The sequence below is a fragment of the Aulonocara sp. 'chitande type north' Nkhata Bay genome, linkage group LG15 (assembly GCF_057382095.1).
Source record: "Aulonocara sp. 'chitande type north' Nkhata Bay isolate Kocher_YH1m ecotype deep benthic linkage group LG15, A_spYH_male_GT1.1, whole genome shotgun sequence".
Classification (NCBI taxonomy): domain Eukaryota; kingdom Metazoa; phylum Chordata; class Actinopteri; order Cichliformes; family Cichlidae; genus Aulonocara; species Aulonocara sp. 'chitande type north' Nkhata Bay.
In genome coordinates this window covers 27,436,874-27,578,816 of record NC_141358.1, presented here as the reverse complement: position 1 = coordinate 27,578,816, position 141,943 = coordinate 27,436,874, and the positions used below count along the sequence as shown (strand labels likewise).

Here is a 141,943-nt window from a genome sequence, read left to right as displayed (position 1 = left end):
TGTCTCTGCATTTTGCAGATGATGTGGTTCTGTTGGCATCATCAGGTGCTGCCTCCAGATAGCAGGCTACTTTGAAACAGACGGACTGGTGCTGCAGTGATGAGATCGTTCAGGTGAGATGTTGCTGCTTCTTCAGGCGGAGTCTCCTGCTCAGCTCAGAGTTAGACCTCCTTGCTGCTCTCTGACTGAATGTGGGTGGCGGGAGGCCTCAAGTAATCCTACAGGCGAGAGAGAAAACAAATAGATTATTCCGGTTATTATTTTCAAATTAAAAGCAGACTTTGTTTCCTGTGGTCGTTTTCAATGAAGACATAATTCTGACACTCTTTATTTAACTGTGAAAGGCCCCGTCCAAGCCAGAAATGTATATTTATTATTTAATGCCCACCTGTGAACTACTGCTTGATGCAGTTAAACATGTCCCACTGGGTTAAAGTTCTTATATATTTTATTATAACTTCAGTTTTTCATTTTACTTTTTTTTTTATTTTTTACTGTGCGACACATGTTGCGTTTCCGTAGTGTCAGCTGAGCTGCGCGAAGCATCAAAGCGGAAACGTATTTTTGAAACGTTAAAACTTTATTTAACTTTATTTTGAAGGGCCCCACTCTGACCGGAAGTTCCTTATTTGGACTTCCTCGCTATGTGCGGCTTGACGGCGCGGCGGGCTGTGCGGAAGTGCTTTCATCCTGCTGGAGGAGAAGAAGAAGAAGAGGCTGCTCCTTCGTCTCCACAGTAAACCATCCGCGGAGGACATTTCGGAGCCTGGGAATCCCACAGCAGCAGCCCCTTCGCCGGCCTCCGGGACCCACGGTGAGTGGACGGACCCGTGTCCGGGCTCGGGGCCGTCTGGGCGGCAGGCGGTGAAGGAAATGCTCGCGGCCTGCTCTCGGTGCTGAATGCGGGTGGCAGTGCGGGGGCGGCGGGGCTGTTTGCGGGAGAGAGCGCTCAGTAACCGCCCGGTTTTATTCGCATCACATCCGGTGGCTACTTTCAAAATATAAGTCGTAACGAATAGTTTTGAGCATTGAAGCAGCCGGAGGAGCTACGAGTTCACTGACGATCCTTCGGGGAGTGTCTGACTGTCACTGAGACGCGCTGTGATGCACGCGATAACCTGACGGTGGTCTCGTTCACCCCTTGTCACGCTTCGTGTTTTCATTTTGGAGGAGTGATCACAGGAACTTCCGGTGTGGACCACGCTAACAGGGGTTAGCTTGGAGCAGCTAATCTCAGCCGAGCTGTAATCTCCATTTTAGCTCGGCGGTGTGGCCAGCCTCTCCCTCCGGTCTCTCCACGGGCTCGCTCCCACCTCGGCGGCTCCTTCGCGGCCTGTCTGCCGGTGACTGACAGCCCGCACCGCGTGCCTGCGGGCCCGGCGGGCACTAACAGTAAGCAGGATGAGGGCTCTTATTTGAGTGGTTTTTACAGTGGAGTCTGGTGACAGAGGCCAAAATTATTTCATCCACTCTTCACAGTGATCACATTATTATCTTTATTGATTACTGATCAGTAGAGTAGGTTTCTGAACTGTGACCTTTAATCTCACAAAGCTCAAACACACCTGACAGCAGACACATCAGATATGAACCTAGACTGTCACGTGTCGGCTGATAAAATGAGCCCTGAGACCTTCCTGTGAGCAGCAACCAGCTGATCAGAGTGCAAACGACTTGTCCATGACTTGTTCTGGTAATAACACGATTAAGGCACTCATCTTAGTAAAAACTCGTGAAAAACTGCATATCACAATGACCTGAAAGGGGGAAAAAAACAATGTGTCACCATTTACAATCATAAACTCTGAGCTGGGCTGTGATTAGAAACTGATGATTTAATCAGCCTGAACGTTTTAAGGCATTCTTAAAATCCATATCTGCATATTTCTGGAAAAGTGTGATGGTGATGATGATGATGACGTTTATGATGGGATATAAAAAGGTCGTTCTGCAATTTAATGTAACTGCAGCAGCTGCACGACGCCATCACATCAAACTGAGACTGGGGCTGGGGGCAAAGTCCTGCTTTCCCACTGTGTGACCTCATCACAAGTCACTCCACTGCTGGCTCTTACTGTCACATGGTGTGTAGCTAGCGGTGTCTGGGGAATCATGTGGAGGTGCGTTCTATGTCTCCACCTTTAGCAGGATCAGGTTTTGTTGGAGGAGCTCAGTTTTGGCTTTAAATCAGCGGGACCGTCCTGAACTCACATGAACTGATCTGATGTCACGTCATGTGATCAAAGAGCCAAACCATTTCAGAATAAAACGCCATCCTGAGCCTCATCTGAGAGGCGGAACTCACTTTGGAAATCAGTCACCTGACCGTCTGCAATGGAGTCATGCTTTTCGGTCATCAATTCATATTCTGCTGGAACATGTTGGCTCGTTGATCTCACATGATGACCTCACTTCCTGTAGTCATGTGTAGGGGTGGACTATATCATACCGTTCACGGTAATACCGGTGTAATGTTGGGCAACGATAAGAAAATGAAATATCCCGATAGAATATGGGCAAAACGCGCATGCGCAGTGCCTTTGTTTACATACGCACATGGCGTCGACGCAGAATGAGAAGAGCGAAAGTGGATTGTTGAATGAAACGGATGAACCAGAATTGGTTTGTAAAAATGCTGCAACTTCAGTGGTGTGGAACTGGTTTGGCTTTCGTCCGTCAGATATACAACAAAACACTATTTTTGGTAGCGCATGCTAACGGGCTGTCTTTATTATTGGAAAATACGGCACCCTTAAAATCAATCCTTTGATTTTTCTGAAAATCGACAGCGCCCCTTATAATCCCGTGTGCCTTATGTATGAATTCTGGTTGTGTTTACTGACCTGGAAACGATTTTATGTGGTACACGGCGCTCGAAAATCTGTCAAATGTTTCAGTACGACTTTGCTAAGCTACGAAGCCGCACCGCTTGATGGATTGTCGGAGCATTACGGCTATCGTAGGCAGGAGCCTCGCGGAGTGATACGTACTGTGCTTCAACATAATATTACCGTATTGTGTGTGTGTGTGTGTGTGTGTGTGTAACCTCTTTTTAAGTTTTGTGGATATTATACATGGTTATGCTGAGGATATGTCAGCCAATTTCCACTGGAAATGCCTTTTGTAGGGCTGCTCGATTATGGCAAAAATGATAATCACGATTATTTTCACTGAAATTGAGATCACGATTATTTGACGATATTTATTTAACCCTTTAAGACCTACTATAGAACCAAGTCCACCAGAGCTTATATTATTTTTTTACATGCTGTAGTGCCATTTGTGGGAGCATTTCAAGTTGCTATACATCAATACAACTGTTATAGCCCATATTTTAATAATATGTATGCATTAAGTCCATAGTAATTACATAAATTGCAAAAAAGTGCAATAAACTACAAAAAAATTGAAAATCGCTTTTGTTTTGTTTACATATATTTCTACTTGGAGAAATTTAAGAGGTTTATCCCTCAAAACTTTAAATACAATAAAGTTGCAAAAAATAGTTTCCCACCACAGGAAATTTATTTTGAGTGTCTTCATAGTTTTATTTTAGAGATACAGCAATTTTTATATACTGCAGGAAAAACAAAAAACAATCCTATGATGCAAATTTGCAAAGAAAACAGCAGGTGCATCATTTCACTGTGGGAAGTGTTACGAACAGCTGATAGGAACGGCAAAGCGTGTTTCTGGAATATTATGTTTTTGTTGCTGCAAGCGCTTTTTATGCAATTTTTGCAAAGCTATATGTGGAACGAAACCGTGACCGAGGACAAGCTGATGGCATCAGATGTAAGTACAACTCCTCCGGTTTCATATGCAAAACAAATTATTGCGCTAGCTTACACGGTTCAGGTTCTACAGGGATTTAAAAATAATTACGCAAAACGGAGCATGCAGCTCTGACCGGCTTTAAAGGGTTAACAATGACTTTAAAAAAATAATATAAAATAGTGTGCAACGCCACTGAAGTTTTTTTTTTTTTTAAACTCTCTTTTCAACCAACGGCAGTCACTCTCCAAATAACTTCTGCTTAGCTTTCCGAGCTTCCCTCGGGTCCTCTTAATCAGCGGTCTCCAACCTTTTTTGCGCCACGGACCAGTTTATGCCCGACAATATTTTCACGGACCGGCCTTTAAGGTGTCGCGGATAAATGAGGGAGGGGCTAATAATCGGCTCAGTCATTTTTAATGATCGTTGAAAGCCCAGATCGTAATCGTGATTAAAATTCGATTAATTGAGCAGCCCTAGCCTTTTGGTTAAACTGTCAGCAAGGAATTTGCATTTGCACTGTTAATTTTTTATATAACTTTAATGCACATAAAAACAGCTGCTTGTTTAAGTGAAAATACATTGATGTTTTTTTTTTTTTTGCACTAATAAAGTTGAGGAGTTGTAAAGTGTTTTGTCTAGTGTCAATTATATCGTCAGTTATATCGTTATCAGTTATATATCGTGATAAATATTTTTGGTCATATCGTCCTGTTCTAGTCGTGTCAGTTTGCATGGCCACCACCGACATCCAGAGGACCGCTGAGTGTTCTTGCCTTGCTGTCGCAGTGAAGCATGATTCATGCATCTATTAGGCGCTCTGCAGCCTAATAGATGCAGAGCTCGGAGATGCAGGGCACTAGTTGGCGCTGGAAATTTTGTCTGCCAGTCAATTTGCTTGAATCAGGAATTGTGTGAGGCAGAACAAGTTGGAAACAGCTGCACTGATCACGGTCATCATGGGCTGCGTCAATGTGTAGTTGCATTTGTCAGGATTCGTCACGTTATGGCGTAGATTTAACGCAGAAACACGTGACTGGTGGTGGTCAGCTGGCACTAAATGTTTAAAAATCTGGAAGAGGCGAGTCTTCTGATTGCACCTGAGGCAGGTGAGCTCCTGCACAGCTGGTTTTATGTTGTTCTGCTGCTATGGCTTTCAGGACTCTCTCACTCACACACACACACACACACGTACAGTGATGCTACTTCGCCACTGATCTCTTATCTGGCGCGATGCTCTGAGGCACTCTGGGATCAGCTGACACATTCTAGCTGGTCACAAGTGTACTCTGTGTGAGCTTTACCTGTGAGCACAGCCAGGTGAACCGCCAGTGGAACTGGGGAGGGAAGGCAGCTCAGTACACACAGACGGGACGACATCGCTGAAAATAAAAACGCGTCAAAGTTTTAAGCGAATCACTGTTCAGCTCAGGTGACGGGAGAAAACATCTTCCTCTGATTACACCCCATTTTGACACAAGAAGTGACACCTTTTGATGGGTTTCAGTGTCTCCAAGCAGCAGCGGGGCAGGGGGGGTCAGGCAGTGAAGGTACATGTCTAACAAAAAGCTCCAGTTCTGAAGAACAGGACCGGGTTCACTTCACAGTACAGAAAACCGCATGCGACCGGTTTTCTCCTGCAGCACAGGAACCTGTTTTTAGCTCCGCCCACATCTGGAACTGCTGCAGATGTTATTGGCGTATACCCGCCGATGAGGGCTCGGGTAACCAGTGAGCAGAGAGCATTCTCAGAGAGCGGTTTGGCCCAGATGTGCCCTGCATCTGCAGTTTCCTCTGAGTCCAACTTAAAGATCCAGATTTGTCGGGTGTGTCGGGCACATCTGGCTCACAGTTTACTGTAACCTGGTCCACAGGACATCTGCTGTGAACTCTCCAGGTGTTGGTGGGGTCAGGGTGGACCTTTTATTTAGGCAGTAACTTGGGGTGTGTACAGGTATACTTGTCCTGCAATAGGGCTGCCACGATTAGTCGACTAGTCACGATTACGTCGACTTCAAAATCGTCGACGACTGATTTAATAGTCGACGCGTCGTTTGAAGCTTTGTAAGATCACAAAAGACGCAGGAATAAGTAGCAGGATTTAAGAGTGTAATAACGGAATGAAACAGAAGATGGCAGCACTGCATGTACAAGGATGCCAGCTGCCCTTAAACCCCGAAGAAGAAGAAGCTCTGTCCCAGAATTCATAGCGCCCAGCTCAGTTTCCAACAATGGCGGCAGCTAGTTAGCTTTAATATTACTCTTATTATTCTTTCTGAGTCACAAAATAAACGTTTAACATATTTTCAGGCAAGAATGTAGCTGTGTAAACCTCAAATATCTGCTCAGTTTATCAAGACACCACATATTTTCAAAAGCGCTCTGACGTTTTCGGAGACGTCTGTTACCCACTAGCTCGATAGCTAACCGGGGGCAAGGCTAACTAGCCGTGAGAACACCGGACTCCCGGCCGTCACTTAGATAACTTTAAAATGTTATTGTTTGGCTTTTTTTAGTATTTTATTTGTTCCTGAGTAAATCGGTTTGGCTGAGATTAAAGTTATAGTTTTTACACAGCTGAATAAACATCAAACAGACAGCTGATTATCAGAAGTGTGAGATGCTCCAGAATTTACTCCGGTGTCCTGTTATATTTTAGATAGCAAGGAGTTTATTAAACTTCACCGAAACAATCTGCAAGTTTAATTAAAATTTAATAAACTACCATCTTGTCTTTATTTTTAGTTAGCACACACCTTAAACACTTAAAGCTGTAAGCTAATGATAGTTATATAAGAGCAGATGCTGCTGGTGCAACCTACAGCTTGTAGGTTTTACGTCCAATGGGTGATGATCTGATTAGTCGACTAATCGCAAAAATAATCGGTGACTAGTCGACTATCAGAATAATCGTTTGTGGCAGCCCTATCCTGCAATACAAACACATCTGTCACATAACAGGGTAGGTGTGTGTGTGAGGGGGGGGTGTCACTTACTGTGAGAATAGCCAACGGGAGGTGAAGCATCCTCCCCCACAGTGAGTTTAGAAAGGTGAGAAGTAGACCTGCCATCGTGTGTGTGTGTGTGTGCGCGTGCATGTTAAATCTGAGCAGTGTGTTCTTGAGAAGGAAATACTGATTCATCACTGCAGTGCTGTAAGTGAAGCTGGGAGCTGATCTGAGCGTGCTCGGTGTGTGAACTTGTGGCTCTAATTAAAGTCAGAGTTGCTGATGAATCATATCAGGCCCGACTGTCCCGTGCCGGCTCACACGTTATGAAAGTCGACCGCAGACGACCTTGCTGCCTCATAAATTCTGACTCTGTCTTCCTCTGTTGTCCACAGGGCGATGGCAAGGCCGAGCCACAGCGATCACGTCCTCCAGCAACTCAACAACCAGCGCGAGTGGGGCTTCCTGTGCGACTGCCTCATCGCCATCGGCGACATCTACTTCCGGGCTCACAAGGCGGTGCTGGCGGCCTGCAGCTCCTACTTCAGGATGATGTTCATCCGGGACCAGCAGGGAGCGGGCCGCCTGGACCTGAGCAACATGCAGATCAGTGCCGAGTGCTTCGACCTCATCCTGCAGCTCATGTACCTCGGGCGCATCGTTGTGGGCAGTTACGAGTTTGAGGAGCTGAAAGCGTCCATGGCATATCTGCAGATGTACTACATCCCTGACTCGCTGGAGGACCTGAGGGACATCAGGAGCTCCAACATCACGCCGTCCTCCTCTGCCTCCTCATCCAGCTCCTCCGTCGGGCCTGCTGGCGGGAAGATGATGTTTGGCGTGCGCATGTACGAACAGCAGCGGCCCGCCGCACCTGAAGGGGAGCGTCTGCCGAAGGCCGTCAGTAGCAGCACGGGGCGTCCGGCTGTTCCTGCTGTTCCTGCTGTTCCTGCTGCAGTTGGCAGGCCAGCCACGGCTGAAGAGGCAGCAACCGCTCCTCTGATTGTGGCGGCGCCAGTTTTAGACGGAGCAGGCGAGCAACCATGTGACCTGAGGAAGCGGTCAGGTGGTAGGAGTTCAACTCTGAAGGACCGCCCTAGGTTCGGTCGCACATACACTTGCGACGACTGTGGCTTCGTGTTCAGCTGCGAGAAGCTTCTAATCGAGCATATCCTCACATGTACCAACCGCAAAGCCTTCCACCCACCCCGAGGCAACACTGAGGGTGACAACGACTCAAGTAAAGCAGAGAGCTCCGCCTCAGAGAGCGTGGAGGAACACCGGGTCGTCTGTAAAGGTGAGGACGACTGGCCTGAGGCCAAGACTGCCCGGTCAGTCCTAGGCGGACCAGACGGCGAGCCTGGGTCCACCAGGAGCATCAAGACCGAACCAGAAGAGAGCATGTTCCCTGAGATCGAGGTGGTCCGTGTTGGCGAGCATGCCGCCAGAGATTTTAGTGCACGCTTCGGTGATGCAGCGCTGAGGGAGAAAACGCAATCGGACCCAGAGCCCGGTGTCTCCGGTTTGGAAAACAGCAGCGAGCCTTTCGAAGGCAATGATTCCGGCATCCCCGTCAAACTCCAGAAGGTCAAAGACGAGAAGCAGGACGCTGACGGCACGCCCTGCGAGGTGTGTGGCGCTCTGTTATTGGAGGAGGACAAGTCCGCGCACTATCTGTCCAACCACATGGGGCATATATGTGCCTGCGGCAGGTGCGGCCAGGTGTTGATCAAAGGCCGGCAGCTGCAGGAGCATGCCGAGCGCTGCGGTGAATCCCATGGAGCTGAGTCGGACTCCCATGGCGAGGATGAGGCGTCCCTGCTGGAGGAGCCGCATGGGATGGAGGAGGGGCTGCTGGAGGCAGCCGACCTGGCGTGTCCGCACTGCGGCCTGCTGTTCCAGAACGAGAGCCTGGCGTTGGAGCACGCTCTATCCTGCCACGACCAGGAGCTGTTTCGGCCCACCATGCTGGAGGAAGGCGGCGAGCCCGATCACCGCCGCAAACACTTCTGCAGCATCTGTGGCAAAGGCTTCTACCAGCGCTGCCACCTGCGCGAGCACTACACTGTCCACACCAAGGAGAAGCAGTTCACCTGCCAGACCTGTGGCAAGCAGTTCCTGCGCGAGCGCCAACTCCGCCTCCACACTGACATGCATAAAGGAATGGCGCGCTACGTGTGCCCCGTGTGTGACCAGGGGACCTTCCTCAAACACGACCACGTGCGTCACATGATCTCCCACCTGTCAGCCGGGGAAACCATCTGCCAGGTGTGCTTCCAGATCTTCCCGGGTGGCGAACAGCTGGAGAAGCACATGGATGTCCACCTGTACATCTGTGGCGTGTGCGGTGAGAAGTTCCGCCTGCGCAAAGACATGCGGAGCCACTATAACTCCAAACACACCAAGAGACTATAACAGCGCTGCTGCCATGTCCACGAGTCTGTTACTAAGAAGCCATAAATGTGAGAACAAAGAATGCACTTGAACACCAAAAAGACTGAACTGCACTTTGAAGCCGTACGCAAACTAACCGGGTGTCACACTGCGAGCTGCGGGTCCAGCCGCGCCTTAGTGACTTCTGTCCGCTTGAGGCTTTGCGCAACAGGAAGCTGGTGGGTTGGTAGATACCTGAGGACAGGAAGCCTCGTGTTAGAGCTGATTCTGAATAAATAGCAAACAGCATGCTGCCTAGAAACCGACTGCTATTTGTCCATACATGGAGAGCGGGAGGTGGGCGGTGGCACACAGGCTCCACCCACTGCCTGCCTCTCTCCATGATGACGGTGTAGTCACCGTGCGTGACAGGAAGCTTCTGTCTGCCATATTGGAGCTGAACTTGGTGGCGAGAGAGGCAGACCTTTTCTGGAGGGAGGAGGAAAGCTGTTTAGAGCACAAACAGTTGTTTTATCCTTCAATTCAATTCAATTGAACTTTATTTTACGCAAACCTACGGCACACAGTCACAACAGCAGTCGCCTCGTGGGGCTCTGTGAGATTAACCCTTGACAAAATTAAAGGCCAAAATGAGCTGCACAATGAATTACACGCCAGGAAACAGATTACAAATAACTGAACCCATCGTAAAATCTGATTGGTCGCCCAGAGCTCACGTTTCCTGTTGTTCTTTTTTTTAAATGTTTAAACACGAGCTGAAACTCAAAACTGCCCTTGCGTGATTTTCAGAGCAACGAGGCGCCATGTTGCCTTAAATTCCGACTCGCAGAGTGCACGGTTCAAATCGCGGCCTCAGACTGATGTGGTCATGTGGCCTTCTCTGAGCTTTAATCACATTTCAGGTCCAAAAGTAATCCACAGAAACCCACCAATCAGACGACCCCTATGAACTCACGCTTTAGCGACATTTCTGGCTGATTCAAAACCGTCAGGAGTTACTGAAACTGGCGCCGTCACAGGCCGGTGTGAGCTGCGGTGGTTCTGCAGCGCTCTGAGCTTCTGTTTTAAGACGTTACCTGAAACTGGCTGCAGGTCTAGACGCAGCTGCTCTGTTCTCTAAACAAACCATGAAGGTGACGTGCCGTCAGCTGGTGCCTGCACGACCAATCACGCTCTCAGCTGACGGCACTGATCGTTTTTATAGTTAAACATTATTTTTATTAAGTTATAATTGCATGTATGATATCTGACAGCTGTGATGGCCAATCAGCTGCTCGTATCAAAGAGCAGGAATCTCGCAGTCGCGTAGAGGAGGCACCACCCTCCACCCGTTACAGCTCAGGTCTGAACGAGTCGACCGTAGCATTTCCGTCCAATGGACCAAGTGGAGGACTTGCGGACCTTCATGGATCCTAGAGTTCAGGTTCAGCACGTACACGCTAAACTGACGTCATCACAACCTAAAAACGTTATAGTAACCGATTAAAATGAGTCCGTCGAAGCGCCGCCCACACCCACGGTTAGCGCTTGTGCTGCTCGCAGTGTGATCTCCAGAGGAAATACAAACTAGTATATCTGCTGAAACGGTACCCCTGTGACCTGCGTGGAGAGAAATTCCTGTTTGCAAGGGTGCGCTGCCTCACGCTTGGATGTTTCCCAGAATACTAAAGCCTGTTACGGCTTCCTCGCTCTGTCACCGTCCCACGCACTCTGTGATTGGTGCCTTTACTGTAACACTCCGTCCTTCCTGTCAAACTCACGGCGATGTGTGAGGGGCGGGCCGGCACGGAAGGTCACAAACCCCCCCTCAGACTGAACCGGCCAATGAAAAATCCAACAACTAAACACTAGAACCAGTCACCTCGACTCTTACCCTCAGAACTCCTGTGATGCCTTACAAGTCTCTCGAAGTGTTCGCTCGCCAGCAGTACGGGATCGGACTGGATCCAGCTGCTCAGAACCAACCAGTCGTTACAGGCTCGAGTAAATCAGACTATCAGAACCAATCAGAATGAGCTCCATGAAATGATTCTGCGGCTGCTTGGACAATCAGCCCTGCCCCCCTCATCATCTTCTTCTCGTCTGGCTCACAGTGAGACTGTTTCCTGTGGACTAAGACCTGAAACCAAACAAACTCCAGCTGAACTCAAACTAATTCAACTTTCACCTAATCAGCACTAACAGAAGTCAGGGACATGCCCCTTTAATGCCTCACCAGTTTAGACCAGTTTAAGCCGGCTCAGGTCGGACCGGGTGGATCTGACCAAGGTGGCGGGTCCACCTGGTTACCCCAGGTGTAAACGAATGTCGTCTTAAGTAAAGCTAGCGATGTCAGCTGTTTGTTCTTCTTCTTGCGTTGTTTTTCTGTTTGTGACCACGACTCTTAATAAACAGAGTGAACCTGAGTGTGGGTGGAGCCTCTGTTTCCATCCCACAGAGGATGAAGGCTCAGTGTTATTTACCAGCACCTCCTCCTCAAGCTGCAGCTTTATCTTTTCTCTGCTTCACGAAGTTTTTAATGTCAGGGCTGAGGGAGGATCAGCTCATTGATCAGCTGATGTTTGGACTGATGCTCACATTTTTCACAGAGATCACCTGTAGCTGTGTTCTAGCTTCTGTGGTTTCCTGACAGGATACCACAGAAGAAGCAGCTGTTATTGATTATTGGTTTGTTAACGGTGATCGTTTCTGACTGAAGGCCAGCGGGAAACGGGTCCAGTGTTGGTGTTTAAATGCTCCACATAAATGTTTTTCATTCACATGGGCTCTGAGATTCAGCTGACCTTTGACCTTCCTATCTGATTGGAATATAATCACAATTATTTTGAAGATTTTTATTGATGTTGATCATGCAACCTCAGTGCTTCCTGTTTCAAATTGAGTGTTTAGTGAGGCTTTTATTCTGAAATATTTCCAGGAAACTGCATCTCACTCAGAAATACTTGTTTTAATTTTTCTAAAGATTCTGAAGATGAGACATAAAAATAACATTTGATCAGAATGTCATCAACACAAGGCCGCAGATGTCCATCTCCACCGTCAGATCACCTTTGAATCTGAAAATGTTAAAACCAGACTTTTGTCTCTGTTTGGATTAAAATATCCACAAGAGGAGGGTCTGTAATGTTCCTCTGCAGCAGGGTGTCAAACTCCAGTCCTCAACATCAGCCTCACAGCTCCCTGTAGAGCACAGGTGTCAAACTTGAGGGCTGGTGTCCTGAAACTTTTTCATGTGTCCCTGCTGCAACACACCTGATTAAAATTAGGTTATTAGCAAGACTTGACTGCATGCTGAGGTGGCAATCCCCAACCTTACTCAAGTAAATTTAAATAAATGTAAGTTTTTGGGAAATTGTACTTCTAAAAGTACTTTTGTTGCACCATGTTCATTCACTTATGAGCTGCTGTAACATGAATCAAATGGCTGAGGCTATATCTACACTAGCCCGGATAAATTTGAAAACTGTGTTTTCTTTTGAAAACGCTCTGTGTCCACACTATCGTTTTCACGTTGTGCGTCCACATTGAAACGGCCGAAAATACCCTCCGCTATATTAGGCTACGTTCACACTGCAGGGCTTAATGCTCAATTCTGATTTTTTGATCAAATCCAATTTTTTTTTCTCTGCTTGTTCACACTACAAATACAATGTGACAGCAAACAAGCTCTAGTGTGAACCCTCAAAGCAGCCCGCATGCGCAAAAGAAGACATCACACACAACGCGCTTTGTTTAGACCCAGACCAAACAGTATTGTTTGACTGATGGCCCTTAATATAAAGACTTCGGACTTTATGTTTCCCAAATTTGCTTTAAGTTATAAAGTTATTTTGTTATTTACAAATGGCCTAATAATTATCCTTATTGCTGTTTTAGAGAGGAGCGGTGCTTCAAAGGATAGTTAGAAATGTCTGTCAGAATCTGCAGATAATACAGTACAAATAAAATGTTCCCATTTTCTGTACGTTTCACTAACATCTACACGGGATGACCAAGAAGCGTTCACGATGTCTTATCGGGTGCTTTTCAGGCGCTGATAATTGGCATCTGTCTTGTGTCAGTGACGTAAAAGACGGATTTAATGCGACATGACCATTCAAACAGCAGTCGCTTTCTAAAACATCAGATATGTATCGGATTCAGTACCACATACAAAAGTGACCCTGATCGGATTTAAAAATATCGGATTTGTGCTGTTCACACTGTCATAGCATGATCGGATATGGGTTGCATAGGGTCAAAAAAGTCAGATTTGATGCGCTTTCGCCTGCAGTGTGAACGTAGCCTAAGTTTAATTTAATTGGTCACATGACTGCATCACATGACTAAAATGTGTCATCGTTTTACCACAGTGTCACCACACTGTGATTCGCTGTCCACACTGCGACATGAAAACGGCATTTTCAAATATATCCGGTTTGGAAAGTGTTTTCAAAACACAGCGTTTTCCTTGACCAAAAATGAAGTCTCAGTGTGGACGGAAGGCCAAAACGAAGAGAAAAAGATGTGTTTTCAAACGAAAACGTATAAGTGTGGACATGGCCTGAATTGCCTCCTCAGCATGCAGTCAAGTTCTATAGTCTTGCTAATGACCTACCAATTTTAATTCTGGTATGTTGCAGCAGGGACACATTTAAAAGTTTCAGGACACTGGCCCTCGAGTTTGGCACCTGTTCTCTACAGGAAGCTGTGAGTCTGATGCTGCTAGTCACACTTTGTGAAAAACTGGTTCAGCGTCTGTCCACACGGGGGAGCTGCAGATGGACTGACAGACTGAAGATCTGCTTTGTGGGCTGGACCTCTTCAGACACCAGAATGAAAGCAGAACCTGCAATATGACTCACAACACCTCTCTGAGGTTTGACTGAGTCAAAAGAGTTTGTGATCCAACTGCATGTTGGAGGCCAAAGGTCAGCTGCTGGCTGTGAGAGGTAGGTCCTTGGGTCAGTCTGAATGTGACAAACACACTGTCAGTTGCTGAGGAGTCGAGTCCTTTTTAATAACGCTTTGGCACACGAGTCCCAGATCAGTTACAGATGCTAGCCCTCGAGCAGAGAGGGTTGGTGTTCTGTGCTGTGGCTCGAATGCAGGCTGAGATCACAAGAAGACCTGCGAGCTGCTGATGTTTCATGTGTATGACGATGTGAAGAGAAGGAAGCTGAATGCAGAGGTCAGTGTGACAGAGCGACAACAGGAATGTGACATCACTTAGATGTGTTTCTAATGTGGCAGCACAGTTTTCACTTTATTGTTTCTGACTTCAGGTGGTGCTCTCCGCCTCTGCCGCCAGGCCATGTTACACCACAGTTCAAGAGGGGGGCAATGAACGTGTCACAGGTGCGACTCACCTGACTTGACTACACCTGAGTGTGTGGTCAAGTGAGTCTGAGGAGGAGGACCTGTGTCCGTCACATGTCTGCTGGGACTCTGCAGACACACAAATCTTGATGTAGGTGTAAAAACCACTGATGTTTGGAAATGCTGAGCTGGATTTGATCCAAACCTTCTGCTGTATTTATTTTTGTTTCATTCTCTATTTTCTGTAACAGAATGAAATAAATCAGGTTAAATTGTTTTCATTTGTCAGTGATGACAGTCATGCACCTGAGGGCATCATCAAACTGTTTTCATCTGAACCAAATATTTGCATAGATGTAAGATTATCTACAGCTGCTTTCAGTACCACTGATGTTAATTTAGTGTCTTTCTCTCCAGCTGATCTGAGTTAGCTTGAGTAACTACCACCAGCTGCTTTGGCCTGTTCTTTTCTGTATCACATGGTGGCGCAGTAAGTCACTGTAACTTTCATTTAATTAGAGTTTATTTCCTGTAAACAAATATTAAATGATTTCTAACCAACTGCATCAATCTGTCTGTGATTAGCCGTCCACACTGAGCTCTGACAGCTGTACAAATAGCGTTGTTCCTGAAGTCACACCTTGGTATTTTGGTAAATCCAGATTTATTTATCTCAGTCCTGCAAACGGGAAGCCGGATTTTCAGGTCATTAACTGAGGCATGAAAATGTGCGGCCTCTCCTACTTCCTGTCAAACAGCAAGTTTGTCTCCACATAGGATTCCAGGAGCTCGGGAATCTGACGGCGTATCTCTGCTTTGAATCCTCGGCTTTGTGACGACAATCACAAACCTTCAGATTCTGTTTGCTGTCTTGACCCAAAAAAAGATGGCTGCCACACAGAGGTTTCTCTATTTTGATGGGGCGAATGATCAGATTTCACAAACAAACAGAAAATCATTTATGAAGCTGATCTTTAGACCCGTTGAGGAAAAACCTGCTGCAGACACATGATCTAAGACGGCTGAGGTGCACTGGCACAACACAACCTCAGTGATACATCACCTGCCAGTAGAGATGCTTAGGTCACTCAGCCTTGGCACAAAAGGCGGTGAAGACAACGTGTGCAGGAAAGAGGTGAGCGGGATGGCATAGACCTTCCCAGCAAATGCCTATTCGATCCAAAATAAGACGGAAGAATGAGACTGTCTCACAGGCTGTTCACCTGCTACTGCATGATGTAAAGCTCAGGGCTTCACTGTGCAACTGGTTGTTGAGAGCTCAGCCTGATGTCCAATAACGACAGTCTGCTTACAGGAAGTGGGTGAATCTGCAGTCCGCTGCTCTGACCAGAGAGGAGATGACTGTGGACTCCAACACTGGTCTGCGCACAAACACACTCCATGTTTCTGTTGATCTGAATGATTATGGTATTTTCATAGGTTTTAGTTTAATGAAACAAATCAATCTTCTTCTACTCAAAAAACTGATCATGACAGAGACATGAAGATTCATCATGAGACTGATCAACAGGACATTTTAAATCAGAGTAAAGTTGTTTCTAAAACTTTAACGTTACTCATGTAAATAAAAACAAACACTTCTGTCTTCTAAATCTGTTCAACTCTAACGCTGCATGAATGAAGTTAGCAGCTGGAAAACATCTCTGTGTGAGAGTGATTCAAACAACACCAATAAAATACCACTGATGTGTTTTACGTGGATTTCAAACAGTACAGATGTTATTCTGATATGAAATGTCGATGTTTTATAGTTTGTAAATAAAGGCACCTCCATATTGGAGCCACTGCGTGGCAGTGATGCATCCTTGAACCTGTGTGACTTTGCCTGTGTGACAACAAAACTATCGACTACACTACTCACTAACTTCACAACACAAAACACTAACTTTAAACTCCAAACACGCTAAAAGTCACAATTCTTTCACATCTCAAAACTTTCTTTCTCTCTCTCGCTCTTTTGCTCTCTCTCTCTTTCGCTGCCATCACTCATAAAACTTCTCCGCCTTTCTAAACAATCAAATGCCATGATGCCGTATTATTATTATTTTTTTATTTGATTTACCATTTTTCCCCCAGTAAATATAAACAACAATAGTATTCAGGAAAAAGCTTTACGTATATATTTTTTTCATAACTCTGGCTTTATAGCCTATCAACACAATTTAAAAACTAGTATATAGTTTGAAGTCCACACTTTTTATACAAAAATGGAGAATCGGGGTTGTTTTGGGTTGAAAGCATCTTGTTACTATGTCATCTTAAATTGGTCATGCGATTGGTTTACCTTGACTATTTTATTCTTCCTCAGCCAATCAGCAGCACAATCGTCTGTGTTGAAAAATAGTAATGAGTCCACACCGCATTTTCTTGTTAGTAACAGCGTTTTAACGATAGAAATGGTAATTATTCAGATTAGTTACTGTTATTCCCATCACTGATGGGAATAACACTGATGGGAATAACAGTAACCACTAATCATTTCTACCACTCATAAATGGTAAATGGACTGATTCTTATATAGCGCTTTTCTACTCTCCTGGAGTACTCAAAGCGCTGTATGCAACGCTGTATACAAACTAGTGACGGTATTTAATAATCTATATCCACAAATGAAAATTGTAAATAAATGACATTAGATGAGCACAAATCTACGGAAGAGGATTAGGGCCACTGGGAAAAAAAAAGGATTCTGACTTTAATCTCAGAATTCTGACTTTAATCTCAGAATTCTGACTTTTTTCTCAGAATTCTGACTTTAATCTCAGAATTCTGACTTTAATCTCAGAATTCTGACTTTTTTCTCAGAATTATGACTTTAATCTCAGAATTCTGACTTTTTTCTCAGAATTATGACTTTAATCTCAGAATTATGACTTTTTTCTCAGAATTCTGACTTTAATCTCAGAATTCTGACTTTTTTCTCAGAATTCTGACTTTAATCTCAGAATTTTGAGGTGGGCACCTGCAGGCTTCCAGCTTCAGTGACAGCGATGTGTCCAGTTTGGCAGGTGGAGAACTAATTCACTAAATATGGTGGATATAAGTGATTTTTTGCGTGGCCGAGGGGTCCCGAAGATGCTATTTTATTAATGGAAGAGCAGAAGGTGAGTAACAAAAAGAGAAATCGTTTGGTGTCTCCTATTTCTACAGGAAAACAGTTACGGTACAGTTACGGTTAGCATGCTTGTTAGCTTATAATGTTATATAGGAATGAACGTGTTTCACGATGTTACAGTATACTAGGTGAATTGACGTTTTAACTGTTGTTGATCGCAGGATCATCCCAGATGGGTTCGTTGCATTTTATTTTATTGTTCTACTATTTCAGAGTTTTTCAAGGCAGTTAAACGGAGCTGTGTTACAGATGCTAGCCGCCTGCCAATATCACTGATATATTTGATGTGTACAAGTAAGTTACACTTAGTACAGCGGAGGGGAGAAACTGTAATGAATGTTTATGCGGATATTTCACTCAGAAAAATGGGTGGCGTTCATACACAGCCACCAACACAGCCCCGGTTGTTGTTCTGACGGTGGCCGACTGACGATCCCCTCACAACATGTTAGCTAACACAAACTAATGTAGTGCATGTAACTGTGTGTATACATTAGTGGTACAGTGTCGGAAGAAATGAGCAAACTGTTAACTGTTTATAATGTCAGAATGACATCATCGTTCTCCTGCACTGTGTAATGTATGTCAGCTCAAGAAGGAAATCATATCTTATACTCTGAGCTGCCCAGTGCACTTAACGCCTACGTGTGGAAATGGTAGGCTACACTACAGTTAACTACCGGTAAAAAACTTAATACAGTATTTGATTTTTTTTTTTTATAGAACAATAAAATAAAAAGTGCTGGCTGAGGAGCGCTGCCGCGTTGAACTTTGACCTCGGAGTGACGTGACGTATGTTCGCACAACCAATAGAAGTGCAGAAAGTCGCAAATCAGGCATATTGTTCGCATAAACACAAAAGTAAATAAATAAATAACGAAATAATCCCGATATTGTGCCAAAGACTGATTTACAATGTTACTTTGTGTTCTATGTGTAATACCTTTGCTTAAATGACTAAATGGACTGTGTATTTATGACTCTGCGTTATAGTCCTGCATACATAAGTAACATTCATATGTACAGATAAAAATGTACAGAGATATGTACACAAGCGTGTACACAAAAGTCTACTGCTGATCGAGCTGCTCAGTGGTCGTACAGTCTCATGCAGAGAGCGTGGAGGTGTTGTCCGTTGCCATTCCACCACTCCAGCAGACCACAACATAAAAGACAGCAGACGCCACCACAGTGTCGTAGAACATCCTTAGAAGACGTACTACCTACATCATAACCAATCAAGTCCTGCTTTTTTTAAATACAGAAGAGGATTTATTATTTACTGAAAGGCTATGCCTTAGTTTGCTTCTTTCATTATTGTGTTTCGCCCTGCATAAAATAGATAGCTTTTCTGACAACTACAGTCAGTACTCTCCTACTGGCATTAGCAGTGACCTAACAGCCTTAACCGTAATATTGCTTTGCAGTGTAAATGTTGCAGAAAATGACTGTCTTTTCTTTCTTCTTGTGTGCAGATTGACTGTGACGTCATAGCACTGATGGATGATGCAACTTTGGCAAACTACATGCCCTCGTACGGAGACCGAATTGCCCTCTTCAATTTCTGCAAAAGCAAGCAACCACTGTCAAAAAGAAAACTAGGACTTCTGCAAAAAGTTCACCTCTCAAAGTGAGAGAAACAGTGGCTGACATATCAGATTTGCATGACTTAATAAGACTGTATTTCAGACTTTCTTTCAGTAACAAAGAAATACTTTCAATTTTAGCACATAGTCATCAGACAATTATAAGTGTTCGAACTCTAAAGAGAATTTGTAAAAGACTTGGGCTTTTTAGAAGGAAGAATCAATCAAACTTCGAGGAAGTGCTAGCCTTTGTCCAACAAGAGATCATGACAAATGGACAGATGCAAGGTTATCGTTGGCTACATCTATGTGCAATTCAACATGGATTTGTGGTGTCACAAGATACTGTAAGATGCATAATCAAATTGCTTGACCCTCAAGGTGTGGAACTGAGACGAGCTCGATGGTTGAGAAGACGACAGTACAGCTGCAGAGGGCCAAATGCTCTCTGGCACATGGATGGCTATGACAAGTTGAAACCATATGGTATTGCTATCAGTGGCTGCATAGATGGTTTTAGCCGCCATGTTTTATGGATGGAGGCTTATACCACAAACAATGACCCTAAATTGATTGCAAGTTATTTTCTGAAAACAGTTTCATGCATCAGTGGATGTCCAGAAAGGTTATGTGCTGACCGAGGTACCGAAAATGGTTGTGTCGAACAAATGCAGATGTTTTTACGGAGAAACCACACAGACAGTTTTGCAGGTGAGAAAAGTTTCCTTTACGGAAGAAGTACGGCCAACCAACGTATAGAAGGATGGTGGGCTACCCTACGCAAACAGAGTGCACAATTTTGGATGAACTTATTTCAAACTTTTCAGGATGATGGCCACTTCACAGGGGATTTTTTGGACAAAAGTCTTATCCAATTCTGCTTTCTCAATCTTATTCAGGTAAAAGCATGTGCTCATGCTATGTAATGTCTTAGCTGCATAAATAGAAAATATAAATATGGTTAGAACTTTTTTTTTTCTTTAAATTAAATATGAATTTTATTTCCATTTTAACTCATTCACTGCCAGCCATTGGCAGTGAATGAGTTAAACCCATTGACTCATTCACTGCCATTGACGGCTATAGACGTCAATGGCAGTGAATGAGTTAATATGTCTTGATGCATGCTCAATCAGCCAGGTAAGGAATTTTTTTGACAGAACATTTCTCACACTGAAAACGCTACATCCAGATGAACAGAATCAACTTTTTGGGATTCCATTTTAATACTTTGATGGAATTGTATTCATGTTATCAGTGGAAGTAACTGCACCTTTCTCAGCACAGGTGCATGGAGCATTTTTTTTTTTTTATTGCCACATGGTTTAAATTACTATGGAGTCTGTTACCTAGTGGTCCTTTGGGCACGGTTTCAGAAAGCAATCCTATCATTTGGTTAATTCTCTATTGAAAATATATTGTAGAATCATTGCACACTGAGTATAAAGTGTTGGGCTATCTATTCAACAGTAGAATCATGCAGCATCATTCTGTGTCCATGTGCTGTTTAGTGAAAGTGCTATTTTGTTGTTGCTGCTTGGTTTTACATTAATTAGAGGTCACTTTCTATGTCTGTTGATTAATGAGTTAATAAGCCTCAACTTTGGCTAAATCTACTGGTACATGGTCTGTTTCATATACTTATATTGTGTTGTTTTTCATGTAGGATGAACTTGATGAAGTTGTGAACGCATGGAACTCGCACAAAATCCAGCCAAGTGATAGTGCAGCATTGGGTCGACCAGTAGTAATGTACTCATTTCCAGAGCTGCACAGTGCTGAGGATAGACTGAAGCCTATTTCTATGGAGGATATCACTTTGTGTATGGAAGAGTGTAGCCCAAAAGGTCAACACCCCTGTGATGAAACAGTCTTTGAACTGTGTTGTCTGCTTATGGTAGAAAATGAATGGGATGCCCCAGGAGATCCACTTGGTGCTGCGGATCTGTATATTAGGTTAAGAGAAGAAATACTGCAAAGTATTTAAGGAACTTCAGTGTGTAAATGTACAAATAAATACAAAATATTTCTCTTTATCTTGATAACGTGATTTGATAGTAGGTGCCATGTCTTACAGGTACCTTTTATGCAGGTATTTCTGCACTGCATTAAATGAAAGACATCTTTTAGGTGTGACCGAACATGCCATTTTTCAGGTCATTCTCTCAGAATATTTCTGCTTATTTCTGCTGTAATGTAAATTCAGAGTGCTGATAGGAGGTCAGCACCAACTAGTATCATTTTATGTTGATCATAGTAATAAATACAGTTTGGTTGGTATCTCCCCCCCCCAAATTTGATTGTTTTTCTACATTCACACTACCATTAAACAGAAGTGTTTATATATTACTTTGAAAAAGCTGAATATTGTGATATTATCAGTCAGTTATGAAACATGTCAATCCTATTAAAAGGCCATACATTAAACTGCATTTACAAATGTTATATTTTTGATTGAATCATAAGTGGTGTAAACCTGCCTACCAGTAAATTGCAATATAAATTTCTGTGTTTTGTTGCCAGACATGTGCATAGTATATAAAATATAAACTGACCAGCTCCCTGCTCATTGTTTTCTGTATCAACCTTTACTCTTAATATTCATGGATGGAAACCCAGGCACCAGCATATGATATGCTAAGTGCCCGGGTTATCTGTGGTATGTTTCAGCAAACCATAGTAGCATTAACAGTTCTAGGTCTTGACAACAGCATGTTTCTATAAACGTATCATTGTTAATATTTAAAGTCGTTATGCCTTTTGGGGAGCTTTTAGTGCAATTATATTAAAGCAAAGCTATTATAATCATTTACCCATATGAAGGTCCATCACTTAATTATTAATGTATTTCACTTGTTAGTTGTAAGATATTTTAGCTGGTTTTCATGTAAAATGACCATGAGTCATTGCTATACTGATTCAGTGTGAGCTGTCGTACACAAGGCTCCTTTATATCATGAATCCTAAAATGATAAGAAACATACCAAAAATATTTTGACTTTTATTTGTAGTATCCCAGCAACAGTGCAACAAAACAGTTCCTGCAAGTGGAACCAAGTTATTGTCACATTAAGTGCAACATGTTTTACATTTATATTTGTGTATCTTTATGAAATGTTTGAAATTAAAAATAAATGGTATTCTTCCATGTTACTGAGCTCATGTGTGGCAGTCTCTTGAATTCTGGCATGTTCAAATAGATAAGGAGCTTGATGAACAAATTCAAAACAACAATACAAATGTACTGTGTACAGTAACATTTTATTGAAAAAAAGTTTACAAGAAACCTGTTCTTGCCAACGCCAATAACATGGCTAAGTCTCATAACCATATAAACTGCCCTGTAACAAGAATGACTCAACTTTTAAAACAAACTTATAGATCTCATACAGTCTTGTTATGCATCAGTATACATCAGTGACTTACTGTAAAGACCATGAACACTGGCTATTGTGGTATCACATATTCCTCCAGTGTCATCTATGGTATAGAAATAAAAACAAGTGTGAATGGCTGAGAACATACATGCATACAAATAAAAATGCATAATTTCTGGCAGTAACAAGACATTTTTTCAGGTGTTAAGATTAATACTATATCTGAGAACATGACAATTTGGCATTACAAAAGGATGCCTGAATAATCACAGCACTTGACCACTGCACTGAACTGTACAGTGTTTATTTATGATCTCAGTAATCAATAACCGTCTTCAAAACAGACTGAATCCTTTAAGCAGCTTGAATGAATTTGATGGATGAATAACAGGTATGCTTAGAAACAATATGGCATTAAGAAAATACTGGAATTTTAAAAAATATTTTCACCAACTTGAAATGGAACCTTTGTAATCAACAACAAATGACAAACTTTGATACCTTAACCTACCTTAACTAAAAATTGCATATACTGTAAAGCAAAATATTTTCAGACATGACAAATGCTAAAGTATAAAATTGTACTTATTCCTTTTACAATACAGTGTTGCATAACAGCAGTACTTTTACGTTATAACTATGTTCAGTTTTAGCCCTGACCTAATAAGAAAATACCATCTGAATGAATTAGTCTTACTACTAATTACTTACAAAAGTATTTGACTGTGCTGAGCTCTCACACCACACATGGTGCATCAAAGAAAGTTTAAGAGCAGTTTAATTATAGTTTATAGATCTTTAATAATCTTTCTTCATGCTTTTGCTGAAGGTTTCTGTCTTACAGCTGGAAAGCTTGGATTTGGTGAAGACAGCTCTGGATATGGTAGTAAACAGTGTACCCGTTCGTTTTGTTTTGTGACTGTATCATGTAAAACTCAAAATGATAAAACAAAATGAAATATTAGCCAAAACTGGACTTCTAACAGAGATGAGAAACTTCTCTCTAATTAAAAAAAGTATACTGTATAAGTTCAAAATACATAAAAATACATATTCCTAACATCTCTTTACAGTTATGGTCTAGTGTGCATGAGCAGTTCAAATGTAGCGCATTGCTGTGAGAGTAAACAATGTCCATCACCCAGACATTACTTTCAAGAACTGCATTAAATTCAGAACGAAAGTCTGGGAAGTTTTCATAGCTGTTAGCTAGCTGCAGAACATTCCCACACGTGTGTCCGACTGGTCTTCTTGTAAATTCTGTCATATCTTGAAATTCCACATAAATACTGTTTGTTACTATAAGGTCAGATCCGGTGCAGAAACGCATACATTTCTGAAGTTTAATGTTATCCAGCTCTCTGATGAATCTTTTGAGATGATTTTTCACTTCTTTTTGTTGTGGAGTCAAATCCACAGCAAATTTCAGTAGCTGGCACACTTTTTTTGAAGTTGGTTGCAGTTCAGAGAATAATTTGGTCAGACCCTCCGGACTGAGGGAGATATGGGAGTCGATGATCTCCCTCCAGCAGTCAATAACAAACAATGGTTTTTGGACAAGCTCTTTGTGTGCTATTTCATCAAGGATTGTAGGAAGAGTCTCAGCAGTGATTCTTTTTCTACAGCCATAACTGTCAAGAACTTCCACAAGATCATCCAAGTCAACTGCAGAGAAATCTTTTACTGCTTCCATCAAAACATCACATTCTTGGCTGCTGACAAACTGTAGAAAGTGTGCTTTAAGATCACTGTAAACACCACTGAAAAGCACTTGTTCCAGAAAAGGGATTGCAAGTTTATTTGGAAAATACTGACATTCTTGGTAACCTTTCAAGAGTATTCGCCCAACTGCCTTCCATTTTTCAGCAGGAAAATCATGGCGAATGAATGGCACTTTAACGGTTGCACGTAGGGTGCATCGCTCATAAAATTCATGCCAGAAGCATGTGAGTACATCTCTTAGTATTCCTGATCCAGTGCCTGGTTCTTCTGTGTTGTCTGGAAGTATGCGCTTCACATTCAGTGTTTTGCTCAAAATCTCCTCATCAAAGAAAGCAGTAATCATGTCATGTAAAGTGTCAGTATGACGTATGGTGATTGTTATTACGTTCTCTGAATTAGGTGGACTGAGGGGGACAAGAAAACCCTCATAGACTAATGTGTCTTCTGTATCTTCTTCAGCATCAAAAATTGGACCAAAAGTAATTTCTGGATCATCTAAAATTCCTGAACCAGCGATGACTTCATCAAAATTACCCCTGACTTCCCCCACTTGCAATGGATTAATGTCACTGCCACTGTTTGCTGAGACAAACACCACTTCAGATGTCTCGCTGGCATCTTCTTCAGGATTTTTTGGTTTTGTTGCAATGTAGAAGCGTAACATTGTCAGTCTCGCTGCCTCATACATATTGCCAATAGACTGGCAGGTATCATCAGTAAGGTGGTTCTGTTTAAAGTCCCAAACCTCAAACTCAAAATCTGTTTCACATCCCTTAGGAGATATGCCATCAGGAAAAAAAAGTTTCTTTCCTTCCTGAACAATATCTTTTAATCCAGCATCAGTGGCCATTTGAATTTTCTAGTGCCACCTCCCTGCTTCGCTCTCACCTGTTTGGCTATTTTTCCATCACTGTGTATCCATCCTATCTCAACATTTCGTGTTGCCTTTTGCTTCTTTGTCTGTCTTATTCCTGCATCTGTATGTGAAGTGTTCTCCTTTGGACTTTCTTTTCTGGTTTGCATTTTCTCACAAACTTTTTGCAGAAGTCCTAGTTTTCTTTTTGACAGTGGTTGCTTGCTTTTGCAGAAATTGAAGAGGGCAATTCGGTCTCCGTACGAGGGCATGTAGTTTGCCAAAGTTGCATCATCCATCAGTGCTATGACGTCACAGTCAATCTGCACACAAGAAGAAAGAAAAGACAGTCATTTTCTGCAACATTTACACTGCAAAGCAATATTACGGTTAAGGCTGTTAGGTCACTGCTAATGCCAGTAGGAGAGTACTGACTGTAGTTGTCAGAAAAGCTATCTATTTTATGCAGGGCGAAACACAATAATGAAAGAAGCAAACTAAGGCATAGCCTTTCAGTAAATAATAAATCCTCTTCTGTATTTAAAAAAAGCAGGACTTGATTGGTTATGATGTAGGTAGTACGTCTTCTAAGGATGTTCTACGACACTGTGGTGGCGTCTGCTGTCTTTTATGTTGTGGTCTGCTGGAGTGGTGGAATGGCAACGGACAACACCTCCACGCTCTCTGCATGAGACTGTACGACCACTGAGCAGCTCGATCAGCAGTAGACTTTTGTGTACACGCTTGTGTACATATCTCTGTACATTTTTATCTGTACATATGAATGTTACTTATGTATGCAGGACTATAACGCAGAGTCATAAATACACAGTCCATTTAGTCATTTAAGCAAAGGTATTACACATAGAACACAAAGTAACATTGTAAATCAGTCTTTGGCACAATATCGGGATTATTTCGTTATTTATTTATTTACTTTTGTGTTTATGCGAACAATATGCCTGATTTGCGACTTTCTGCACTTCTATTGGTTGTGCGAACATACGTCACGTCACTCCGAGGTCAAAGTTCAACGCGGCAGCGCTCCTCAGCCAGCACTTTTTATTTTATTGTTCTATAAAAAAAAAAAATCAAATACTGTATTAAGTTTTTTACCGGTAGTTAACTGTAGTGTAGCCTACCATTTCCACACGTAGGCGTTAAGTGCACTGGGCAGCTCAGAGTATAAGATATGATTTCCTTCTTGAGCTGACATACATTACACAGTGCAGGAGAACGATGATGTCATTCTGACATTATAAACAGTTAACAGTTTGCTCATTTCTTCCGACACTGTACCACTAATGTATACACACAGTTACATGCACTACATTAGTTTGTGTTAGCTAACATGTTGTGAGGGGATCGTCAGTCGGCCACCGTCAGAACAACAACCGGGGCTGTGTTGGTGGCTGTGTATGAACGCCACCCATTTTTCTGAGTGAAATATCCGCATAAACATTCATTACAGTTTCTCCCCTCCGCTGTACTAAGTGTAACTTACTTGTACACATCAAATATATCAGTGATATTGGCAGGCGGCTAGCATCTGTAACACAGCTCCGTTTAACTGCCTTGAAAAACTCTGAAATAGTAGAACAATAAAATAAAATGCAACGAACCCATCTGGGATGATCCTGCGATCAACAACAGTTAAAACGTCAATTCACCTAGTATACTGTAACATCGTGAAACACGTTCATTCCTATATAACATTATAAGCTAACAAGCATGCTAACCGTAACTGTACCGTAACTGTTTTCCTGTAGAAATAGGAGACACCAAACGATTTCTCTTTTTGTTACTCACCTTCTGCTCTTCCATTAATAAAATAGCATCTTCGGGACCCCTCGGCCACGCAAAAAATCACTTATATCCACCATATTTAGTGAATTAGTTCTCCACCTGCCAAACTGGACACATCGCTGTCACTGAAGCTGGAAGCCTGCAGGTGCCCACCTCAAAATTCTGAGATTAAAGTCAGAATTCTGAGAAAAAAGTCAGAATTCTGAGATTAAAGTCAGAATTCTGAGAAAAAAGTCATAATTCTGAGATTAAAGTCATAATTCTGAGAAAAAAGTCAGAATTCTGAGATTAAAGTCATAATTCTGAGAAAAAAGTCAGAATTCTGAGATTAAAGTCAGAATTCTGAGATTAAAGTCAGAATTCTGAGAAAAAAGTCAGAATTCTGAGATTAAAGTCAGAATTCTGAGATTAAAGTCAGAATCCTTTTTTTTTCCCAGTGGCCCTAATCCTCTTCCGTAGATTTGTGCTCATCTAATGTCATTTATTTACAATTTTCATTTGTGGATATAGATTATTAAATACCGTCACTAGTTTGTATACAGCGTTGCATACAGCGCTTTGAGTACTCCAGGAGAGTAGAAAAGCGCTATATAAGAATCAGTCCATTTACCATTTATGAGTGGTAGAAATGATTAGTGGTTACTGTTATTCCCATCAGTGTTATTCCCATCAGTGATGGGAATAACAGTAACTAATCTGAATAATTACCATTTCTATCGTTAAAACGCTGTTACTAACAAGAAAATGCGGTGTGGACTCATTACTATTTTTCAACACAGACGATTGTGCTGCTGATTGGCTGAGGAAGAATAAAATAGTCAAGGTAAACCAATCGCATGACCAATTTAAGATGACATAGTAACAAGATGCTTTCAACCCAAAACAACCCCGATTCTCCATTTTTGTATAAAAAGTGTGGACTTCAAACTATATACTAGTTTTTAAATTGTGTTGATAGGCTATAAAGCCAGAGTTATGAAAAAAATATATACGTAAAGCTTTTTCCTGAATACTATTGTTGTTTATATTTACTGGGGGAAAAATGGTAAATCAAATAAAAAAATAATAATAATACGGCATCATGGCATTTGATTGTTTAGAAAGGCGGAGAAGTTTTATGAGTGATGGCAGCGAAAGAGAGAGAGAGCAAAAGAGCGAGAGAGAGAAAGAAAGTTTTGAGATGTGAAAGAATTGTGACTTTTAGCGTGTTTGGAGTTTAAAGTTAGTGTTTTGTGTTGTGAAGTTAGTGAGTAGTGTAGTCGATAGTTTTGTTGTCACACAGGCAAAGTCACACAGGTTCAAGGATGCATCACTGCCACGCAGTGGCTCCAATATGGAGGTGCCTTTATTTACAAACTATAAAACATCGACATTTCATATCAGAATAACATCTGTACTGTTTGAAATCCACGTAAAACACATCAGTGGTATTTTATTGGTGTTGTTTGAATCACTCTCACACAGAGATGTTTTCCAGCTGCTAACTTCATTCATGCAGCGTTAGAGTTGAACAGATTTAGAAGACAGAAGTGTTTGTTTTTATTTACATGAGTAACGTTAAAGTTTTAGAAACAACTTTACTCTGATTTAAAATGTCCTGTTGATCAGTCTCATGATGAATCTTCATGTCTCTGTCATGATCAGTTTTTTGAGTAGAAGAAGATTGATTTGTTTCATTAAACTAAAACCTATGAAAATACCATAATCATTCAGATCAACAGAAACATGGAGTGTGTTTGTGCGCAGACCAGTGTTGGAGTCCACAGTCATCTCCTCTCTGGTCAGAGCAGCGGACTGCAGATTCACCCACTTCCTGTAAGCAGACTGTCGTTATTGGACATCAGGCTGAGCTCTCAACAACCAGTTGCACAGTGAAGCCCTGAGCTTTACATCATGCAGTAGCAGGTGAACAGCCTGTGAGACAGTCTCATTCTTCCGTCTTATTTTGGATCGAATAGGCATTTGCTGGGAAGGTCTATGCCATCCCGCTCACCTCTTTCCTGCACACGTTGTCTTCACCGCCTTTTGTGCCAAGGCTGAGTGACCTAAGCATCTCTACTGGCAGGTGATGTATCACTGAGGTTGTGTTGTGCCAGTGCACCTCAGCCGTCTTAGATCATGTGTCTGCAGCAGGTTTTTCCTCAACGGGTCTAAAGATCAGCTTCATAAATGATTTTCTGTTTGTTTGTGAAATCTGATCATTCGCCCCATCAAAATAGCATAGCATAGCATAGCATCTTTATTTATAACGCACTTTACATCCAACTATGTTGACCAAAGTGCTACAAATATAAAACAGAGAGGAAACAGTTTAAATTACATATAAAATATCTTAAAATTAAAAGTAATATAATTAATAAGAAACGTATTAAGAGACATCCACAAGTCCTGCTGTGCTAAAAGCCAAGGTAAATAAATATGTTTTAAGACGTGATTTAAAAACAGATAAGGAAGGTGCCTGTCTAACATGTAAAGGCAACTCATTCCACAATTTTGGTGCTGCCACAGCAAACGCCCGATCCCCTCTGAGCTTACGATTAGTCCTGGGCACACTCAGGAGGAGCTGGTCTGCCGACCTGAGGGACCGGGAAGGTATGTATGGATGAAGAAGCTCAGAGAGGTACACAGGGGCAGCATTGGACAAACATTTAAAAACAAATAAAAGCATCTTAAAATGGATCCTAAAATGCACGGGCAGCCAATGAAGTGAATATAAAACTGGGGTGATATGCTCGTATCTATGAGTGCCAGTTAAAAGGCGTGCAGCAGCATTCTGGACTAACTGCAGCCGAAGAACAGAAGATCGACTCACCCCAAAATAAAGAGAATTACAGTAATCCAGCCGAACGGTTACAAAAGCGTGGATTACTGTTTCAAATTGCTGTCTCGTAAGAAAGTGCTTAATTTTGGCCAGTTGCCTCAGATGAAAGAAACTAGACCTTACAACCAACCCGATCTGGCTTTCAAGCTTAAGCTCAGGATCCATTTTAAAACCCAGATTAACAATCTCTGGTTTACAGAATGATTTCAGGGATTGCAAATCAACACACAGAACAGCAGTGGAGGCAGGTCTGAACACCATTACTTCAGTTTTAGAATCATTAAAACAAAGAAAGTTTAGCGCCAACCACGACTTGACGTCCTCCAGACATGTTTGTAAACGATTTACAGACGACCCATCTTTCTTTTTAAGAGGAACATAAATCTGGCAGTCATCTGCATAACAGTGAAACGAGAGTCTGTGTTTTCTAAAAATTGAGCCCAATGGAAGTAAATAAAGTGAAAACAGGATAGGGCCCAGAATGGAACCCTGTGGTACTCCATGAGACAACGGAGCTTGGGAGGACTCACAGTTTCCTAAGCGAACTGAAAAGGTTCGGTTTGTTAAGTAAGACCTGAACCATTTCAGAGCCACACGTGTTATACCGACACACTGCTCCAAACGTGAGATTAAAATTTCATGGTCTACAGTGTCAAATGCAGCAGTTAAATCGAGTAAAATAAGAATGACACTTTCACCAGAATCACATGATAAAAATATATCATTAAAAATTCTTAAAAGTGCTGATTCAGTGCTATGCATTGCTTTAAAACCAGATTGAAAAATCTCCTGAACATTTTGTGCATTCAAGTATGAGATCAATTGGTCATATACAATTTTTTCCAAGACTTTAGATAAAAAGGGCAGCTTAGATATTGGTCTAAAATTCTCAACAGCGTTTGTATCTAGCCCAGGTTTCTTAAGAAGTGGTTGCACAATTGCATCTTTGAAATTCTTTGGAACCACACCTGAAGTAAGGCTGCTATTTAAAATGGTTAAAATAGTTGGACCTAAGGTAGAAAAAACTTCTTTCAGCAAAAGGGGAGGGATAGGATCATAAGGTGAGCCTACAGGCTTTAAATGAACCACCACCTCCTGTAGCTGAGCAAGAGTAACCAACTCAAACTGTTGAAAGACAGCTGAGCAAACTGGAAGATCAGAGGGGTCAGATGTGGGCAAAATAATCTGCGCCCTAGCCAAGGCTACCTTGTTTATAAAGAAGTGCAGAAACCTTTCACACATTTCAAGTGAAGGCTCAAAACTAAGAGCAGAGGGAGGGCTTAAAATAGTCTCAATTGACTTAAACAATATGTGTGGTTTCTGATAATTCACCATAATAATATTTGCAAAGTGTTTCCGCTTTGCTTCTTTTATTGTAAGCTGATATAAGGCCCAGCACTCTCTTAAACTTTGTAAAGAGACCTGTAAGTTATCTTTTTTCCATCTCCGCTCAGCCCTACGACATTCACGCCTCACAGCACGGGTTTCATCGTTCAACCAGGGTTCAAGCTTTGTCTTAGGATGCTTAATTTTTAGAGGAGCAACAATATCCAAGACAGTCTGACAAGTGGTATGAAACCAAAAACTGAGTTCCTCTACGTATTGGAGTGTCTCAGGAATGGAGAACTGATTATAGTAGGTGGAGAACCGTGCTGCCGTGGAACAATTTAACAAATGAGATGTCTTTGCAGGGACAAGCCCCTTGAATTCATTTCTAGATAAAGAGATGTCAAACAGAACTGGCATATGATCAGAAAAAACAGGATCGGAGAAACAGATCTGTGTGGCAGCCATCTTCTTTTGGGTCAAGACAGCAAACAGAATCTGAAGGTTTGTGATTGTCGTCACAAAACCGAGGATTCAAAGCAGAGATACGCCGTCAGATTCCCGAGCTCCTGGAATCCTATGTGGAGACAAACTTGCTGTTTGACAGGAAGTAGGAGAGGCCGCACATTTTCATGCCTCAGTTAATGACCTGAAAATCCGGCTTCCCGTTTGCAGGACTGAGATAAATAAATCTGGATTTACCAAAATACCAAGGTGTGACTTCAGGAACAACGCTATTTGTACAGCTGTCAGAGCTCAGTGTGGACGGCTAATCACAGACAGATTGATGCAGTTGGTTAGAAATCATTTAATATTTGTTTACAGGAAATAAACTCTAATTAAATGAAAGTTACAGTGACTCACTGCGCCACCATGTGATACAGAAAAGAACAGGCCAAAGCAGCTGGTGGTAGTTACTCAAGTTAACTCAGATCAGCTGGAGAGAAAGACACTAAATTAACATCAGTGGTACTGAAAACAGCTGTAGATAATCTTACATCTATGCAAATATTTGGTTCAGATGAAAACAGTTTGATGATGCCCTCAGGTGCATGACTGTCATCACTGACAAATGAAAACAATTTAACCTGATTTATTTCATTCTGTTACAGAAAATAGAGAATGAAACAAAAATAAATACAGCAGAAGGTTTGGATCAAATCCAGCTCAGCATTTCCAAACATCAGTGGTTTTTACACCTGCATCAAGATTTGTGTGTCTGTAGAGTCCCAGCAGACATGTGACGGACACAGGTCCTCCTCCTCAGACTCACCTGACCACACACTCAGGTGTAGTCAAGTCAGGTGAGTCGCACCTGTGACACGTTCATTGCCCCCCTCTTGAACTGTGGTGTAACATGGCCTGGCGGCAGAGGCGGAGAGCACCACCTGAAGTCAGAAACAATAAAGTGAAAACTGTGCTGCCACATTAGAAACACATCTAAGTGATGTCACATTCCTGTTGTCGCTCTGTCACACTGACCTCTGCATTCAGCTTCCTTCTCTTCACATCGTCATACACATGAAACATCAGCAGCTCGCAGGTCTTCTTGTGATCTCAGCCTGCATTCGAGCCACAGCACAGAACACCAACCCTCTCTGCTCGAGGGCTAGCATCTGTAACTGATCTGGGACTCGTGTGCCAAAGCGTTATTAAAAAGGACTCGACTCCTCAGCAACTGACAGTGTGTTTGTCACATTCAGACTGACCCAAGGACCTACCTCTCACAGCCAGCAGCTGACCTTTGGCCTCCAACATGCAGTTGGATCACAAACTCTTTTGACTCAGTCAAACCTCAGAGAGGTGTTGTGAGTCATATTGCAGGTTCTGCTTTCATTCTGGTGTCTGAAGAGGTCCAGCCCACAAAGCAGATCTTCAGTCTGTCAGTCCTTCTGAAAAAAGTCAGAATTCTGACTTTAATCTCAGAATTCTGAGAAAAAAGTCAGAATTCTGAGATTAAAGTCAGAATTCTTTTTCTTTTTTTTCCAGTGGCCTTAATCCTCTTCCGTACAAATCTGACTGAGAACTTAAACTTCACCTTAATTTTTCCGTCTGTCCTGCTCACATCTCCAATGTTTGCACACGTTGTCATTAGCATGTCTTCACTCCACATCGGCCACACCGCTTTGCTAGCTAAAACAACGGTGTCGGCACATAAGGATGCTGTCACAGCTTGTTGATTAGCTGCATAAATACAAATGTGAATCGCATCACTGGCAGGAGCAGCCAGTCACCGGTCACTACTGACTCACACAGCAAAAAAGCACAGAATGAATTGTTGTGTATTTATTTTGATTTCAATTCAGGTTGGATTTTTTTTTGTGTCCGCAGTGCAGATTTTCTGTGCGCAGACCATGCCAGCAGTGTGCGATTGCGCATGCGTGCAGCTTAGAGGGAATATTGGTCCAGATAAACAGAATCAACTTTTCCCCCTGGATGGTCAAGCACGCATCTAGATCTGAGAACATCATCTGAGAATAAATTAATTTACATATTAAAGACTCAGCAGAATTTGGTTGTAAATATTTGGATTTACTAAACAGAAAATTAATGTCACTGTGGGCGGCTGATGGATTTCACAGACAGCAAAGCAACAGCAAAAAAAAAAAGAGAAAAAAAAGTGAAAAATTACAGAAATGTTAATTTGTTCTGAATTACATTTGGAAGAAGGTGCCATCAAGCAGCACAGCATATTTACAGTACACACCTGGTTGTGGTCATGGATTGGTTTCCCCTTTCTGCCGAGGAAGACTTTCAGCTAAACAATGAGTTAATGCTGACACTGATGTCGGTTTCCCATGTGAATTTTGCCCCTCGTTGTGTAACTTTTGTTTCATCCAGTGACACAAATGCCTTTAAAACAACGAGAGTCCAGCGGATCATCTGAAGGATTAAGAAAAGGCAGTCAGAAACCTCATTAAGCTGATGTCCAACCTACCGATGAGGATGTGTCCCTCTGCAGCTTCATAAATCATTAAACTTCAGTCTGAGGATGAGGGGAGACATGTGACACTTGAGGAAAAGCTTTCCAAACTTCCTGTGGATGATTTCTGTGCTCGTATGAGTGAGGAAACAGCTGGAGGAAGAGATTAAAGCCTACAGCTCTCTGTGAATCTGATTACAGACTGATCACAGCACAGCTTTCTCAGAGCTTACTGTCAGGACATCAAATCCTCTGATGTAATGCTTTAACTCAGAGAAAAGCTGAATTAAGGGTTTAAGGGTCCCAAGGCTAGGCCCCTCACGCCCCCTTACAGATATAACCAGAGTAACTGGCTTACTGAGAGAGCCCCTGAGATACCTGCAGAACAGTAAAATATTAACTTCTTTGATAATTGCTCAAAATGAGAACGTACGTGTAAGGGGAACCTTTTATTCCTTCCTTTCACGCACTTCCTATTCCATGGTGGGTGTTCCTGTTAAACGAGTTTCTAATACTCGGCTCAGTGTGTGCACAAACAGTTGATTACAGGTTTTTCGACTCTTGGATCAGGATGATTTAATGGAGAGCAGAACTCATTTCACCTATACCCAACGTCCACTCCCCTGCTGAGCAAGCAGAGGCACTGCCAATCAAAGGAAAACGGCCTTAAAAGAAGAGATTAAGTCCTTCATTCCTTCCTTCAGTCCATTTAATGGCAAAGAGCAGAGAAGTACAGCTAAACATATTTTTTCTGTTTTTTTTTTTCTGTTCACACACTGGCAATAAAAAGTGTTTAATATATGAAACATTGCCTAATGCATGTTTAAAGTGGGACATCTTTACACATTAAAAACACAACAGATGTGCTCTGACAAATGAAAGATGCCACATCGTTTGATGGAAATGAAAACAATCCACCTACAGGTGAGTCCACTTTGCCCAAACATAACGTCCCAGAGGTATTCTAATGGATTTTGGTCAGGTGAGCATGAGGTCCACTCAGTTGCATCGCTCGAATCATCCTCCAGAGCTTCCTGCATATTCTCAGTATCCCCAAACCAGTCATACTGAACGAGGACTCATGTCGCCCTCATGAAGTCTGTTTGGTAAGGCGTTCACACCAGCATAGCTCTTTTGGCGCTCATCCTCTTCCTCCGTGCACAGAGGAGCAGACACCAGTCCTGCTGATGAGTCAAGGCCTTCTGCAGCCCTGCGCAGCGCTCCTGGAGTCTCCTTCGTGCTCCTGAGACTGTGCTGGGAGGCACATAAACCTGCCATTAGCACGTAATCATGTGCCATCCTGGAGGAACTGGACTAGGTAGTCCAGTTCCTCCAGGATGGCACATGATGCAGCCTCTGTAAGGTTGTATGTATGGTCACATGTCACTGACCCCAGCATATGCAACACTAGTGAAAAACAGAACAGGGAAAATGTGAGACCCCTCCACCAATCAGAAGTTTTCCGATTTCTTTATTAAATCATAAGATTCTTAAATTCATCAAGTCTCTCTGTGCCTGGGTCCTCGTCACAAAACATGACATCACTGTTTTGTACATTTTAACACAATTGAATCCCCACATTCGTGAAAGAAAAGCAAAACACCTTTTTGAAAAGTCTGTAACAAAACCATCAAATCTGATAAAGGTTATTTAAATGCTGCAAAAGAAGAATGGATTGGAATAAAAAAAAAAATACATCTCTTAACCTTAATTACTGGGGGAGAATAATGAATGATGCTCATAGTGAGTAAAAAGTAAACAATATAATACAGATACATAAAAAAAAACCTCCTCCCAAAACAGAATAAATTATTACAAAATATTAATAAAAAACTATAAAAATGGAGGCAACTTTGCCTGTGGTAGAATGTATACAATGTATGAAAAAAAAATCTTTACTGCAGATACTAATTTTGTGTTGTAAGATTTATGAGTTTGATGCCTTCATAGTGGTACTTGGGAGAGCTTGACATTTTCTCAGGTGGTACACACTGTAAAAAGTTTGAGAAACACTGATAAGGTAAGTGTATGTGTGCTTTTGGAAAACATTTAAAGCTGCAGTACAGAATCTTTGAAACAAGCTAGCTTAAAACATTTTTAGAATATAAACAGAGCGCTCTGCTTCTCTTTACAGTTCCTCACTCCACCAGGGCTGTTTGGCACTTTCTGATAGTGTGCAAATGTGGTGCACGTACTGCGGCAGTCATACAGACAACTGGACGGTCCAAAAGTTGGCCTACCTATTACTGGCTGAGGTTTTAGTAGAGTTGTGGCTGAACCACATAAGGATATATCATTAATTTTAATCTCCCCAATCAATTATAATGTTATGTTGGAGTGTTGTTAAAGAGGGTCAAAAACGTTTCAACCCAGTTTGTTTTGCAGATTCTGTATAGCAGCTTTAATATAGGGAGGACACAACTTCCAGACTGTAAGAGTAAAATCAGTTTTTTTCTCTTTGTCAGTTTAACAGTTTCTGTTTTGCCTGTCACTGTTCCCTGTCTGTTTTCTTACCTGGTTCTTCCTGACCTTGTACTTTCTCCTCACATTTCCCTCTTTCCTCTCTCCCTCTTTAGACTGACAAACATACACAAATAGATTCAATTAGATGAAAAATTACATTAATGTGAAAAAAATTATATTAAGATCACTAACAAAAAGTCCTCTCTCAGTGTACTTTCAACCAAAAGGGAAATAACCAAACCACATGAACATCTAATAAAAGATATAAACATTGAAATACTGATCCAACATTATTCTTGAGAGACAGATCATTTGATTTTACACTTTTACCTGAATGTGGCTCCTTTTTTTTTTTGAATAAACTTCCTTATATCCATTATGAACCTGGCTGTCGCTCTGTACACACACACACACACACACACACACACACACACACACACACACACACAACGGGAGTTATAAGGTTATTGGCAGTGTTGGGGAGTAACGGGATACATGTACCGCGTTACGTATTTAAAATACAAAATATGAGTAACTGTATTCCGTTACAGTTACCGTTTAAAAAGGTGGTATTTAGAATACAGTTACTTTGTTGAAATAAATGGATTGCACAGCGGTACTTTCCTGTTTCATATTGTCATGGGTCAGGACTGTTTTGGTTTTGTTTGACAGCTATGTTCTGTTGTTCCAGGCGGCAGCGTTACGGTTGCCATGGTTACAGGGTGACGCTCTCTCTCTGCGTGTTTCCTGACTGAGAGAGCGCCTTTTTGTTGTTGTTGTTGTGCTAAGCTAATAGGCAGAATGCTACAAGCATAGCTCTAAAGAATGTAGCATCATGGGCAGTGTAGTCCGTGCTGCAGGGAGAATGGACTGCCATACCCGTTATGTGTCTGTGAGCGAGGGAGGGAGAAAAAGGGAAAGTACGAGTTGTCATCGAGCAAAAGCGGGAGCTGGAAGCATGTAAATATAATAATAACCACTGCAGCCAAGAAGAGTGCCTGAGGAGCCCAGTTGTAAGTAAGCTATTAAGACTCGACTGTACGCTGTGTTGCTGTTTTCCTCTGAAACAATAAGTTCCGTTGGAGCAGCCTTTCAACGCCTCTCTCTGTCTCTCGCAAGCAAAGTTGACCCAGACAACAAAGTAAAGCTAGTTTTCGGCTACGAGCCCGACACGGAACCTGACGTGCTCCTGACGTGTTAGTCAGAGGTCCCTTTACTACAGTTCGGAGCCGCGGACCTTCAGTAACAGTAATAAATCACAGCAATAGCACATTCACGTAGTTGTAAACAGCATGATAATATATTAAGTCAGTGGTTCCCAAACTTGTTTTTGCTGCGCCCCCCTTTGTTTTACAAGAAAAATGTTGCGCCCCCCTCCCCCCCCCCGCGCGTGCACGCGCACACATGCACGCACACATCCTCCAACCACACACACCCATATTTTGCTCCATTGCGGTTTATTTCACACCTCAAACATTTAGTAAACAATTAAGCAAGTACAAGTAATCTGCAATAAATTGCAGGTAGTAAGAAAATAAATAACTAACTCTTTTACGCTACGTCCGCACCTACACGGGTATTTTTGAAAACGCAGCTGTTTCGTCCACACGTAAACGACTTTTCGAATCACTGAAAACGGAGAGATTTTTTTAAAAACTCCTTTTTTGCGTTTCCGTGTGGATGAGGAATACAGAGTTCCTCATGCAGTGTCAAAGGTATGTGCCTTTTTTCACGTCACGCTGTGTGCCACGTTATTGTTTACATGAGAGGAATTGCAGATTGGCAGATAGAGACAAAATACTGTTAATCTGACTATCTGCAGGTTTTACATGCTTACATACACATGCAGTTACTGCCCCTCCATTTAGAAAGGCAGAGGCATCACAGTGTGATTATTTTACTTGTAGTTGTTTTGTTTTTTTTCCTGTGTAATAAATTTCAACATTGCTATCAATACATTTTTCCAAAAATGCCTCTGTGCAAAATAGGTTTAAAAACATAAACAACTGGGATACTGTTTGTCCGTGATTTGAACCGGGGGAACAAATCGTGGCAGGATCAGCCTGATATTATTTGTAGCCCGCTGTAACTGTACTGTATAAAGTATAGTATAGTATGTATATCTCCAAATTGTCAGGAGTAGTTAGTCATTACAAGAAGTGTTTGTGAACTAAAAATCACGAATGAAGTTGATTTGGAAACATATTCAGCTATGCTTCATCTCCTGCTTTGCGTTTCTGTAGGCGTCCGTGCTAGCAGTGTCCAAGCGTTTTGTCCCCCCCCCCCCCCCCCCCCCCTGTCATCCCGCGCCCCCCCTGCCATGGCTCTGCGTCCCCTAGGCCCCACACTTTGGGAAGGTCTGCATTAAGTAATCCAAAGTATTCAGAATATGTTACTCTCATCGAGTAACGTAACGGAATACGTTACAGAATACATTTTGGGGCATGTATTCTGTAATGGAATACATTTTAAAAGTAACCTTCCCAACACTGGTTATTGGGCATTCACTCAGTTAGCTAGTTAGTATCCATTTCAAACAGGACAGTAGGTAACAACAGTAGGTTACAGACAATTTTAAGTTTTAGATTTTAAATAGGCTGTATACATTTCAATGGGAGCAACAGGACAGTCAGATGTCACTGATTTTACTAAAGAGTAGGGCGTAGGATTGTAGGGTAGCAAACATCAACAGAAAAGTTTTCAACACTGCAAGTTACCTGGTGTAATGTTTTTCAGCTAAAAAGAAACATGGTCTGACTCCTACCTAACTATATAAAGAGTAGCTGAAGGTTAAATGCATCTAACATGTCTTGTTTTAAGCCAGGCACTTACACCTCCGCTTGCTCTGGCAGCAAGAGTGCTAGAGCCAGAGTAGGGGAGAGCTGGAACAAACCATTTTGGGAGGGGGGTATCTATACTTTTGTTGTTAAAATGTTACGTCTCAACCAAGTACTGTATGCTTTTTATATTTTTAGTAGTGTGTCACACAAACAGTAATATTGTCATAAAAAAGTAAGAAATCTTTGGGGGTGCTTTGATACATTGCCCCTGGTTTCAGCTCTCATCCACGCACGTCTGCTTACCTGAATTTGTACTTCTAGAACAAATTTAAAGAACGTCCATCTTCATCATGTGGTCACATACACTCAGTAATGACTCAGGGGTTAGGATTAGGTCTCTTCACACACTGCTCGCTGGGTTTCTGACACCTTCCTTCTAACACATGTCTACACTAGTGGTGTGCGGATCGATATTGAAATATCGATTCTTCCGACACGAGTAATTTCTGTTCTATAATTGATTCTCGTATTAAAATATCTATATTTTAGTACTTTGGGGTAAATTTGTAGTTTATTATTAACAGGAACACAGTGGAAAGAAACTATATCATTCGGATCGTCTAAATTGGAAGGAACTACTTCCTCTTACGCCTTTCATAGTCATATAGGAAATACGGCTGTATAAATGTGTAGCAGCCCCTGGCGAGCACACTCACAACGATGGCTGAGCGTAAATAGAGTCATGTGTGTCGATACCACCCTGAATTTTACTTGGTATTGATCAGAAAGGAAATCAGTGGTATCGCACATCACTAATGCTCAGCCATTGTTGTGAGTGCGCACGCCAGGGGCTGCGACATTTATACAGCTGTATTTTGCACATGACTATGAAAGGCGGAAGAGGAAGTAGTTCCTTTGAATGTAGACAATCCGAATGTTATAGTTTCTTTCCACTGTTCCTGTTAATGATAAACTACAAATCTACCCTAAATTACTAATATATCGATATTTTAATGTGAGAATCGATTCTAGAACATAAATGACTGATATCGGAGGAATCGATATTTCAGGATCGATCCGCACATCACTACTGAGCGTAATTGTGTGAACGTATTTTACCGCCACAAACAGCTGAGACGTGGTTTGCGATACATGTGGCAAAAAAGTGAGGTGTTGTGGGCATACTTGCCAACCTTGAGACCTCAGAATTAGGGAGACATTCAAAGGGGCTGTTGGGGGGGGGGTGATAAATACATTTTGCAGTGTTTATTTATCGGATAAAATACGTTAAATGTCACCGTTATTATTGGCCGGCCCGGAAACAGCGGGGGTGTCCAAATTCAGAGGCTGCTTCCACCTGAGGACCCGCCCTTTGTGGTCTAAAGAAAGCCGGGTAGTACGTCACGAGCTCCCTCGGTGGAGTGAAACTCGGCCGTCTGCTCCTTGCTATCTAAAATATAACCGGGCGCTGACTTAAATTCTCGACCGTCTCACACTTCAGTTTAATCAGTTTTCTGTTTGACGTTTATTCAGCTGTGTGAAAACCCCGGAGGAACCCTGCCGAGGGATTTATAAAGTTACATTTAATTTAATCTAATCTAATAACTTTAATCTCAGCCAAACCGATTTACTCACGAACAAATAAAACACAGAAAAAACCAAACAATAACATTTTTAAGTTATCAAAGTGACTTATATCTCATGTTTAACCCGAGTAGCGAAAGACCGCGGGGGTTTGAAGACGATGTGTCAGTTGGCTCAGATATTTGAAGTTTACACAGCTACATTCTCACCTGAAAATATGTTAAAAGTCTTTTTGCAACCCAGAAAAAGAAATAAGAGTAATATTAAAACTAAGTAGCTGCCGCCATTGTTGGAAACTGGAATTGGCTGGGCTGCGCTATGAATTCTGCGATATAGCTTTTCAATTTTGTTGTCTGGGTGGAAAATCGGGAGAAATTCGGGAGAATTGTGGCTCCGGGAGATTGTCAGGAGGGGCACTGAAATTCGGGTCTCACAGAAAAATCGGGAGGGTTGGCAAGTAAGGTTGTGGCAACATCACTAACCTTGTCAAACATCTCAGTACAAATCATATCACAGAACATGACGAGCATATGTTGAGGCGAACTGAAGAGGAGGAGAGGGACAGGTGCTGCTAGGGCGAGACAGACGTCTCTCACGGAGTCCTTTAGTGCTGCAGGCAGGCAAGGTGTTCAAATAGCGCACAACTTCAGTTTTTTTTTTTATTTCTATATGATGAACCCTGCATTATTAAGTGATAAGAACAAGTAATCTGGTGTCCTGTAATCATTATGACGCTGTAATTTGAGATACAATAAATAAAATACGTTTTTGTACAAAGTATCGGTATCGGATCAGTATTGTCGATACCACCCTGAATATTACTTGGTATCGGATCGGAAAGGAAATCAGTGGTATCACACATCACTAGTGTTTGCGCTGAGCAGAGGAGGGAGGGGTGCAAACACAGCCATGTGTTTGCTGAGCAGACGGGGGAGGGGCGGTAATTACACTCCCAGTAGCACAGGAACAGTGCAGGAGGGAGAGAGGAAGAAAGCCTCCGCTCTCTTATTGGATGCATGGTATAGCACGTTTATGCAGGGGCACCTTTGAAGTCTGTGAGAATAGTTTGCAGCCTGGTCTTACTGGTCACTAGAGCTGGGCGATAGAACGATAACGATATGTATCGCGATATAACTTTTTCTCGATAGAAAAATTAAACTATCGCGATAGACCTCACCGCTCTTGTCCTCTTAAAAAAAAAAAAAAAAAGAACAGCCAATCCAAATTACGTAGCGCAGAGCCGAACCAATCACAGCCGCAGCGTCACGTCACGTGACTTGTTACGTACAGCACAAGTGCCAAGCCGCACATGTGTATTTGTTTGGGAAGCAGCCAGCCACCGTACTGCCCGGGTAATGGAGGAAATCAACCGAGCGTGACCGAAGAGAAAACAGATGATGGTTCCAACGCCGGAGAGATTGTCGAACGGAAGAGCCATAGAAGTTCCGTAGTGTGAAGGTATTTCGGCTATTTTAAGTCTGACAAAAAACAGAGTAGCGTGCACTGTAAATTGTTCCGAAAGCAAGTCTGGAAATACAATAAACTGGTGCATGCGCTACGTCCACACGTACCCGGGTATTTTTGAGAACGCAGATTTTTATATGCGTTTGCACCTTTCGTCCACACGTAAACGGCGTTTTTGGTCACTGAAAACGAAGATTTTTGAAAACTCCGTTTTTGCATTTACGTGTGGACTAGAAAAATGGAGAAAACGCAGCGTCAAAGGTGTGCGCATTTTTTGACGTCACACTGTGCGCCACGTTATTGTTTCGGTGAAATGAATTTCTACAATACTGTTAATTCTACTCTCTGCAGTGTTTAAATGCTTACTTAAACACACAGTTACTGTCACTCCACACATACGACTCGGTTCTGCTTCTATGCCCCAGCTTTGTTTACTTTTTCCCACCGAGGCTTCTAGACTTCTGATTGGCCAACATTTCTGCACAGTTAGGAATCTAGCGCCACCTGCTGCTTTGGCATGTTCATAGCAGCGTTTTCCTTCATTTCTGCCTTTATGTGTGGACGGGATTATTTTTTAAAACGAAAACGGAAAATCTCAGTTTTCAAAAATACCCGTGTACGTGTGGACGTAGCCTCAGTCTCTGACTGGAAGCGCTAATTCGTCATTCGGCTTTTGTCAGACTAAAGTAACTGTTAAAACTGTTTGAAAAGCTAAGCTATACAACAAGGAGAGATTGAGAATTTCCTTTTAGTTCTCAGTTTATTTGATATTGACAAAAGTTAGTCAGTTTTGTCTGTTCTTCTGTAAAACAAACTAAGATTTATTTTTAGAATTAATATTTTGTTTCTAAGTGGAATTGACAATTTAGTCTGTTTCGTTTGTTCTATTTTGAAACTTAAACGCTTTAGCGGCTGCCTTTTGTGTAGTTTGCAATATTTGCCTTTATTTATCTGAAAAAGTCTCATGTTCCTTAACTACATCTACCCTGTTGAACTTATTATGGGAAATAAATATTTAAATAAAAACAAGCTGCTGATTATTTCACATTTTACTTGTGAGCAACGGCACATTTAAATTTTACAAATATAGTTATTTGGCTTATATCGTGATATATATCGTTATCGCCTGAAATAAAAAAAACATATCACTTCTGCACAGACACCATGAAGCGCACACTCAATTTAGAGCAGGGGTGTCGAACTCCAGGCCTCGAGGGCCGGTGTCCTGCAGGTTTTAGATCTCACTCTGGGTCAACACACCTGAATGAAGTGATCAGTTCATTACCAGGCCTCTGGAGAACTTCAAGACATGTCGGGGAGGTCATTCAGTCATTTAAATCAGCTATGTTGGATCAAGGACACATCTAAAACCTGCAGGACACCGGCCCTCGAGGCCTGGAGTTCGACATGTTATCTGATAACATAGATGTGATTATGATAATTTTTGATAGTTACAGAAGTGGGGGGGGGGGGGGGGGGGGGGGGCATCTCTTGTCTATGGCTGTATAAATCTATTCATGTCATGTCATCATTTTTTTTTCTTTTGCTGGTTTGTGGAATCTACTCCACATGTAGCTGGCCCATGTGTCTGCTGTATCACATGATTGACATAAGTTGCTACAATGCTTTTGTCCTGTTCACTACTGTGGAGCCGGACTGGAACAGAGCAAAGCACTACAGGCAGCGTCTGTTCATAGAGCAGGTTGGCAGAGCCCTCACCACCCCGACCATGGTGAAGAGAAGCCACCTGCCACCGTTTGCAGCCAGCCTGGTCTTACAAGCCCAGGGCCAAGTGCAGGAGGAGGAGGAGCCTTCCAAAAAGTGGAAACAGTGCGCATCGTGCAAACAGTGCAAAAGGATCCTAACCAACTGCTGCAAATGTGATGCCCCAGTCTGCCAAATCCATCTGAAAACGCTTTATGGTTCATGTTATAAAATGTAAATTACATCTTTGTTCAGTTTGTTTTTGAGTTTGTTCAGCTCAGTTCATTTTGTTTTTGCAATAAATTTTCATTGTTCCAAAAATAATAATGCATCCAAATCAATGCTGTTATCAGTTATTGACCTATTCAAGGCTGTAATAACCTTATGGCAAATATGCTATTCTGCAACTAATTTTTGGAAAATATTGCAGATTATGGGTTTTCCCATAAAAAAACAGGGGTCTTTATGACAATAAGGGCATAAAAACATAAAAAAATAATTAAAAATAATGATAAACTTTATACCTATGGTTAGGTCTGAAGTTGTTGAAAAGATTTGATGTGAAAAAAATGAAAAATTTATTTGTATATGATATTGCTATATCACCTGTTGCCTTGGGACCTTTTGGGGTCCTGAGGTTAAACTGTGTTTGTAAGTTTAAGGGTAACCTAGGTGTACCCTAGTTTAAGGGTTAGAAACAAACTTTTCATGAACAGAATCTACTGAAACTCTGAAGCTGAACGAACAGAAAGCCTAAAGTTCAACTTGAGACTGGAAGGGACTGACTTTTTAAAAAGCTGCTAGTCATGCCAGGAAATTATTGAACTGGTTCAGGATAATAAAATAAAATAAACGAGAACACACAGCCATCATAGTCAGGCACAATAAACAGGAACCAAATTACAGTTAGTGTGTTAAACAAGTGGTCGAATTCACAAGTCCGTTTCATTTGTAAAAATGTCTCTGAAAGGACACAAAACCCAAAGGATAAAACTGTCAGAGTGACCTGAAACATCTGAGTGGGCGGAGATCACGTCGGCACCCCTTCCCAGTAAATACAAAGCTGAAGACTGAGGTGAACAGAGAGAGCTAACCTGCATCAAACCTCGCTTATAAACACCAGCTTGGAATGGAGATTTTAGGGGCCGCATGACACCGACACCAGGCTCGTGTTTGAGAAGGTGACAACAAACAACGGCAATGGCTACAACGCCAACACAGGTCCGACACACCTGGTCAGCTCAGGGTAAAAGCAGAGATCGGATCATACAGGGAGTGTGCGGTTTGTTTCATTTGAAGTACCACATGCCCTATTAAGAAGTATTTTAAGGCATTTATCCCTTCTCTATGACTGCAGGCATCTTCTCTGCCCCCATCAAAGGACTGTACTACATCCACTTCACCGGGCTGACTGGAAACTCCAAGTCCATGCATGCAGCTCTGATGAAGAACGGCGAGAACATGTTTGCAGTCCAGGACACGGTGGGACCACACAGCAGCACCTCCAATGGCATGACACTGATCCTGGAACAGGATGACCGCCTCTGGATCACCCTCTTGAAAAACAGCAGCATCTTTGACCAAGGTCGGCTCAGCACCTTCACTGGCTTCCTCGTCTTCCCCATGAGCGGAGCCTGAGACACCTGCCCTGGAGAAGAGGACAGTGGCAATTGCTGAGGCTTGGTAGAGTCAAGAAAGAGAAAGTTTGACAGCATTAAAATCACCCAAAACATGTGCACTAAATAGTACTGTTATCTAGAATAAATGAGAAATAAGAACCAGCCTACCAAGATAGTCCTCCTCATTTTCAGAAGTTTCATAGAGAGTATAAACGTTAAGGACAGTATTGTTATTCTGTATATATTGTATACCAGTACACCAGTCTACATCCAGCCTAACTGGCTTTATCGCAGCCACCGCCCTGGTATTCTGCCTCTGACTATAGCTGTGCTGAGATCAGTGGTTGATTCCCCCACTCCCAAACATTTTGGATCAATCATGCATTGCTTGACCTTACAGAACCGCACTTGCGTCGTTCATAATAACGCCAGACTACTGAGTAACCTTGAAAAAGCTGAACCTGCTGCATATATTGACAACTTTCTGCCAGGTGACACTCTGTTGAGTTTCTCTTTAAGATACAGGGAAAGCGTTTAGTGGCAAACACACTAAGCCTCAGTTACTTTGACACAAAGGCATCTGCTGTGATGCTTCCACCTCTGATTATGTCTCACAAGTATCAGCTATGTTTGTATACATAGATATAAAATTATGGATATGTACTGATAAATGATGATAATAATAATATTTCTGAATGAATCGAATAAGTGAGGCCACCCCTCTGTAGTAAGAACTAAAAACTATTTAATAAAATTATTGGAAGCACATCATCTCACATCGAGTGTTTGAGGAGCACGTGTATGTTTTTCAATGTCTCTTTAAGTTTTTCCTTTCTAATAATTTTGTTAAATATTTTTTAATTCTTTCCAGCATCTGGCTTCAACGTGCAGTAGCTGGTCTCCTCAGCTCAGAGACTGAAGGGCTAAATTAGAGGAAAACAGTGCTGAAAGACAAACCCTTCATTAGTTACAAATGCTGTCTCTGTTTATTTCCTGTCAACAGGTTTTAAATTATTTCTAATCAATTACATTAATCAATCTGTGATTAGCCATCCATGCTGAGCTCTGACGGCTGTGGAAACTGAAGTCACACGGTGGTATTCTGATAAATGCAGATTTATTTATCTCAGTCCTGCAAACAGGAAGCAGTAAACAGGATTTTCAGGTCATTAACTGAGGCATGGAAGTGTGCGGCCTCTCCTACTTCCTGTCAAACAGCAAGTCTGTCTCCACATCAAATTCCAGGAGCTCGGGAATCTGACGGCGTATCTCTGCTTTGAATCCTCGGCTTTGTGACGACAATCACAAACCTTCAGATTCTGTTTGCTCTCTTGACCCAAACAAAGATGGCTGCCACACAGAGGTTTCTTGGTTTTGATGGGGCAAATGATCAGATTTCACAAACAAACAGACAATCATTTATGAAGCTGGTTTTTAGACCCATCAGGGATGATATATAAAAAATCCAAAACCAAAAAAGTTTCACTTTCATGAATGTAAAAAAAACAACAAAATACAACGATTTGTACAAATATACACATTTCATTCACAGTGTGTCTGTGTATGATAGTGTGTGTGTGTGAGTGTGTATGTGTGCATGTGTGATAGTGTGTGTGACAGTCCGTGTGTGAGTGTGTGTATGTGTGTGTGACAGTGTGAGCTCATGTTTTTCATTTACTCACTTTAAATATTTGATGTTTTTTTTAATAGGTAAAAGTAAAATATGAGATTCTGTTTTTGTTTACATTTTAAAAGCATCCCAACTTTTCTGGAACTCATTTTAATTTTGTAGTTTTCATTATTCATAAACGATACAGGATTTTTTTTCCTTTTAATGTAAGAAAAGATTCTCGTGTTTGTTAAATACATCAGCTGCTGCTCTCAGTTCTGGAACCCCAGATGGATTATTCAGGGAGGGAACAGGGAGGATAAGGGAACAACTAAAAACTCAGAGGGATTAAAGGTTTAACCTGGGTTTACAGCGTGGATTAAATGTTCTCAGCTCTCTGGTGACGAGTCTTCGTGTGGAGTAGAAACCTGAGCTCACCTGTGTGAGACGAGCTTGTCATTGAATTTTTAAATGTTTGATATTTGCTCAGCGTGCCTCACCGTTCTCATTTATAATAACACATTTATCCAACACAGCTTCAGCTTGAAGCCTCTGTAGTCTGAACTTTGACCCCACTCACAAGAACAGCAAATAAGCAGCATGATCTCAATCAGCTTCTCAGGAGTACCTGTCTCAGGTGTGATCATGTGACAGAAAAGGAGCACCTGAGGTGTACAGAAACTCGTTTATTGTAGAAATGCTCCTTTAATGAGCAGCTCAGAGAAACACAAACTGAACAATAATCAATAAAATTAAGTCATAAATCATCGCGCTCGGATCAATAACTGGACCGATGGAAGACTTCTCTCAGCGTCCACAGGAGCTTTTATTGTGAAAGCCTTCACTGGTATCCAGTAAAGTCCTCGGACCCGGACCCGGAGGAGTCCGCCTCCGGCCAACTGGCGGAGGGCGCTGGCTCCCGGTGTCGGGCGGCGTGGTGGGTCGGCAGGTTGGACGGATCCTCCGCGGTGACGGCGGCCGGAGAGATGGAGCCCTGCCCGGGAGGTCCGGTGGGTCCGGGGGCGAGGACCGGAGACACCTCCGCGCTCAGAGCGGTGACGGGTGCGTGACCGTCAGCAAGTAAACGATCAGCTATCGATCTGTTATCAGTGGCGTCACCGTCCGTATCGACGTCACACTCGGAGGGCTTTCCCCGGCTGTGCTCGGCCCCGGGGCTCCCGTTCCGATCCAGGCTCTGCCCGGGTCTCCAGATGAGGCTGTAGTACACCGCGAGCACCACGGCGGCCACGGACACGCTCAGCACGTACGCCGCCACTGTGGCCAGCCTAACCCACTTCCGGTTGGCGCTGGCCGCCAGCTGCGCCTTCTTCTCCCCAGTGTAGGTGACCGGTCTGCCGCGGGCCGCAGGCACGAACCTCCGGGTCCAGCTGCGGGGTTCCCGCATGGTGGCAGCCGGAGGAGCAGGAGGTGTGTGCTCGTGTGAGTGCGTGAGGTCAGGCAGAGCCTGCAGAGTGCACAGGTCCCTCCGTCATCCACAGCTGGACCCACAGCTGGATCCGCAGCTTTAAATCCACTCTGTCAAGCTGAACCGGGTCAGCACGAACCGGAAACTATGGTCACGCCTCCAAAATAAAAGCACGATCATTCAAAGCGAGTTTGAAAATAAAGTTTGAGTTTTGCTCCTGATTGTTTGCTGTGACCAAAAACTAAAATAAATTTTTAAAAAGGACAAGAAAAGAAAAAAGATTTTACTAAAGTAGAAAAAATAATAAATGGATAGCAACAGAAAATCAAATTCCTCCAATCAGATACACCCACAATGCACATGCTCAGGTTGAGCCTCTCAGCAGGTACCAGCTGCAGGAGCAAGCCGCTCAGAAGGACAGATTGAACCAATCAGAGCACGGCATCGTTTAGTCCTCATTTCCGCAAACTGTCAGGCACAGATGACCTCATGCTGCAAAATAAACACACAGGTTTCATTCCCACAGAGACTGGAACTAGGGGTGGGTTTTGATTATCGATTTATCGATTAAAATTCTAGCTTGGATAACGTGATATCGATTCATTGAAATCCTGAGTCGATTTTTAAGTATAAATTTATTTTGTCCTCAGGTTAAACGTCACAAAATTTCAACAACCACCAAACAGCTAAAACAGTAAATGAGAGCAGGTACACGGATTCTGTACAAAGATGTAAACACAAAGTGAGGACCACCGATGGATCAGAATCAGTGAAATGTCGCCTTTCTCATCCGACGGCACGGACACGGTCGGGGCTGAAAGCCGACAGCTCACTGATTTTGATGTTTCGGCGGGTCCGTGCTTTGTGTTTACGTCCTTTTTGCGCTAGATTCTGAAGCTGCAGGTTTTATCTCTCTCCAAACAATATTGACTGAACCAGCAGCAAAAGAACATCCAAACTATGCTTCACATTTCGCTTCACATAAACATCGTCATGAATTCTTTTTCTTTTTTGATTCCACCATGATAAAATCACACTTCACGCAGAGCTCTCTCTCTCTCTCCCTGTACTTCAAGAACAGTTTCACATCTAAAAATCTCTGTTTTCTGCATTATTCGCTTGCTTATTACTAGAGATGGCAGATACCACTTTTTTATGTCCGATACCGATACCGATATCATAAATTTGGATATCTGCCGATACCGATATTAATCCGATATAGTGTGTTTTAATCAACAAAACTGTTTTTTTAAATATCTTGCTGCATTTTGTATAAGTTCATACTCAAGTTTAAAACAACAACTACACTAAAGCTATTCTGTTATACCTGTATGCAAAAAAATATATTTCATAGTTCAGCAATACTGATCAATCTAATAAACTCAAACCTACACCATCCTCCCTATTCTGGTATTTTAAAGAGTACTTAGCGTAAATATTAAGCAACCTAACTAATAGGGTTCCAACTCCCAGCAACAACAAAAATAAATAAATAAAAAATAGGGAACCACCCCTCACGCTCCACCTCATGATGCTTAATCGACGTAATCAACCTTAATTTGATGCAGTGTGAAAAAAATGCACAGAAATCAATTATTTTTCAAAATATTAAAATATTAAATAGATTCAACATCTTTCTTCAACAAAATTGCAGACTGCACAGATGGTACCTTCCCAAAGGAAAAAGTATTATAGCTTACTAGGGTATATATATATATTAGACTTAATAATTAGTATATACAGTAATGGACTTCTATTCATTTTACATCAAATTAAAACTTTGGGTGTCAGATAATTATTTATTAAAAGCTAGACATTTTAAATGAGAATAAGAAAGAAAAGTATGTCTTTGTGCCCCCTTTTCCCTGTTAATGCCCTATCGGCCCCCCTTGCTAAACTTTGCTAGATCCGCCCCTGCACAGTTACCAGCGTCAGCTACGTAGAAAAAGATCCTGGTGTACAACGTAATATTAAATAAATTCTAACAACAGCTTATCAAGCTTAAACGTGCTGCTGTTCTTCAGCCGCTGGTTTCCTCTTTCTGGTACAAAGTGGGCCAAAAACAAACAAGAGAGACGGACTCGCGACAGAAAAGCCGATCAGCTGATCATTAAGCAGTTTCATGATTGAAGTAGCAGCAAGAAGAGGCAGTCGCTCCATATATCGTTTGTTAAGCGGAATGCTTTACAAACATTCAGAGATGGACTTACACACTTGCTTTACTTCTATAACTTCTATAACTTTGTTGGAGATGAAATGCCGGGCTGCTAGCGAAGCTCCACATGCTATCCAGACCACCGACAGGTCCCGCATGCCACAGCCGCTCTATCACGTGATGCATACTGCGCCGACGTGCTAACATTCCGAGGTGAGTTGCAAGTTTTGTGAGGTGCTTTCCTGATATTTAATGGATCGGATTACATTTTTTTATTTTTCTCCGATATCCGATCCAGTAATTTAGGTCAGTATCGGACCGATACCGATAGGTAATATCAGATCGGTCCATCTCTACTTATTACACGCAAGTTGTTTACAGAGCTGTCGGCCGCTGTTTTTTCCCCTTTTACTTCGACAAGAAAGCCTCATTTCTGCTGTTCAGTAGGCTACTGAACAAATTGAAACTTTTTAAAATTATGCAAAATTGCAAAACGCTTTGCTGTGTCTAAAACCTCTGTAACTTTGCTCTGCTTCAGCAGCATCAGGTAATGTTCATATGCTGATTAATGGTTTTCTTTCGTTTTTGATCTACTGCAGAATATTTTTAGGGTCATCTGCTAATCACAGGCAAAGGAAATCTCCTTCATGTTTTTCTGTGTTTTATCCTCAGTTCGGCATCACCGGCATCGGCAAAAAAAAAAAAACAATGCTTGTACTCATGCTGCCCCGACGTCAGCCAGCGCATATTGGGAATGGCATAAGCACCGATCGGTTTTCTATCGCCCGTTTGCTGGGAGTAAGGGCGCCCTTCGCTTGCGAGGTGCGCCTGCTGCTTGTGACACAGGGAGGAGAGCAGGGCCGTGCAGAGACGTTTAAAGGGGCGGGTGCTCAAAGTTAAAAAGGGGCACATTGAACCAGGCTGAATAACAACAACACACATTCATCAAGAATCTAATATAGGAAGGGCAGGGCTGTGTTGATCTGAGACTGTAGACATTAAAAAGTCCATAGGAGAGATGGTAGCTGCTTAAACAAGTGTCATGAGATAATAACAAAATGCAAAGATTGGTGACAGCGCTTGGAACCATAAGGTAACAAAAAACTGTGAGAAATAATTTAGGCTCTGCCTGTGAATCACTCTTTGCTTCTCTTCTTCCTTCCATCCCATCATTTCATATATCACTCTCCACTTGCTGTCTATCTGAGAACAAGGCACAACTTGCTATTGCAATAAACTATAATCTAATTATCCACACCTAACAACTCTTGCACTTAATCTTTAATAAAATGATGACAGAAAAATGTTATAGCACTGCCTTTAGTAGCCTCACACAGCTCCTGCTGTTTCCTCCTCATGTCCTTACCCGGTATGTCTGGACAATGTTATATCATGAGTAAATCCATCTAAATAAAACACACACATGCACGCACACACAGTGACATTTTAGACCTTCTTCAGAATACTGTATATACTATGGGCATCATGGTGCTCATCCAGAATCCTTACATTATTATTTATTACTAGAGCTACAATAATAAAGCAATGAGGAGGGGGAAGTAATAAATATGAAATAATGTATTTATGATGATTCCATTTGTTTCACTATCCACTCTGTGCAGGGGCAAAGCTTATTACATTTTTAAACTGTAGAGATACAATAATTTTACTGCTGTAAATTCCAAATTTTGTCTTATTTAAAATATAAATCTAATGTAGCCTAGTGGTAAATGAATAATAATATTTTCCATTTCAGTTAACCAAATATCCATTTAAGGTTCAAAAAGGGTTCTTAAAATGTTGTTTCTTTGTTTCCATGTATGGTAAGACAAGAGTGTTATTGGGTAATTTAATGTTATTGCTTGTGCTATTTCTTTGGTTATCGGCATGTTGTGTGCATTTGAAGCTGATAATTTTATAGGTTTGTGTAGTTGCATATTGTGGTCACTGGGGGGGGGGGCAGTGCTTAAGGGTTAACTGCAGTTTTCCAAAAAAACTTAACAAGAAATGCATCTTGGGACTTCCTGTTTACTTTTCTTTTCGTTGTGGGGATGTGGAACGGGAATGTTGTGAAGGAGTTAAATTGTTGGTAAGGAATTGTTAAATATGCACATAACTCATTGAAACATATTGTTATAATTGTAGTGCAGTGACAAAACGTCAGTATTTTAACAAGATGATGTATTTCTTAAATGTATGATGCAAAGGACCTGTATGTGCAGCGTGGAGCGGCCATTTTCTCTATGCAAGGGATAAGCTGCGAGATCGTCTGTGTGCTCCAGTATTGCAAGTGAGCTGAGATTTCTGTGGAATGTAAGTGTTTATAAACATGTATGTAACACTTCCACATTTTTTTAAAGGAGCCTTGTGTGATTTAGTTCTTTGTATTTTGTTCTGCACAGACAGAGGCCACTGCCGTACTAGCACATGAGTCTCTTTATGGGGACCTGATATGTTTAATATGCTGCTGAGAATATAGCCCAGAAGAAGCGTATAGTATAGCTTTTATTTTGGAAAGAGACATTTCTCTGTAATAAACTCTCTTTTCCAAAGATGAGTGATTCCTCAATCAGATACAGGGCTTGCAAATATATATATATATATATTAGGGGTGCAACGATACACAAAATTCACGGTTCGGTTCGGTTCGATACTTTGGTGTCACGGTTCGATATTTCTTCGATACAAAAAATGTTCATGCCTTTTTTAATTTGTAATTTATTAAGATTATAAATATATATTTTAACTCAAAAATACAGTTTTTAAATGAAATGTTGCTGAAACAACAAAATAATAAAAGAATAAAAGAGTTTGGAAACGAGTTTATTTCAGAGAAATGTCCTTTTCCAAAATAAAAGCTATGCTATACCCTTCTTCTGGGGTAAATTCTCAGGAGCATATTGAACATATCAGGTCCCCATAAAATGAACCACTCTCTGATGGACCTCACCTCACACTCATCTTCTGGAGTGCTAGCACTTAGCTGCATATACAACAAAAACAACTTAAATAAAAATGTATTGCACAGAAAGGCCTTCCTAAATATATTTTTAAACATTTGAAATGTTCTAAAAACAAGGTATCAACCACATACAGTTCTGCATTGTTTGGGAATCCCTGACGGTATTTTCTATTCTTGGCAGAATATAAAACAAACACACCCAATCCCTGGCATGAAAATTTTTTTTTAGAACCATGTTCTATAGTGTACAGAAAACACATGAAAACTTAAATCTGGTAAAGCTATACTTCACATATTTTCTGTTGTGCAGACTTGGCACCATGTAAAACAAACAAACAAAAAAAAAACCCACCATGTAAAGAATAAAAAATAAATACAAATAAAAGCTATTCTATACCCTTCTTCTGGGGTATATTCTCAGCAGCATATATAACAAATCAGGTACCCATAAAATGAATCACTCTTTAACGGACCTCCCCTAACACTCATCTTCTGGAGTGCTAGCACTTAGCTGCATATACAGCATAAACAACTTAAATAAACGGTCCTGTTAAATACAAACCAAAACATAGTTTACTCAATTTCCATGTTCTTCTTCAGAAAAATTAGGATGTCCACATGTTCTGCTGACAGTACAGATCTGCTTGCTGTGACAATGTCACCTGCTGTGGAAAACACCCTCTCACTTGGGACAGAGGTTCCAGGTACAACCAAGTAACACTGTGCCAACTTGGAAAGATGAGGGTACAAGCTGTGATGTTCCTTCCACCATCTCAGTGGGTTATCATCTGTGGGAATGCAGTCTGCTAACCTGTACAAGTTAATTTCCTCCTCTGCCACTTCGGCTGCAGACCTGGTCCTTGGCTCCTGTGACATGAACAGTTCTCCAAACAACTCCTTCATGGCTGACTTTTTCTCTGGTGGAGATGCTGATGGGGAATCTGAAGAGTTTGCTGCTTGAGTCTCTGCGGAGGTCGCAGTTTCTGTGGTGCCTGCGGCTTGGTCCTGAGGAAATATAAACAACCAAACTGTTAATTGTATTTGTTTAAATAATATTTATAAATCAAGCAGTAGCTAAATAAAATTTCAAAAATAAAAAAAAGAATGCCTACTTGTTCAATGCTCAAGACAAGTTCTGTGGTGAGTGCTCCGTAGACTCTCAGCTGAGTGACATTATCCAAGTGTCGCAGGGACTTGAATCGAGGATCTAAAGCTGTGCACTTGTGTAGGTAATTCTGAAGGGCAGGATCAGCGTATCTCTTCTCCAGGTCCTCCCTGATGTTTTTTTTTACATCTCTCACTGCTGGGCTATCATCACCAGACTGCGCCATAGAGTTCAGGATGTTCATTTTAAGTGGCAGGATCATGGATGCTGTTGGAGATGACGCTTCACACATCATGACTGTCACAGTTTTTAGGGTTTTCATGACTGTAACAAGATTTTCAGCCAGTGCATGTTCTTCCTGAGTTAGATTCTGAATGTTCTTCATACTCTTCTTCACAGTATTGTCGGCCATAGCAGCATACACTGCAGCTTGCTGTTCAAGGTATCTTTCCATCATATCATGAGAGGAGTTCCACCTAGTTGGAACATCTTGAATCAGTTTTTTTCCAATAAGCTGCAGCAGTTGCTGTTTTTTCATAAACACATTGCATCCTGTTGTGCTTCTGTGAAAGAAGGAGACAATTCTTCTCATCTTTGCTAGGAGATGGGAAACCTTCTGCACTGCCATTCCTTTCTGAGCAGCTATATTAATTGTATGTGCAAAACATCCGATTTGTGGCCCCAGCCCAGCAGCTGTGACAGCATTAACTATGTTCTTAGCATTGTCAGTAGTTACAGGTATTGTCACATTTGGTCACACTAACTTCCAGTCTTCCACAGCTTCAGAGAGACCTTTGGCTAAGTCGTCAGTGGCGTGACTTTCGACCAGGCGTGTCTGCAAAACACAGTTTTTCATCTGCCATTCCGGATCAATGTAATGTGCGGTGACAGTGAGGTAGCTCTGCGTAGCTCTTGACGTCCAGCCGTCTGAGGTCAGAGCAACAGCGGGTGCTGCTGACACTGCCGTCTCTAATTTAGCTTTTGTCTCCTTGTACAAAGCAGGAACTGCGATATCGGTGAAATGGGTTCGTAAAGGAATACTGTAACGGGGCTCAAGTACTCTCAGCATTTCCCGAAACCCGGTGTTTTCTACAACAGAAAAGGGTCGCATGTCGACAGCAATAAAAGTAGCAATTGCCCTGTCGATTTCTTTTGCCCTCTTAGAATCATGCGCTAACGGCTGTCTAAATGACTCCGACAAAGTTTGTAGCATGTGTGTTTGTTGTTGTTTTGGTCTGCCTTCACTCGTCTTTGCACTAGGGTGATGTCGGCGTAAATGTGCATTCATATTTGTTGTGTTCCCACCGATGTAATTAACCATGGCGTGGCACATCCGACATACTGTTGTAGTTTTGTCCACAACGCGCTTACCATCAGGGTGATACTTCACACGAAAGCCAAAAAAGTTCCAAACGCCAGATTTCAATGACGGTGGAGGAGGTTCGACTTCAGGAGGCACTGAGGCAGTTGCCATGTTGCAATAAGCTTAGCTTCTGTCTCGCTAGCTTGATTGAATGCATGTGGGTGGAGCTCAGTGGATCTGTGCTCGACAGTGCAGCCTAGGCGGAGTAGTCAAACGCAGATTCACTGAGCGCTCAACACAGACAGCATCGTCAGAAGGAAAGTTGATAAAATAAATTAAAAAATATATATTGTTCGATACATATGCGTACCGAACCGAAAGCACTGTATCGAACGGTTCAATACGATACGAATATCGTTGCACCCCTAATATATATATATATATATATATATATATATATATATATATATATATATATATATATATACATATAAAAATTGTTTTTCACACACATACAAACACACACACTTGTTTTCATATCCTGTGGGAAGATCTAGTTGACATAACCCTTTTCCTAAGCGCTTACCCTAACCATCTAAGGCTACATCCACACTACTGCATTTTTGTTTGAAAACGCATCGTTTTCTCTCCTATTTGGCCTCCCGTCCACACTGAGACGGCGTTTTCCCCAAGGAAAAGAGCAAGTATGTAAGTAAACGGCAGAGGGAAATGACGCAGGTCGAGTTGTCTTGCGTTTCACGCTGCAACGTCAGCGTTTTCGGCCGTTTTAGTGTGGACGTGCAACTCTTTGAAAACAACTGAAAACGCAAGGGTGGACGCGGAGCGTTTTCAGATGAAAACGCCGTTTTCAAATCTATTCAGGCTAGTGTGGATGTAGCCTAAAATGAATGCCTAAACCTAACCATAACCTAACTGTAACCCTGACACTAAAACCATATTTTGAGCCTCAAACATGCCTTCAAACTTCTGGGGATGGGCATTTGGTCCCCATAAGATATCTAAACATGGTATACACGCATCCACACACACACAAGCTTTTAGATTGATTCACATTTCAAACATCATCAGTTAAAAGTTCAGTTTTATCGATGTCACGTGATTTGAAATCAGAAGTCAGTTTTCAGGGATCAGCTGGGACTTTATTGATGTTCACATTAATAACATCAACACTTCAGCATTCAAAGAAATGCAGTAAAGCAAACAAACAAAGTTCAGCAGAGAAAGAATCAAAGCAAAGAGATCTCTCCCAAAGATTTGACTGAAAACTGCTGAAACAGGAAAATCTGAGTTTCTGAAAATCATTTCAAAACTGTGAATCAGAGAAGAGTACGAACCTGAAACAATCAATTAACCCAAGTATTGGTTTAAAATCCTCAGCTGCAGGTATACCAAATTTAAAACAACAATATGGAAGCAGAACTTGATTTATTTCAGTCTCTGTGATGCTAGATGTGTTTTACTGGAGTGAGCATAAACATACTAAACATCCTTAAACATCAAGTGAATGAAAAGCTTCAGAGAACTCATGATCAGCAGAATAATCAATACATCAAATACTAATTACTGATTAGGGAGGTGACGGTTTCAGCTTCAGCTTCAGGAACATCTGTGGGAGGAAACAGATTCAAACATTAATGACATAAACATGAAAAAAATACAGAAATAAATCTGTGCTGTTAAGGCCACAGATGAGGATTTATACACACTCATGAGTAAAACAGCATTAATGTCATGTGTTTTAATGCTGTGTATATATATTTAATAGATCAGATGTTCTAAAATAATAAACACAATGTAAAAGACAGAAACAAAAACACAGCAGGAATGATTCATAACACATTAGTGTGAAGAACTTCTCATCAGCAGAAACTATTCAACTCAAACTGATGGAAAGTTTGAAAATTGCTAAAGTGTTGTGGTTTAACTTTACAATAGCTGTGGTAATGAATTTAAAACGGATTAGGTTCTTAGGTCTGTAGTGCTATTAAACATTATTTATGATCTTATTATCTTGTTCTTTCTGTTTGTAAATGTTCAATTAAAATGCATAAACATTATTTAGACATTATTTATTAGGGTTCCATTAAACCTGATAGACCGTATTGTTTACAGAGCTCTGACTATGTCACTGACTCTTCTCACCTGCGATGTGCACTTCCTGTTCCTGTTCCTCACTCATCCAGGCCCTTTTTAGACGATCCATCCCTAGTCTTTGCCCTCAGCTTGTTCACCTGCGACTCGGCAATGTCGGCCCGCTCCTCTGCCTCCTCCAGCTCGTGCTGCAGCTTGCGTAGTTTTGCCATGTTGAGGTTGGCCGCCTCCTCTGCCTCCTCACCCGCTCTCTTGTAGGACTTGGTCTTCAGCTGCAGCTTGTCCACCAGGTCCTGGAGGCGGGCCATGTTCTTGCGGTCCTCCTCGGTCTGGTAGGTGAGCTCTTTGATGCGGCGCTCGTACTTGCGAACTCCCTTGATGGACTCGGCTCCCCTCTTCTGCTCTGCCTCCAGCTCATTCTCCAGCTCTTTGATGCGAACCTCCAGTTTCTGGAGCTGCTTCTTGCCGCCCTTCATGGCGATCTGCTCAGCCTCATCCAGACGGTGCTGCAGGTCTTTGATGGTCTGCTCCATGTTCTTCTTCATGCGCTCCAGATGGGCACTGGTGTCCTGCTCCTTCTTTAGCTCCTCAGCCATCATGGCTGCATCTGTGATCGCCTTCTTTGCCTTCTCCTCAGCATTGCGGTTCTCCTGTATGGCTTCCTCCACTTCACACTGCAGGTGTAGGAGGTCTGCTTCATGCTTCTTCTTCTGGTTGATCAGGCTGGTGTTTTGGGAGTGTAGGAGTTGCATTCGCTCCGTTGCCTCGGTCAGCTCCTGTTCGGCCAGTTTCCGACTTCTCTCGGTCTGCTCGAGTGCGGCTCTCACTTCCTCCAGTTCAGCCTGGATGAGGTTGTTTCGGCGTTCAAGCAGAGCAATGTTTTCTTTTAGGTCATCGTTGCCGTGCTGGGTATCATCTAGTTGCAGCTGAGTGTCTTTCAGGAACGCCTGGAGGGTCTTCACCTGTTTCTGGGCTTCAGCTGCCTGCCTGTTAGCTTGGCTCAGCTGAATCTCCATCTCATTGAGGTCGCCCTCCATCTTCTTCTTGACTCTCATGGCTTCATTTCGGCTCCTGGTTTCGGACTCCAGAGAGGACTGGAGTGATTCCACCATACGCTGGTAGTTCCTCTTGGCCTGGTCCATTTCCTCGTCCTTCTCGACCAGCTTGCGCTCCATGTCAGCCTTCACTTGGTTAAACTCCAGTTGTGCTCTGAGGATCTTGCTCTCTTCGTGCTCCAGGGAACCTTCAGCTTCCTCCAGCGCCGACTGTAGCTCAACCTTTTCTTGTTCAAGTTGCTTCCTGATCTTCTCTAGTTCATGGGCACTGCGGCCACCTTCTCCCAGCTGGTCAGTGAGGTCTGAGATTTCTTCTTGGAGATTTTTATTCTCTCTCTTCATTGTCTCAAATTGATCCAGGCATTCTTCATAGGCATTCCTGAGTTTGAAGAGCTCAGTGCTCAGAGATCGAGCCTCCTTCTGAGATGCCTCTAACTCACACTGCGACTCCTCATATTTTTGCTTCCACTCTGCCAAGACTTTGTCAAAGGTTCTTTGTTTTTTGTCCAGTGCTGCGGATGCCGCATTAGATCTCTCAAGGTCCAGCATGAGGTCTTCAATCTCATTTTGGAGGCGGTGTTTGGTTTTCTCAAGGGAGGAACACTTTGCGTTCACAGCCTCAATGGCCTCCTCTGCCTCTTGCAGTCTCTGAACAAGCTTCTTTTTTGCTTCTTCCAGCTCCTCAGTTCTCTGGATGCCATCCGTTTCATATTTGGTCCTCCATGTAGAGATTTCAGTGTTGGATTTAGACAGAGCTCTCTGCAGTTCAGCCTTGGCTTCCTGCTCTTCCTCAAATTGTTCTCGGAGCAGATCACAGTCATGACGAGCAGACTGAACAGCATGGGCGAGAGCGTTCTTTGCCTTTAGTTCTTCCTCCAGCTGTCTGCGCAGATCTTCCATCTGCTGGTTGTACGAGTTCTTCCCTCGAGTAAGCTGTGATATCAGACAATCCTTCTCCTCCAGCTGCCGGCCAAGCTCACCATTTTCAGTGAGGAGCTTGGCCCTCTGGGTTGTTAGGTCATTGATGGTCCTTTGAGCCTCCTCACATTTGCTCTTGTACTCATTCATGTTGTCTTCCATCGTTCGGCACATTTTCTCAAAGTTTGCCTTTGTCTTTACTACATTTTCCATGTTTGAGCACAAATCATCGAGCTCTAGCTTCAGCTCACTCTTTTCCTTCTCCAGTTTTTGCTTCACACGCTGAAGGTTATCAATCTGTTCTCCCAGTTCAGCGACGGTGTCAGCATGTTTCTTCCTCAGGGTGGCAGCGGTGGCCTCATGTTGGAGGGTTGATTCCTCCAGCTCTCTACGCAGCTTCTGAAACTCCGCTTCTCTCTTTTTATTCAGCTCCACCTGAGCTGATGTGGCTCCTCCAGCTTCCTCTAGACGTTCACTGATGTCCTCAAGCTCACGGGAAAGATCAGAACGCTGTTTCTCCACCTTGGCCCGGGCTGCTCGCTCAGCATCCAGCTCTTCCTCCACCTCCTCAATTCTTGCCTGGCTTTCTTTGAGCTTCTTCTGGAGCTGAACTGATGCAATCTGCTCATCTTCTAGTCTTGAAGTTATTTGGGTGACCTCAAAGTCTTTCTTCTTGAGTTTTTCCTCCAGCTGCTGCTTGTCATTCTCCAAGTCCATCAAGTTCTCCTGGATCAGTTTCAGGTCTCCCTCGAGCTTCCTCTTTGAGCGCTCCAGGTCCATCCTGACTTTCTTCTCTTGCTCCAGCGATCCCTCCAGATCATCCACTTGTTGCTCCAGCTTAGCTTTAGCTTTGGTCAAAGTGTTAGCTTTGTCTTCTTCACTCTGCAGGTCATCCAGAGTTTGCTGGTGAGCCTCCTGCAGCGCCCTCTTCTCTTTGGTTATCTTTGTGATGTTCTCATCCTGTGAAGCCATCTCCTCCATCAGGTTTTTCACCTTATTCTCTGTAGCATGTTTCTCTTTTTCCACCTTAGCTAACGTTAGCTCCAGGTCATCGATGTCCTTCTTCAGCTCTGAACATTCATCTTCAAGCTTGCGTTTCTTTGCTGTCAGATCAGCGTTCAGCTCCTCTTCATCCTCCAGTCTTTCTGTCATTTCTTTTAGCTTTGCCTCCAGTTGAATCTTACTCTTGATCAGCTGTTCACAGCGTTCCTCAGCATCTGTTAGGGTGTCCTGTTCAGACTGAATCTGCAGGGTCAGATCATTCTTCTCTTGGAGGAGAGTCACTATTTTCTCCTCCAGTTCTTTTCGTCTTGCCTCTGATTTCACCAGAGTTTCCTTTAGCTTGTTGAATTCATCCTTCATGTTGGCCATTTCCTTCTCAGACTCTGCACTCTTCAGCAGGGGTTTGATCTTGAAGAAGAGCTTCATCCAGGGCCAGTTTTTCACCCCAAGGAAAGACCGAAGGTTCCACTGAATGACCATTAGGGCATCTCTACGTTCCACAAGCTTAATAAACTCCTTCCTCATGAGGAGCCCTCGGGCATTGGCCTGGATCCTGGTGATGATTCGAGAGAGTTGCTCATCTCGCATCTCCTCCAGTGTACCCAGCAGGCCGGCTTTAAAGAAGACTTTTGTGTGACCAAACTTATACTGAGTGTGGTCAATGTCCAGCGATCCTAACAGCTTTTCAGTACTTTTCTTGCAGTCTATGAACTGACCCTCTGGGATGGCGGATGCATTCAAGATCCTGTACCTCTGTTTGAAGTCTCCATAGAGCACCCTGTTTGGGAAACCTTTCCTACAAATCCGGATGCCTTCCAGGACCCCATTACAGCGCAGCTGGTGCATCACGAGGCAGTTGTCCATGACTCCTGGAATTTTCCTCTCATTAGGAATCAGACAGCGGACAAAGTGTGGATGAGTGGTCTTCAGGTTTGTCATCAGCTTGTTCAGGTTTTCTCTGTGAAGTGCAGACACCGTCTGAAAGGAGGAGCCTTTCTTCTTGGCTCCTTTTCCACTTCCCTTGTCTCCTCCATCAGCTCCTGCATAGTTTGAAAACAGAAGACTGAGAAGCTTCAGAGAGGATTTCTGATATAGACCAACCACTGTCTCATTTAGGGGGTCTTTGTTTTTGACCAGCCAGCCAGCAATATTGTAGTCCACTGTCCCGGCATAGTGAACAAGGGCGAAATGGGCCTCTGCTTTCCCCTTTGCTGGCCGTGGCTTCTCAAACATCTTGTTCTTGCCCAGATGGTTGTCATAGAGCTTGGCCTTGAAGGTCTGGTCGCTAGCTTTGGGAAACATGCATTCTTCCTCCAGAATGGACAGGATCCCCAGAGGTTTCTCAATCAAGTCTATGCAGGCCTGGAGGTCCATGCCAAAGTCAATGAACTCCCATTCGATTCCTTCTTTTTTGTACTCTTCTTGCTCCAAGATGAACATGTGATGGTTGAAAAACTGTTGCAGTTTCTCGTTGGTAAAGTTGATGCACAGCTGCTCAAAGGTGTTGAAATCAAAGATCTCAAACCCGGCGATGTCCAGCACTCCTATGAAGTACTGACGATGCTGTTTGGTGTCCAGTGATTGGTTTATTCTCACCACCATCCAATTGAACATCTTCTCATACACTGACTTAGCCAGAGCACCAATGGCATAGTAAACCTGGTCCACACTCTGCCCTTTGGTGACATATTCATTTCCTACCTTAACTCGGGGGTGGCAAAGCCCTTTGATGAGATCAGCAGAGTTGAGCCCCATCAGGTAAGCTGATTTATCAGCAGCCTCAGTTCCATCAGGTTCAGCCTGCTCCTCACGCTGCTTCTGTTTGAACTTCATGTTGCCGTAGTGCATAATGGCACCAGTTAGTTTGTAGACACTCATTTTCTCCTCTGGAGTGAAGCCAAGAACATCAAAGGCACCATCGGTGGCTATCAGTTCCTCCGAGTCGTTGATGGAAGCAACTGTTACCTCTCCTTGGGAGATGTAGGAGTAGTCATATGGGTTGTTGGTGATCAACAGCATGTCCAACAACTCTGGCTTCTGATTGGACAGGATCTGGTAAAATATGTGGTAATTCCTTTCGGCCTTTAGCTGAAAGGTAACTCGTGACTTCTCCAGCAGATACGTCTCTATGTCAGCAGATGACAGCTTACCACTCGTGCCAAAGTGGATTCGGATAAATTTTCCAAAACGCGACGAGTTGTCGTTTCTCAACGTTTTGGCATTGCCAAAGGCCTCCAGTGCCGGGTTTGCCTGGATGATTTGATCCTCCAGAGTCCCCTTGCTGCTGTCTTTTTTGCTTGCACCACCAACTGCAGCGATGCTGGCAAAGTACTGAATGACTCTCTTGGTGTTCACAGTCTTTCCTGCTCCAGATTCTCCAGTGATTAGGACAGACTGGTTCTCCCGGTCTGTCAGCATGTACTGGTACGCATTATCAGAAATGGAAAAGATGTGAGGAGGGGCCTCGCTCCTCTTCTTCCCCCTGTAGGCAGCCACCACTTCAGCATCGTAAACAGGAAGCCACTTGTAGGGGTTGACAGTGACGCAGAAGAGCCCGGAGTAGGTATAGATCATCCAGGCTGCGTAACGCTCTTTGAGGTTAAACAGCACGGCGGGCTCGTGGAGGAATGTAAACATTGCCATGTCTTCGATTTTATCGAACTTGGGTGGGTTCTGGGGGTGAGTGTCAGATTCCTTCACTGTCACCGTTGTTTCATCTTCCTTCTGGACCGTTACCATCCCTCCGTCCTTGCTCAGGATTTTTCCTTTGACATATTCTTCTTTAGTGTCGACTACAAAACATTCAGTCTTGATGTCAAAGGGTCTGGTCTGAGCCTCCAGACGCTCCTTCTCAGACTTCCTCAGGTAAGGAGCAGCCTTCCCAAACTCGGCCATCAGAGAGTCGCCCATGCTTTACGGTGGAGAACGTTGGCAGTCAGAGGAGAGAACAAACTAAGTGAGAGAGTTTTCCTGCTGAAGCTGATGGAGAACTGCAGTCTCCTCACAGCAGGTGATATTTATAAAGACTCCCTGTGGACCAAATTAGGAGATGACAGCTGAACTAAATCTGTCTGATCAAGTGAATGCACCATGAGGGCAGATTCAGGACCTTTGGCTGTTAGAATCCATTTTAGGAAAAGTGAAGTTGTACCGCTTATCTGCTGCTGATAGTCCCGACATGTCTGCATTTAGACTGCATCCTCCCTGGAGCTCATCCTGCATATCCTCTACCCTTTAACATCCACCGTCACAATCACTTAACAAACATTTAATTATATCCTTAGCTATCCTTTAAACGTCTGTTAATATATTAACACAACATTGATATTACAGTAATATATCATGTATAATAACATGATGATAGCAAATATGAAAACAGTAAGTTAGTGTGCATGTCTTGTTTTTGTGTGCTTCACTGCTAGTGCAGACTCTCTCCACATGTGTACAGATTTTCCTGTTTTAATGTTAATTAATTCGTTAAAAACTACAGAACACAAATTATGGATTAGTTCACTTGATGATAAATTTTCTCAGTTTAAATGAACAGAAAACTTAGATCATTGTCTTCGGCCCTAGTGACCATTACGACCTTGGCCCCTTAGAAAACTATCAAAAAATCTTTTGCGAGAAATTTAGGTGTGATTTTTGATAGTAAATGGTAAATGGCCTGTATTTGTATAGCGCTTTACTAGTCCCTAAGGACCCCAAAGCGCTTTACACAACCAGTCATCCACCCATTCACACACACATTCACACACTGTAATTTAACATTCATAACACACTAGTAATTTAACATTCGATAAACAGATAAATAATGTGATCAAGACTAGCTTCTTTCACCTCCACCTACTTGCAAAGGTGAAGACAATTTTCTGTTTCAGAGACATTGAGAAAGCAATCCATGCCTTTATTTCATCTCACCTCGACTTCTGCAACAGCCTCTACTCTGGCGTCACTTCGTCATCCATTGGCCGACTACAGCTGGTTCAAAATGCTGCGGCAAGGCTCCTGACTGTCACGCGCAAGCAAGAGCACATATCCCCTATATCTGCCTTGCTACACTGGCTGCCAGTTAGTTTTCGAATTAATTTTAAGATCTTGACACTTGTTTTTAAAACATTGCATGGATTAGCTCCTATATATCTTTCTGATCTTCTAAATTTGTATACTCTGGTGAGAGCTTAGAGGTCTGGGGACCAGATGCTTCTAGTTGTCCCTAGGTCTAGATTAAAATACAGAGCAGATCGGGCTTTTACTGTGACTGCTCCAAAACTGTGGAATAAACTGCCTTTACATATCAGGGCCTTTCCAACACTGGATCCTTTTAAAACTCGTCTAAAGACCCATTTTTACTCCTTGGCTTTTAAGTCGGTATGAGTCTGCCATTATTTTATTCTTATTATTTTCTTATCCTTGATTTTACTTTCCTTTTAAGTTTTACCCAATCATTCTATTGTACAGTAATTTGGTCAACAGTTGTTGTTTTTAAAAGTGCTATATAAATAAAATTGATGTGATTTGAGTTTATATTATTGCCGTTTTTTGTGATATGACTTATATAAAATCCACTCTAATGTGCCAACAGATTGAAGCAGGAATTTTTAACAGGACAACCATTCACTGTCACATTCACACCTGTGGGAAATTTGTATATTAACACGATGATAGCAAATATGAAAACAGTAAGTTAGTGTGCATGTCTTGTTTTTGTGTGCTTCACTGCTGGTGCAGACTCTCTCCACATGTGTGCAGATTTTCCTGTTTTAATGTAAATTAATTAAAAAAAACCCAAAACAAAACACAAAATTATGGATTAGTTCACTTGATGATATTACTGCCGTTTTTTGTGATGTGATTGATATAAAATCCACTCTAATGTGCCAACAGAATGAAGCAGGAATTTTTAACTGTTTCTCTCCATCCATTAATTCCATTTCGGGGGGGCTGGAGTCTATCCCAGCTGTCTTAGTGCAAGAGGTGGGGTACGCCCTGGACAGGTCGCCAGTCTGTTACAGCAGCAGTCCCCAACCTTTTTTGCGCCACAGACCGGTTTATGCCTGACAATATTTTCACGGACCAGCTTTTAAGGTGTCGCAGATAAATACAACAAAATAAAACTAGTACCGGTACAGAAAAAAAGACGATTTATTCATAACACACGTGAAAAGACCCAGGAAAACAGAGTTAACGATAAAAACGATAACAAAAGCTAAAAACTAATAAAAACCCTGAAAACTATACATTTCACACCTGAGCCTCAACTCTCGCGGCCCGGTACCATACGACTCACGGTCCGTGGCCCGGGGGTTGGAGACTGCTGTGTTACAGGACAACCATTCACACTCACATTCGCACCTATGGGAAATTTAGAAACTGCATGTGTTTGGACTATGGGAGGACCTGAGAGAACCTACGCAAACCCAGGGAGAACATGCAAACTCTTTTGAAATTAATCATCTTAATTTCATCACCTGTGGAGGAGATACATGAGAAACATTATGATGGGACTGTAATGTGTCCATTCAGAGCAGCTTAAAGATCTGAACATCACCTCAATGCTGTTAGTGTGACACACCGAATAATTACAAAAGCCTTCGTGTTTCCTGAACAGCAGCAATCAGAGCTGAGAGTGAAACTGAGAAACGCAACTTCAGTGTGACTGAACATGAACTGCATGAGCCAAAGTCCTTCAGCTGCTTTAACCTCTGGACTCGGGTCGCGTTAATCTGTGATATGCAGGCGAGCTGTGATGGGCTCGAGTGTCTGCGTCTCTTTATCTGTGGCAGTCGAGGCTCCTCTGCCTCCAAATAGAAACCCAAGTCTCTGGAATCAGTTTTTATCTGCAGCATGAGGACGAACGGCCGGCTGGCAGCAGCACGAGGACTCGCTCTGAACCTCAGTGATCTTGAAAATGAACAGATTAATAATCCTTCTGAAACTTCTGAACCAGAGGAAACCCAACAGGAATCATATCCGACTTGTTTTTCCCAAAGTGAGGTCCTGAAACTGAGTTTGTTTCAGAGCTACGGAGGGTTGTAAAGGACAACACTCACACTGCAGGAAGAGACAAGGGCTTTAAATGTTTTACAAAGGTTGTTTGAATGTATGTGTGTAGGTGAAACTGGAACACTGAGACTGAGCAGCGTTCATGATGTTTAAATCCACAGTTTCAGATCATTACATGGAGAAACCTTTGGAATGCAAGCATGCTGATCCACACAGGTATGCACACATGGGTATTCACAGACGCGGACTAAAGCTTTCTTGGCTGCTGCCTCAAAGCACACTGTGCGCTGTCTATCTTGCGTGCTGCACAATATCGTTTATTATTTAGTAAATATTGATATCTATGACTAGCTAGTTTATTGTGATGGTGCTTTGTTTTCTCTATTATTATGTTGCTCTTTGTTGTTTGCTGTCTCCTCTGTTTGTTTTTTTTGTTTGTTTTTTTTTTTTTCTCCATACAGGTGACCCAGGAGTTCTTTTTTTTTCTCTCTCTCTTCCCCCCCCTTCTCACCGTCTCTTCTCCCCTTTGGTTTTCTTTCTTTCTCTCCCCCTCTTTCTCTCATTCATTCCCCCTGTCCTATTTATTAAAAAAAAAAAAAAAAAAAAAGACAAAGGATGAACTGAAGCTCTGCCATCACGTAATGTCGCATACTGCTGTTTCTGATGTCATTAAAAAAAAAAAAAAAAAAAAAAAATCCACAGTTTCAGCTGAAAGAGGAAGAATAAAAATGAAAACAGTTTGTTGTGCTGAAAAACCCAGTGCTGAAAAATGAAGCCAGTTAAAACTACTTTGAGCCACTTAGCATATAAACTTTGGATGCTTTTAATCAAATCTGAACATTTCTAACTTTTATTTGTCTAAAAGTGATAAAACGTTAAACTCCAAAGACTCTGATTTTTAGTTTTAGGTACAGAACTTACCACATAGTCTGCAAAGAGGGAGGCCTTTTAATTATGATTCAGCATCTCTGAGAACATCATCAGTGCAGCAGATTTGCACGTGGATGTTCAAAACTGCATTTTACACCCAAGACTAAAGCCGAGGAACAGAAACCAGAACCTGCATTTAGAGACCAGGATCATCTTCTGCCTGTGAAGATATTAAACTGGCTTCATGAAATATAGTTAGTGTCAACAAAAGGAAACAACCAGAATTTAAAAAGAAACAGTTGAAGTGAAGAAAGCAGCGTGATACACACACACACACACACACACACACACACACACACACACACACATACACACACACACACTGAGCTCAGACACACACCTGTAAATCAATCAGCGCAGACTTTTGTCTTTGGAATAGGAGCTAATCACTGAGTAAGCGAGTGGCTCCCTTATTCTCTCATGAGGAGCACGTCAAAAGGTTTTTAACCCTGAGAGCAGGGCACCAGGCTTGAGCAACTGGGAAATATTTCAGGACTCTGTGGCCATTTGCCTGTTGTTTAAATAAAAATCTTGGACTTTATTTCTTTTTTAGTAATAAAAAAGCTGAATGAAACCACTCAAAGCAAAACAGAGTGATGAGCTGTTATCTTTTTAATTAAAGCAACAATCTTTGTAATTTCTCATTTTGATTCTTGTTATGATGTTTTAAAGTAACTGGATTAACACGCATGTCATGTCCCCGTTTTAAATTTAGAAATCCAGATTTTCCACCTGAAGAGGTAACATCAGTAACAGGTCAAATTTGGACTTTGTGAGGGAGCAACCGGACGTTTGGCTGCAATGGCATTTTCTCTGTGTCAGGATCCATTTTAGCTTCAATAAAAATATTTAAAGGACTCAACAAAGAGACAAACGGAAAAAGACAAAAAGGTTAAATAAAAAAATTTAATCTGCATCTTTTGTGCAAAGTCACATTGAAACTGTGCAAAGCTTCAAAATAAACCGATCGATGGGAGGAAGAGCTCATCATCATCATCCTCACGGGGTAAAACTTTTTCCCAATGAAGAGCTTTAAATCCAGAGCTGACCCTCTGCTGATCTCTGCTGAGCAGCATTGATCAATTTATTGGTTGTTTATTGGCTCTGATACAGAGAGAAACTTCTTGAAGCCAGAGGATCATCTCCGGCTCTGCTGAAACGAACGTGTCTGTTTTCACTTGTTTGTTTGAAGCTGTTCTGCACCCACAGCTCTGAGCTGATCATTATTATTGATCTGTGATTTAAAGGTTTGACGTCGGCTGTAAAATTACTGAAATGCTGTATAAACTAGGATCTTTGAAAACATGAAGGAGCCTGAAATGTTCTAAAGTTTAAATTCTCCATTTTAAAAAACACTCGCCCCAGAGTAGCACCAACAGCTGTTCAGCAAGTCTGGCCAATCAGAGATGAGCTGATGCGCAACCGAGCCACAATAAGAGTCTCCCAGCTGAGCCTCAGATGTCTTCGGAGGAATCAGGGTTGGGTTCGGGCGAGCCTCTTCAGATGGGTCTCGGGTGTTCAGCAGAGTGACATGCGTTTGCGGTACTGCTCCACCAGAGGAACGAGGCAGCGTGGTGAGCCGGCCTGCAGCATGAATGGGTGCTCCAGCAGGTCGGCGGCGCTGCTCCTCTGCAGCGTGTCACGGGTCAACATGCAGCCCAGGAAGTCCTTCAACACGGGAGACACCTGGAGACAAACACAGTGACATCATCAACGACTGTCAGGATGAATGATTACATCATCATCAAATGCTACAACTAATCTGGGCCCACGACCCACAACCAGCATATTAGCATTTTAGTAACTGATGTTCAGAAAAAATCTGATTTTGTGTTTTCAGATTTAACTTACATGAGAACAAAGATGTGACAGATAAAATTTAGAAGGACCCTTATATGTATGTCTGTTGGTCCTCAAAGCATGTTCAGGTCTCGGGTCCTCACTCCATATAAAAATAAAACTAAGTGTGTGTGTGTGTCTGACCCGCTGGACGTTCTTGACACTTGGCACTGCTTCGTCTCGCAGCTTCTTCATTGCAGTGATGGGCGTGTCACTGAAATACGGTGGCTCTCCATCAACCATCTCCACCACCATGATTCCCAGAGACCAGATGTCCACCTGAAAACAGGAAATGGTCAGACCTCAAAGGCATGCTTTTAATTTGTGCGTGTGAATGGGTGGATGACTGAATGTAGTGTAAAGCGCTTTGGGGTCCATAGGGACTAAGTAAAGCGCTATACAAATACAGGCCATTTTTTTTTACCATTTTAATTTGAAATAAGACCTAGAAACGTAACTATTTGATGTTTTTCTTAGTTTTCATGTGAAACTGTGATTGGTTACTGAGAACTGTGAATATCAGTTACTGTAAATATAAATGTGATATTTGTTTAACCTTGTTCAAACTGAGGTTTGGACTTTTGTTTAACTCTAAGACTTATCCTAAGACTTGTCCAGCTTTTTTCCACCGGTTTAATCGACTCATTAAATTATTTGGCAGGAACATCCTTCATGTGCTGTCTTTACCTCGGTGCCATATGGCATTTTGGCGATCACCTCAGGAGCCATCCAGTATGGGGTCCCGACCAGAGACTTTCTCTTTGGGACTTCTTTGCTGATCTGAGCGCAGAAACCAAAGTCGGACAGTTTGATCTGCAGCAGGATCCAAGAAGGAATTTCATAGATTTACTAACAGAAAACCTCTGAGAATCCTTTTCCAGCTGTTTGTGTGACCGATGCTCAGCAGTATTTCAGTCATATCTGACTGAGGCTTGATTAGTCACTGTTATCAGGATCTGAATACTTTATTAATCCCAGAGGAAATGATGTGGTCACAGTTTCTCCAAGACAGCAAGGACATAACTAACAAGTTAAAGGTCATGAAATAATGCAAAATATTGTATTACCAAATAGCTCTAATATACACAAAATTAAATATAGACAGAGTTCAAGTTGAGGTGTCCCTCATACTGGCGGTTATTTTCTCTGCAGAGGGTGTGCAGGTATTGGACTGTGTGCGGTGCTTTAGATGGAGGAGTTGTACAGAGATATCCACAGGCAGGAATGATGTCCTGTGTCGTTCAGTGGTGCATTATGGGTAAACTCAAGTCTCTCACTGAGGATGCTACTGTGACTGGCCAGTGCATTATGGAGTGGCTGGGAGGTGCTTTCCAGGACTGTCCTTTAAGTGGACATGAAACACCACATGTATAATGTACACCACTGAGCCCTGCTCTCATACATTGCCAAATGTAACTTTATCTGTGAAGCTGAATTTAAGGTATACATGTTTAACTTTAGAATGTGTTTAGCGCCATCTTCTGTCAGTACAGAATATGATGTCACTAGGTTGGTTGCAGCTAATAGACTCACATTAGTTTATGTTAGCTAACTAGTGACAGAACTGATAACTCAGAGGAAAATAAGGACACTGAAACTAAAAATCAGTCAGCAGCAGTTTTGTGCTGACGTCAGCTGATTGCACAGCGCGGTACACCTGTCTAGAAGAGGAAACGAGACGAGTGTCGGATTCCAGATTGTCCGTCTGGTAACTTAAACAGGTTCTCCTCCACCCTGTCCTTATTAATAAAGTGTTCTGCAACCTCTGACAACCAACAAGTGGATTTCCTATTTCATTGCAGCTAGCCAAACAACAAAGAACCGCTGACTGCTGATAACACAGAGAGTGAAAGTGGACAGTATATCATTGTTTTTACCATAAACTCATTGTTGAAGCCAGGGGCTGCACAAAAATAACCCTTAGACTCTGAACATGTTCCAAAAAATTTTAACTTCCAGCTTGAATCCAGCTTCACAGTTACATCAGGGACAGTTGACATCAGGGCTTCATGATTTAGACTGGCTTTTATAATATAATGTTTCATGGCCATTTTAACTTGGATAACACATTTTATTGGCCTTGCAGATCAGTTTATTGAGTTTGTTGGCATTTGAGTTTTGACTAACTAATAACATAAATAATCTGGAAAAAAGATGCCTGATCCTCGTTATCAGCAGAAGTTGTTTTCCTTACTGTAAAGTAGTACTGGCAGTCATACAAACTCTAATGGAAACGATTAGAAACCTCTTATCAATCAGACAAAGACAGACATATATTGGTACATGTCTATCTTTGAGATTATAAATGGTCTTTAATTATTTTAGTATTTTTTAGTATTTATAATTTATAAAATTTTTAATATTTTAGAAATAAAAACTCACAAACACTCAGCTTTGCCTAACTGTAATGTCAAACTTTAAAAAGATAGAGATGGTCGTCATTAGGCATTTTTGGGTTTAGGGTACTCATTATGTGATAAACACAAGTTTGTGTGAATTCTCTGTATCTGTTGATAATCCAGGTTTAATTTTTAAGAAGTTCTGTAAATGTCAAAGATGTGTCACAAAGAAGAAGAAGGGTGTTACCTTCCCGTCCAGGGTGAGCAGGATGGAGTCGCTCTTGATGTCTCGGTGGATCACACCCTGAGAGTGCAGGTAAGACAGCGCCCGCAGGACCCCCTCACAGACTGTCGCTATCTGCTCCTCGTTCAACCTGAACCACGCAGAAACATCATCGTAAATGGCCTGTATTTGTATAGCGCTTTACTTAGTCCCTAAGGACCCCAAAGCGCTTTACACTACATTCAGTCATCCACACACTGGTGATGGCAAGCTACATTGTTGCCACAGCTGCCCTGGGGTGCACTGACAGAGGCGAGGCTGCCGGACACTGGCGCCACCAGGCCCTCTGACCACCACCAGTAGGTGGGAACGGGTGAAGTGTCTTGCCCAAGGACACAACGACCAAGACTGTCGAAGCCGGGGCTCGAACCAGCAACCTTATGATTACAAGACGAACTGCCAACTCTTGAGCCACGATCGCCCCATGAACACAGAGAACATCTCCCAGACGACACACCTGAGAGACTTCCAGCTCACCTGGTCTCACTGACGATGTGGGTTAGAGCGCCACCTTGCAGGTACTCCATGATGACCCACAGCTCATCCTCCACTAGAGCGCTACGGTACATTTCCACCACATTCTGGTGCCGGTAGTCCCTCATGATCACCACCTGAGACATATGAAATGAAGATCAGTCAAACTGCAAACAGGTAGATCTTCACCCACCTCACCACACCTGTACCTCATTAAAGAGCAGCTCTCGCCGTTGCTGCTTCCTGAGGTCCATCATCTTCACAGCCACCTGTCTCCCGCTGTACTTTTCCCGGGCGATGCAAACCACGCCTGTGGACCCCTCTCCAATCTTCACAAAGTTCTCCAAAGTAATCCTCGGGTCGCCAGGGTCCACCACCATCTGTAGTGCCTCCTTGAACTGCTCATGGGTCACCTTTGGAGGACCGCCATCGGACCCCGCCTGCTGGTTGGAGGCGACTGCGTGACCTGGGGAGCCGGTTGGGGGAGAGTGGGGCTGGGAGGGGCTGTCCTCAGTTGTTAAGTTTGGAGATTTGATAGGAGCATTAAAGGCAGAGGATGGGCGAGGCAGCCTCTGAAATACAGCTCTACCTGTGATGATGGGACTGCTGGTGCTGTTAGGAGGAGGCAGGAGGCGGGAGGAGGGTGAGGCCAGCTGATGGAGAAAAAGAAGAGACACTGAGTTAAAGCTTCAGGTGTTTCCCCTTTTTATGCTACTCTGTGCTAGCGGTTTCTTCCTGTTCAGGTCAGGCTATGCTAGCTATTTACATTTCTATAGTCTGTATTTATCCTAAGCTAATATATCTGCATTTTGTATCGAGCCATTTCCTATACTTGTTCTAATCAGATGTGTTGATGTTAGTTTGTGTAGCTTCACATGGTTTGGTCTGTCCTCAGCAGACTCATTCTAATGAATTTGTTAAAATGGTGGAAGTGATCCAAACACTGAGTTTCACCTGGAGGTCGTAGGACGAATGCGGTCTTCTTGAATTTTCTCTGGATGAGAACAGCAGGTCAGGCAGGTGACCCACAGCTGGTCTTAGCCTCACCTGGTGCCTATTGGTCTCCACAGTGTAGGAAGCTGTCCTATTTCTTAGTTCCGCCCCCTCACTGCGGGCGTACAGTCCACTTGGTTCACCTGTCCTCTGAGGTTTGTCTAGTTTAAGGGGTGTGGTTTCAGACGAGGAATCCACCTGGCAGGTAGACTTGGCTCTCTGCAGGGCCCCATTCAGTTTGGGGCTGCTGCTGTCGCTGCGCACCTGTCGTATCCGGTCCTGCCAGTAGGTAGAGCTCCCACCACTTTTCACACTGCCGCCGCGGTGACCTAGCTCCTCGTACTGGTACGACTCGTCCTCGGCCAGTTCTCCCAGCCGGCCCATCGATCGGGCACGTTTCCGTGCCGACGGACTGCTCCGGCGCAGAGAGTTGGAACTGCTGACCGACATACGAGTCAACTCAGAGATCACATGACTGATGTAGTCTCCATGGCCGATGAAGCTGCCACGAACGATGGTCTGCAGAAGAAACCAAAACAAATCAAAGTAACTCCAACGGCTCAGAGCACCACCACACTGCTGCACTACCCTTATAGACTTCCTCACAGGACCACACGTCCTCTCTTAGCAGCAAATCATCTGCTTTCCCTGATCCACAAAGACTCAGTGAAGCTCCTCCTGACCTTCTCCATCGACCCTCTCAGAGCAAACATCACATGTGCAGAGCTCTTCCTCAGCATGAATGCACACTGCTGCTTGTTCACCTATCGATTTAACCTTGGACACCTCGTTCCTGTGTCTTCATGGTATCATCGGCTTCATCCCTCTGTACTGCACATCACCATGTTCTCAGACCCGGTAGATTTGTTCTTCATTTTCATCATCCTCTCACCACCCACCGCCCTCTCCTAGACCTCCCCATACCTGCACAGGTGCGTCATTTGCCTGCCTTTGATTCCTCCTTTCTAATCCTCCGCACTTCCTGAGGTCCTCACTAACTGTCCATCTGTCCTTCTCTCTCTCATTTTCTACATTGATCAGCTCAGAGTCCTTCTTCAGCTAATCCAAAATGCTGCAGCAAGAGTCCTGACAGGGACTAGAAAGAGAGAGCATATTTCTCCTGTATTGGCTTCCCTTCATTGGCTTCCTGTTAAATCCAGAATTGAATTCAAAATCCTGCTCCTCACATACAAGGTCTTAAATAATCAGGCCCCATCTTATCTTAATGACCTTGTAGTACCATATCACCCTATTAGAGCGCTCCGCTCTCGCTCTGCAGGCCTACTTGTTGTTCCTAGAGTATTTAAAAGTAGAATGGGAGGGAGAGCCTTCAGTTTTCAGGCCCCTCTTCTGTGGAACCAGCTTCCAGTTTGGATTCGGGAGACAGACACTATCTCTACTTTTAAGATTAGGCTTAAAACTTTCCTTTTTTCTAAAGCATATAGTTAGGGCTGGACCAGGTGACCCTGAATCCTCCCTTTGTTATGCTGCAATAGATGTAGGCTGCCGGGGGATTCCCATGATGCATTGAGTTTTTCCTTTCCAGTCACCTTTCTCACTCACTATGTATTAATAGACCTCTCTGCATTGAATCATATCTGTTATTAACCTCTGTCTCTCTTCCACAGCATGTCTTTATCCTGTCTTCCTTCTCTCACCCCAACCGGTCGCAGCAGATGGCCGCCCCTCCCTGAGCCTGGTTCTGCCGGAGGTTTCTTCCTGTTAAAAGGGAGTTTTTCCTTCCCACTGTCGCCAAAGTGCTTGCTCATAGGGGGTCATATGATTGTTGGGTTTTTCTCTGTATCTATGAAGCGCCTTGAGGCGACTTTTGTTGTGATTTGGCGCTATATAAATAAAATTGAATTGAATTGAATTGAATTGAATTCTTCCATTTTCTCGTCGCAGTGTCTTCAATCGTTAGCACATTTCTGCTCTTACTCACTCTGTCTTCCTTACATACAGCTCACTATAAGCCCATTCTTTTTTCTCTTTGCTGTACATCTGCCTACTTCCTTCATCTCTCTGACTGTCCCCCTTTTACTTTGCTAATATCTTCTTTTGAATACCTTCTGTACTTCCTTATTCCATCACCTAGTCTCCTCATCCTCTTTCCTCAGTCCAGATACACAAACACCTTCTTGGTACTCTCACATCATCCGAAACTCTCTTGGTAGTAGGACAGGGAACTCATCCCTGAACTCTGAGCACTATACTACAGCTACTAGTACTGCTGCTGCTGCTGCCACTACTACTACTGCGTCTACTAGTACAAATATTAATGATAATAATAAAAATGATAATAATAATAATAATGATAATAATAATAATAATAATAATACCATGACCCTTAAATCTGTAAGATATCTGAGGTGATCTCCAGAAGAAAAACAAATAAAAATTATTGTTTGGATACATAAAAAAGAATGATTTCAACCAAAATCATCTGCTGAAGCATTTTTCAACTTTTCATATCATTATTATTATTATTATTATTATTACTAGTAGCAGTAGTAGTATTTTTGGTTTGAAAATATGAAATGCCATTTAAAATCAATGTTTAATAATCAACTAAATAAATAGATGAGAAAGTGATGTTGTGAGCCTGCCCTTTAAGCCAGCGGTCTCCAACCTGTTTTGAGCCACGGACCAGTTTATGCCTGACAATATTTTCACGGACCGGCCTTTAAGGTGTCGCGGATAAATACAACAAAATAAAACTAGTACCGGTACAGAAAAAAAGACGATTTATTCATAACACACGTGAAAAGACCCAGGAAAACCGAGTTAACGATAAAAACGATGACAAAATAACGCTGAAAACCGATAAAAACCCTGAAAACCATACATTTCAGACCTGAGCCTCAACTCTCGCGGCCCGGTACCACACGACTCACGGACCGGTACCAGTCCGAGGCCCGGGGGTTGGGGACCACTGCTTTAAGCGATCGTGGTTCAAGAGTTGGGAGTTCGCCTTGTAATCGGAAGGTTGCCGGTTCGAGCCCCAGCTTGGACAGTCTCAGTCGTTGTGTCCTTGGGCAAGACACTTCACCCGTTTCCTACTGTTGGTGGTCAGAGTGCCTGGTGGCGCCAGTGTTCGGCAGCCTGTGTCAGTGCGCCCCAGGGTGGCTGTGACTGCAATGTAGCTTGCCATCACCAGTGTGTGAATGTGTGCGTGAATGGGTGGATGACAGGTTGTGTAAAGCGCTTTGGGGTCCTTAGGGACTAGAAAAGCGCTATACAAATACAGGCCATTTACCATTTAAACCTTTTAAAATGGGTGAGTACACAGTTGCTCACCTGTTTATGTATTGATGTTTTCATGTATGCATCAGCATCATTTTAACAAGAAGTTTTACCTACCAGAGAACAAAAACAATGACTGACGATGTCATGTTTACATTAGCTTTACTGGTTTACCAGGTGAGCTTAGCGTGAACTGCGGGTGATACAGGTATATAATACATGAGTACTCGCTGATGAACTACAGCTACAATATTAAAGAAGAAAAAACTCCAAGTACTCCAGAGTTTTGAGTTGGTACTAATCAAATTGAACTAAAGATTAAACACCTTGTTTCAGACTGCTGCTGCAGACAGAAGGAATGAGGAAGTTTATTCTGGGATTTAGAGTTTGTGTTTGTGGTGCAGCTGAAAGATTCAGATTCCTTTGTTTTAAATGCCGTCGGCTGTCAGCCATATGGCATATAGTCTCCTGCTCATCCCACTGAGCTAAACCGGTGCCCGAGGAAGTATTGATACAGTAAAGACGTTTTTACATGGTGATCCATGACGAGGAAGCAGAGTCACTGTGAAGGACCCGACTCTAGGAAAGTTCCTGAAGGTACTTCAGATTGGTTCTGATCTATGCAGAAAGCTGTGATTGTCGTTAATGTCGCTGTTCATCAATAAATCAGCTTCTTCATCAGCTTTCTGATGTTCAATGAGACGCACCGCTTGGACCAGCGCACGCAAATACGCAATCAATACATTCGACTGATCCGTCATCATGCTGGCGTTGGTACCTGATCATCAGACACAGGTCCATTACATTTACAGCAGCCTTGAGAGATTATTGAAATGATCCATCCCACCTTTTTGGGTCCTAGTTCAACATTGGTGATCCTGGAGGGGTCCACCAGGGGGCGTGGCCTCTTCAGCGTGTCGATGACGCTCTGCCACTGCGGCGGCAGCCCCACGTAGCATCCCGAGGTGACATCAAACGACGTGTGGACGCGGTGCTGGAAGTCCTGTGGCGCCGAGATCTCCAGCCTGTGCTTCTTCTTCCTGCGTTGGAACATCAGCACGGAGGCGTAGAGGCAGAGGCACAAGCCGGGTAGTGAGAGCTGAGGGAAACAACAACAACAATACTGGCAATCAGACGGCGACATGATGGACGTCTTGCAAACATTCACACTCAGGGAGTCAGAGCACTGACAGCACCTCTTCCTGCTCAGGTGAGTTACCTGAGCAGAGTCACATGACCTCACCCTCCCTCTCAGAAACCGACCAAACAGCCCAGGTGACAATCTCACCTGGCTGCATGAGTAAAAGGGCGCTGACCTGAAACTGACTCTGAGTCACTCTGCAGCTTCGATTTGCTGAAACTTTATTCAGAACAACAAAAACTGACATTTTCTGATGTGCTCATGGCACTGGCCACCAGCTCGGAGCTGTGATTATCGGCTCAACCTGTGTTTTTAAATCAGGCTTTGTTGTTCAGAATGAATCCAGTGCTCCTGTAACCGTTACTAAACACAGCATGCTTTTATTTTGGTGGGCAACTGTTCCAGGCTTAAATGTTCAGCACATGCTAGTAAGAAAAACCTGAACTAAAGCTTTACATTTACCATCCATCTGAACTTCACATTCAAAACAATTGCTTTTAAGTCTGCTCCCATGACTCTGTATACATTCACCAGCCACGGCACTGGGTTCATACGATCGTTATTAGTGCATATGCATCGTCAACCATCATGGTATTTAGGCATGATCAACACAACCTGCTGGCATTCACACTGAGCATCAGAATGATGAAGAAAGGTGACCTAAGTCACTTTGAATATAGCGTAGTTCTTTCAGAATCCACCAACCTGCTGGGATTTTCCCACCAACCATCTCTGAGTTTACAGAGAAGGTCTGGAACAGAGAAAACAGGTCACATAACCACTCGTTACAATCAAGGACTGCAGAATAGCATCTCTGAACCTTGAAGCAGATGGGCTACAGCAGCAGAAGACCACACCAGGTGCCTGTTGAGCTTGTAAATCTGAACCATGAAGAGTCAAAGCAGCTCTGAAGGAAAAAGGAGCTCCAACCAGTTAAGTAGAAAGCTGTACCTAATAAAGTGGGGGGCGCCCGTGGCTCAGGGGGTTGGGAAGCGTATCTGTAACCAGAAGGTCACCGGTTCGATCCCCGGGCTCTCTGTCCTGGTCATTGTGTCCTTGGGCAAGACACCTTACCCTACTGGTGTTGGCCAGAGGGGCCGATGGCGCGATATGGCAGCCTCACTTCTGTCAGTCTGCCCCAGGGCAGCTGTGGCTACAACCGTAGCTTGCCTCCACCAGTGTGTGAATGCGAGAGTAAATGAATAGTGGCATTGTAAAGCGCTATATAAGTCCAATCCATTATTATTATTATTATTAAAGTGGTTGGTTGACTGTAATTTATAATCTAAAAGTGAAAAAAAAAAGCCAGAGTTATAGCCTGGGAGGTTAGGGTTGTGCTTTTGTTTTACACGAAACTATGCTGTCTGTGTCATCAGAACGTTGGTGTTGATGTGACTCAGCTTTCAGGTTAATCCAACATTAATCTGGATTCTTGTGTCACTGCAATCTGATCCGTGGATTAGTTCCTGCATGCCAAGGTTATGATCATTAACTACAACCAAAACATGTTTCCTGTGAACCAAAATAGATGTTTTGACATCAGTCGCTGGCCAGCTGCCAGCTCTATGCTCATTAGGCAGTCATGTGTGTTTTGCCACATCACCTGGTGAGGCAGCAGAAACCATACCTGCACATTCAGACAGTCCTAATGTCCTTCTGTGCCTGAGACATAATCATCTTATAGAAAAGTCTCTGTATGTTTGTCCACTGGAACATTTTACAATCAAGTTACTGAATAAAAAAAAGATTTTATGGTTTTTAGTATTTAGTACTGGTTTTCAATCCCAAGCTCAAATTTACTGAACATAAAGATTTTACGAGAATTAAAAGCAGTCACACAAGCATCCTCCTGTAGCCCAGCTCGGAAAAGAAGGAAAATAGAAATCCTGTTTGGCGACATCATTATCATATCTTAAGACGATGTGATCTAATGTGAGAGTTTCAGAGTTTAGGTTGAAATATAAATGAAGGACGACCCGTTTCAACAAAACAAAACAAAATATGAAATGGTATTCGGCACTGAACGCCTAGCCAAAAGGACAATTTGTCAATATCAGGAAGTACTGATGAAGTACTGGGGAAGTACTGATGAAGTACTGGTGAAACTCAGATTCCCACTTGGCTCTGGTTCAGGTGTTTTTATTCCAAAACCTGATCTGATCTTCTGAGATGTTCATCCAGATGAATGACCTCTACAACTTGATAACTAAAAAGACTAATGAACGAATTAACTTAATGGATAGAAATTCCGGTGCAGTAAATTAATGGAGGTGAAGGTGGAGACTTTGGTGACTTCAGGATGTCTGTTCTGCTACAGGCTAACACCTCGAGCTCATTATGGGACAGTTTACATTTCAGTGTGAAGATGCTGGAATGAAAATCAGCATCTCCAACTCAGTGGCCACGGAAAAGGTGGAGTGCCCTCTGCGGGATGGGTGATGGATGTATGGATTGATGGATAGATGGGTGGACGGATTGGCTGGTGGGTGGTGTAATGATAGTTGCTATTGTTGAAGCTACCCACAGGGGGCGCTCTGGAATCAATAAGATATACAGAATAGAAGAAGAAGTGATCGTTGTAGAAAGAATAATAAACAGCTAGCTGAAGCTAGCACCAGGAGCAATTCTTGATGTTTTATTCATAGAGGAATAAGAACATTACATGGTACCAGGAGACGGGTTAAGAATAAGAAGCAACGCAACAAGATGGATGCAATAAAACCGCCAAGTCCGTTGAAACTGACTGGAAACGTGGATGCAAGTTGGAGGACTTTCAAACAGCAGTTCAAACTGTATATTGCAGCTGTCGGAGTGGATCAACGGGCAGATGAAAGGAAAATAGCCATGCTGCTCACCATCGCCGGCACAGAAGCAATAGAGGTCTTCAACACTTTTGTGTTTGCTCAGCCCGAGGACAAAGATAACTTTGATGAAGTCATGAAGAAATTTGACGAGCACTGTCTGTCAAAGAAAAATGAAACATACGAGAGATACGTCTTTCGCTCACGCTTACAGCATCAGGGTGAGTCATTTGATACTTTTCTCAAAGACCTCAAGATCAAAGCTCAGTCCTGCAATTTTGGTGATCTCAGAGACTCTATGATACGAGATCAAATAGTGTTTGGAACTAATGAGAAGAAGCTCCGAGAGAAACTGTTGAGAGAAACAGAACTAATGCTGGAAAGTGCTATAAAGATAAGTCAAGCCAGTGAGCTAGCACGACAACATGTACTGACGTTTAGAGAGCCTGTTCAAGGAGCAGCGCAACAAGAAAATGAGGCAGTGAATGCAGTGTCAATTAAAAGAAAGCCATGGAGTAAATTCAAAAACAACGACAACAGAAACAAAACGTGTGACAATGAAATGTTCACTTGCAAGAGATGTGGAGAGAAACACAGACCAAAACAATGTCCCGCATATGGAAAAAAATGTGCAAAATGTAAAGGACAAAACCATTATGCAAAAATGTCTCTCTCCAAAAACAAGGGACAAAAAATACACACTGTGCAGGAAGACACAGTGATGATCTAAGTGAAACATTTTTCATTAAGATGGTGTCACATGAAGAAGATGTCAATGCACAGTCTTCAAGACATAACACTGGCCAAAGTGTTAGTTCAGTCACAGATGATAAATGGACTGCTCCACTGTTAGTCAATGGGACATTGGTAACATTTAAAATTGACACAGGGGCCAAAGCTAACTTGATCAACGAGAAGGATTTCAAGGCACTGACTGAGAAGCCTAGAAGATTTACAGAGAAAGTCACACCGCTGAGGGCCTACAATAACCAGCCAATACAAACAAAAGGAGGATGCAGACTTAAAGTGACAGCTAAAGGCAAACAGCATAACATTTTGTTCACCATCGTGCCTGATGGACACGAGTCACTTTTAGGAGATAAAACATCTGAGGACTTGGGACTAGTAAAGAGGATCTATCAGATTAATACTGACACCATGAAAGAAGCCAAACAAGGGAAAAGAGTGGAACACCAAGGGCATGAAGGAAGTTCAGACATTATCAGTAAATTTCCTTCAGTCTTCAAAGGACATGGAACATTGCCTTACACCTACAAAATCCAGCTCAAGGATGATGCCGTGCCTGTGGTGCATGCCCCAAGGAGAGCGCCTGCTCCATTACAGACAAGTTTGAAAAAAGAGCTTGAAAGAATGACTCAAATGGGTGTCATTGAACGAGTGGAAGAGCCCACAGACTGCGTGAACTCTATCACTTGTGTCAAGAAAAAGAATACAGGTGCCTTAAGAGTCTGCCTTGATCCTAAAGATCTAAATGAAAATATTAAAAGAGAGCATTATCAGATCCCTAAGAGAGAGGAAATAATGAGTGAAATGGCAGGAGCTAAGTTTTTTAGCAAACTGGATGCATCACATGGATTTTGGCAGCTGAGGCTAGACCCAGAAAGCAGCAGGTACACTACCTTTAACACGCCATTTGGGTGTTACTGTTTCTTGAGGCTCCCATTTGGAATTAAATCAGCACCAGAGATCTTCCACAGGGCAATGGAGTCCCTGATCGAAGGGCTGGAAGGCACCAGAGTCTACATAGATGACCTCGTAGTCTGGGGAAATACAAGGCAACAACATGATGAAAGGCTGGAGAAACTTTTGTGGAGAGTTAACAAGAATGGACTTAAACTGAATAGAGACAAGTGCCTCTTTGGTGTTTCAGAGATGACCTTCTTGGGAGATAAGGTTACAAGTGAAGGGGTGGAACCTGATCAGTCAAAGGTACAAGCCATATTGGATATGCCAGCACCCACTGACAAAAAAGGTGTCTTGCGAGCAATGGGAATGATCAACTTTCTGGGTAAGTTCATTCCTAATCTTACCTCCAAGACAGCATGCCTAAGGGAGCTGCTACAGGACACCAAAGTGTTTGAGTGGACGGCCCGACATGAGAAAGAGTGGAAAAAATTGAAGGAAACTGTAACTACAGAGCCGGTCCTGACATTCATCAAAGCCTCAAAAGATGGCTTAGGAGCAGTTCTGCTCCAAAGGAACAAAGACAAGTGGCAACCTGTAGCATATGCGTCCAGATCAGTGACAGAAACTGAACAACGCTATGCTCAAATTGAAAAAGAGACTTTGGGCTTAGTGTTTGGGTGTGGAAAATTTCACAGCTATGTATATGGATTACCAACCTTTACAGCAGAGACTGATCACAAACCTCTCATCTCGATCAGAAAAAAGAACCTCAACGACATGTCACCCAGAATTCAGCGCATGATGATGGTGTTGCAGCGCTATGATTTTGAGCTGATCTACACGCCTGGGAAATATATCGTACTCGCGGATGCTTTATCCCGAGCGCCAGCACCAAGTGGTGACAGGTTAGTCAGCACTACAGCCGAGGAGGCTGAAACACATGTAAACATGGTAACTGCCTCACTCCCAGCATCAGATGTCATGTTGCAGCAAATTGTACAGGAGACGACAAAAGATTCAGTGCTGCAGAAAGTATCCCACCTTATACAGAATGGGTGGTCAAAAGGAGTCTGTCCAGGGTTCTACTCTGTGCGAGCTGATTTATGCATGGCTAATGGACTGGTGCTGAGACAAAACCAGATTGTCATTCCTCAATCCATGCGGAAGGACATGCTTCAGCGTATCCATGAAGGACATCTTGGAGTGGAGAAATGTAAAAGGAGAGCGAGAGAAGCAGTTTACTGGCCAGGCATCAACAGGGATATTGAGGAGATGATACAGAAATGTGAAACATGTCTCAAACATCACTATAAACAAACAAAAGAGCCAATACTGGCAGCAGATCTACCCACTGCACCATGGCAAAAGGTAGGCACGGACTTATTTCATCTGGATGGCAAGGACTATGTTTTGGTGATTGACTACTATTCTAATTATCCAGAAGTGGCACAGCTTTCCAGTACATCAGCACAGTCAGTCATCACACACATGAAGGGCTTTTTTGCCAGACATGGAATTCCACAGTGTGTCATCAGTGACAATGGTCCACAATATGACTGTAGAGAATTTAGTGACTTTGCAAAACAATATGGATTTCAACATATCACCTCTAGTCCCTTGTATCCCCAAGTGAATGGACAGGCAGAAAAAGGAGTCCAAATAGTAAAGAGATTGTTCAAAAAAGCAAGAGACAGTAAGACCGACCCTTACCTGGCTCTGCTAAGCTACAGAGCTTCATCCCTGGAGTGTGGGGCATCACCTGCTGAGCTACTCATGCATCGCAAGCTCCGCACCACACTTCCACACATTTCCAAGGAAAATGACAATGCACATGACAACAAGCTGACTGACAAAAGGATGAAACTCAAGCACAGACAGAAAAGGAACTATGACAAAACTGCAAGGCGTCTGGAACCGCTTCAGGAAAGAGATGTTGTGAGGATTGCAGGTCCAGATTTCTGGGACAAAAAAGCAACAGTTCTCAGCGAAGTAGGGCCCAGATCGTTTGCTGTTCAGACAGAGAATGGACAAGTGTTAAGAAGAAACCGGAGAAGTCTGTTAAAGACACAGGATGTTAAACATCAGGACACAGAGACTGGAACTGAACAACGAGGTGCTAACCCTGTTGAGCACCACAGTGAGCCTCCTTCACCTTCCCCAATGTCTGAGATACTGAGAAGGTCTACCAGACCTAAGAAACCTACAGAGAGGCTCATAGAACAAGTGTGAACTGTTGTGGTAAAGAATTGTTAAAAAATACTAATAATAATAAATCACAGGTAAATAACGGATAATAATTCATTTAGAATAGTAATTGTTCACACTTAATTGAGACCTGCTGAGTTATGTGTTATTGACTGTTCAAGTTGTCAAAGGTGAAGAGTTCTAATGTGCTTGAGGGCTGTATGGGATTCATTTGGTTCATTCTGGAAGATGTAAGGTATACATTTGGATTTATTTTGTTTGACTTGTGCTACAACTTTTGGTTATAAAAAAAAAAAGAACACTACTGAATGTAGTTTGTTGCACAATTTATAACATGTTGAATGTTAGACAAGAATGTTCAGATGTTACAGAGTAACAGTTCTCTTTGTAATTGTGCTTATTATAACACTGTTTGGAAAGGGGATGTAATGATAGTTGCTATGGTTGAAGCTACCCACAGGGGGCGCTCTGGAATCAATAAGATATACAGAATAGAAGAAGAAGTGATCGTTGTAGAAAGAATAATAAACAGCTAGCTGAAGCTAGCACCAGGAGCAATTCTTGATGTTTTATTCATAGAGGAATAAGAACATTACAGGTGGATAGATGGGTGGGTGGTGAATGGATGGATGGGTAGGTGGCTGGGTGGATGGATAGATGGATTGGTCGGTGGGTGGATAGGTGGATGGGTGGAATGGGTGGATTGGTTGGTGGGTGGATGGATGGGTGGATGAATGGATGGATGATGATGGATGGGTGGATGGATTGGTGGGTGGTGAATGGATGGATTGGTGGGTGGGTGGATGGATGGATGGATTGGTTGATGGGTGGATGATGATGGATGAATGGAGCATGAAAACTGTTAAAAACGAAAATAAAATTAAACAATCCGGTTGTTCAGTGATGACGCGACGAATCCTACTTCCGGGTCTAAAGTAGTCTGCGTTTAATATGGCTTTTGTGTTGTTAACATGATTAATGTTATGTATTTTCTTCTATTTGATCTCAAAAAGCTCCTACAACAGTCAGTGATCACTGTTGACCTCCCTCGGCTTTTATTACCACTAATCGTTTATTTAAGCTCAGTTTTTAAAACCTTAGGATGTAACTACAGCCCAGCCCATGCAGCAGTATATGAATGACTAACCTCGTATTGTGGATGGATTATCTCAGTTTTTCTCCTGGCTGAAGTTTGGTCCTTTTACAGCATCCTGCTGTAAAAGTTAACCGAGAACACTCACGTTAACTTTTATCGAGTGGAAAAAAAGTTAGCTTGTTTATATTATGCTAACATAGCTGTGTCGCTAGCGGTCACGTAGCACACCATTATACACCAGCTAGCCCAACTTCAGTAACCCTACAAACGTCACTGCTGTTTAGTTTTCTGTCTTCATTTATGTTGGAAGTGATAGCAGAGCTGTACGTTTTAATTTGTTTCCAAAACCCCGCAGTCAGGACATGCTATATTGTATTTAGATAGAAGCTAGCGAGCTAACTCCCTGCTAACTTCTAACTCCGTTAAATGTCATAAATTCCGTTTTCATGGATGCCTGGATGTTAAACTCAATTGTTACACCTGGTAGAGCAGAACGCTGATCATTTTATTAAAGATGAAAGACTTTAGACAGTTTTTCAACTCTCAGTAATGCCATAGTGATCGTTTGATATATGGACCTGCAGCGGAGTTTAGACCCAGACACGGCTAGTGACGTCAGACTGAACAACCGGATAAGAATTTAAATGAAATGAGCTGTGGGAAGTGAAATTCAACAGTGACCTTGGTTACAGCGGAGCATGGGCACGTATTAAACCTCTCACAGTGATGACGGCCAGCTGAAAGTCAGAGCAGCAGCAGTTTTATTAACTTTGTTTATTTTTGGTAGTTCTGTTTTCCTGGTTAGTGTGTGTTTATTGTAGATTTGGTTCTTAGACTGTTGTGGTTTTAAGTTTTTTAAATTTTACTTGTAATTCTATTTATGTGTCATGGATGTAAACGCCCAACTGGGGACAAGGATTCATACTCAGTGTTTAACCGTGTTAAATTGCATCATCATTATTAAACAACAGCAATAATAATACACTCTGCTGCTATAAAAATTATTTTATGTCACGTTTGTTTTCATTGATGCATTCTTTTGCATTTGTGTTAATAAAGTTTGAATTGAAGAATAAGCAGGGTGTGTGTGCAGCCTTCATCATACCTGGATGAACAACTGAAACGTGTCACCAGTTTCATCTTCATCACACATCACACCAGTGAGGACCGAGCACAGTGTCCCCAAATGGTCTGAAAGCAAAGCGCTACACACACACACACACACACACACACACACACACACATACACACCTGTCTCACCTGTGTGTGAGTTGGTGTCTCTCCACCTCAGGTAAAACCGGGTCTGGTCTGCTGCTGATCAGATGACTCCACCTAAGCCTAAAGGGAACAAGAGAGATGATGAGGCACAGAGCCTGCTCCTCTTCTTCATCAAATATCATCATCATGGGGTGACCGTGGCTCAGGGGGTTGGGAAGCGTATCTGTAACCGGAAGGTCGCCGGTTCGATCCCCGGGCTCTCTATCCTGGTTGTTGTGTCCTTGGGCAAGACACTTTACCCTGCTGCCTACTGGTGTTGGCCAGAGGGGCCGATGGCGTGATATGGCAGCCTCGCTTCTGTCAGTCTGCCCCAGGGCAGCTGTGGCTACAACTGTAGTTTGCCTCCACCAGTGTATGAATGTGAGAGTGAATGAATAGTGGCATTGTAAAGCGCTTTGGGTGCCTTGAAAAGCGCTATATAAATCCAATCCATTATCATTTATTCTCCTCCTCTGACTGACCGGATGAGATTGCTCCACATCCTCCTCCGCACCCTCTCAGCAAACAGGAGGAGGAGGAGCTGTTAATCAGCTTTCACCTTCCAGCTGTTTATGTTTCAGGCAAGGGGTGGAGCCAATGGTTGACCCAGTACATACACAGACAGGCCTTACCAACCTGTACAGGTGGCTTAGTAGAGTATTTAAAAGTATAATGGGAGGGAGATCCTTCAGTTTTCAGGCCCCTGTTCTGTGGAACCAGCTTCCAGTTTGGATACAGGAGACAGACACTATCTCTACTTTTAAGATTAGGCTTCAAACTTTCCTTTTTGCTAAAGCATATAGTTAGGGCTGGACCAGGTGACCCTGAATCCTCCCTTAGTTATCCTGCAATAGGTGTAGGCTGCGGGGGGATTTCCATGATGCACTGGATGTTTCTTCTTAACTCACTATGTGTTTATAGACCTCTCTGCACTGAATCATACTTGTTATTAATCTCTGGCTCTCTTCCACAGCATGTCTTTGTCCTGTTCCCCGTCCGTCTCTGAGCCTGGTTCTGCCGGAAGTTTCTTCCTGTTAAAAGGGATTTTTTCTTTCCCACTGTCGGCAAAGTGCTTGCTCATAGGGGGTGAGCTCTCTGTATTATTGGTCTTTACCTTACAATATAAAGTACCCTGAGATTCTGTTGTTATGAATTTGTGATATATCAATAAAACTAACCCAGGGACAGCATTTCACCTGTGTGTGTGTGTGTCTGTGTAGCTTGCAATTTAATTTAAACATTTCCATAGCAACAGAGCACTCCTCCAATCAGATGTTGTCACTGTATCAGGTTAGTGAACCAGCCTCCACCCAGCCTGGAGCTCAGCATTACTGAAGCATCCACAGAAGAAGTTTGTCCTCCAACATGTCTGGAGAACACTTCCTGAAGATGGCTCAGAGATACAGACACACTGTCTGCAGGTATAACGAAGGGAGGGGTGAATCCAGAGCTGTGTGGTCTGCGCCACATCGTAAGCAAAATACAAATGGAGAATATAAACTCCCTATTATTCCACTGTGGAGCTCTGTCATGACCCACCTGCCGTTCTCCCATAGGGGGTGCTCTTTCTGGAAGCTTTCATCCTGCGCTTGATGAAAGGGTTCAAAACAATCGATGTAATCCCATTCATAAAATGTAAATACCTCTCCGTGAATATTAACATTTTGATTTCTGCACCACCCCGAACAGCTGCTGCTTTTCCATGCGCGCGTTTAAAAAATCCTGGTGTCTTATGGGTAAAATCAGCTTCAGCTTTCAGCGGCATCTCTTCTTCCTTCACGAGTTTACCTCCAGTGAGAGTCAGCTGACTGTTTCCTGCTAAACTTTGGCCTCTTAAACTGTCCAGGATGTTTGAGCAGTTACCGTTTTACTGTTTCTGGGAATCCCCGTGACCTTTGAACCCTGTGATATTCTCTGTGTGCACACCTCAACGTGATTTGGAGGAAAACTCTTTTTTGCAGATGTGTGAACGAAGCTTTTGTTGGTGCTGGTCTGATTCCAGGTGTTTTTAGCAGCTGTGTTTTCAGGGTGTGGCTGGCTCGCTGACATACCTGAGGAAACTGTCTCTACATGACCAGACAGTTCCGCCACGGCTCCTCGTCTGACTGGAACTGCACTCATCCCCATGCACAGGCAGGCTTACCAGAGACAGTGCCCCCCAGTGGCTGCAGGAACAATGACAGATCACAGCAAGAAGTCAGGTGACCCAGTTACACATAGCCATGTAGGCATGTTCGAGCACAACTTTAATGCTACCGACTTCTTTAAAAAGTATAATTTGTATATGTTAATGTTCACAACTCATTTATGAAATTAAAATAAATAAAAATAAAAACAAACTAAAGAAAAATTATTAAAATGTTAAATTAAAAGTTTTACACATTTAAGAAAACATTTCAAATAAACTAAAACAATGAAATAAAATTTCTTTAAAACTTAAAAACTATAATTAAAAAAAACAAACAAATCATAAAAAGCTAAATTAAACTACACCGAAAATACAATAAAAATAATGTTATGTATATAAAATTGAATATAAAGAAAATAAAAAATTAATAAAAACAAAAATATAAAATTAACAGAAAAACCTTAATGAAAATAAAATGTAGCATACAAATTTATAAAAACAGTAATACAAAATTAAATATAAAACAAAGGCAAAATAAAGAAGATTAAATCTAAAGAGCACCATAAAAATGATGAGCTCAAACAAAACGATATAAACCTTTACCATTTGGAATGAAGGAAAGTTAAACTGCACTGACTATTGTACTGTGCAGAAGTCGACATGCCCCTCATTTCTTCATATTTTGCTTTTTTGGCTTCCTTGACGTTTTAGTGCTCATGAGCAAGAATCCTGCAGCCTTCTGAGTCTTTCAAAGTTTTTCTTTGGACTTTGGCTGCTTTTTCACTCATCTTCAGTCCTTGTACCTGACCATTTTCACAGAGTCTGCAGCCATCTGTGACACGGTGGAGGCTCTGTCATAGTTTCAGCTGCAGTTCAGTCAGTGGTGTTGGAGATCTTTGATAAACTGATGATCCATCATGCAGGAAAATCTGGAAACATCTGACTGACAGCAGTTTCCTGTTTCAGCATGGGAGTGATCAGAGCCGGACCTCACCATAACTGAAGCAGTGTGAGATCATTCTGACCGAGAACAAAAGGCAGAAACTTTCAAAGAAGAAGCCTGAGGAACTCTTCCTGAAGATCCTCACCAAGCTGACACGGAGCTGCAGGATGAAACGGCTCACAGCATAGATTCACTTTCAGGGTCATTAAAAACGTGAAACTCAGTTTCCACCTTATGAGCTGTATTTTTGCACTTGTTTCAATACTTTATAACCATCACTGCTCCCAACAAACACGGTAAGCTGCAGTGTTTCCAGTTTCTGTAAAGAGTCTGTTGCTGGTTTTGAACACTTTTTGGACATCTTTAAAAAATATCCTACTCAGCTTTTTTTAATAACTGTCATTATTTTCTTGTATTTTATTTTAGATTCTTTACTTTTATGTGGTCAGCATTGTGGCCTCACAGCAGCTTCATCCCACAGTCCAAACACATGCTGTTAGTGGGGTTAGGTTAACTGGTGACTCTAGATTGCCCACAGGCTTGAGTGGTTGTGTGTCTCCAAGTGTAAAAGCCTGGATATGGCAAAGTCTGCAGTGAAAGCAGGAGGAAAACACTGAGACATCAGTCTACGACACATCTCCACTGATTCACACCCACTCACCTCTGAAGCTCCTCAGCAACAACAGAGAGCAACCAAACACTATAGCTGTTAGCATGGTTGCCTCACAATATGAAGGTCCAGGTTCAAACCCCTCTGGCTTCTTGGTTAACTGATGGTTCTTCATTGGCCGTGTGTGTTAATGTGTTTTTTTAAGTCAGAGTCGGAAGTGTACCATCAGGGACACACGCAGGTGTTCCCAGGTCAGTTACACTTCCACACCGAACCACCATTCATGAAGATCAGTTTACCCCACCAGACACACACACACACAGTCAGGTGTGAGGCCAAACTTTAAACAGAATTTTTTTCTTTGCTACAACCAAACTCCATTCAAATATTGTCTGATTTAACATGTGTGTTCTGAGTCTTTAAAGCTGCATAAGGACTGAATAAAGACAAACCAGCAGACTGAGCCTCTGCAGAACCCCGAGTAACGTGAAGGTTGTTCTTAGGTAAAAGTTTTAGAGTGGAACCCTTTCAACCTGAACTGTCTCTGCAGAGTTATTCTTTCTGCAGGTTTCTTTGCAAGGTTCTATACAGAACACTTTTATATGAACGCAGGATCACTCAGAACCACAGGGGTTATAGTACCATGAGGAACCTTTGCGAGGGTTCTCCTCCTGTTTCTGTCTCATAAGAGTTCTACTAAGAACCTAAACCTGGATCATTTACAGAAATGGAATATTTATACATAATCAGACTGGTGATACCAACATGTTATTCACAGTTAAGGTAAAGGTCCTCATGCAAGCTTAAGAACCGGGTTCTGTAAAGAACTGTAGAACTTTAAAGCCACAGTGCTGGTATTTGACAGACGCCGTTATCTAGAAAGAGACAATGCGGCCTGTAGATAATCAGTTAATTTAACTCAAAACACACACATGCTCACCTGGCTGCGAAGTCCAGGTGAGTCGGTTCCTGCTGTTGTTCTCCTCCTTGGACTGACTCTCTCTCTCTGCTGCTCCTCTTCTTTCTCCTCCTACCCTGTCTTCCTCCCTCCCCCACCTCGCTCGTCCTTGTCTCAGCTGGTTTCAGGTGGAGGGGGAGGAGTTTGAGTCTTTCATATTCGAAGAAGCTTTATTGACACGAAACACAGCAGCAAAGTGAAAACATATCAGTTGATGTGTGAATAAAAGCAGAGCGCACAGATGAACACTGAGGTCATCCGACCGTCTCTGACTGCACAGGTGATCATGTGACTTCTTTTGGAAGAGAACCATCAAAAGTGGCTTTGAGACAGCAACGAGTCCATGAAAGCAGCAGAGGAGACAAAGGGGAGGCAAGGTCTGTGTCAGCATGCAGGCTGCAGCACGCATCGCCGTGCCCTGAGGCGGGGGAGGACGTGACTCAAACCGCCACACTCTGTTCACTCTGAACTCTGCTTCTCACACTTACACCGCTAAAGGAACCAGTTTGGGGTCCAGTAAAGCCAGTTCACTGTGCTTTTAACAAGATTTAATTCACACTGTGTGCCAACTACACCAGGGTTCGCCTTCTTAGTTCAACTCAGTCACATGACACCAAAATCACCTAGTGTACCTGCTGATTTGTTTTACAATAGTCTAATATTTTATTCTTTGTTAAACTAAGGTGAAGGGTGAGGGTCAAAGGTTAAAAACACCTGAGATCAATATATTCACAGTAGCATAACTTTTATTTTCCAAGGTTCAAAGAAATTCAAACTTCTGCAATCATCACGTCACGAAACGGTAGAAGCTCTTTTCACCGCATGCTCTTCGAAAATCTTTCTCTGACATGAAAGTTTGTGGAAGAAGACTCAGATGTGGGCGTCTCGTCTCCACTGGTCCGGTATGCGATCGCAGTTAACCCGGATTAACCAGAGAATGTGCTCCAGAAGGACACAGCGCCCTCTGATGGTCAAGGTTGATTTTGATTTCCATCGTTTTTGATAATGGAGCACAAACATGAGGCAGACAGTGGAAAATGACATAAAAAGCCTCTTTATTAAGTTAGAAATAAAATAGCAGGTAGATGGGTGGGCGGGAGGAGGAGTTAAAGTTTCAGCAGTAAAGAGCGGACAGCTCCGACAGGAGCGGCTGCCAGCATTCAGTAACAAATGGAAAAGCCTCCTCCACATTCGGGTGTATATATCACTGTAGTAAGCAGACAGCTGTACTTAAACTTCAGCTCAGGATTAAGATGAATCAAGCTTTAATCAACCTGTGTGAGCACCTGGCCTCATCTCCTCTGAAACGCTCCACCATCCAGCCTTCAGCGTCCTTCGAAAGCTTCATCCTGCTCTTAGTCAGTAAGGGATGGACACTTTCAGCCATGCCCACCATATCCACCTCGAAGGTACAGACAGGTGAGATGGTAGCACACTCACAAGCCCAGCAACGGAGGTGGGTTCTTTGCTGAGAAGACAGTTGTGTGTACCAGCTGTGGGGGTGCAGTCGGCTCCAGGAGACCCAGACTGACGGAGTCTTGAGCTGCACTACCCTGATCTCCTGCTGGAGCTCCAGGTCCACCAAAGATGACCAGTTCACTGGGAACACTGAGTTGGACACATGCAGGCCTCTGCAGGAGCAGTTAGGATTCATCAATGAGCACACACAATTTTCTTTCATTCATCACTATGTCATTGACTACCTTCTTTTTCATTTCAGCTGCAATGTGATCCAGTATATTTGCACATGAGTTATTAGAGTGCAAAACTCTGCCCATCTTGACACCATTTAAGACTTGCAACTGGACATCTATTGGCATGTCTGTAAAGGGACGCCCATGCTTGCCAATCTTATAAGCTGTTCTAAACACATTGCAAGTTGAAGCGTAGTCAGCCTTTCTCATATCTTCAATGTGTTTTTGCATTGTATTTTGTGTTGCCTTCTCTTTTATTTCAACTGCTTTCTTGTGATAAATTGAGTCTCTGTGCTCTTTTATTTTCTTTCGTAGTGAGTTTTGTTGTGCAGCCTTGTCCCTTCCAAAAGACGAGATTAAGCACCCACTCCACTCCTGCGACACTCTCTGCCCTTGCTGCATGTCCACGCGAGCACAAACTTGACTACACACACTACAACCCAACTTTTGATTTCTGCTGATCAGCCACTTGTAATTTGTGGAGAAATACCGGACTTGTGCTTGGGACCAACATTCTGGCCACTCATGCTCGCTAACGCGGCTGTTGTCATCGGTAGAAATGGTGTCATTCTCGTCCTCGTCGTCGCAAAAAGTGCCGTCGTCCGCGGCTGCGGCACTAGTGCAGCTTTCATTAGCTTGCGTCTGACCTGCAGCGATATCATTCTGGCTTGGTGGGGTGTCAGCCAGCGAGTCTTCTGATTCTGACCTTGTTCTTTTACTACTCAGAGTCTGAAGCCAGGAGAGCATATTAAGTGTTCATTGTTTTTGTATTTTAACCGAGCAGCTGTTTACGCGTTTTACACACACTCTCCGGACCACGTTGAGTTGTTGACATGACAACGGCAAAAGCGACGCATGCGCTTTTCACTTGTAAAAGACATTGGTGTATGGCTAATGTAGTCTATGCTCTCGATGGGACGAATTAGGAAGCGTGCTTGTGAAGGGCGCTCTGAAAAGCGGCAGCGCAGCCAAACGATTATAACAGATGTGCAAATGAGAGTACCGGTACGCTAAAAGCACGTTCTGGGCGCATGGAGAGGTGGCGGTACTCTCAAGAGCTATATTTAGAAGTGGCGGTACTGAGTACCGGCGCGTACCGGCCCACTTAAAGCACTGTGCCAGAGCACATTTTGAACAACACCATGGGAATTTCGGATTTTACACAGATGGTTGGATGTTACAATCTGGAAATGGAAGGAAGGTGAGTGTTATTAATTGATCGACATGGTGCAGTTTTCCACCGATAGGAAAGAGGTGGCTTTTCTTCCCCCCCTTTCTTTAATGTTTTCGTACTGTCCTTAGAGAAAACACACACAATGTAACTTCAACTGCTCTGTTGGGAGCGGGGCTCGATGGTGAACCTTAGGCCGCTCTGGTGGGGGGTTTATAGGGGACAAAAAGGGATTGGGCTGGGGAGTAGATCCAAGTCCAGCATTGACCCACTCCATCATCTCCTCAGTGAAATTCAGGTGCAGGGAGGAGGGAGTAAAGGAGTGGGAGGAGGGTGATGACCTGTCAGGGGTTTGGGGGGCTGGGGAAGGTCGTGGTCTCTGGTCCTGGTCGTTGGTATTGTTGAGAGCGTTGGAGACAAATAAGGACCCCTCTTCTTGCCTCTGAAGGCTCTCCTTTTTGAGGCTCTTTCCAGGTGGGGGCAGATGAAGCTCCTCCTCAAGCTTTGTTTGTTCCTCCCTATGAGATAGCTCCTCATTTATCTTAGCCTTGGCACCAAGCACAGATGGATGACATATGGAGTAAAACAAGTTGAAACAGCTGCATGCCTGACTTGTTAAAATTAAATCCATTTTGTTTAAACAAATGCCTTCGTTCCCAAAAAAAAATATTAAAATTGTTGATAAAATGCACTGAGTGGTCAGCACATGCTGATATAAGCAATTTATTTAGTGCAAACAACTTGCTGAATCTCTCCTCTCCTGACGGGCGGTACAGGTCCACTGATGAATACAGCTTCATTCAGAGAATTTACTGCATTTAATAATCCAGTAAAGTCCCGTTTCAGAACCTCTGACTGTTGTTTGGACACATCATTTGACCCTGTATGCAGAACAATGTTAGTCACAGTTGGATATTCATCTGCAATTTGCAGGTACTCAGAATGTGTGATATAACAGGTATAACAGAAACAATATGGGGCCCAGTACAAAACCTGGTGGCACACCATAGCTGAGAGAAGAGGACAAGGACCTATGACTAGAAACGGCCACAGAAAAGTATCGTTGATGTAGAATGCAAAGCAGACCCAGATACACAGAACCAGCATTTCAGCCTATGGAGCAAACTATGGTGGTTGACAGTATCAAAAGGTCAGCTCCAACATCAGCAGAACCAAACACTCTCCTGCATCACTGCCGCTGGAGAACAAAGAGCAATTTCAGTAAAATGAGTCGAGTACACTGTCATTATCCAAGACAGATCTAAGCTGCATAGCCACAACCTTTTCTAATATCTCAATAACTACTGATCATTTTGGTCTCTAATTGCTAAGAAAGGTCAAGTTTGGGTTTGTTTTAAAATGGGTGGATGACAGCTTTGTTAAAGTAAGCAGGGATTTGAGCAGAGAGCAATGAGGTGTTGAGTATGCTAAGCACAGAGGGACAAATACACTGAACAAGGAGTAACAAAATTGCTAATGGTGTCTGTCAGGGACCAAGCAGTAAAGCATAAAGGACACAGGTGGTTTTAATTTAAAAAAAAAGGGGTTTTATTGACCCAAAAATATGAAAATATATTTAACAAAGCCAAAACTTAAACAGGCAGACCAATAAAAAGAGGTCAACTCAATAAACTAAACTCAAGATAATAATTAACAAAACCTCAAACAAACATATGACAAACTGACCTCCTGAAATGACACACAGGGGAACTTAAATACTGGTTTAGCTAAACCAAATGGCTGCCAACTAATACAAAACAATTAAACAAACGTGAAACACCCCCCAGGCAATGAAGCATGTGGTGCAATCCAATTAGGCTGTCAGTGGTACTTCAGGTCTCCCAGCCCTTTGCTGCACCTTTTGCCAGACAGGAGAAGCCAACCCCCAGGCAACTCAAACAAAGAAAGATGTATTAATATAACATAAAACAGAACTTTGACCTTGCAAGGTTAATATGTGTGCACGCCATATAAACATTGGAAGGTGTGATGGAAAAATAAATACATTTAATAAAGAAACAATATTGAACAATAAGTAGAATATTTTAAAGTAGTGACTGTAAATTAAACTAAAGCGAATCAACGGGTAGTGAGGTGTGGAGCTTACCATGTGTGGCATGCCATCACAGTGTCAAACAACACCTTAGGATGTCTGCCATGTTGAAACTACAATGTGCAGAAGATGGACTACAAAATGCACATCTTACATTACTGCGGTAATGTAAAATGTGCATTTTGTTCCAACCCTGTTGTTTGATGGCGGCAGCCTGTGAAGATATCTTTCATTATAGAGAAACATTTAGGGTCACATTTACTGACGTCGGCAGAGCACAAAGAATTCTTTATGTTACTGAAGAGGCTCAGAGTCAGCTTGTGACTGAACATATTCACGCACGTGTCACAGTAAGCATAGTAACTGCAATGGCTCGTGATCTAACGGTAAATAATATTTGTGTTTTTCTGCACGTCGTAGTGTCAGCTGTTCACACAGAGTGCAGTTTGTAATGATGCAGCTCTCCTCTGGGTAAATCTGAGCTTCACCTGAGTCCTGATCCTCAGACTTTTGAACAGTGCTCAATGTGTTATTTCTTAAATCAAAAGCGTATCGATCAGGGGCGATTCTAGGATCAGAGCTTTGGGGGTGCTGAGCACCCAGAGAGCTGCCCAGCCAGGCAAGATAGACTTTACTCGTCACGATGAGACGTCTTCCCCGTGTCTGTCAGTCCCTGCATCCTTAAATGTCTCCAGTTGTCCCAAGTTCTCTATGACTGTCTCCTTGGTGCATTTAAACCCCTGTTCCTCCCTGTCCTCATCATCTGTTGTCTTCGTCTCTGTTATCAGTCATCATAATTTTACCATCTCTGTGCAAGTCTGCAAATTTCTTTATTAAATCATAAGATTCTTAAATTCATCAAGTCTCTCTGTGCCTGGGTCCTCGTCACAAAACATGACATCACTGTTTTGTACATTTTAACACAATTTAATCCCCACATTTGTGAAAGAAAAGCAAAACACTTTTTTGAAAAGTCTGTAACAAAACCATCAAATCTGATCAAGGTTATTTAAATGCTGCAAAAGAAGAATGGATTGAAATTAAAAAAAAAAAATACATATCACAACCTTAATTACTGGGGGAAAATGATGAATGATGCTCATAGTGAGTAAAAAGTAAACTGAGTGTATTTTTTCACTTTTAATGTGTATGTATAATATAATACAGATACATAAAAACACTCCCAAAACAGAATAAATTATTACAAATAAATTATTACAAAATATTAAAATAAAAATGGAGGCAGCTTTGCCTGTGGTAGAATGTATACAATGTATGAAAAAATCTTTACTGGAGATACTAATTTTGTGTTGTAAGATTTGAGTTTCATGCTTTCATAGTGGTACTTAGGACAGCTTGACGTTTTTCTCAGGTGGTACACGCTGTAAAAAGTTTGAGAAACACTGATAAGGTAAGTGTATGTGTGCTTTTGGAAAACATTTAAAGCTGCTGTACAGAATCTTTGAAACAAGTTAGCTTAAAACATTTTTAGACTATAAACAGAGCGCTCTGCTTCTCTTTACAGTTCCTCACTCCATCAGGGCTGTTTGGCACTTTCTGATAGTGTGCAAATGTGGTGCACGTACTGCGGCAGTCATACAGACAACTGGACGGTCCAAAAGTTGGCCTACCTATTACTGGCTGAGGTTTCAGTAGAGTTGTGGCTGAACCACATAAAAATATATCATTAATTTTAATCTCCCCAATCCATTATAATATTAGGTTGGAACTCCTACCTAACTATATAAAGAGTAACTGAAGCACCCCCAAAAATGGGCTAAAACCGCCCCTGGAATCGATCCTCCTTCAGCTTCCTCTCATTTATATGATGTGTCTCGCTGTTTTCAGAGAGAAACACTGAACCCGAGCTCACACTGGCTCATTTTGGTTAGCAGGCCTGCAGTGCTCTCCTTCACACTCCGTCCTCCAGTGGACAGTCTTTCCTCCTCCCTCATTAGGTTTTCCTCCATCATCACTGAGTTTTTAAAATGGACTAACGATGAGGTGGAGTTTTTGCTGTAACACAAAAGTCTGGTAGTGAGTCAGCCCCACAGCTATCTGGAGCATGTGCAAACTGATAATAATCTTTAATAGGGCTGTCAAAATTGAGCGCAAACAAAACAACCGCTGTATAATGCCCTCCGCTATCTTAGTTTCATTGGTCACATGACTGCATCACATGACTAAAATCTGTCATCATTTTCGAAAAGGCTCTGGTTTTGCTGTCCACACTGCCATGCAAAAATGGCGTTTTCAAATGTATCTGCTTTGGAGAGGGTTTTTCAAAACACTGCATTTTCCTTGAACAAAAACACCATCTGAGTGTGGACAGAACGCCAAAATGGAGAGAAAAAGATGCGTTTTCAAACAAAAATGTATCAGTGTGGACATGGCCTGAAGTAACCATGAATCCCAAGTACTGCAATCCAGCAAAGGACTTCTAGGATAGTCCAGTGTCTCCTCTGCTAAACAGAGCTATAAAGGAAGAAGCACTGAAGCTCCTTTCCTCAGTGTTTGGAACAGCTCTGATTATGCGTGAGGAACCTGCCTGAGAAACATTGACTTCTGAATGCACCCAGAGACGTGCCGACCCATACCAGAAACTCGATTGTCCTGGATGTATGCATTTTTCCTGTCCTTTTCACAATAAAAGCCCAAAACACATTGTATGACTGCACCTGTGCAGGACGAAAGGAAACAGGTAACAGGAGTATGATGAAACATTTTATGGCAGATCATCTGATTGAAATTTCATCTTTCTTAATATAAATATGCTTCTGTTTTTGTTTAGAAATTCTGATGAGACTAACAAACAATAACATTTTTCCTATCAAATAAATTTTGTTAAATGATTTCTTAAACTAATCTTAATTAGTGAATTCTGAGGAACATGATGTGAATTTGATGTAATATTTATTGTTTGAAGCTTTAATAAAAATCAAAACAGATGAGAGGGAGCACTCTTCAAAAGAAGGAATTGACTGTAACTGTAAGATGTAAGCAGTCCTCTTCCTCTGACATATGGATAGCAGGAAACAGGAACTTAATCCTTTCAAACTACGGTAAGCATCTTTTCACACACGTGCAGAACAAAAAGTGTTTCTGGTGCACACAGTAGGTGGCAGCAGAGAGCAGGGTGTATGTTTATTATCCAGCAGGCCTTGCAGCATATGACTGGAATTCGTCGTATATCTGGAAGGAAGCACCGGTGAGAGGTCCACATGAGGAGACAGGAAGCAGCTGCAGGGAGAGCCACAGTTACTCTGAGAACTCTAATGTACTCGAATACATCCAAAGGTTACTCCGGGGGTAGGCAACTCCAAGCCTCGAGCACCAGTGTCATGCAGGTTTAAGATGTGTCCTTGATCCAACACAGCTGATTTAAATGGATAAATTACTTCCTCAACATGTCTTGAAATTCTCCAGAGGCCTGGTAATTAACTAATCATTCAGGTTCATTCAGGATTCAGGTGTGTTGACCCAGCTTGATATCTAAAACCTGCAGGAAACTGGCATTTGAGGCCATGAGTTCCTGCACCCATGGGTTACTCCAAAATCAGAGGTAGCAACTCCAACAAATAGCTCCTCCTCCTCGCTCAGAGGTTTCAGTTTCTCTGGAAGACACAAACATTAATCAGCTGATCAACTCAAACCTGCAATCAGTGAACACCTCATGAGCATCGCATGGTCAGTGAACTCACCCTCCACTTCCAACTGCTCCTGATTGTAGTTTTCAGCTTGCAGCTCCTCGAAGCTCAGCTCCCCCCCCCACCTCATCGCTGCAGCAGCTCTTTGGAGTATGTCACCTTCTCCACCATCATTCACCTGCAGCTGGAGGACACAAACCAATCGATAATCAATAACAACTATGATGAATAACCTCTAATAACCTCTTTTTATTACTTAAGTTACTGTCTTGTGTTGTGATGTGTCATCTCGTGTCTTATGTAGGCTGTGTCCCAATTCAGGGTCTGCACGCTTGGAGTACGCATTTCAAGTGCGATTACGTCACCGCTACGCGACGACGGCTGTCCCAGTTCGAAGTGTACTTCAAATGCATACTCCAAATGCGCCGTCGATTTCCCCAAATATCAAGCATGGTCCGGTGCACGCTTCGTGGTCCCATATATCCCACAATTCATAGCATGGCGGTGGGTGTGGATAATTTTGCCGCAAAATACAACAGACGGCAAAAGGGAGCGGCCGAAGAGTGAACTGTCAAAAGTAAGTACTGAATATTATGTCACTTATTTATGTGCGAATGTTTAATAACGAAGAACATTAAAACATTACTGTTGGCCACATGTCTGCAAAGTTATGTGACATTAGCGATGTTTGTACTTTCAGCGTTAACTTGGTTTTAAAGCCTCTACTTCAAAAATATATATAGTTGACCTTAATCTTACAGAGAATGTGATGATTTTATGGATAATTAAAGTCAGTCATATATCCACAAACAAGCTGAAAGTCAGTGATGCTGCTCGGTTTGCGGTCCTGAATATCACGGCACAAGCAGGATCCACTGCACTGTTAATGTTAGCTATGTTATATTGCTGCCTCTGTTCGGTGGTGTCGAGCCAAACGGACTTTAACGTGTGTTTGAACGAGCTGATGGTTCACTCGTTAAGCTGATAGAAAGATGCTTTAATCACAGGAGTCACACATGTGTCCACTGTACCATCTGGGAACTCTTCTTGTTTAGCACTCGTAATAACACAAACACTAAATCCTCCTTCTCTTGTGCTGTTTTGTAGCAGTGTATACACCTGAGACTGTCACCTGTCTGTCTGTCCTGCACTCTCTCTCTGTTTCTTTCTCTCTGATTGTGTAATAAAAGTATGAACATGTGTTTATAAGTTACACTTGTGTTTGAATCCTGCAGCTTATCACACATTTGATTTCCATGTGTGACAACTGCAAGTGTCCAGAGTGACGACAGACTGAGGGACCCACTGCTGCACATCATCTGTGAGGCTTTGCACCCTGATGATCCACCAGGACAAACTCAGCAGTGTGTGAGGAAGAGGAGGAGGAAGAGCCAGCAGCAGCTGACAGCTGGAGAGAATAGACAGACTGTTCCCTGTTTGTGAAGGACTGCTAGAAAAGTTTAACATAACTAATTGTCTGTCCTGAATCAGTCTTATTAGGTAATGTTCAAATAATTTTATCATTCCAGTGTTTTCAGTGTGGGAGAAAGTACTCAGGGCCTTCACGTTACACACTATGAAAGGCAGCAACAAGTTTAATACTCAGAAACCTAAAGTATGTATCAGCAGCAGAATGGAGCTAAAGATAAATGTTTGTTTCAGTTCTATGAAGCTTTGAGTATTTTGGATTAGTAGTACTGCTGTGTTTGTTGCATCATATTACTGTAATTGTTTATATGCTTTATATATTCTGAGGTAAGTTGATCTATAGTGTTACATCATATTCTATAAGGATGTTATGTGTTTGTAGACTTTCTGCCCAGTTTGACCCATTTAGCAGAAGCCAGCCTGTTTAAGGCTCTGATATCTATTCTGTATGACTTAAAGCAGTTATGACATGGTCTGATTTTCTCACCCAATAAAGGAATATTTAATATATCAGTCTACTCTTCATTCTATCAGCAACAGTTTTCATAGCTCCTACATTTTGTTTTTACACATATATGTAAGCATTGAGCCAAATGTAATAATGCCAACAAATTAAACGAACAATATTTGTCTCTTATGTATAATACATCTGTACATACACTGTCAAAAATGCTTGTCTTTGAGTGAAGATTTTAGGTGACAGGAAATATAAATAACTGCAACTTGAATCTTTGACCCAGAGTTCAAGCTCACTGCTGTAATATATATATATATATATATATACATATATATATATATAATAATAATAATCTGACAATACATATAATATTGGCCATATTATATTTACATTACCACAGTGAGATGATTTTAGTCTCATGAACAACATTAGCTAATTGTTATTTAATCTTGAAATGACTGTTCACACAGAAATGAAGCCCAACAATCATGTTTTACAGTCCCGTGGTCTCAGCCTCAGATACTCAACTAATCACAGTGATGTCATGACAAAAATGAACTAACAAAAAAACATTTTTTCTCCTTCATTTCTGTCACACAATGCTGTATGTAACGTTTCTAGGCAACCTGAACAGCGCCATGAAGGCTAGACCGTCCCATTTCACAATCCTCTCACTTCTGCACTTCTCGTACTTATAGTACGCACCGTACGTAGTACGCGTAGTGCGCGTACTTCAAGCGTGCGGTCTCTTAATTGGGACACAGCCGTAGTGCTGACGCGGGACAGTCTTACAATTTCACTGTACTATTGGAAAACTAAACTGAAATAAAATCATTTACAGGTCAGAGCCAGAGCAATGAAGATGAGTCCTGCCAGGCTTCATAACTCCAAACAAAAACACTTTTCATTTTTTAAAACAGTAAAACTGTAACACAGCCACCAACCAATCAAATGTCATGCAGGTCAGAGGTCAAAGTGATAAAAACAATTAATAAAACTATAATTGAAGTGTCAGAAAGATGCATTTTATTTGAGATATTTAAAAGTGAAAATTTTATTATTTTTCTATTTTTAAATAAACATATTTAACATTTTAAACTGTAATCTCAATTAAATCATTAGCAGGCAAAAAACTGTTAAACAGGTTCCTGCTCTTGTCGGCTTTTATTATCACTTAAAGTCAACATCAGTATTTGTAAGTGAAAAAAGGTGAAACTCACCTGAACTCTGACCTGCCAAACCTGCTCATAGAAACGTCAAATTCTGCTCGTTCAAAGTGGATCAAAACATTAGCATCATCACATCTTCATCAGCGCTTTGTACTAAGAAACCTTTCTCCATGTCGGTTTCAGAGTGAGCTGAATTAAAGTAGGAATCCTGCTGCTTCATCCAAAACTATAAAAGCTATCTTAGATCACAGAGCTCAGTTGATCACGTTTAACTGAAATCTGATCTTTTCTGAATAGAGTTTGGCGAAGCAATCAAGTGAGATGGGGGAAAAAAAAACACACTCCACCAAAACTCCGTTCCTTTACCTGAAAATCATCCAAATCACAAATAATCAGTAAAAATCACATAAACCATCTGCCTTTTAACTTCCGGCTGCGCCTCTCATTGGCCCGCTTCAGGTGTTGCTGCAGTGCCCCTGCTGGTTAGAGTGTGAAATGCTGACTGATCGTACTGCACTGATTAATCAGTACTTGATTTAGAAACGATTTTACTGATTAGTGATAAATCCGCGCTCTGCTCCACAGTCCTCATAAAGTGCTTTACAAAGGCAAACATCACAACTAATTAGGCTAACACCCAACCATAACCATGTAGCTAGCCAAACAGCGAACAGACACTTCCTGCCACAGAAGGTAAAGTGTACAGTATATCCTGGTTTAACGCCTCACTGCTGCAGCACTACAGTGATCCTCGTACTCTGATGTTTAGTTTCCTCTGAGCTATTGGTTCTGTCACTAGTTAGCTAACATAAACTAATATGAGTCTGTTAGCCAACCACATGCTCCGTACTAACAGAAGATGGCGATAAACATGTTTTTAACTGAGCTCTTGTTTCTTAAACCCAGCGTCACAGACAGAGTGACGTCTGTGTGAGAGTCTGTGACGCTGGGCTTAGTGGGATCACCCTTACTTATCTTTGAATGTGTGATGTTTTTCACGCTCTCCTGTCGGATCCATAAATTCACCTGTTGTTGTTGTTGACGTCAGCGGCGCGTCAGAATCACCTGTGTGGGGGCGGGGCGAGGTGTTTGTCTTCCTGTCAGAGAGCAGGTGAGACACACCTGAGGAGGTACATCGGAGCTGAGCGTCTTTTCCTCCTCGCGCGTAGACTGACCGCAGACGGACATGTCCACGCGCTCCTCTTCCTCCCCCCTCCTCCTCCTCGTTTTCGCGCTCTTGCGGTCCGGGGGGGCGGTGGACCCGCACTGTGAGGACGAGTTCCGGCGCGGGCACGAGGACTTCGTGCTGTACGCGGAGGACGCGGTGAAGCAGGGCGCGGTCATGTTGGCCACCGCGAGCTTCTACTCCGAGCTCGAGTGCAAGCGCGCGTGTTGCGGGCAAGTGCACTGCAACCTGGCGTTGCTGGAGCCGAGCGTCCCCGGAGAGGAGAACCGCACGTGCGTGCTGTTCAACTGCGTGCGTAGGAATCGGTTCGCGTGCAGGTTCGTGACCCAGAGCGGGTACAAGAGCTACGTCAGAGACGCCGTGTACCGGAAGTACCTGGCAGCCCCCCAGAAAGAAGGTGAGTACTTTCAGGCTTACTGACTCTCCGTGATGTCAGTTCTGCTCAGTGAACAGGATCAGAAGGACTCTCGGAGGCTGAGAGAGGTCTGAGCATGTGCAGGGGGGTGAAGATGCAGGCAAGAGGAGGGATGGAGGCGGGTGATTGGCTGTGGGCCCAAGTGTGTCAGCAGGGAGGTCGGTGGGCAGACTCGGAGCCCGACAGGGTCGCCAGGTCAGAACACACACGCCTGTTCGTCGGAGCAGGACCGGGTGTTCTGAGAAACTATCCTACTCTGACAAAACGTCCTACCCGCATTATAATTTGAGGGTGACTTGCGACTAAACCTAACCCTACCCCTAACCATAATCCTAACCATAACCTTAAGAAGTATTCTGGATGGGTGAGAGAAAAAGGAGTTAATTCTGTGTTTGGTGTTGTGCGCATGCACTGTGTCTGCACAGAAACATTGTGTAGGATGTTTTTTCAGGTAGGATGGACTCCCAGAACACCGGCCCACATAGACTGCGAAGGCCGGGTCCTCCGAAGGACGTGGCCTAGGTTTTGGGACACAGCTTCTGTTTAATGTTTTTGAAGAGCAGCTGTCGCGTAGACGGCGTGTTCCTCTGCTGTGTGAGGAGCGGGTTAAAGATGATCTGCAGCTTCGTTCTCTCAGACCGCCGTGATCAGCTGATTAAGTGTTACAGGATGTCACATGTTCCCTCCACGCTGACAGATAACCACGGCACAGACGCCTGTTATCTGTGGCTGAAGCCACCGGCACAACGCTGTGACCAGCTCACCTCCATCGTAACTGTGGGACTAACCAGTCCAGTGCTCTGTCTGTCTTGGTCGTTGTGTCCTTGGACACCTACCGCCTACTGGTGTTGGCCGGGCCGGCCCCCACCTCACTTGATTGGCAGCCTCGCTTCTGTCAGTCTGCCCAGGGCAGCTGTGGCTACAACTGTAGCTTGCCTCCACCAGTGTGTGAATGTGAGAGTGAATGAATAGTGGAATTGTAAAGCACTTTGAGGGTCTCGAAAAGCGCTATATATGCAATCCATTATTATTATCATTTCAGGCTGCGCTTCCTCTCTATGCACGTGATCTCTGACCCTGTCTCAGAATCCATCTGACTTCAGCTCCCCCTCACTCTGTCTCCAGGTAAGAAGCATCCGCCCGTCGCCAACGCAGGCCGTGATGTCACCATTCAGCCTGGAGAGACTGTGATGCTCAACGGCACTGAGAGTGTGGCGCTGAGCGGCGCAAAAATTAAAGACTACCGCTGGAGTCTGGAGAGAGGAGACAGCAGTGTAAAGATAGAGGTACAGGTGCTGCAGCACGGGGGTGGGGGCTTCTGTGTTACAGGGAGACTTCACCTGGAGACAGACGGGTAGTTCACTGTATCCACTACTTTGAATATAAAATTCAGCAGAGCAGCTTCCAGCCCACCAAATCTCATTCACAATCTGTCCAGTTTTCACTCTGCCTTGGTTTTTGGAAGTTAAAATAAGGACTTGTGTCTGTGCAGGTGTGTCCAGGTGAATGTAATTGTTCTTCAGCGTCCCTCTGCAGCATTCAGCTGTGACTGAGTCCAGCTCATTTCACTTTTAAATGCTGTTATTTTTGAATGGGCTTCTGCAGGAGACCAATTATCCTGACCAGGTGCAGCTCTCCAACCTGCAGACAGGCTCGTATGTCTTCAAGCTGACGGTCAACGACTCCAACGGCAAATCAGATGATGCCAAGGTCACAGTCCTCGTTCTTAACCCACAACAGACCAGCTGTGAGTGCTCATGGGATATGTATTCCAACAATAAGTCTGTAGCATGTGCAGAGCCCTGTGCCAGAGTCAATAGAGAATTTGGTCAATTTTAGGTTTTGAGGACGTTTAGTTTGTTTCATCTCAGTCTGACTTTATTGGGTCTGAAGTCTTCACTTATCGTCACTTTATCGATCAGCTGATGGCTGAATCACTGTGTTATTGATCAGTTAAACGGTGTGGTAGAAGCAGAGTCAGCTAATTGGTGGAGGGAATGGTGTTTGTTTTCTCGCTCCTCTTAAACTGGTCAGACTGGATTACCTGACTCATGCACGCTCAGAGGACGCCCCCACACTCACAGCAGAAACTTGACGAAGATGTCAAATAGAATTACCTTTCAGCTGATTTCAGGGTCACGTGATTCACTGAGTCTGTATTGATCGCAGCTCTGACCAGAGTCGGGCTTTAAAACCGTAAAATGGGAGTTTGCAAAACAGTAAATGGTGCAAGTGTTGTCACAGTGGCACACCCTGTTTGTTTTCAGCACTGCAGTCAGCTGTATTTCTGTAGGTAAAAGTCTGACAGGAAGTGATGTAACTGACGCTGTCCTCGCCCTCAGCATACTGTCAGGCTCCGGTGAAGGTCGGGCCGTGCCGCGCAAAATTTACTCGCTGGCGTTACAACATCACAAAGGGCGTCTGTGAGATGTTTGTGTTCGGAGGCTGTATAGGAAACGAGAACAACTTCCTGTCTGAACAAGAGTGTCTGTCTGCCTGCAGAGGAGTCACAGGTACACACACGCACACATGTACACATGAACACAGACACACACCTTTATTGTAACACTGTTTCTGTATTTTTGTCCACAGTGTCATCGCAGAGGAGTGTTACTCTGCCCGCTGCAGGTCAGTCCCACAGCGCACCTCTTCATCTCTGCTCCACAGTACAACCAGGATGCTCAGTGTGTGTGCGTGTGTGTGTGTTTTAAGAGGTGTGCAGCTCGCCGTGCGGTCCTGATCAGCTAACCTGTGGCAACGGCTGCTGCCTGGACAGAAGTATGGAGTGTGACAACGTGAAGCAGTGCAGCGACGGATCAGACGAGAGCCAGTGCCACCAATGTAACACACACACACACACACACACACACACACACACACACTGAGTGTAGCTGACCTTCCTCCTCCTCCTCAGTGAATCAGACCTTGAGCCTTCTTCTGGACATTGATGTGAACAAGAAGAAAGGTTTGTTTTAATTTTCTTTGTTAAAGAAATACTCAAAGCTAACAAGCTACATGCTAATTAACCCCTCCCCCCTCAGTTCAGTGCACGGAGCCTCCCCGCACCGGTCCGTGCCGGGCCAAATTCCCCGGCTGGTACTATGACCCCCTGGACCAGAAGTGTCACGAGTTCACCTACGGTGGCTGTGACGGGAACGAAAACAACTTTCCAGACGATCAGACATGCAGAGAGTACTGCAAAGAAGTCGGCGGTACACACACATTCGCACACACAAACACTTAATCTTCATAACAGAGCGCTGGCTTTCCAGCCGATTAAAGATCAACCCAACCTGAGCGTCACCCACACTGCAACGCTCTGACTTAAAGAAAGTGAGCGTCTCGCTAAGCACGGGAGCGGCTTCTATTGGCCGGCTGAAGGTGGCGTTGCCTTGGCTACCAGCTAACACAAACGTAAAAATTGGGATTTTTTTGTCTGTGGGAAATCAAACGTTAGGACCCTTCACTCATGAGATGAGCTCCACACACAGAAACTGCTCACATACACTGCAGTCACATGACTCTGTGACAATGTCATTCAGACGTCTTCTCGCTAACCTGACGCAGTTTGTGCTGAAGCACAGAAATGTAAGCACTCCGGCAGAACTTCATAAAACTCGCTGACTTCCAGATAAGGAAACGGGAAGAGAGAGCGGCTCACCCGCTTATGAGTTTTGGAACTCACTGCTGCTTTTTCTTCTTTCCCTGCAGAGAACGATGTGTTCGCCAGAGGTTTGTTTGAGCGCTTCGACAAGGAAGTAGACGACGACTCAAGTGAGAGATTTAACCTCAGCTTTCAACTGTTCTACAGTACAAACAGGACATGACCTCACTGTCCTCCTCCACAGGTTCCATCACGCTCGCCGTGATCCTGTCGGTGGCCATCTTGTCTCTGCTGGCCATCCTGGCCTACTGCTTCCTGAGGGCCCGCAAGAGGCGCACACACAGGCCCGTCAACACGGGCCCCACCCACGAAGCACTGTCCAAGGAGGAGACGTCTGTTTATAACAGCACCACCAAGCCCATGTGACGTCAGCCGTGCCGTTACCGTGACGATCGGCTGCCTTGTTTTGATTTAAGTGTCCTTTAAATGTATTTCTCAGCTGTTTTCATGATTGATTATTGGGGACGCTGGAGTTCTGTGGTGATGTCAGTTTCCTGTCCGCGGCGTCTTTACTACTCTTTGTGTTTCAGTATTTATGAATTCAGCGTCTGGGTCTCAGGTTTTATTAGTTTTCATGTAAATACCAAGTTGGTCTCAGGTTTTTAACTTCTGCTCTTATAAAGTTTTAATAAAAGTTTGAAAGTAGTAATAAAGTTTGGACATAACAAAAAGTGATCTTTATTTTGAAAACAAACTTCCTGCTTACTGTGAGGTGCTAAACAGGGGTTCGTTCTTCGTACCTCGCTAAGTAAGTTAGCTGGATTTGATTGTTGATGATTTCGCGTGATCTTGGATCGTTCGGTTCTCCGAAGCTCATCTGGGACTTGCTGTCATAGCAACTGATCCGTAAGCGTAAACCTGCTTGGGAGCAGGCTTACTTTATGTAAACTGGATTAGATCGCGGCCACTCAGGTATGTCCGCTTCATTTATACGAAAGCAACAGCGATATTTTTCCACTGTTTTTCCATAAATAAATATTATCAATGTAACTAAAGATAATGCAGTATTTGATTCTTTTATTGATTTCATACAGATACATACAGGTCATTTCCTAAAAGAAGGGAAATGTACTATTAATCATTCCATTCCATGTATTTGATTATTTCAGATGTAATTCATATTTTAGAGCAGTAATAGTAAATTACTTCGTGTAATTAAGATGAGAGACCACGGCTATAAAAGCGAAGGCGGATTTGGGAAGTCTGTCGCAGCCATGTCCTGTCCGTTTGTACGAGAGCAACCCATTGCGGAAGGTGCAAGATTGATAAGGAGAGTTTTCAGAATTCAGCGTATATTGCGGGATAGACAGGATCCTTTTTATTTATTTATTTATATATATATATATCTCCCAACTTACTGTGCATGCTTCAGTCACCCCTTGCATGGGAACAGGTAAAAGTGATGGAGTGTTATGTAAAACTACACACAAAAAAACCCACGATGTCAATAAATGTCAAAGTACAAAAAGCATTTTAATTAAGGCAACAACCAAATATTTTACATTGTACAAATAGAATTATGAGCTCATTTACCAGTTATGAAGGTGCTGCTGCTACTGCACCCCGGCTGCTGGTCTAAGGAAGAGCTGCCCCCAGGGATGCCCTCAACAATGGGTCTGGTGGCATTCAACCCTAGGGCCAGCTCCTCTGCCGGGGTGTGACGAGGGGGTGCAGGACCACCACCTGTCCTTTTTTGCTCTGCCCTTTTCTTGGTTGCTGTTATAAACAAACAAACAGATTATTTCAGGGTCTCTTTCCAAGAGACTAAAAGCAATATAAGTGATAAATATTACCATGCTGTAGAATATTGTTATATTTCACTTTTACTTGTTCACATGTTCTAGTGGGTCCTGTTGTGGCTCTAATGTGAAAGAGGATATAATATAATATAATATGATATAATATAATATGATATAATGTAATATAATATAATAAATTACTTACGAGTTTAATTTGTCAGCAACTTTCTGCCAGCCCTCTCTCCTTGCTTTTGCAGCCTTTGCAGTGTTCCCTTGCGTTTTAATTAAACTCTGAAACTCCTGAAATCCCTCAATCAAGAATTCTTGCTCTTGATTGAGCAAGAATCAACCGTTTGATTCGCCGACCAATCAAAGGGTTGCCGATCAATGCGATGATGCGTAGCCCCTGTTAAGCCACCCAGTGATCTCACATTACTTCATCCAGCTGTACTAATCGTCAACAACAGGTGTGTTCGGAGAACCGGAATAGCGAGCTCAAAGTTGCCACGATGATCTTGGATGTGTCATTTGATCTTGGATGTAGTAAGCGGTACGAAGAACGGACCCCTGGGCCCTATTTCAGAAAGCCGGTTTAGTGCAAACTCTGAGTAAGTATACCCTGAGTTAACGAAAACTCTGGGTTTTCGGTTTCACAAAGCGAGTTTAGATTAATTCTGAGTGAGTTACTATGACGACACACTCCGTGAAGCTAACCTGCCCCCTAGCAGGTTTACTTCAACTAACCCTGACCTTCTCCGCCTCTTTGTCGGAAACCTGACTGTAGGAAGTGTCAGACATGGCGTGCTCCTTCCTTGAAGAGCCAGTAGATGTTGAAGCCCAAATTCTCCGCAGAGCTCTCCGCCGGGAGAGAGTGATTAGAGCGCGTTTGGACATTTTATCATTTCCTGATGATTTTCTGTGTGAACGTTACAGTTTTTCAGCACAATCTATAATTTATTTGAATAACATCCTCAGGCCTAATATTGCTCATGTGACACATCGCGGACATCCTCTCAGTTCTGTACATATTATTTGTATTGCACTTCGGTTTTTTGCAAACGGGAGCTTTCTGTATAATATTGGTGACGCTGAGCACGTTTCCAAGGCTACCGTCTGTCGGGCAGTCAGGAATGTTACAGTTGCACTGAAACGTCTCCTGTACTCGTTTGTGGTGTTCCCCGGTCATAGACCCACAAGATTTATCAAAGAGGGATTCCACAAAATTGCAGGTATCAGGATGACCAAAACTTAATTCATGATGTGGTGATACTTGAACTACTACTTAAATTTTACATTTATTCTCACGGTTCCCAGGCGTGATTGGCTGTATAGATGGCACTCACATTCCAATCATTGCTCCTTCAGTAAATGAAGGAGACTATGTGAACAGGAAGTCTTTCCACAGCATTAATGTACAGGTACATGGTTCCCTGTAGCATTTCAAACTAACAAATTATGTCATTATAGTAATGGATGCTAATTTGTGTTCTCTGCACTGTGAAGATCATATGTGATGCTGCCAACATTATCACAAATGTGGAAGCCAACTGCTCAGCCTCTGTGAGTGGTGGTGGTGGAGGACCCCCACCTGTTTTTCGGGCCTCCGCTTTTTTTCTGTTGGCTATAACGGGTCACATTTGAGCATACAGGGTAAGCAAATATGTACTTGTAATGTGCTCAGATAATTTCAATTAGTGCTTACAGAGGGGAAATTAATGTAGCCTCTAACTGCAATTGATTTACATCGGACAAACAGACCAAGCACTATGGCTCATAATACAATTACACCTTACCTGGTTGGACTATATTTTTATATTTCATTTTTACTTGCTGCCAGGAACGTTTGGGTTGCACCTGCGCTCACATCACATCACAAAATAAAATGTATAAAATAAAAAATAAAATAAAATGTAATAAAATAACGTGTTAAATGGGTGGAAATCCCTAGATCAATGTTTAAATTAACACTCACGCATTGACTCTGTCGGCTTTGTTTTGCCATGCATGCTCCCTTTCTTTTGCAGCTGAGGCTGTGTTACTTTTTTTCCGCGGAATTTGCATGTTATCGGCATATGCTGCCATCAGAATTTCGGCCTCAAGCGCTGTAAAATACATTGACCGCGCCTTCTTTCCCTCCGTCTCCATGGTGACTCGCTTAATCTGTGCTCCACTAATCAGGACTTTATGTATCCTCGTGCGCACGTTTAACTTGGGGTTAAAGCAACTCCGCGTTGACTGAACTAATTGTTATCAGCCTTTCTGAAACCGAATATTCCGAGTTGGACAGTTCGGGGTTACTCAACCCTGAGTATCATTTTTCACTCTGAGTTTTCTAAACCGGCTTCCTGAAATAGGGCCCAGGTCGCTTCACAGTGACTCTGTGGTGTGTTCACTGACTCCTCAGTCCCCGCCTGCTCTCCATCCACCTTGTCCAGGTCATGCTGGGTTCAAGTCTTTTACAGAAGCTACATAATCACAAACAATTTCTTTAAATCATTGTTTTTATTTCTGTTGTTGGCTCACACCACACTTCTTTCATTTCTTTATGTATTCATGAGTGGTCTGTACTTTCCTGAGGTGTTTTCTCTTAACCTTGCACTAACTTTGTTTAACCTCAAAGTCTGCATTTAGATGTGTTGTTATCTTTATTTCCCAGCAAACACTTGAATCTAGTGATGCGCGAATCATGAACGAATCGTTCAATACTCGAGAATCACTTTACTGACTCATGAATCATGATTCACAAGCCCAACTGACTCACTGACTCATCCCTGTTGCTGTTAGCAGCAATGTATCTAGCTTATAATTAAAATTGTGGAGAAAAACACAACATCCAGTATCGTAACAAAAAAATTTCTGCTCTGAACTGGAAGAAAAAACCCTGAGTAGAAGCTCACATCAAGAAAATAGCTCGGTTCACAGTAGCATCACTCTGCTAATATGCTAACAGCACATTTGAGCTACTCACCCCTCCCTTCCTGTGCTGAATCGTAAGCGAATCACTCAGGACTCGCTCACCCCCTCCCTCCTGTGCTGAATCATAGAGCGAACAAATCACTCACTGGTCGTGTACAAATTCATGGGCTGCATCCTCCTGAGGACCCAGCCTTCGCGGTCTACGTGGGCCGGGTCCTCAGAAGGTCAGGTAGGCTGGAAGTAAACGGCCGTGAAATTGGACGGTCTAGCCTTCTGATTAGCGTCACTGCTGTCTCGGTAGAGTTTAATAAACTCAGCCGTCTGCTCCTTGCTATCTAAAATATAACAGGACACTGGCGTAAATTCTCGACTGTCTCATACTTCTGTTTAATCAGTTTTCTGTTTGACGTTTAGTCAGCTGTGTAAAAACCAAGGAGGAACCCACCCGGGGGATTAATAAAGTTGTATTTTATCTAATCTAATCTAATAACTTTAATCTCAGCCAAACCGATTTACTCACGAACAAACAAAACACTGAAAAAAGCCCAACAATAACATTTTTAGGTTCTCTAAGTGACTTATATATTACGTTTAACCCGAGCAGCGAAAGTCCGCGGTGATCTGAAAATGATGTGCCGGGAGTTGTGCTGTTCTCGGCCGCATCAGTAACCCTCGAGCACCCGGCTAGCTATCGAGCAGGTGGGTAGCAGACGTCTCCGAAAACGTCGAAGCACTTTTGCAAATATGCGATATCTTGATAAATTGAGCAGATATTTGATGTTTACACAACTACTTTCTCGCCTGAAAATATGTCAAAAGTTTATTTTGTGACCCAGAATGATTAGTATGAGTAATTTTAAAACTTAGTAGTGGCCGCCATTGTTGGAAACTGAAGTTTGGCTGGGCCGCGCTATGAATTCTGGGATATGGTAGGCCACGAAGGACACACCCGACCCATCCTTCAAATTCGGGGAAAAGGAGGACACATTTGTCGGCTGCATTCAGAGGAGTCTACGAATTTGGACAGCCTTCGGCGCGTCGCTGTGATGTAATCGGTCTACAAATGCGGCCTCAGGAGGATGCAGCCCATGAATTTGGACACGACCACCCACTCACCCCCTCCCTCCTGGCTCACAGCTTCCTCTTCTTCTTGGTTGGCAACCAATGTTAAGGCGCATTACCGCCCCCTGGCTCACAGCTCAGTGGACATTTAGATGAGAAAATATATATTTAACACATTTAAGGAAAATACTAATAAAATAAAAAATAAAAATATATTAAAATAAAATAAAAATAAATAAATGTTTATTAAGCAATTTTGATAGGAAATTGCTTAATTTTAGAAATGTTTTTGCTCTTTTTTGCTCTATAAAATAGTTGTTTTCTTTTAGAATCATTCATCTTAGTAGTAGGATTTCCATGAAAAGAGAAACAAATTAAGTTTGAGTGAAAATGTGCATTTTTTTGCACTCTCTGGTCGACTGACTCAGTGACTCAAATGACTCAAAAAATCCGATTCACTTTGGTGAGTGACTCATTAAAACTTGATTCAGTAAAAAGAATCAAATTTACCATCACTACTTGAATCATTTATTTTGATGTCTTATGGTTGAAATGTATGGAGGACCACAAGAGCCACGTGCATCGAAATAAAGAATTCTGTGCTTAAATAATTAATTGTAGAATAAATTCTGCATTTGTAAATTCATTTTTGAATTCTAATTTAATAAACTGATTTTCAAAATGCTTTTTAAAAAACTAATTTCAAATAGGGCTGGGCTATATCATACCGTTCACGGTAATACCGGGTAATTTTGGGCAATGATAGGAAAATTAAATCTCGCAATAGAATATGGGTAAACCGCGCATGCGCAGTGCTTATGTTTACATACGCACATGGCGGCGACGCAGAATGAGAGCGAAAGCAGATCGTTAAATGAAACGGATGAACCAGAATTGGTTTGTAAAAATGCTGCAACTTCAGTGGTGTGGAACTGGTTTAGCTTTCGTCCGTCAGATACACAACAAAGCACTATTTTTGGTAGCGCATGCTAGCGGGCCGTCCTTATTACCGTGTTGTTTGGAAAATACGTCACACTTAAAATCAATCCTTTGATTTTTCTGAAAAATGTATGAATTCTGGTTGTGTTTACTGACCTCGAAACGATTTTATGTGGTACACGGCGCTGGAAAATCTGTCAAATGTTTTAGTACAACTTTGCTAAGCTACGAACCGGCACCGCTTGATGGATTGTCGGAGCATTACGGCTATCGTAGGCAGGAGCCTCGCGGAGTGATACGTACTGCGCTTCAACATAATATTATGGTATTGTGTTTGTATAACCTCTTTTTAAGTTTTGTGGATATTATACATGGTTATGCTGAGGATATGTCGGCCAATTTCCACTGGAAATGCCTTTTGGTTAAACTGTCAGCAAGGAATTTGCATTTGCACTGTTACATTTTTATATAACTTTAATGCACATAAGAAACAGCTGCTTGTTTAAGTGAAAATACATTGATAGGGTTTTTTGCACTAATAAAGTTGTGGACTTGTAAAGTATTTTGTCTAGTGTCAATTATATCGTCAGTTATATCGTTATCGCAAATTTTCAAATGTATATCGTGATAAATATTTTTGTTCATATCGCCCTGCTCTAATTTCAAAAAACATTTTCGAATTCCAATTTAATAAATTGATTTTCAAAATGCTTTTTAAAAAACTCATTTCAAAAACCATTTTTGAATTCCAATTTAATAAGTTGATTTTCAAAATGATTCCACTCTTCATTTCAAAATCCATTTCCCTTGCCTGTTCGCTCAGGGATTAACATTTGAATTAGCAACTCATTTTAAAAATCCTGTTGCAATGCAAATTAGCCACACCTTGGGATGTAAGGAGCTCTCTGATTGGTTGGACAGACACAGGCTGTCTGCCTGGATTTTTCTAGCTCATAGCTTTGCCCTGCCAAGAAGTGTGTGTGCCTTGTACAAAGGCCGTTCAGCCTCGGGATTTACACTCGGATCGACACGGATATGCGAAGAATGAAGGGACCCTACAGCAGAGGCGGAGCCAGACATTTGAAACACCTGGGGCTTATCCCAAAAGGGTAGTATGCATGTGGGTTTTTTTTGTTTGTTTTTTTTTTGGGGGGGGGGGGGGTAGAAATGACTGAAAGATTAATAGGCTCTGTTTTGAGTTTTGTTCAAAAAGGAATGACTTCATATAGGGAAAAATATATATCACATATGCAGGACACCTTAAACTAGTTTTTTAATTAAGCAGCAAGGCAGAACAAGGTCAGGGCTGCATCAAGACACGAGGACTAAACCCCAATTCAACCAGACCCAGAACTGATCCAGAATTAAAACAGGACTACAACAGTTCAAAATCAGGACTACTTGGGATTTAACCAAGACAGAACCACAATCAGAACTAGATGAAAGTAGCACTAAAAATCATCATATACCTGCACTACACTTGTTTTTTTAATTCTACCAAAGTACACTATTTAGATTGAGAAGGGTTTATATAATTATTTAGCCTTGTTGTGTAAACAAGCCTGCATAACTTAACAAATATAGAATTTGAAAAATAACAAACCTAAAAAGAAACACTAGGTACGAGATACATGAGTACCTATGATACGGTGATACTTTTGGTAAACAACCATTTGACTAACATGTCTGTCTCACCTGCTCTTGTTCCATCTCTGTTCTGTCCTCATTCTCCTCTCTCTCCCTCTCTGTTCCTCTCTCTCCCTCTTTGTGCTGACAATCATCAAATATACAGGGGAAACCAGATATTTACATACTCTTCAGATCAAAACAGAAACACTTTTTTAATTGTAACATCAAATCAGACTAAATGTTTATTTTTTTAGATTGATAAATATAAAAAACATATTTGTTAACTTTAAGAGTAAAGAGAGAAACTATCTGTATTTCTTAATTGCAAATGGCACCAAATTGTATTCAAAATTGAGCCACACTTATGGAGCTCCACAGTTCTTTTCCTGGTGTTTTGGTTGACATCTCTTGATGTTCCCATGTCAAAGAAACAGGCTCTGTGTTTTGCCTTATATGCATCCACAGGTGTGCCACCACTTTACTCACATGGACTCTACGAACCTATCAGAAGCTTCTTCAGCTCAGAATGGAATCCTCTGGAGTTTTCTTATTAATTAACAATAAACTTAGTGTATATGTACTCCTAAATTGGATGAAAGTGATAAAAATAGACAGATCTCTCTCTCTTTATTCTGACATTTAACTAATTCAAAATATATTTCAATATTTATCTAAAACAAAAGTTTACTCTAAATTAATGTTGTACAGTAAAAATGTTTTATGTTTTCTCCCTAAAGTGTATGTAAATATCTGGTTACAAATGTGAATATCCTGCTGTGTACTGAAATCCCTCTTGTTTTGCATAGAAATATACTGAACAACATACAAAGCATAATATATAAAATAACATTTACCTGAGGTTTTTCTTTGAAAGAACACTCTAATGTCCATTCTTATATTTCAGTACATAACTGAAACCGATTTAGTCGGGGAGGGTAAGAACTGAAAATATGAAATAAACACACGTAAGCTAACACTCTAAAAAAATAGCATTTATTTGGCTTTTCATTTCGCCATTTGTTGATTCACTTGAAGAGCAAGTAACATAATATTAGTCAAGTGATCAGTTTGATATCAATCTTTTGTGATGCACAGTCATATTTACATTATTTGTACTGTACGAATGATTTTCTTTGGTACCTGGTCAAACTTAAGCTCTCCTTAGTATGGCTGGCTCCGTTTCTCCAACAGCGCACTCACTGCTGGCAGCAGCTGCCCCGCCCTCTCGCTCAGTCGCTTAGTGCCTGAGCTCGGATCATACCAATATCAGGGGGGATTCACGCATAGTCGTAAATTCCCACAGTGTGCACTATGTGCTTCGAATATTGTGTGTACTTTTTGTTTTATACAGTTGTCAGCCAGGCATCTAACTATGAAAAAATTGCACTCCAAAAGACCCCGGGCTTCTGACAAAACAACCCGGGCTTAAGCCCAGTAAGCCACCCCCACGCTCCGCCCCTGCCCTACAGCGAAACGGAGAGCCCAACCTCTGACTGTGTGCTTGTTTACTCAGTCTGACCACCTGTTGAAGGTAACGTGCTAACACTAGCATCACTGCACATAGCCCTGTTATTTTAAGGTAATCTTAGCTGAAAATTTTACTTTGTAGTACGAGCTAGCTACGTGTTTTGTAAGCTGCTGTGCTCTTCACAAATAAAGGTTGAAGCAGCTCAGACTATTAGAACCTGCACTGAGGCCTGTTACGTTTATACAGTGTTAGAGGAATGGCTGCAACCTACAGCCTTTAAACTAGCAATTAAAATGCTGACAGTAAACTCGTCAGTCCAAATGTTACCACATTACTTTGTGATTCGAAGAGTTAAAACATCTGAGACAGGCTGATTAAAATTAACAGCTGTCAATTTTCTCATTCCTTATATCAAGACTGGAGATCACACTACTGATTTCAGTTCATTCAATATGAACTCCCAGAGGAATCAATTACTCTGGCAAGCCATGAGGGCCATAATTCACCACTTTTCTAAACCGTTTTGTAAGAATGGCATAAAAAACACTTTAATTATTCAAAACACCATAAAAAACCCACCAGTGTTATGTTTACATACACTGCGAAGATGGTGAAGGGTTGCTTTACAAAGGGGACTGAATATGAACATATACTCAGTTACCAGTAGGGGGCTCTGTGACTAACAGTGTTGATCAAGTTACTTGAAAAAAGTAATCAGTAACTAATTACTGATTACTTCCCCAAAAAAGTAATCCCGTTACTTTACTGATTACTTATTTTCAAAAGTAATTAGTTACTTAGTTACTTTTTAAAAACACGATTTACAACCTGAAGAGGTGATAAAGCGATAGATCTTCCAGCCCAATTCTACTTTTTCTACATAATCCATCATACAAAATGTAATTAAATGGAAAAGTCTATTTTTTTAACTTGTTTTATCAGTTTTAATCTTTTAACTTTATGCATCAAGCAAAAATTTAATTATATGCAACATTCTCTGACTTGAATAAATTTGTTTAACATTTAAACCTATTTTCTGCACATTCCAGCACATAAAATAAAATATTTTTTGTGTTTACACTCACTCTTTCAAATAGATGCAAGTAAAACACAGCAGAAAATAAATAAAGTCAAAGACTCAGCGGTCCTGTTGCTCTATTTTCACCTGTAAAGCAGGACTGGAGGTAGGCGGAGGTTTACCCTGGTGCAGGTGTGCCGCGGTCAGTTGAAGAATCCGCGAGTTTCTCTGTGAATTTCCCATTACGTCGTTGTGCACTCGGTGCTTGCTTGGAAGTTTAGGGGTTTTTTTCGCTGTAAAAAGAAGTTTTCTTCCCACGCACGATGGACGCTAATGTTTTTGTCACTTTTTATGGAATCAAACTCAAAGTAAGGTCAGTACTTCCACGCTTTAAACGCTGCACGCTCATACTCTCTCCCACAATTGATATGTGATCCATTGTTGATCTGCACACAGCTGTTGTCACTAACGGCACACTCGCTTACGTCACTGTCGTGAGACATTCTCGCAAAAAATCACGGTTTTAGTAACGCAGTAACGCAGCGTTCCTACGGGAAAGTAACGGTAATCTAATTACCGTTTTTGCAATAGTAATCCCTTACTTTACTTGTTACTTGAAAAAAGTAATCAGATTACAGCCCATCTCTGGTGACTAATAGTGATAGAAGGATAGAAGAACAGAAGTGTATTGTGATATGTTTTGGATGGCTAACTACTGCTGAATACACGTTCCATTATAAAGCAAGCCGTCTCCGTTCTTCTGTCGAAACACCACAAATTGGCAACGAGGATGAGTGCATCAGTTCCGAGTCCACCATCTTTTCTTCCACATGTGGGTGAGCCGCCGATTCCATTTACTACATGGCGGAAAATATTCGACAATTACATGCTAGTAATCAATGCCATGGGAGACGCATGGCCGGATGCTAGGAAACGTGCTGTTTTGCTACACTGCTTGGGCCCGGAGGGACAGCGGTTATTCTACACGTTACCGGAGCAAGGTGATACATATGCTGACGCCATGAGCGCACTGGAGAAGCACTTTGTGCCGAAAGTAAATGTCGTGGCGTGCCGTCATACATTCAGACAGCGTATTCAACGAGCGGATGAGACTGTTTCTCAGTATGTGGTGGCTCTGAGAGCGTTAGCTGCATCTTAACTTTGGACAAATGGAAAGTGAAATGATAAGAGATCAGTTAATCTCCAACGCTCATCTCAGCGCTGTGAAAGACAAACTGTTACTGGAGGACGATCTCACACTGGATAAGGCTCTAACTATTGCAGGCCAGGTGGAAGCAGCAGTCAAAAACGCTACTCTACTCTCCACACCCGGCTCGTTTCCGACCACGCCTGTTCAGACAGTCAACGCGGCAAATTCCCACTCTCACCAGAAGAGAGGACCTCGCCCTGCTAAAGGCTGTACTCCAGACCAACGCAAACGGGGAGGTTCAAAGCAGCAGCAGCGGAAGTGCTTCAGGTGTGGTTCTCACAAGCACTTAGCTAATGATAAAAACTGCCCGGCTGCTTCTTCAAAATGCAACAACTGTGGGAAAAAGGGACATTTTGCCAAGGTATGTAAGTCGTCAGTCAGTGAAGTGAGAGAAGTAGTGGTTCCAGAACTGGCAGTACTGTGCGTGCAAGATGCTAAAATGATGGCAGCTATTCAAGATAAGCTTACCTGCACTGTCGACATTGAAACCGTACAAGGTGGTTCTAAGATGGTAGAGCTGATAGTAGACACTGGAGCTTCTGTGTCTATTCTGCCAGAAACTATCTACAGACAGTATTTTGCAGACTGTTCACTGGTGCGACCTAAAGTCAAACTAGTTACAGTGGGGCAAAAAAGTATTTAGTCAGCCACCGATTGTGCAAGTTCCCCCACTTAAAATGATGATAGAGGTCAGTAATTTGCATCAGAGGTACACTTCAACTGTGAGAGACAGAATGTGAAAAAAAAATCCAGGAATCCACATGGTAGGATTTGTAAAGAATTTATTCGTAAATCAGGGTGGAAAATAAGTATTTGGTCAATAACAAAAATACAACTCAATACTTTGTAACATAACCTTTGTTGGCAATAACAGAGGTCAAACGTTTACTATAGGTCTTTACCAGGTTTGCACACACAGTAGCTGGTATTTTGGCCCATTCCTCCATGCAGATCTTCTCGAGAGCAGTGATGTTTTGGGGCTGTCGCCGAGCAACACGGACTTTCAACTCCCGCCACAGATTTTCTATGGGGTTGAGGTCTGGAGACTGGCTAGGCCACTCCAGGACTTTCAAATGCTTCTTACGGAGCCACTCCTTTGTTGCCCGGGCGGTGTGTTTTGGATCATTGTCATGTTGGAAGACCCAGCCTCGTTTCATCTTCAAAGTTCTCACTGATGGAAGGAGGTTTTGGCTCACAATCTCACGATACATGGCCCCATTCATTCTGTCCTTAACACGGATCAGTCGTCCTGTCCCCTTGGCAGAAAAACAGCCCCATAGCATGATGTTTCCACCCCCATGCTTCACAGTAGGTATGGTGTTCTTGGGATGCAACTCAGTATTCTTCTTCCTCCAAACACGACGAGTTGAGTTTATACCAAAAAGTTCTACTTTGGTTTCATCTGACCACATGACATTCTCCCAATCCTCTGCTGTATCATCCATGTGCTCTCTGGCAAACTTCAGACGGGCCTGGACATGCACTGGCTTCAGCAGCGGAACACGTCTGGCACTGCGGGATTTGATTCCCTGCCGTTGTAGTGTGTTACTGATGGTGACCTTTGTTACTTTGGTCCCAGCTCTCTGCAGGTCATTCACCAGGTCCCCCCGTGTGGTTCTGGGATCTTTGCTCACCATTCTCATGATCATTTTGACCCCACGGGATGAGATCTTGTGTGGAGCCCCAGATCGAGGGAGATTATCAGTGGTCGTGTATGTCTTCCATTTTCTGATGGTTGCTCCCACAGTTGATTTTTTCACACCAAGCTGCTTGCCTATTGTAGATTAACTCTTCCCAGTCTGGTGCAGGTCTACAATACTTTTCCTGGTGTCCTTCGAAAGCTCTTTGGTCTTGGCCATGGCGGACTTTGGAGTCTGACTGTTTGAGGCTGTGGACAGACAGGTGTCTTTTATACAGATGATGAGTTCAAACAGGTGCCATTCATACAGGTAACGAGTGGGGGACAGAAAAGCTTCTTACAGAAGACGTTACAGGTCTGTGAGAGCCAGAGACTTTCCTTGTTTGAGGTGACCAAATACTTATTTTCCACCCTAATTTACGAATAAATTCTTTACAAATCCTACCATGTGAATTCATGGATTTTTTTTTCACATTCTGTCTCTCACAGTTGAAGTGTACCTCTGGTGCAAATTACTGACCTCTGTCATCATTTTAAGTGGGGGAACTTGCACAATCGGTGGCTGACTAAATACTTTTTTGCCCCACTGTATAGCTTTGCAAAAACTGCATAAAAATCACTTGCAGCAACAAAAACATGATATTCCAGAAACACGCTTCGCCGATCCGATCAGCTGTTTGTAACACTTCCTACGTCCATCAGCGCGAACTATCACATGACCGCATGACCTGCCCGAAACCGGAAGTGACGTCATATTGCGGAAATGTAGTTTTTTTACGATCGGGGCCTTATGAGCCTATACTTGTGTTTTAAAAAGTTATGTTTGAGTTTATGACTTTCTGTGTCGTTTCTGGGATGCTTAGGACTCATATTGCACTGCTGGAAATAGTTTATTTTGATGCATATGCTGTTATTTTGCAAATTTGCACTATAATATTTATTTTCGTTTTTCCTGCAGTGTATAAAAATTGGTGTATTTCAAAAATAAAACTATGAAGACACTCAAAATAAATTTCCTGTGGTGGGAAACTAGTTTGTGCAACTTTTTTGTATTTACAGTTTTGAGGGATGAGCCTCTTAAATTTCTCTAACTAGAAATATATGTTAAAAAAACAAAAACGATTTTCAAATTTTTTTGTAGTTTATTGCACTTTTTTGCAATTTATGTAATTACTATGCACCTAATGCAGACATATTATTAAAATTTAGGCTGTAATGGTTGTATTGATGTATAGCAACTTGAAATGCTCCCAAAAATGGCTCCACAGCATGTAAAAATATAATATAAGCTCTGGCGGACTTGGTTCTATGGTAGGTCTTAAAGGGTTAATCAAGGGACTGGAACAGCTGCAACTAAGGTAACTCAGAAAACAAAAAATTAATCATACATAACAGTGTAAACTAAAATGTGTGCACTTATTTTAGAATGCAGTGTTATGTGGATATGTGAATTAAATCTAAACCAAAACCAGTTATTTATTGTCCTGTAAATTAATTCCTATATTTAAAGAAAGAAATGTGAATACAATGTTACTTATAAGCCTCTACACTAACATGGTGGGTATTACCACTGTGTGGCTGTAAGTGCAGCCATCACACACTCCCCCTCTTCAGATCTCTCCCTGGGACAGCGAGAGAGAGAGTCTGCAGTGCAGTTATCTTTGCCGGGGATGTGGTTGATGGTGAACCGGAATGGCTGGATTGCAAGGTACCATCGCGTGATCCTTCCATTTGTGTCCTTCATTCTCTCTATCCATTGAAGAGCCTTGTGGTCTGTTTCCAATATGAACTCCCGTCCGAGAAGATAATACCTAAAGGAGTCCAGGGCCCATTTGATGGCAAGTCCCTCCTTCTCAATGGTTGAGTATCGCACTTCCCTCGGAAACCGCTTGCGGCTGATGAAGGCCACTGGATGACGCTCTCCAGGCGGTCCCTGTAACAGAACAGCTCCCAATCCTCTCTCTGAGGCATCAGTCTGAAGAATGAAATTTCTCTCAAAATCAGGGCTGTGCAAGACTGGGCTCTTACTCAGAGATTGTCGTAGGTCCTGAAAAGCCATCTTAGCCTCCTCTGTCCAGGTGATCTTATTGGGACTTCGGGCACCAGTCAGATCCGTCAGAAGAGCTGCCCTGGCGGAGAAATGAGGGATAAACCGATGATAGAATCCTGCCATACCTAAAAATGATCTCAGCTGCTTTCTGGTCTCTGGCAAGGGACAGGATTCTATGGCGGTGACCTTATTGACTTGAGGTTTTATTACTCCATTTCCAATCACAAACCCAAGGTACTCAGTTTCAGCCTTGGCAATGGCACACTTAGCTGGATTAACAGTCAACCCTGCAGACTGAAGACGCCCCAATACCTTCTCCAGGTGTTTCAGGTGTTCTTCCCAGGTAGAACTGAAAATCACTATGTCATCAAGGTAGGCTGCAGCAAAATTTTCAATTCAATTCAATTCAATTCAATTTTATTTATATAGAGCCAAATCACAACAAAAGTCGCCTCAAGGCGCTTCATAGAAATCAGACATGTCAGACAGTATCTGGTCCATCAGTCTCTGGAATGTTGCCGGGGCACCATGCAGTCCAAAGGGCATGACTTTAAACTGGAACAAGCCCCACGGGGTCCGGAAAGCAGTCAGCTCTTTTGAGCGCTTAGCCAGTGGTACCTGCCAATAACCCTTGCAGAGGTCTATTGTTGTCAGGTATCTGGCCTTCCCAAGGTGCTCAACCATGTCATCAATGCGGGGATATTGCATTCAGGTACCTGAAGTCTATGCAGAAACGGATACTGCCATCCTTCTTTGGCACCAGGACCACCGGGTGGCACCACTCGCTCTTCGAGGCTTCAATGATTCCTAGTGACAACATCAGGTCGATCTCCTCTTTCAACGGGATCAGTAGACGCTCAGGTATCCTGTAACTCATTCTCCTCACAGAAGCTCCATCTTTCAACACAATGTCACGTTCCACAATGTCCGTTCTACCAGGATTTTCACTGAACACATCTAATTTACACAGGTTTCTCACCTGAGCCCGTCTTTCCTCAGAAAGATGGTTGAGATCCAGGTCCTGAGGAGTGGGTTTTGGCAGATACTGATCATCCACTTCCTCCTCCTCTGAAACCTCCTGGATCAGAAAGACATCTGCTTTTGGTCTCTCCACCCATTCCTTAAGCAGGTCGTGGTGGTCGTGGTCGTTAGTGACCTTTCCCATTTTGATGTTTTAGGCCTTTTGCAAACCCTTTGTGTTCTTTTAAAATAATAAATTTTAACATATCTGACTGATATTGACCCTCTTGTCCCGTTTATTCTGGGCTCGTTCCTGTGAGAGCTTTGGGCCTGAAAGTTTGCACAAGTAGTATAGAGGCCCTTAGCGGTTACTCGGTGGCTTTCACTCGCTACACATAAATTAACAGAAAACTCTAAACTAGCTAACTAAGAGGCCTAGTTAGCTGGCTAGCAGAGACAAGACAGACTGACCTAACATAAATTACAACATAAATTAACAAAAAACTATCTAACTATCTAAGGAAGACTTTTTTTTGTTATCAGACAGCAGACAACAAAGTGCACGTGCAAATGTGCAAACAAGAGCAGCAAGTGACAGTATGACAAAAAAACACAACGTAACATAATAACAAGGTTTTGTGATGATGAGTTGAGGTAGTGGAGGAACAGTAAACATTCCTTAGTGTAGCAGCAAAAATTAGGAAGTGCAGAAGTTAGTGCAGAAAGTCCAGTAATAATATTGTGCAAAAGAGCATTTACAGGTTGGTGTGTACGATGGTTTGGTGGTGTAGGTCAGTGTGTTTGCGCTTGTGTTGATTAGTCAGTCCAGTCTCAATGTTTTGAGGTAGTTGAGTTAAGCTGAGTGATAATGTGTGTGTGTGTGTGTGTGTTTATCAGTCAGTCCCTTTTTGCTGAGGAGACAGATGGCTTGTGGAAAAAAGCTGTTGCACAGTCTGGATGTGTGTGCCCGAATGCTTCGGTACCTTTTTCCAGATGGCAGGAGTGTGAAGAGTGTGTGAGAGGGGTGTGTCCGATCAGCCACAATGCTGGTGGCTTTGCGAATGCATCGTGTGGTGTAGATGTCCTCAATAGAGGGGAGAGAGACCCCGATGATCTTCTCTGCTGTTCCCACTATCCGCTGTAGGGTCTTGCGGTCCGATATGGCACAGTTCCCAAACCAGACAGTGATGCAGCCGCTCAGGATGCTTTCGATAGTTCCTCTATAGAAGGTGGTCAGGATCGGTGGTGGAAGCTGGGCCTTTCTCAGTCTCCTCAGAAAGAAGAGACGCTGTTGGGCTTTCTTGTGCAGGGAGCTGGTGTTGAGGGACCAGCCGAGGTCCTTCTCCAGGTGGACGCCCAGGAATTTGGTGCTGTCGACGATCTCCACAGAGGAGCCGTTGATGTACAGCAGTGAGTGGTCGCCTCGTGTCCTCCTAAAGTCAACAACCATCTCTTTTGTCTTGTCAACATTCAGAGACAGGTTGCTGTCTTTACACCAGTCCGTTAGTCTCTGCACTTCCTCTCTGTACGCTGACTCGTCGTTCTTGCTAATGAGACCCACCACGGTCGTGTCATCAGCGAACTTAATGATGTGATTTGAACTGTGTGTTGCTACACAGTCATGAGTCAGCAGTGTGAACAGCAGAGGACTGAGCACACAGCCTTGTGGGGCCCCAGTGCTCAGTGTGGTGGTGCTGGAGGTGCAGTTCCCGATCCGTACTGACTGAGGCCTTCCGGTCAGAAAGTCCAGGATCCAGTTGCAGAGGGAGGTGTTCAGGCCCAACAGGCTCAGCTTTCCGATCAGTTGTTGGGGGATGATCGTGTTGAATGCTGAGCTGAAATCTATGTACAGCATTCGAACGTGTGAGTCCTTCTTGTCCAAGTGTGTCAGGACAAGATGGAGTGCAGTCGAGATGGCGTCGTCCGTTGAGCGGTTATGGCAGTATGCAAATTGCAGTGGGTCCAGTGAGGGGGGCAGCAGGGTCTTGATGTGTCTCATGACGAGCCGTTTGAACCACTTTATGATGGTGGGTGTAAGTGCAACAGGACAGTAGTCGTTGAGACAGGACACAGAAGACTTCTTGGGCACGGGGACGATGGTGGTGGCCTTGAGGCATGTGGGAACGACGGCACTGCTCAGAGAGATGTTGAAGATGTCGGTGAGAACATCTGCCAGCTGGTCAGCACATTCTCTGAGCACTCTGCCTGGGATGTTGTCTGGTCCAGCAGCTTGGATTGACTCTGCGTAGAGTTTTCCTCACCTCAGCTGTAGTGAGACACAGGACCTGGTCGTTCAGAGGAGGGGTGGTCTTCCTCGCCGCCACGTCGTTCTGCCTGTCGAACCGAGCATAGAAGTTGTTCAGCGCATCTGGGAGGGAGCCGTCACTGTCACAGGCAGGTGATGTCGTCCTGTAGTTAGTGATGGCTTGTAAGCCCTGCCACATGCGCCGTGTGTCGCCGCTGTCCCTGAAGTGGTTGTGGATTCTCTGGGCGTGTGCGCGCTTCGCCTCTCTGATGGCCCGAGAAAGTTCGGCCCTAGCTCTTCTAAGCGCCACCTTATCTCCCTCTTTGAAGGCAGAGTCTCGGGTCCTTAAAAGTGCACACACTTCCGCAGTAATCCACGGTTTCTGGTTGGGTCATGAGATGATGGTCTTGGAGACAGTGACGTCATCGGTGCACTTGTTGATGTAGCTGGACACTGATGATGTGTACTCCTCCAAGTCAGTGAAGTCGCCGTAAGTTGCAGCCTCCCTAAACATGTTCCAGTCAGTGCTCTCGAAACAGTCCTGAAGACCAGAGATGGCTCCTGCTGGCCAGGTTTTCACCTGCTTCAGAACCGGTTTTGATCGCCTGACGAGTGGTCTGTATGCTGGAATTAGCATAACAGAGATGTGGTCTGAGTAGCCGAGGTGGGGGTGGGGCTCTGCCCGATATGCGCCGGGGATGTTTGTGTAAACAAGATCCAGCGTGTTTTCCCCTCTCGTTGCAAAGTCCACATACTGATGGAATCTAGGAAGCACTGACTTGAGATTTGCATGGTTGAAATCTCCAGCAACAATAAACAGTCCATCCGGGTGTGTATTTTGCAGTTCACTGATCTTTGTATACAGTTCCCATAGCGCTTCCTTAGCATTAGCGCTAGGTGGAATGTACACTCCGATAATGAAAACAGTGGTGAATTCCCGTGGTAAATAAAAAGGTCTGCATCTAACAGTCACAAACTCCACCAGCGATGAGCAATAACTAGAAACTAGCACAGAGTTCTTGCACCATTTCTCGTTGATGTAAACACACAAGCCGCCACCGCGAGTCTTACCGCACAGAGCTGCATTTCTGTCGGCACGAAACGAGGCAAGCCCGTTTAGCTGAATAGCGGCGTCCGGTACTCTGTCGCTGAGCCATGTTTCCGTGAAAACAAAGACACAGCAGTCTCTAACCTCACGCTGTGTAGCCTGCTGGAGTCGGATGTAATCCAGTTTACTATCCAGGGAGCAGACGTTGGATAAGATGATGGACGGTAGAGCCGGCCGGCTAGGGTTTGTTTTTAGCCTAGCACAGACTCCCACCCGCTTGCCGCGCTTCCGCTTCCTCGCGCAACGCTTCCGATGTCCCCACCTCCGGCCGCCGACATCAGGCAACGCCGAGGCTTCGAGGCCTGGTTCGCGGAGCAAGCCGAGTTCACGCAGCGTTTCCCGCAGCCCATCCTGGATGTCGTCAACCGGGTTATTTAGGTTGAAAAGTGTCTGGCTGTTGTATGCACGGACACCGACACCAGTTGCGACGATATCCATACATAGTGCAAAATAAACACGCTACACACAAAAACGTAAACGATAAACAATGCAGCACCACTTTGGCTCCGGAGTGGCCGCTGCGTGCTACTGCCGCGCCGCCAGATAATCACTTGGAAGAAGCACCAGCACCTTCTCACCAGGACTGAAGGATCTTTGCCGAGCTGACTGGTCGTACCAGGCCTTCTGGTGCTGCTGTGCTTCCGCTTTGTGGGCTTGGGCCAGCTCCATCATCTTCTCCAACCGTTCCTGCATCTGGACAACATAAGAGACAACACTGACAGCCTGTGATCTTTCTTGGTCACCCTCCCAAGTCTCCCTTAGAAGAGACAAGGGGCCTCGTACCTCATGGCCATACAATAGTTCAAAAGGTGAAAAACCTGTAGAAGCCTGGGGTACTTCTCTATATGCAAAGAGGAGGTAGGGCAGCCACTGATCCCAGTCTGTACCAGTTTCATTGACAAATTTGCGTAACATTTGTTTCAGGGTCTGATTGAAGCGCTCTTTTAGGCCATCTGTCCGAGGGTGGTATGGTGTTGTCCTCAGGCTCTTAATCCCAAGGAGCTGGTACACCTGCTTCAACAAAGTGGACATGAAGTTAGTGCCACGGTCAGTAAGAATCTCACGAGGAAAACCAACCCTTGAGAAGAACTGTATGAGACAGAGGGCGACTGCTTTGGCTTTTATTGATCTCAAAGGAAAGACCTCTGGATACTTTGTAGCGTAATCTGTCACTACCAGCATGTAACGGTTGCCTGCCTTGCTTCTTTCTAGAGGACCAACAATGTCCATTCCTAGCCATTCAAATGGAGTGCTGATAATTGGTAGAGACTGGAGAGGAGCTCTGGAGGGGATTTTAAGAGAAGACTTCTGGCACTGAGGGCAGCTTTTACAGAACCGTGTAACATCCGAGCGCACTCCAGGCCAATGAAAATATTTTCTAATGCGGGCCATGGTTTTATGCTTTCCCAAGTGGCCAGCCCATGGAATGGAGTGTCCCAAGGAGAGCACCACCTTCTGGACTGCTCTAGGAACCACCAACTGCAATGCTGAACCCTGCTGATGATACAGAATGCCATCTTTCAGCAGAAACTCCCCCCTGCTGTTCAAATCTTGCTTAGTTCCTTGGTTCCTCTCTGCAGCTTTCTGGAACAGAGATGTTAGAGATGGATCGTCATGTTGCATTTCAATAATATTAACAGGGATTTTAAAACCCAAAGGTAACTCAGGCTCTGTGCTAGGAGCTGCTCGAACAGCAGTATGTAGAAACTTCTCTTGCCTTCTCTGTCCACGTGACTTACAAGACTTCCCGGGTGCAGTCTCTATGTCTGCATCATAGAAGGACAAGGCACGGAGTGGGTGTAGGGACTCCTCTTTCTTCTTAGCTTGAGCTCTTGTTACTGCAACATTGCATGTATGACTAGGATTCAGCAAGTCAAACAACACAGGCAGATCTCGACCCAGCACTACTGGAAATGGCAGATTCTCTGCAACACCAATATTTAGAATATACGTTTGTCCTTGTACCTTGATGTACAGATCTGCTGTTGGATATGACCTCTCATCTCCATGAATGCAGCGAACAGGGATTGTCTCCACATTAACTTTATTTGCGGGAACAAAGTCTCGGTGCACAAGAGTCTGAGTACTTCCTGAGTCAACAAGGGCCTTTAATGGTTTCCCATCAACCTCAACTAAGGTCATTTTGAAACCATTCTCAAACTCCACTTTAGGCTCCACACTTTGTCGGGGCACAAAACACATCTGAGTTATTTTTGTAGAATTCTTTGGGCACATAGGTTTTGTGTGGCCCTCCATCCCACACAAATAACAAATCACAGTCTTGGGTGGAGGTCTTGACGGCATATTGACAGACTGGCTCTTTGGAGGTTTACTCACCCCTGCTTTCTGGTAGTGAGGGACAGATTTTGAACCATCTCTCATTTTCCATGCTGTGTGGCTCCATGGCTGTCCTTTTCTCCGTGCTGCCACAAACACATCAGCCAGCTCTGCAGCTGCCGCTGCAGAGTTTGGATTGCGTTCTTTAATCCATATCTGTAACTCAGGAGACAGCATTCTCAAGTATTGTTCTAAAATTAATATTTCACTAACCTCATGCACCATTTTTCCTTTTGGCTTTACCCACTTCTCATATAACTCTTGCATATAGTTGCATATAGTTCTTTTAGATTCTCATCAGGTTTTATCTCCAGTGAACAGAATCTCGGTCTATATGTCTCAGGATTAATGTCATATTTTTGAAGAATAGCTGCTTTAACTTTGTCATAGTCTAGAGAGTCATCCATATCCATATGAACATACGCACCTCTTGCTTTGCCAGTGAGTAAAGAAATCAGATGAAAAACCCAGTCCATTTTTTGCCACCGGCAAACTACAGCCATGCGTTCAAATGTTGTTAAAAAATGTTCAATATCATCCTCCTCTGTCAATTTTTCCAACCTGGGTTCATAAAAGCGAGACTGACCTGATTGAGGATGTATTTGCTCATTACTGGAGCCAGCACAGGGAGGATCCTCCTCTTCAACGGACTCTACCTCTGGTTGTTTAGGTTCCTCCATTTGCAGCTCAGGGAGAAGTACGAGCTTTCACTTCTACCTGCAACAGCTGAAACTGATGTTGTAGTGCTCTAAAGCGCTGTTCCTGGCGGGTAAACTCCTCCCTTCTTCTTGCTTCCTGGGCCTCCTGCTGACCCATATGAGAATGAAGGATGGAAATCAGTTCTGACATTGTCAGCTCCTTACCTTGGCTCTCAGTACTATCCACCCCTCCAGAGGCTCCATTTTCCTCTCCTCCTTCTACTTGCTCTACCACTCCAACTGGCTGGTTTTGACAATCTCCTTTTGCTCCTCTGCCACTCCTTCCCATTCTGTGCATGGCTTGATAAGTGAAGAGGGGGAAAAAGAGAAAAAAAAAATCCTGTGCCTTCAACTGCTGATCCCACTCCTGACACCACTTGTGATGGACCAAGCAGTGAAGGAAACTTAGGCACAGGTTAAAGTCCAAAAAAATGATTTTTTATTTAACCCAAAAAACATAATTGGTTAACTCATGCAAAAGACTCAAAATCTTGGGCCCATAAAAGAGGTCAAAATAACAAAACTCTACTCAAAGTTGACAACTCAACTGATAACTCAAACAAACTGACCTAACTTAACGAGACAAAGGGGAAACTTAAATAGTGGCTGATCAGTCCACAAAAACAGGAGAAGGGGTAAAACACACAAAATCTAACTAAACCAAACATAATGAACTCCAATTCCCCCCCATGGTCCTGAGTTATAGCGTGAACCAATTTGTAGTCTTCCTTTAAAGCTCGCTCCGCCCCTTTTCCACCTCTTGGCTCCTTAATCAAGGGACTGGAACAGCTGCAACTAAGGTAACTCAGAAAACAAAAAATTAATCATACATAACAGTGTAAACTAAAATGTGTGCACTTATTTTAGAATGCAGTGTTATGTGGATATGTGAATTAAATCTAAACCAAAACCAGTTATTTATTGTCCTGTAAATTAATTCCTATATTTAAAGAAAGAAATGTGAATGCAATGTTACTTATAAGCCTCTACACTAACATGGTGGGTATTACCACTGTGTGGCTGTAAGTGCAGCCATCACACAGACATGAAAGTTGAACTCCAGTGGAACGAGGCAGCACATGAGAGCTTCAGTAACCTGAAAAAACTCCTTCTGGAAAGTCCCGCACTTGCCGTCTATGACCCTGACTTACCTGCTTTTATCACCACAGATGCATCAGACTACGGGCTAGGCGCTGTGTTGACACAGTTACATCCAGATCAAGTGGAGCGGGTTGTGGCGTTCGCCTCCCGAACACTGTCTCCTGCTGAAAGAAAGTACTCCACCACAGAAAAGGAGGCGTTAGCCTGTGTCTGGGCGGTGGAAAGATGGCGTACATATGTATGGGGCCGCAGATTCACGTTTCGTACTGACCACCAAGCTCTTACTACCCTTCTCAGCACCAAAGGTATGAACAGAGCGGGCATGAGAATCGCACGATGGTCTGCAAGGTTGATGTGTTTTCAGTACGATGTGCAGTACCGTCCTGGTGTTCAGAATGTCATCGCAGACTGCCTCTCACAGGTTCCCCTGACGTACTCCAGCACTGACATTGATGCTGAAAAAGACCTTCTCTTGGCGATAGCTGAAGTTTCTCCTCTCTTGACAGCGACACCGTTGACGGATTTTAAAGCTGAATATGAGGACTGCCCTGACCTTTCTCTGCTGCGACAGGTTATCCGCTCAGGCTGGCCTAAGGTGAAAAGGTCTCTCCCACCTGAGATGCAGCCGTATTTCCTGGTGCGACATGAACTTGCTGTGGAATCACCGTTGGTTTTCTGGGGGACACGTCTGGTGGTCCCAAGGTCCCTGCGAGAAAAGGTGATATGCCTCGCACACGAAGGTCACCAGGGCATAGTTCACACAAAGCAGCGACTCAGAGAGCTTTACTGGTGGCCATGCATGGATACTCAAGTCCATGCGATTCTGTCATCGTGCTCAGTCTGTCAATTGTGTGACAAAATGGCCAAAACTGCTCCTGCTCCCCTACAGCCGGTTCAGTTTCCAGATGGTCCCTTTCAGCATGTGGCCGTTGACATTGTTGGACCTTTTGACCGCGGGTCGCAGGACTGCAGGTTTGCTATCACACTGGTCGATTACTTCAGCAAATGGCCAGAAGTAGCCTTTACTTCATCAGCTACTACAGACACTGTTATCAGGTTCTTGTCTTCAGTTTTTGCATGGGAGGGAAACCCTTGTGAGCTTACGACAGATAATGGACCACAATTCACTTCATCTGCCTTTGCTGATTTCCTGAAGGAAAGGGGCATCAAGCACATTAGAACAAGTGTGTATCACCCTCAAGCGAACGGGTGTGTTGAAAGATTCAACAGAGTACTGAAGGACTGTGTTCAGGCTGCACAGGTGTCCCAGAAGCCGTGGAAGCCCGCCGTAACAGAGATGCTACAGAATTACCATGCTACAGCTCATGCAACAACTGGAGCAGCACCGTTTCAGCTTCTCAGAGGGAGACCAATGAGAACAAAGCTAAATGTTTCCCAAAGACACAGGACAGTATGACCAATGCAGGGCCAGAGTCTTTCACCAGCAACGTAGGAGTAAACGTTACACTGATGCTAAGAGGGGGACAAAACCTCCCTAGCCTGTGGTCGGTGACAGGGTGCGGATACGTAAGCCTTTCCGAATGGCGAAGGGAGAGAGACAGTTTACTGATCCACTGTCAGTGCAGCAACAGACTGGACTGAGCACCTTCATCTTGAGTGATGGAAAGCGATGGAATGCAGCCCGTCTCTCACTCTGCCGAGCAGAGAATGCTGAGCCGTTGCAGGCTGGTGAAGAGGTTGAAAACAACACAAGAGAAACTCCTAAAAGACCTTCTGTTCCTAACAGACCGAGACAGTTACCAGCTTGGACCAAGGATTATATAATGAAATGAGTTTTAAAAAAAAGAAAAGTGGGAAAATAACACGCTTGAGCTGTTGGATGGTAATGTTAAGTTCCATACTGCTAGTTCTGAGGTCCAAGTATAATAGATGATTGATTTACTGTGATTTATTTGTGAAGTTTTGTGACTTAAGGTTGTTAAGTTACTACAGTAATCTTAACTGTACAAGTATTCATTATAAAGGACGATTTAGGCACCATAACAAGATGGGTATGTTAAGATCATAGGTATAGCTCAAACACCCAGTAGTGTTATGAATGAAATAGGTTCAGCAAGCAGTATTGAAATGCTGTCTGGTTGCAAAGTTTACTACTGATAATGTTATGTGCAAATAGTAATGTTACCATGCTAAGTAAGTAATACTGAGGTAGTAGAATTCTGTGAGAATGAGGAGAGATGTTATGTTTACATACACTGCGAAGATGGTGAAGGGTTGCTTTACAAGGGGGACTGAATATGAACATATACTCAGTTACCAGTAGGGGACTAATGTGATAGAAGGATAGAAGAAGAGAAGTGTATTGTGATATGTTTTGGATGGCTAACTACTGCTGAATACATGTTCCATTATAAACCAAGCCATCTCCGTTCTGTCGAAACACCACAACCAGTCTGTGTTTTTTTACACCACAAACTTGTGCCTTGAACGCCCCATCTGAGTGGCGGAAAAAATGCTGTTTTTATCTGTCTTTGAACGCCGCTTTTTATGTCACTCGGCAGAAAACGGCAACGATGGATAAAAACTGCGTTTTTTACGGCGTTCTGTGTCAGCTATGATGGCGTTTAAAATGCAGTTTTCTTGAAATTATGCAGGGCAATCCCCATGGTTCCCTCATCCAATTACTTTCAACTCCTTTCACCCAATCAAAGAAGAGGAAGTGCAGACCACACTAATTCATCACAGATTCACCTTGCTGCTAAGTGATTACCTATTCGGTACCAATGTATGTAACCCACTCTGCATTTTGATATGTTTAAAGCATGAGCAAACAAGGTAAAAAACAGAATGCTTTTTCTGAAACAAGTAGAGACCTTAACTGCGGCAGTTCCACTCATTTCTGAGCTTCTTTCTTATTTTCCTCTTTACGTCTCTTAACCTTTAACTTACGTCTTACCAAACAGATTCTGAGATCATACACTACAGTTTCGTGCTAGTTCTGGTCATTTTTCTCCCCTTTGTCCCCCACTTTTTTCACCTGTATTTGGAGACCCGGCGACTGGCTCCCTTGTTTACGTGAGGGATCAGCTGGTAGCGCTGCGCCCTGCAGCTGCACTATTCTATTGTGGTTTTTTTAACGTTTACTCTTAAACTTGAACTTTCTGCCATGACCTAAAATTTTCTCACATGTGGGACTAAAAAGGTTTATGTTGTCTTATTATTTACTCTGTCCTGTTTTGGTTTATGTGTAATGTAGGTGAATGAGCTGAATACCTAATTTAAAATATTGCATACATAAATGGGGGATGTGATTGATTATTTTTTATATATACTGTATATATATACACACACGTTCACACGTACACATACACACACGGGTGGTGGGGGCGGCATCACGGGCTTCTCCAAAAAAAGGTTGCTCGTACTTGTGCTGCCCCGACATCAACCAGCGCATTTTGGAGATGGCATAGGCACCGGTCGGTTTTCTGCCGCCCATTTGCAGGGAGTAAGGGCGCCTTCCATTTGCGAGGTGTGCCTGCTGCTTGCAGCACAGGGAGGAGAGGTCATCTCCACTTTATACAGTACAGTATATAGAGAGACGAGATGACGAGGCTCCAGTTACAGCAGTGCAAGTAAACAAACAATAAATAGAAGAAGAGTAAGAAGATAAATATACACTTTAGGACTAGGGGTAAAGGGGTCAATAACAGTTTAAAATTTATAATTTACAGTTTGATGATTTAAAGTCTGGAAGCAAAAACTCTGGTGCGGGAGGAGTTCGGAGAGGCCATGTAAAAAGACTTTCGGACTGCCTCGAAGAGATTCTGTCAAACCGTGAGGCGTCTCAGGAGGGGAAAGCGGTGCTCTACCTGCACTCTGTATAGTGCTGGTGGAATGCTGCTGACTTCGACTGAGAAAATTGTCAGGCGGTGGAAGGAATACTTCGAGGACCTCCTTAATCCCACTGACACGTCTTCCGAGGACGAACCAGAGTCTGGGGATGAGGGGGATGACCATCCAATTTCCGGGGGCGAGGTCACTGAGCCACTTAAACAACTCCTTGGTGGCAGAACCCCTGGTGTGAGTGAGGTCCGCCCCGAGTTGCTGAAGGCTCTGGGTGTGTAGGGCTGTCCTGGCTGACATGCCTCTACAATGTTGTGTGAAGATCAGGGGCAGTATCCCTGGACTGGCCCTGGGTGGTGGTCCCCATTTTTAAGAAGGGGGACCAGAGGTTGTGTTCGAACTACAGGGGGATCACACTTCTCAGCCTCCCTGGGAAAGTCTATGCCAGGGTGCTGGAAAGCAGAGTTCGTCCGCTAATTGAACCTCAGATACAGGAGGAACAATGCAGTTTTCGTCGTGTTTGCAGAACACTGGACCAGCTGTTTATCCTCTCAAGGATACTTGAGGGTGCATGGGAGTTTGCCCAACCAGTCTATATGTGTTTTGTGGACTTGGAGAAGGCATTTGACCGTGTCCCTCAGGGTGTCCTGTGGGAGGTGCTCCGGGAGTATGAGGGGTCTGGACCCATTGCTACGGGCCATTTGATCCCTATACAATCGTTGCAAGAGCTTGGTTCGCATTGCCGGCAATAAATCGGACTCGTTCCCGGTGGGTGATGGGCTCCGCCAGGGCTGCCCTTTGTCACCGATTCTATTCATAATTTTTATGGACAGGATTTCTGGGCGCAGCCAAGTGGCAGAGGGTCTTTCACTTATGTGGCCTCAGAATCTCATCTCTGCTTTTCGCGGAAGATGTGGTTCTGTTGGCTTCAACAGGGTGAAGGCCTCCAGCTTGCACTGGAAAGGCTTGCAGCCGAGTGTGAAACAGCGGGAATGAGGATCAGCACCTCCAAATCTGAGGCCATGGTTCTCAGCCCGAAAAGGGCGGAGTGCCCACTCCAGGCCGGGGATGAGTTCCTGCCTCAAGTGGAGGAGTTCAAGTATTTCGGGGTCTTGTTCGTGAGTGATGGGAGAAGGGAGCCGGAGATCGACAGATGGATTGGTGCTGCGGCCACAGTAATGCGGACGCTGCACCGGTCCGTCGTGGTAAAGAGAGAGCTGAGTGTAAAAGCGAAGCTCTCAATTTACCGGTCGATCTACGTCCCTACCCTCACCTATGGCCACGAGCTGTGGGTAGTGACCGAAAGAACGAGATCGCGGATACAAGCGGCGGAAATGAGCTTCCTCCGAAGGGTGGCTTCTCACCTTATCTCCCTTAGAGATAAGGTGAGAAGTTCAGCCATTCGGGGGCTCAGAGTAGAGCCCTCTACATTGAAAGGAACCAGCTGAGGTGGTTTGGGAATCTGACAAGGATGCCTCCTGGGCAGTGGCGTGTCCAGCGGGGTGGCCTGGGGGGGCACAGGCCACCCCCCCAACCAGACTGGCCACCCCAGGTGCCACCCCAAAGGCAAAACAATAAAATTCAATCAAATATCAAATGTACGATTATGTTTTCACGGTGAAGCTCAGATATCCGAGTGTAAGTGAATGCAGCATCGGCTTCTGCGCTATGCGCATCACGTTAGCAAAGGTAGGAGAGCCAAGCACGAAAGACGGCACTGCAGGAAACAATTTTTCGGTGAAAGAAAATGAGGACAGAATAAATGTCCCGGTAAGTAATATTAAGTTTGTTGAGTTTAGTAAACTTCGGTGAAATTAGAACACCAAGGAAAAAATAACACTTAAAGAATTATTGCAGCCGTCAAATATTTCAGACAGTATGCTACTGAGGGGAGCTAACATAAGAGTTATGCGTTATAAGATATAATCTAAGTCGTAACATTGCTGTATGGAGCTGCAGATTTGGTTGCAGGTTAACATAGCTGGACTGGCCATCGGGCATACCGGGCATATGCCCGGTGACTTATTTTTTATTTTTTTTGTAATGGCATGAACAATGAGAGGTGGTGGATTGGCCAGATGCAGGTCGATGTGTAAGAATAACTCAGTTGTTTGGTGGTGGCTGTGGCAGGGCTTCCACAGAGGCCAGCAGGTGGATGAGGGAAGGGGAGGCAGGAGGAGAGCCCCGAGGCAGCCGCCAGTCCGAGTGTCAGGTGAACTGAGCTTCAGGTAAGAAGTTATGACCTGCAGTCTATGTGGGTCAGATATAAACCAAGTTTAGGTGAACTTTATTTTCGTTGTGCTGACTTTTTACTGTCAGTTACAATAACTCATACTGCGTTCTAGCCAGCTTGACAGAGTTTCTACACAGCTGGGTGGGTGCTATGATTTTACTGATAGTGAACTTCTCTCATTCTCCCCCCTCCCTCTCCTGTTGCTACTTCAATCATGAAACTGATCAATGATCAGCTGATCGGCTTTTCTCTCTTGTTTATTTATCTCCCACTTTGCGCCAGAAAGAGGAAACCAGCAGATGTCGCGCTAAACAACAGCAGCACGTTTAAGCTTGATCAGCTGATGTTAGAATTTATTTAATATTAATTTCTAGTATCAGCTGATGTTGGCTGGAGCCACAGCTGTAAAAGCTGCTGGTCATGATGTCGGTTTGGATATGTGGTGAGAGGGAAACATGAAGATGAAACCAGGAGATGTTCTTACTGAATCATCGGAGCTGAACAGGTGATGGAGAAACAGGTTTACCTTTTAGGTGACATGAATGAGTTGAAGTTATGAACTGTTTCTGAGAGACAAATAACACCAGGATCCTTTTTTTATGTAGCTGACAGCTGGTAACTGTGCAGGGGCGGGTCTAGGAAAGTTTTGCCAGGGGGGCAGGTAGGGCATTAACAGGAAAGGTGGGGCACAAGGAAATACTTTTCTTTCTTATTCTCATTTAAAATATCTAGCTTTTATTAAATAATTATCTAAATCTTACAACCAAAGTTTTTATCTGATGTAAAATGTATAGAAATCATACATATACCAACAAGACAGTGTACATATGGAAAAGATATATATAAATTTTATAAAGTTTGTATCTGTCTTGTGTGAAACTTGTATGAAAAGCATGCAAGAGTAAAAACAGATATAAGATCCCATGAAAGATTATATAATGAATCTTGTATGTTTTGGATACTAAAACAATATATGAAAGTAATAAGAAAGTGGCCACTTTCATGAGTAAAGTTTTTACTATTTCTTTTCCATATGGGCACTGTCATAACAGCATTTGTTTTCATTCAAAGTCTTTATGGCTTTAATACCTGGTGGGCCGGTCTGTAGTCAAAATGCCCGATTTTCTGTCCCAGTCCAGCCCTGCAGGTTAATACTGGCAGTGTCACCATGCCAGCTGACTGTATTTCATCATCAGGCAGTGTTGCTCTTGATCAATATTACCAAAGTTTACCATAAGGCAGCATAGAAAGTATTTACTTGCTTTCAGGTTTTATTCAAATGTTAGTCTTTTCATTTGTTTCCACACTTTTTTCCTGTTTCAAAATCAAACACCAGTTTGTGAGAAGATTGTATTGTATTATAGGATTGTTGAATTATGGTTAATGGTTGGTAGAATTTTTTTTAAACATTATCTGCCAATTACATCTGCCACCCTTCTCCAAATCTGTGCCCCTACCTGGCCCCCCCAACAAAAATTTTCTAGACACGCCACTGCTCCTGGGTGAGGTGTTCCTGGCATGTCCCACCGGGAGGAGGCCCCGGGGCAGATCCAGGACACGCTGGAGAGATTATATCTCTCGGCTGGCCTGGGAACGCCTTGGTATTCCCCTGGATAAGCTAGAGGAGGTGGCCGGGGAGAGGGAGTTCTGGGCTTCTCTGCATAGGCTGCTGCCCCCGCGACCCGGCCCCAGATAAAGCGGAAGAAGATGAATGGATGGATTTAAAGTCTCAAACACAACCTGTCGACAGAGGCCCTGTCGACAGAAAAGAAGAGGAGAAATGAGCAAAAGATACAGGTAAGAAGATGTGTCATTGAACAATTGCAGGCCTGAAACAATCAGAATCATATTAAGAATACTTTATTAATCCCTAAGGAAATTATGTGGGTTACATTTGGTCCAAGAAGAAATTCTAAAAACAGCAACAGACTAAACTCCAAACAATACATCATCCATCCATCCATCCATCCATTCGCTTCCGCTTATCCTTTTCAGGGTCGCGGGGGGCGCTGGAGCCTATCCCAGCTGTCATAGGGCAAAGGGTGGGGTACACCCTGGACAGGTCGCCAGTCTGTTGCAGGGCTAACACACAGGGACAGACAACCATTCACACTCACATTCACACCTAGTGGCAATTTGGATTATCCAATTAACCTATCCCCACAAGCTGCATGTCTTTGGACGGTGGGAGGAAGCCGGAGTACCCGGAGAGAACCCACGCAAACACGGGGAGAACATGCAAACTCCACACAGAAATCATTCCTGCCCGTCGCCTGATGGTGGAATTGAACTCAGGACCTTCTTGCTGTGAGGCAACAGTGCTAACCACCGTGCCACCGTGCTGCCCACAATACATCATGTTACAGATTTTACACATTTAAGAAATAGCACTAATATATACAGATCACTCAAGTGTAAATATCAAGGATTAGCAGAGATGATTATAAATAAATATCAAGAAAATTAACAAGAATATTCCAGAGTATAAAAGAGCGTGTGTAAAAAGGGTGTAACTATTGCAGTGTTTACAGTGTATTAGATGGAGGAATTGTACAGGGAGATGGCGACGGGCAGGAATGATTTCCTGTGTGGTTCAGTGGTACTTTTTGGTAATGTCAGTCTCTCGCTGAACATGCTCCTGTGACTAGCCGGTACGTCATGGAGTGGGTGGGAGTTATTAACCACGACTGTCCTTATCTTGGACAACATCTGCCTCTCAGACACCACCCTAACGGAGTCCAATTCCAATCCACAACATTACTGTCCTTGTGGATCAGTTTATTTA

The 141,943-nt window shown here is 43.1% G+C and overlaps 10 protein-coding genes, 2 long non-coding RNA genes and 2 pseudogenes across 22 annotated transcripts in view; 4 read left to right on the top strand and 10 right to left on the bottom strand.

Moving 5' to 3' along the window:
• The window catches only part of zbtb25 (zinc finger and BTB domain containing 25), a 10,551-nt gene extending 9,210 nt beyond the window's left edge, over positions 1-1,341 (bottom strand). For both annotated transcript variants that reach the window (XM_086265344.1, XM_086265346.1), the window contains exon 1: positions 1-1,341. This exon is cut by the window's left edge. The gene's annotated coding sequence lies outside the window, so the exon portion shown is untranslated.
• Positions 1-11,521, top strand: part of zbtb1 (zinc finger and BTB domain containing 1) — an 11,825-nt gene extending 304 nt beyond the window's left edge. The window contains exons 1-3 of one of the 2 annotated variants that reach the window (XM_086265327.1): positions 1-113; positions 602-814; positions 7,118-11,521. The exon at positions 1-113 is cut by the window's left edge and continues 304 nt beyond it. In XM_086265327.1, the coding sequence (XP_086121453.1) occupies positions 7,122-9,137 (2,016 nt within the window). In that variant the 5' untranslated portion in view covers positions 1-113; positions 602-814; positions 7,118-7,121 and the 3' untranslated portion in view covers positions 9,138-11,521. Of the gene's footprint in view, positions 114-601; positions 815-1,216; positions 1,393-7,117 lie in introns of those variants that run through there. The other variant, XM_086265328.1, reaches the window with a different exon arrangement.
• A 5,888-nt stretch (positions 11,522-17,409) lies between these two features.
• Positions 17,410-21,695, top strand: LOC147313279 (uncharacterized). Of its 2 annotated transcripts, XM_086265356.1 has the most exons (4): positions 17,418-17,539; positions 17,764-17,844; positions 19,026-20,035; positions 20,803-21,695. In XM_086265356.1, exons 3-4 carry the CDS (start codon positions 19,403-19,405, stop codon positions 21,121-21,123), a joined length of 954 nt encoding a protein of 317 aa, XP_086121482.1. In that variant the 5' UTR covers positions 17,418-17,539; positions 17,764-17,844; positions 19,026-19,402; the 3' UTR covers positions 21,124-21,695. The 2 variants fall into 2 exon arrangements, with proteins under 2 accessions (XP_086121481.1, XP_086121482.1); XM_086265355.1 differs by lacking the exon at positions 17,764-17,844 and having other exon boundaries at positions 17,410-17,539.
• A 761-nt stretch (positions 21,696-22,456) lies between these two features.
• LOC147313278 (uncharacterized) lies at positions 22,457-27,026 on the bottom strand. Of its 2 annotated transcripts, XM_086265337.1 has the most exons (3): positions 26,898-27,015; positions 26,593-26,673; positions 22,457-25,411 (listed from the first exon to the last, which is right to left on the bottom strand). In XM_086265337.1, exon 3 carries the CDS (start codon positions 25,083-25,085, stop codon positions 23,517-23,519), a length of 1,569 nt encoding a protein of 522 aa, XP_086121463.1. In that variant the 5' UTR covers positions 25,086-25,411; positions 26,593-26,673; positions 26,898-27,015; the 3' UTR covers positions 22,457-23,516. The 2 variants fall into 2 exon arrangements, with proteins under 2 accessions (XP_086121463.1, XP_086121462.1); XM_086265336.1 differs by lacking the exon at positions 26,593-26,673 and having other exon boundaries at positions 26,898-27,026.
• Positions 27,027-30,544: 3,518 nt separating this feature from the next.
• LOC147313277 (uncharacterized) lies at positions 30,545-37,121 on the bottom strand. 3 transcript variants are annotated; one of them, XR_015125189.1, is made up of 4 exons: positions 36,983-37,110; positions 36,758-36,823; positions 36,479-36,541; positions 30,545-35,218 (listed from the first exon to the last, which is right to left on the bottom strand). It is a non-coding gene; the product is annotated as an uncharacterized LOC147313277 (long non-coding RNA). The 3 variants fall into 3 exon arrangements; XR_015125188.1 differs by having other exon boundaries at positions 36,758-37,121; XR_015125190.1 differs by having other exon boundaries at positions 30,545-33,924; positions 36,758-37,121.
• A 141-nt stretch (positions 37,122-37,262) lies between these two features.
• LOC147313276 (complement C1q tumor necrosis factor-related protein 3-like) lies at positions 37,263-46,337 on the top strand. The gene is made up of 3 exons (XM_086262930.1): positions 37,263-37,278; positions 37,325-37,444; positions 45,317-46,337. Exons 1-3 carry the CDS (start codon positions 37,263-37,265, stop codon positions 45,595-45,597), a joined length of 417 nt encoding a protein of 138 aa, XP_086119056.1. The 3' UTR covers positions 45,598-46,337.
• Positions 46,338-54,303: 7,966 nt separating this feature from the next.
• Positions 54,304-55,289, bottom strand: LOC147313275 (E3 SUMO-protein ligase ZBED1-like). Its single transcript, XM_086262929.1, has 2 exons — positions 54,843-55,289; positions 54,304-54,735 (listed from the first exon to the last, which is right to left on the bottom strand). The coding sequence occupies exons 1-2, from the start codon at positions 55,287-55,289 to the stop codon at positions 54,304-54,306; spliced, it is 879 nt and encodes a 292-aa protein (XP_086119055.1).
• A 3,041-nt stretch (positions 55,290-58,330) lies between these two features.
• Positions 58,331-64,467, bottom strand: myh6 (myosin, heavy chain 6, cardiac muscle, alpha). Its single transcript, XM_086262928.1, has one exon. It carries the CDS (start codon positions 64,133-64,135, stop codon positions 58,331-58,333), a length of 5,805 nt encoding a protein of 1,934 aa, XP_086119054.1. The 5' UTR covers positions 64,136-64,467.
• Positions 64,468-69,053: 4,586 nt separating this feature from the next.
• Positions 69,054-92,336, bottom strand: pak6b (p21 protein (Cdc42/Rac)-activated kinase 6b). Of its 4 annotated transcripts, none has more exons than XM_086265341.1 (11): positions 92,101-92,336; positions 89,531-89,644; positions 87,483-87,560; positions 78,180-78,431; positions 74,051-74,608; positions 73,306-73,749; positions 73,100-73,233; positions 72,587-72,713; positions 70,688-70,780; positions 70,145-70,279; positions 69,054-69,847 (listed from the first exon to the last, which is right to left on the bottom strand). In XM_086265341.1, the coding sequence occupies exons 4-11, from the start codon at positions 78,384-78,386 to the stop codon at positions 69,680-69,682; spliced, it is 1,866 nt and encodes a 621-aa protein (XP_086121467.1). In that variant the 5' UTR covers positions 78,387-78,431; positions 87,483-87,560; positions 89,531-89,644; positions 92,101-92,336; the 3' UTR covers positions 69,054-69,679. The 4 variants fall into 4 exon arrangements, with proteins under 4 accessions (XP_086121467.1, XP_086121465.1, XP_086121464.1 ...); XM_086265339.1 differs by having other exon boundaries at positions 70,688-70,813; positions 87,474-87,560; positions 92,101-92,334; XM_086265338.1 differs by having other exon boundaries at positions 70,688-70,813; positions 92,101-92,333.
• A 1,425-nt stretch (positions 92,337-93,761) lies between these two features.
• LOC147313272 (E3 SUMO-protein ligase KIAA1586-like) lies at positions 93,762-94,618 on the bottom strand. The gene has a single exon (XM_086265357.1). It carries the CDS (start codon positions 94,557-94,559, stop codon positions 93,762-93,764), a length of 798 nt encoding a protein of 265 aa, XP_086121483.1. The 5' UTR covers positions 94,560-94,618.
• A 492-nt stretch (positions 94,619-95,110) lies between these two features.
• LOC147313271 (uncharacterized) lies at positions 95,111-95,991 on the bottom strand (annotated as a pseudogene).
• Positions 95,992-96,484: 493 nt separating this feature from the next.
• Positions 96,485-105,385, bottom strand: LOC147313270 (uncharacterized). Its single transcript, XR_015125191.1, has 3 exons — positions 104,764-105,385; positions 100,738-100,867; positions 96,485-100,650 (listed from the first exon to the last, which is right to left on the bottom strand). It is a non-coding gene; the product is annotated as an uncharacterized LOC147313270 (long non-coding RNA).
• LOC147313269 (kunitz-type protease inhibitor 1-like) lies at positions 104,728-110,001 on the top strand. Of its 2 annotated transcripts, XM_086265342.1 has the most exons (10): positions 104,736-105,320; positions 106,464-106,624; positions 106,944-107,085; positions 107,681-107,851; positions 107,931-107,966; positions 108,051-108,179; positions 108,253-108,303; positions 108,380-108,550; positions 109,050-109,112; positions 109,187-109,999. In XM_086265342.1, the coding sequence occupies exons 1-10, from the start codon at positions 104,924-104,926 to the stop codon at positions 109,366-109,368; spliced, it is 1,503 nt and encodes a 500-aa protein (XP_086121468.1). In that variant the 5' UTR covers positions 104,736-104,923; the 3' UTR covers positions 109,369-109,999. The 2 variants fall into 2 exon arrangements, with proteins under 2 accessions (XP_086121469.1, XP_086121468.1); XM_086265343.1 differs by lacking the exon at positions 108,051-108,179 and having other exon boundaries at positions 104,728-105,320; positions 109,187-110,001.
• A 17,473-nt stretch (positions 110,002-127,474) lies between these two features.
• LOC147313268 (uncharacterized) lies at positions 127,475-128,106 on the bottom strand (annotated as a pseudogene).
• Between the last annotated feature and the right edge of the window lie 13,837 nt (positions 128,107-141,943).

Excerpts from the sequence above, each read along its gene's own strand:
- LOC147313272 (XM_086265357.1), bottom strand. The coding sequence starts at position 94,559 with ATGCTCTCCTGGCTTCAGACTCTGAGTAGTAAAAGAACAAGGTCAGAA.
- LOC147313269 (XM_086265342.1), top strand. The coding sequence starts at position 104,924 with ATGTCCACGCGCTCCTCTTCCTCCCCCCTCCTCCTCCTCGTTTTCGCG. Across the intron at positions 107,086-107,680 it reads TAACCCACAACAGACCAGCT|CATACTGTCAGGCTCCGGTG; the intron begins GTGAGTGCTCAT and ends CCTCGCCCTCAG. Across the intron at positions 108,304-108,379 it reads TGATGTGAACAAGAAGAAAG|TTCAGTGCACGGAGCCTCCC; the intron begins GTTTGTTTTAAT and ends CTCCCCCCTCAG.
- myh6 (XM_086262928.1), bottom strand. The coding sequence starts at position 64,135 with ATGGGCGACTCTCTGATGGCCGAGTTTGGGAAGGCTGCTCCTTACCTG.
- LOC147313275 (XM_086262929.1), bottom strand. The coding sequence starts at position 55,289 with ATGGAAAGATACCTTGAACAGCAAGCTGCAGTGTATGCTGCTATGGCC. Across the intron at positions 54,736-54,842 it reads TTGTCTTGAGCATTGAACAA|GACCAAGCCGCAGGCACCAC; the intron begins GTAGGCATTCTT and ends ATATTTCCTCAG.
- LOC147313276 (XM_086262930.1), top strand. Across the intron at positions 37,445-45,316 it reads CCTGAGGAGCCCAGTTGTAA|GCATCTTCTCTGCCCCCATC; the intron begins GTAAGCTATTAA and ends CTATGACTGCAG.
- LOC147313279 (XM_086265355.1), top strand. The coding sequence starts at position 19,403 with ATGACAAATGGACAGATGCAAGGTTATCGTTGGCTACATCTATGTGCA. Across the intron at positions 20,036-20,802 it reads GCTTTCTCAATCTTATTCAG|GATGAACTTGATGAAGTTGT; the intron begins GTAAAAGCATGT and ends TTTTTCATGTAG.
- LOC147313278 (XM_086265336.1), bottom strand. The coding sequence starts at position 25,085 with ATGGCCACTGATGCTGGATTAAAAGATATTGTTCAGGAAGGAAAGAAA.
- pak6b (XM_086265339.1), bottom strand. The coding sequence starts at position 78,386 with ATGTTCCAACGCAGGAAGAAGAAGCACAGGCTGGAGATCTCGGCGCCA. Across the intron at positions 72,714-73,099 it reads CACATCGTCAGTGAGACCAG|GTTGAACGAGGAGCAGATAG; the intron begins GTGAGCTGGAAG and ends TGCGTGGTTCAG. Across the intron at positions 70,280-70,687 it reads AAATGCCATATGGCACCGAG|GTGGACATCTGGTCTCTGGG; the intron begins GTAAAGACAGCA and ends TCCTGTTTTCAG.